At 43.4% G+C, this 144,179-nt stretch overlaps 1 protein-coding gene, 1 long non-coding RNA gene and 1 pseudogene across 18 annotated transcripts; 1 reads left to right on the plus strand and 2 right to left on the minus strand.

Moving 5' to 3' along the window:
- Nucleotides 1–8,449: 8,449 nt before the first annotated feature.
- CNOT10 (CCR4-NOT transcription complex subunit 10) lies at nt 8,450–107,579 on the minus strand. 17 transcript variants are annotated; one of them, XR_013413530.1, is made up of 21 exons: nt 107,395–107,579; nt 95,096–95,188; nt 94,751–95,007; nt 84,635–84,729; nt 82,990–83,151; nt 78,590–78,740; nt 74,463–74,605; nt 73,019–73,105; nt 72,087–72,170; nt 68,866–68,983; nt 64,237–64,386; nt 61,635–61,837; nt 54,935–55,056; nt 53,511–53,687; nt 50,395–50,475; nt 23,687–23,800; nt 18,835–19,394; nt 17,618–17,653; nt 17,300–17,427; nt 12,119–12,194; nt 8,450–8,707 (listed from the first exon to the last, which is right to left on the minus strand). XR_013413530.1 is itself a non-coding variant. In XM_077991349.1 (21 exons), exons 3-21 carry the CDS (start codon nt 94,965–94,967, stop codon nt 8,553–8,555), a joined length of 2,427 nt encoding a protein of 808 aa, XP_077847475.1. In that variant the 5' UTR covers nt 94,968–95,007; nt 95,096–95,188; nt 107,395–107,579; the 3' UTR covers nt 8,450–8,552. The 17 variants fall into 17 exon arrangements, 15 of the variants coding, with proteins under 15 accessions (XP_077847475.1, XP_077847473.1, XP_077847478.1 ...); XM_077991349.1 differs by having other exon boundaries at nt 19,264–19,394; nt 50,395–50,472; XM_077991347.1 differs by having other exon boundaries at nt 19,264–19,394.
- Nucleotides 29,830–31,357, minus strand: LOC705091 (protein SGT1 homolog; annotated as a pseudogene).
- Nucleotides 107,580–108,062: 483 nt separating the features above from the next.
- LOC144339006 (uncharacterized) lies at nt 108,063–109,261 on the plus strand. Its single transcript, XR_013413532.1, has 3 exons — nt 108,063–108,160; nt 108,278–108,528; nt 108,969–109,261. It is a non-coding gene; the product is annotated as an uncharacterized LOC144339006 (long non-coding RNA).
- Nucleotides 109,262–144,179: the final 34,918 nt, after the last annotated feature.

Genomic DNA, 144,179 nt, shown 5'->3' on the forward strand with positions numbered 1-144,179 from the left:
GGCATGGCTCAGCCAGCGCCGTGCCCTTCCTCGCTGGAACGGAGGTGGTTGTTCCAGATACAACTCAGTGTATCAGTGTCTCAAGTATGGAGTAAAACATGTTCACCTGCCCGGCAACCCCAGGGAAAGGCTATTCATCCAGAAAGTAGCTATTTGTGGCTTTAACCGGGATATAATGACTGCAGAGGACGTTTGCGGGCCAGCCCGAGGACAGAAGTCTGCGGCCAGCCGTGCTGGGGTGGGGGAGGGCCGCGGGTGGGGACGGGGACCCGGGGCCGCTCACATGCAAATGCGGCCGGGACAATCCGGCCGGGCGCCTCTGCGCCTCCGCGCCTCCGGGAGGCCGAAGCAGGAACAAAGCATTAGCATTTTCTACATGTGAAAGGCCTGCATTCCTGGGCGGGGAGGCCGCCGGGGCGCCGCCCCCCTCTTCCCATTCACACCCGGGACCACACAGAGCGCCTCTCGCGCCAAAAGCTCCGAGGTTCGTTTCAGCTTTTCTTTTCATCCGAGCGATGCATACGAAATGTAGATATTTCCCTAAACGCCGGCTTTGACATTTAATACGATCCTAAGTAGTCTGAAATGTGGACGGGATTAGGAGGAGGCTGGGGGCCCACAGGGACACTTGGCCAAATCCCCCTAAATCCTCCAGGACAATTGTTTGTCACCACACGGATTCCTATTGCCCCAAATGAGGGGGCTAATGAACTTCGCTGCCTCCTCCCGTCGCAGCCCCACTCCCACCCCAGAGCCTGCATTTCTGTCCGGTCCTTCCCAGGAAAAAAGGGAAGATGAATTTTTAAATTGCAAGTTTTCTGCATGGGTTTGGTTACTTTAGGCTGGGCCAAGTTGACTTGGAGGATTGACTTTGACCAGTAACTAACCCACCCGTCCCAGGCTACTATTTAACTCTCACTCCATAAAGGCGCAGAGGTCAAGGATGCTGAGGCCCTGTGAACCTTGGGCTTATGTTAATAGGCCTTCCCCACCTTGAAAGAAGTAGGCCCTGGGTGTCGTTGCCAGGCCTAGAAAGGACGTGTCACCAAAAATTCTGTTTAGCAGACTTTATTGTTCACCTAGAACAATCCACACCCTATATAATGCACGGCCTGTCTTCAAAGGTACTTACAATCCAGTAGGGGAAAGAAAACGGTCAACAAAGAACACGTCATGAAAGACATGCGCTTGCAGATTTGCCTAGTTACTATGGGGCTCAAACAAGAAAGCTTCTGGGACCAGAGTATGCCCTCAGTAAGCATGTGTGAAATGAAGACTGGGGACACAAGAGGAAATCCCTGGGAGGAGGTTAGGGCTATGGAGAGGCAGTGTGGGATGCCCAGGATGTTGACACATTAAAACTGGAAGGGAGAAAATTCTAGGCAGCAGAAGAGACTGAAGCAAAGCTCTGAGGGTAGGAAATGGTGATCCTTTTAGGGGATGGCAGAGAATCCAGTGGTGGAACAAATGGGGCATAAGGGAGGGATTAATAGTAGCTAAACTGGCTGTGGTGGCTCATGCCTGTAATTGCAGCACTTTGGGAGTCCCAGGTGGGAGGATCACTTGAGGCCAGGAGTTTGAGACCAGCCTGGGCAACACAGTGAGACTGTCTCTATTAAAAAAAAAAAAAAAAAAAAAAAAGGCTAAGTAGGAAGGGCAGAAAGAGACCTTCAGGTATCCCTGAAGCGACCCCCAGGCAGGAGCCCGAGCTGTGCTATAGGAAGTTACAGGCTGTGGTGAGGAAGAAACAGTGGGACAGGGAATCTGAGGCAAGGAGATCTGGCACCTCCTGTCATCACAAGATGAGGTCCTGGGCAAAGCAGGAAAGAACAGGATGAGAACACAGGATGCCACTAGGTGTTGAGCAACTACTATGAACCGGACACCAGGCATATCAAAAGTGAAGGACTGGGTGCAGTGGCTTGCACTTGTAGTCCCAGCTACTAGGGAGACTGAGGTGGAAGGATCATTTGAACCCAAGAGTTTGAGGCCAGCCTGGACAACAGAGTGAGACCCCGTCTCAGGAAAAAAAGTGAAGGAGGTGGTAATTTACCTCAAGGAGTTCCCCTCCATTCTCCACTGTCCAGCCCCAGCGCTACTGTCACATAATGTCAGTGGTTCAGGAAAGTCTTTGCTTTGATATCACTTTTACACGATGCAGTGAAAATTATGGTGTTCCCTTTCAAACATTTGGGAGTTCAAGGCACATTCAGCAATAGTACAATGGCCGCACCCTTAAACATCATTCTAATCCTATGAATTAGTATCCCCATTTTACAAATGAAGAAACTCAGGCACAAAGCAGCAAAGCAACTTGTTTCATATCAAATTTGTTCCAGTGAGAGAACCAAGATTTGAAGCTAAACAGTCTGGCTAGAAGGTCCATGATGTCATCAGTCACTTTTCTCCAGGTGGCTTCCAAGAACAGGAAGGAATGAGAGCGCCTCAGAGGTAGCACTGAGATGAAGGAAGTACAGAGGGAGACTGGGCTGAGCGGAGCCTTTCGGTGACAAGAGGGGTAAGTGAACTCACCTGTAGTGAGTGTCCGCTAGGCACATTTTGCATTCATCACCTCATTTTAATCCTCACACTAGGCCCTGGAGAAAAGCGTTTTAGAAACTGGTCAAAACACCTCAAGAGAGATGAAGTCATTTGCTCAGAGTCACTCAGATTGAGTAAGGGCAGAGCTGTCAGAAAACTAGTCAGAAAAGGGACTATGAGAGGTGGCACTCTGATACGAAAGAGGAGGCGGAGGGTGGATAGTATCCACATGCAGGCAGATGGCAGTGCATCGGATAAGGCCACACAAGGTTGCCGGCCTATGTTCCAGTCAAGGGCATGGCTTTAACAGAGCTCTGAAGGAGGCCAAATTATGGGTTAAGGGCCAGAGGGCGCAAGAGAAGACGAAAGCTGTTCTGAGGGTTCATGCCACGTGGTTTTGGAGACACTTGCAACAACATCCTCCTGGGTCCATGAAGAAATTCATGAGGTAGATTTTGTCCCATATTGTAGATGATACAGCTGAATGAGTGGTAGAGCTTGAATTGAGCTAATGGCTCTCAGAATTCAAAACCCCAGCAAAGGCCAGGCACGGTGGCTCATGTCTGTAATCCCGGCACTTTGGGAGGCTGAGGCAGGTGGATCGCTTGAGCTCAGGAGTCTGAGATCAGCCTGGGCAACTTGGTGAAAACCTGCTTCTACAAAAAATATAAAACTTAGTTGGGCATGGTGGCTCTTGCCTGTAGTCCCAGCTACTCAGGAAGCTGAGGTGGGAGGATCACTTGAGCCCAGGAAGTCCAGGCTGCAGTGAGCCTTGATGGAGCCACTGCACCATTTGCCTGGGTAACAAAGCAAGACCATATAACAACAACAACAACAACAACAAAACCCAAAATCTAAAACGCAAACACCAGCAAGTTAGTTGCCATATTTTGAGACTGATGCCTATGGTTCTCATACTTGTTAAATTCCTGAAAACCATACACCATAGAAGAAATTGTATGTACTAGGGAAGATACAAAGGCGGAAGAAACTGGAAATAGCCAGGAAAAACTCTAAAAAGTTACATTTAAAGCTTTTTTTTTTTCTTTTCCAGATGGAGTCTCGCTCTGTCACCCAGGCTGGAGTGCAGTGGTGCAATCTCAGCTCACTGCTAGCTCCGCCTCCCGGGTTCACGCTATTCTCCTGCCTCAGCCTCCCGAGTAGCTGGGACTACAGGCACCCGCCACCACGCCCGGCTAATTTTTTGTAGTTTTAGTAGAGACAGGGTTTCACTGCATTAGCCAGCATGGTCTTGATCTCTTGACCTCGTGATCCGCCCGCCTCAGCCTCCGAGAGTGCTGGGATCCACCGCGCCTGGCCTTTTTTTTTTTTTTTTTTTGAGACAAGTCTTGCCCTGTTGCCCAGGCCAGAGTGTAGTGGCATGATCCTGGCTCACTGGAACCTACACCTACCAGGTTCAAGTGATTCTCCTGTCTTAGCCTCCCAAGTAGCTGGGATTACAGGCACCCGCCACCACGCCCATTTACTTTTTATATTTTAGTAGAGACGGGGATTTTGCCATGTTAGCCAGGATGGTCTTGAACTCCTGACCTCAAATGATCCACCCGCCTCGGCCTCCCAAAGTGCTGGGATTATAGGCGTAAACCACCGAACCTGGCCAAAAGCCTTTTTGTACAGATAACGTTGTTACTGGAAAGGATCTAGATTCCAAGAGAATTGAGAAAGACTTCAGCGTAAGTCTGTAAAGTGAAAGCAAGTTTATTAAGAAAGTAAAGGAATAAAGAATGGCTACTACACAGCAACCCTCGGGGCTGCTGGTTGCCCATTTTTATGGTTATTTCTTGATGATGTGCTAAACCAAGGGTGGATTATTCATGCTTCCCCTTTTTAGACCATATAACTTCGCAATGTTGCCATGGCATTTGTAAGCTGTCATGGTGCTGGTGGGAGTGTAGCAGTAAGGACGTCACTCTCATCGCCATCTTGGTTTTGGTGGGTCTTAGCTGGCTTCTTTACTGCAACCTGTGTTATCAGCAAGGTCTTTATGACCTGTATCTTGTGCCGACCTCCTACCTCATCCTGTGACTTAGAATGCCTTAACCACCTGGGAATGCAGCCCAGTAGCTTTCAGCCTTATTTTACCCAGCTCCCATTTAAGATGGAGTTGCTGTGGTGGTTCACACCCCTCTGACAGGGCTACCTCAGTTAGCAGAGGTGGCTTTAACAAATTGTGGCACAAAAAATAGGTGAGAAGCCTTCCTGGCTATGGGAACCAGTATGAGTCCAGACACAGAGGTGACGAGCTTATATTTAATTTGCTGGGCTCTGCTGACAGTAGGCAGTAGAAGGAAAAGCTGAGCTGCTGGAACATTAATCTGAAAACACTGAATTGGCCTCCCTTAGGATGTGCAGGGCTGTGCCAGCAACTGCAGCAGACACGGTAATCACATCTTTGCCAGGCTTCCCTGCAGCTTAGGATGGCTCCATGACATGATGTGACAAGAGATGTTAAGCTGAAGGCTGCTGGGGGTTTCTAAGAAAGTTTTGTTCCAGATAGTCTCCCATCAAGATTAGCTAGTTTTTGCCCTATTTTTCTTGCCTTCAATGCTGATGTGATACTGGAACATCTTGTGACTATGGAAACAAATGCCCAAATGCTGAGGACAGTGGCATGGAAAAACAGAGCTGAGTCCTGGATGGCATCGCGGGACACTAGAACCCAGGCCAGCAGCTGCCTTCGTATCCCCTTTTCCAGTGAGAGAAAAAGAATCTTTGTTTAAATTTATAGGGCTTTTCCCGCTTCATACTACCAAGACTATGTGAGTTCCTAGCAATTTATGAAGTCTGTGGACTCACTCTCCAGAAAATCCCCAGGCTAAGCAATTCTGCTCATTTGAGTGGGTCTCACAGTGCTGCTGTCGGTCTGGAGTATGGGGAATCAGAGACGGCAGACTTAAACCAACAACAGTGCAGGTTATAGGTCCTATGGGCCTACTTGGAAGGGGCTTCGAGAGGCCCAAGGAAGCTAGGCTATCTCTGCTTTCTATGTCCACCTGTAAAGATCTACTCTGTGTAAAACACAACTGCAATGTGGCACTTGATCAATGGAGCCCCTAAATACATCCATCCCTGTTTAAGAAAAGAAGGATATTCTCCCCTTCTTTGAGTCTGTTGGTAATGCCTATCTCAATCACAAATACTCGGTTCTAGTATATATCATTACCTGAGTTCTGTTTCTTATCAGCAACAGAATAATTCAGATACACTAGGCTCAGTGGCTCACGCCTGTAATCCCAGCACTTTGGGAGGCTGAGGTGGGCAGACCACCTGAGGTTGGGAGTTCGAGAACAGCCTGACCAACATGGAGAAACCCCCGTCTCTACTAAAAATACAAAATTAGCCAGGCATGGTGGCGCATGCCTGTAATCCCAGCTACTCTGGAGGCTGAGGCAGGAGAATCGCTTGAATCTGGGAGGCAGAGGTTGCGGTGAGCCGAGATTGCACCATTGCGCTCCAGCTTGGACAACAAGAGCAAAACTCCATCTCAAAAAAAAAAAAAAAAAAAAAAAAAAAGCCAGGTGCAGTGGCTCACGCCTGTAATCCCAGCACTTTGGGAGGCTGAAGTGGGTGGATCACAAGGTCAGGAGTTCCAGACCAGCCTGACCAACATGGTGAAACCCAAACCCAGTCTCCACTAAAAATACAAAAATTAGCCAGGCATGGTGGCAGACACCTGAAATCCCAGCCACTCAGGAGGCTGAGGCAGGAGAATCACTTGAACCCAGGAGGCAGAGGCTGCAGTGAGCCGAGATCAGCCACTGCATTCCACCGTGGGAGACAGAGTGAGACTCCGTCTTAAAAAAAAAAAAAAAAGAAAAGAAAAGAATAATTCAGATAAAGTTTCAGATAAATCAGTGCTTCTCCACACACTTGTCTCTCTAGTTCTGAAACTGAGGTAACATGTAGATTCAGCTAGTGTGTCTCTGAACTAGGGAAGTGAAGGGTTGTGATGTTAAGGGATACTCCTAAATGGCAAGCTTTGATGAATCTACCAAACACCATCTTAACTAGGGGGACACCCAATTTATTAAAGGAAATCTACATTGTCTTTTTTTGTTTGTTTGTTTGAGATAGGGTCTCACTCTATCAATCAGGCTGGAGTGCAGTGGTGCCAACATAGCTCACTACAGCCTTGAATTCCTAGGCTCAAACAATCCTCCCACCTCAGCCTCCAGAATAGCTAGGACTATTGGCATGGGCCACAATGTCTGGCTTTTAAAAATGTTTTAGAGGGCTGGGCGCGGTGGCTTACGCCTGTAATCCCAACACTTTGGGAGGCCGAGGCGTACGTATCACAAGGTAAGGAGATGGAGACCACAGTGAAATCCCGTCTCTACTAAAAATACAAAAAATTAGCCAGGCATGGTGGTGGGCCCTTATAGTCCCAGCTACTCAGAAGGCTGAAGCAGGAGAATGGCATGAACCCAGGAGGCAGAGCTTGTAGTGAGCCGAGATTGAGCCACTGCACTCCAGCCTGGGCGACAGAGCAAGACTCCGTCTCAAAAAAAAAAAAAAAAAAAAATTAAAGTTTTAGAGACAGAGTCTTGCTATGTTGCCCAGGCTGGTCTTGAACTCCTCAAGTGATCCTCCCGCCTTGGTCTCCCAAAACACTGGGATTATAGATGTGAGCCCCTGTACCCACTTGTACTGTTCTTTTCTCCCTACTCAATGTTAGTATATATCCATCCTATTGACAAGTTTTTCACTGTCAATCCCATAACACACAACTGTCTATTGGGAAAAAGCTATTAAATTCTTGTTTGCATTTGCAAAAGGGTTAGTAATGAACCTTGAACTGCCTGCTAACAGACTCCAGAACCTAGGAGAGTGAACAAGGCCAGTACACTGAACCCTGTTGTATTTGCACTTTTTAAGCAAATGATTCCTAACAGATCAGTTGTGTCTTTTTTTGACACTGTCTTGTTCTGTTGCCCAGGCTGGAGTGCAATGGTGTAATCTCAGCTCACTGCAACCTCCACCTCCCAGGTTCAAGTGATTTTCCTGCCTCAGCCTCCTGAGTAGCTGGGACTACAGGCATGTGCCACCACACCTGGCTAATTTTTGTATTTTTAGTAGAGATGGGGTTTCACCATGTTGGCCAGGCTGGTCTCGAACTCCTGAGCTCAAGGAATCTGCTTGCCTCAGCCTCCCAAAGTGCTGGGATTATAGGGATGAGCCACTGTGCCTGGCCCAGTTGTGTCTTCTTAACCAAATTTCTCAACACATTTTCTCGTCTTTTCAGTCATCACACTAGACATAAAACACATCAACTCTCTTTCCCTCCCCTTTACTCCCAGGTCAGCTTCTGAATTGGCTATTTATCTACTGTTGATATTCTTCTTTGTCAATTTTTAAACATTAACACAAAACCTCAGATGCTAAAATAATCTAAGAGTCAAGAAAAGACTTCTGATAAAATTATGTTTTAATTGCCTATGGCATATATTACATAATGTCTCAAAATTAATAGTCTGGCTGAAATTAAGAAAAACAGCAGGCCGGGCGCGGTGGCTCAAGCCTGTAATCCCAGCACTTTGGGAGGCCGAGACGGGTGGATCACAAGGTCAGGAGATCGAGACCATCCTGGCGAACACGGTGAAACCCCGTCTCTACTAAAAAGTACAAAAAAACTAGCTGGGCGAGGTGGCGGGCGCCTGTAGTCCCAGCTACGCGGGAGGCTGAGGCAGGAGAATGGCGTAAACCCGGGAGGCGGAGCTTGCAGTGAGCTGAGATCCAGCCACTGCACACCAGCCTGGGCAACAGAGTGAGACTCCGTCTCAAAACAAAACAAAAAAAAAACAAAAGAAAACCAGCTGATGATGACCTAGTAAATCCTTAATTTTAAGTAAGCTTTTGGCAAAAAGTCAGGGGTAGAACCGTCTCAAAATTAACAGCCTTCACCATCTTTTATTCATTCTGCTGTGATACAAGTAAAATGGCCAGTAAATACTCCCCTGGGTCTCAGGTAACAGTTTTCCAAAAGCGAAGTATCACTTTCTCTGCACAGTGGTGAAAGCCGGCATTTGGATGGGCTGGATCGGGTGGACAGGCTGAAACACTGGCTTCTTTCTCACTTCAGAGTGTGTTTTCACTGCAGGGAGCAGCTGATTCCTTTTGATGATCTGTAAGGCCAGCTGAGTATTACCTATAAAAACACTTCCCGTTAAAAAAGCAAGCAACAATACTACCACACACAAAGCAAGCCATGAGAATCCTGCTAGGGAGGTAAAAGATGATCTAGAAGAGCCGTCATCTGCAGCCTTGGCTGTACACTGGAATCCCATAAAGCCTCCATCCTATCCCCAGAAATTCCAATTTAAGTGATGTAGGGCATGGCCCGGGCAATGGAACTTTTTTTTTTTTTTTTTTTGAGACGGAGTCTCCCTCTGTCCCCAGGCTGGAGTGTAGGGGCACCATCTAGGTTCACTGCAGCCTCCGCCTCCCGGGTTCACGCCATTCTCCTGCCTCAGCCTCCCGAGTAGCTGGGACTACAGGCGCCCGCCACCACGCCCAGCTAATTTTTTGTATTTTTAGTAGAAACGGGGTTTCACCATGTTAGCCAGGATGGTCTCGATCTCCTGATCTCGTGATCTGCCCGCCTTGAACTCCCAAAGTGCTGGGATTACAGGCGTGAGCCACCGCGCCCGGCCAGGCAATGGAATTTTTAAAAGTTTCCCAGTGATTCTAAGGTACAGCCCAGATAGAGAACTTGTTATAGGTGGGCTGTATAAAAGAAACAATCAGCTCGGAGGGTTGGTTCACGTCTGTAACCCTAGCACTTTGGGAGGCCGAGGTGGGCAGATCGTCTGGGCTCAGGAGTTTGAGACCAGGTTGGGTAACATGGTGAAACCCTGTCTCTAGAAAAAATACAAAAATTAGCTGGGCGTGGTGGTGTATGTCTGTAGTCCCAGCTATGTGGGGGGCTGAGGCAGGAGGGCTGCTTGAACCTGGGAGGTCAAGGCTGCAGTGAGCTGAGATCACGCCACTACATTCCAGCCTGGGTGACAAACTGAGACCCTATCTCAAAACAAAAAACAATGAAACAGTCTAGGGCAATGCACTAACCCTAATCACATCTTTAAGGAGGCTAAGTCTGGCTGGGTGCCAGGCACTTAAGACCCCTTCTTCAGCTATTAAAAAAAAAGGGGAGCCTTGTAAGAGTTCCCATGGTCAACAAGGAGTTATGCCTTTGAACACTGGGTTTTCTTTGAGACAGAGTCTTGTTCTGCGGCCCAGGCTGGAGTGCAGTGGGGTGATTATGGCTCACTGCAACCTCCATCTCCGAGGTTCAAGCGATTCTCCTGCCTCAGCTTCCAGAGTAGCTGGGATTACAGGCATGAGCTACTGTGCCCAGCCTTTTTTTATTTTTTATTTTTTAAAAAAGAGACAGGGTCTCACTATGTTGCCCAGGCTGGAGTGCAGTGACTGTTCACAGGAGCAATACTGCACACTATAGCCTTGAACTCTTGGCCTTAAGCAATCCTCCTGCCTCAGCCTCCAGAGTAGCTAGGACTCCACGCCTGGCTGTGACTTCATTTCTGTCCCTTTTTTGTTTTTTGAGACAGAGTCTCGCTCTGTCGTCCAGGCTGGAGTGTGGTGGCACGATCTCCCTCCGCCTCCAGGATTCAAGCAATTCTCCTGCCTTAGCCTCCTGAGTAGCTGGAACTACAACTGCGTGCCAACACGCCCAGCTAATTTTGTGTATTTTTAGTAGAGACAGAGAAAATAACATTTATTTTCACCATGTTAGCCAGGATGGTCTCGATCTCCTGACCTCGTGATCCGCCCGCCTCGGCCTCCCAAGTGTTGGGATTACAGGCGTGAGTGAGCCACTGCACCCGGCCTAGTTCTGTCCCTTCTAATCTCTCTCATTCATGTCTCTTTTCTACTTCATGCTATCTCATATCTAGAGCCGACAGCCTTTCTTCTAGTGAGATACATCTTGCAGATCGTATATGCCCTAGAGGCATGACCTGAATTTATGTTTGAATAAATAATTCTCAGCAAGAACTGGCTTACTGTAAAACTTGTTAATATATGTGTTCAAAATACTATGGTGTACAACTCAAAGCAACTACAGTCTAACTCATGTTCTCAATTAGTCATTTAGCTGCCTATGAGAAAGGTTAATAGGGATTAATTATAATTAAGTGTCAGAAGTTATGATTCTGTATTTTCTCAGATAAAAGGTGATAAGCTTAACTTGTAAGGAGTATTTGTAGGATACCAAAAACTCCCCAACTATATCTATCAGTCAATCTATCTATCTAGATATAGATATTTTTTATTATTACTATTTGAGACAGGGTCTCACTCTGTCGCCCAGACTGGAGTGCAGTGGCGTGTCTCGGTTCACCGCAACCTCCCATCTCCCAGGCTCAAGCGATTCTTTTGCTTTAGCCTCCTGAATACCTGGGATTACAGGCGTGCACTAGCACGCCTGGCTAATTTTTGTATTTTTAGTAGAGATGGGGTTTCACCATGTTGGCTAGGCCAGTTTCAAACTCCTGACCTCAAATGATCCACCTGCGTCGGCCTCCCAATGCTGGGATTACAGGTGTGAACCACTGCGCCCGGCCCATTATTATTTGTTTAGACAAGGTCTCATTTTGGCATGATCTCAGCTCACTGCAGCCTCAACCTCCAGGGCTCAAGTGATCCTCCTATCTCAGCCTTCCGAGTAGCTGGAACTACAGGTGCACATCACCACACCCAGCTAATTTTTGTATTTTTTGTAGAGATGGGGTTTTGCCATGTTGCCCAAGTTGGTCTTAAACTCCTGGACTCTGGTGATCAGCCCACCTCAGCCTCCCAAAGTGCTGGTATTATAGGCATGCACCACTGCGCCCAGCTCCTAACTATATTTTTATGTAGAAGAATTTGATGGGTCATCCGCTCTGGCTCACTCCTGTAATCCCAGGATTAATTTACTAAAAATACAAAAATTAACCAGGCATGGTGGCGGGCACCTGTAATCCCAGCTACTTGAGAGGCTGAGTCAGGAGAATCTCTTGAACCTTGAACCCGGGAGGCGGAGGTTGCAGTGAGCTGAGATAGTGCCACTGCACTCTAGCCTGGGTGACACAGCATGACTCAATCTCAAAAAAAAAAAAAAAAAAAAAAACAAAAACAGAATTTGATGGGTCATATCTTCAAGGAAGGCAGTTTTGAATCTGAAGAGAAAAAACAGACATTAAAAATCCCAGCCTTGGCTGGGCATGGTGGCTTATGCTTGTCATCCCAGCTACTAGGGAGGGTAAGATGGGAGGATTGCTTGAGCCCATGAGTTTGAGAGCAGCCTGGGCAACAAAGCGAGACCACATCTCTACAAAAAATTTAAAAAAATTAGTTGGGCTCTGTGGTGTGCACCTGTAGTCCCAGTTACCTGGGAGGCTGAGGTGGGAAGGCTGCTTGAGCCCAGGAGTTTGGAGGCTGCAGTAAGCTCTGATGGTACCACTGCACTCCAGCCTGGGCAACACAGTGAGACCCTGTCCCCCAACCAAAAAATGTCGGGCTCGTTGAAGGGATACAGTCCTAAACAGAGAGAATTACTCACCATTCTGCAGCTCAAGGTAGACTGCCAGCAAGATGGCCTCAGGGGGCACCTCTTTAGGATGGATCATTGAAGCCGCCTTTGCTCAAAACAGAAAGATGCCCATGAAAAACCAACAGCTTAAGATACACACTCCAAGTACATCTGCCAACCAACAAGGTAACAAATTTATTCAAGCTCATTCCCTCGTGACTTCCTAGAGACTACCTGTTGTTTTGCTGTGATGAGCCTCAGCTCCTTTTGTCTTAAAACCTACCAATTAAGCTAGACATGTAATACTCTGGGTTTTGAGATGTGTGACTGGATACCCTGATACTACAATCAACCATGCAAGTCTGCTGGTGGCTTTCACAACAGACACACACAGTTGCATTTACATAAAAATCTGCAGGCCCATTTGTTTTCCTAAGTAACACCTCAGTATTATAAACTGTAAGTTGTCAATGTCAGGAATAACAATTCAAACGTAAATAGTAATACAGAAAAAATGTACCACATAGCATGTTTGGTGTCCCCATTCTTAAGGACTGAAACACAGTACAATTTAGTCCAATAAAATAATTTACTAGTTTAGGCACCATGCTGCCCTTAGATCTGAGAAAGAGCCGCAGCATCGGCCAGCAGTTTCTCTCTGATCCAGTCCTGAGAAAAGAAGCCTGAACTGCTCTGGACAAAAGTGCTGAAATTACAGGTTTATTTCTTCAGTCTGGGCCTCTTTGGGTTATAGCCAAAATATTCCTCACCTTATTATCAACTTGTATTTCCCCATCTAGTTTTAGTTGCTCATTGCTTCCAGACAGCTCTGCCTCTTCTCTTAATCTAATCAGATAATGGACTTCTACAAATACTTACTGACCAGAGGTGGGTATGGAGATAAGTCAGGGACTTCCCCTGATAATAAACAACCATGCAAATAACTAACAGTAATCCAAACAAAGTTACATAAATACCAGGGAGAAAGGCAGTGAATGTGCTGTGAATATGGAAAGAAAAGAAGTTTCTTTCAAATAGAGCTTTGGGGTAATGGAGGCCTGCTTTAGTCCTTGCAGGGTAGATATCTCATAGGCAGAAAATGGGGAGAAATGGTACTGAAGGTCTAAGTAGAAGCTTGAATGTGGGAGATGTTGGGGAGAACCAGAAACGTGTACTAGGTTGGTTTCTGGCAGCATCAGGAGAAATCCCAGACTAGTGGGGCATCTTGCCCAGAGCACGTGCTTCTAAGAAGTTCCTCATGAATGAGGTGGGGGAGCTTTTATTCCTCTCGCCACATCACTGAGGTATAACAACTCTTTTCAGAAAATGAAATTTTATACATCTAAGCCTAGCTTTCTAGGTAAGCTGTATAGGCAAGATTGTCTTTACACCATTTTGTGGATTTTTTTTTGAGACGGAGTTTTGCTCTTGTTGCCCAGGCTGGACTGCAACTGCACGGTCTCGGCTCATTGCAACCTCTGCCTCCTGGGTTCAAGCTATTCTCCTGCCTCAGTCTCCTAAGTAGCTGGGATTACAGGCTCCTGCCACCATGCCCGGCTAATTTTTTGTATTTTTAGTAGAGATGGGGTTTCACCATGTTGTCCAGGCTGGTCTTGAACTCCTCACCTCAGATGATCCACCCGCCTTGGCCTCCCAAAGTGCTGGGATTACAGACATGAGCCACTGTGCCAGGCCCATTCTGTGGATACTAAAATCTCTATTTTCCATCCAAGTGGCTAGTAACACATTTTCTTTACTATTTTTTGCAATGACTAGTCTGAAGCTTTTTTTAAAATACAAGAATTCAAGACAACATCTTTATGATACTTAATGGCATTTTGCTTACTGGCTGTTCAGAATGGTTAGCAGTGGGCAGGCAACCTTGGAAACATCTACTCGGAGCCCCTTCCAACTCTTCACATTACTGTTCTTCCCTCCCAGGCAGGGTGGGCCTCCCAATTAACAAAGTTCCAGCCATTGGATTAACCTAAAAACCAAGGGACCAAAACAAGACCCCCTTCAGACCCCGAACCAGGCCTGACCCCATCTGTCTCTCCCAGCGTGGCAGCAGCCATGGCCACCTGCTGTATGAGAACCTGAGCTGGACTGTACACACTGTAACTTTAGATCAAAAGCTCTGTTTGCTGCAGTGATTGGGGTCTGGGGGCACTTTGAGAGGGGCTGTTAAACATCCTAGCCTTGCTACTGGGAAGACTGAAACATTGTAACTCTTATTGGTTTAACTCATACACTCAATGCCTAGATAGTATCAAACATGTTACCCTGGACAGTCTGTGACTTAACTTGTCTGATTTGGGATCAGACATGCTGACCAGATGCCATTAAGTTGACTAAATAGAATTTGTAGTTATTTTCCACATGGTAAAGCATCATCACTTCTAGGCACAACAAGGTTGCTTACATAAGCAGGAACCTATGTGAAAGTCACATAGGCTTTTTTTTTTTTTTTTTTTTTTGAGACGGAGTTTCGCTCTTGTTGCCCAGGATGGAGTGCAACGGCACGATCTCGGCTCACTGCAACCTCCGCCTCCTGGGTTCAAGCAATTCCCCTGCCTCAGCCTCCCGAGTAGCTGAGCTTACAAGCATGAGCCACCACGCCCAGCTAATTTTTGCATTTTTAGTAGAGACAGGGTTTCTCCATGTTGGTCAGGCTGGTCTCAAACTCCCGACCTCAGGTGATCTGCCCGCCTCAGCCTCCTAAAGTGCTGGGATTCCAGGCGTGAGTCACCGCGTCTGGCTGAAAGCCACCCTATCTCCTGAGAAGAGGTTTAATTTCAACTTGAGTTGCTGTGGCAAGCATGTGGGGATGTGGGCCTTCTCAAGTGCTGCTGGAGAATGGACCATTTGATACAAACTTTCTAGATCAGAAGTCTTAAAATCCTGCATACCCTCTGAATTGCGTGGCAATTCCCTTTTTAGGAAGGTGTCTCCTAACTGCAAAGGTCTACAAACAAGGGCAAGGTTGTAGCATGTCTGCTTATTTGCAGTCTTATTCCCATGGGTTAGCTCAGAAGTAAGTACTCAACAGATATTTGCTGGATGAATGTCCTTTTGAGGAATTATTTCTAATTTTGTGAGATTCCTCTGGGGCTGCCAATGGTGATACCTAGTCCCCTACGACAGGTATGGCTCCATGCCCATGACTGGTCCAGGGATTGGCAGGTGACCTAAAGAGATCCAATCAAAATCTTCCTTGAAGCTTCATGATGCACCATTTCAGCGGTAGAATTCAGAGGTTTATTTTAGTTATGTATTGCTGGCAGCTTTCTTTTTTTTCTTTCTTTTTTTTTTGAGATGGAGTCTCGCTCTGTCGCCCAGGCTGGAGTGCAGTGGCACAATCTTGGCTCACTGCAAGCTCTGCCTCCCGGGTTCACGCCATTCTCCTGCCTCAGTCTCCCAGGTTGCTGGGACTACAGGTGTCTGCCACCACGCCCAGCTAATTTTTTGTATTTTTAGTAGAGACGGGGTTTCACCATGTTAACCAGGATGGTCTCGATCTCCTGACTTCAGGATCTGCCTGCGCTGGCCTCCCAAAGTGCTGGGATTACAGGCGTGAGCCACCGCGCCCGGCCTTGCCAGCAGCTTTCTTTAGTATGTATGGAGTTTCTCTAGTATTGGCTTTCTGAAAGGTGGATTTATAATTCACTTTTTTTTTTTTTTTTTTTTGAGACAGAGTCACACTCTGTTGCCCAGGCTGGAGTACAGTGGCACGATCTTGGCTCACTGCAAGCTCCGCCTCCTGGGTTCACGCCATTCTTCTGCCTCAGCCTCCCGAGTAGCTGGGACTACAGGTACATGCCACCACGCCTGGCTAATTTTTTTGTATTGTTAGTAGAGATGGGGTTTCACCGTATTAGCCAGGATGGTCTTGATCTCCTGACCTCAGGATCTGCCCGCCTTGGCCTCCCGAAGTGTTGGGATTACAGGTGTGAGCCACTGCGCCCAGTCTATAATTCACTTTTTGAAAAAAAGATTTACACAATTTAAAATTTAAAAGCATAAGAGTATACACTGAAAAGTCTCCCGTTCTACTGCTCCAGCCATGTAGTATTCATCCTGCCACCCCTACAACTAATATTCACAGTTTCTTGGTGTGTCCTTTCAGAGATCTTTTATGCATGTATACAGGGTTGTACAGAAACTGTTTCACACCTTGCTGTTTTCATTTAGTATGTCTTGGACATCTTTCAATTTAGTACCCAGAGTTTATAGCTGCATTGTCTTCAACTGTACAGATGCACTATTATTTATATAAGTGATCTGTTAGACAGTTTTCCATCTTTTGGAATTTTAATAATTAAAACTGTCAAGTTACTCCTTCGTTTTTTTTTTTTTTTTTTTTTTTGGGACAGGGTCTCGCTCCAGTTGCCCCGGCTGGAATGCAGTGGCATGATCTTTGCTCACTGCAGCCTTGACCTCCCAGGCACAGGTGATCCTCCTACCTCTGTCTCCTAAGTATCTGGGACTACAGGAATGCACTACCATGCCTGGCTAATTTTTGGTATTTTTAGTAGAGCTATGGTCTCATTATGTTGCCCAGGCTGGTCTCAAACTGCTGGACTCAAGTGATCTGCCTGTCTCAGCCTCCCAGAGTGTGGGTGAGCCACTGTGCCTGGCCCCAAGTTGCTTTTTATTCTGTTGATTTGAAATTTAAACATTCTTTTTTTTTTTGAGACAGAGTCTCCCTCTGTTGCCCAGGTTGGAGTGCAGTGGCGCGATCTTGGCTCACTGCAACCTCCGCCTCCCGGATTCAAATGATTCTCCTGCCTCAGCTTCCTTAGTAATTGGGACTACAGGCACGTGTCACCAACCTGGCTAATTTTTGTATTTTTTAGTAGAGATGGGGTTTCACCATATTGGCCAGGCTGGTCTCAAACTTCTGACCTCATGATTTGCCCACCTCAGCCTCCCAAAATGCTGGGAGGCATGAGCCACCGTGCCCGGCAAAAAAAAAAAAAAAAAAAAAATTAAGTAAAATCATCAAGAAAAACTCTTCATTAAGTGTCTAGGTTAATTTACAATGCTGATCAGTTGTTTATGTTGCAAGAATATTTTTAAATCTGGGAAAGTGATATTCCAATGTTTAACAAACTGACCAGATGCCTCAAACAAAATAACAAAAAAAATATATAAACCTCAAACTTGTGTTGGCTGCTTTACAAGGTTCAGTTCCTCCCAGTCTGGACTCACCTGGTGGAGACACTTTCGGGCTTTGTCATATTCGCTCCTCAGGCAGTAAGCACTGCCAAGGTTGAACAGCATCACAGTCCTGGCAGAGTTGACGGAACTGGGGTAGCACTGAGGGGCCCGCTTCCCAGCTGAGGAAAAAGAGTGTAGACACTGGTGAAGAGGCTGTGCAAACAACAAAGGAGCAACCCCACCTATTGCCTTGAGGAGCCACTCAGCACAGCAGTATTCCTCAGGCAGAAAAACGAACATAGAAGATTTAGAGTCTAATTTTTGGAATGCAGGCCAGGCTACTTAAGTATCACAAAACTTCTTACTTACAGGATTCCATTGCTTCATTTTCACCTTTGTCTGATCCTACAAAAACATGAAAATAAATCTGAGGGGCAGAACAACAGAGCATATTTTCTTTTTTTTTTCCTCAGGCTCAGAAGGCAAAGGGCATATTTTCTTTCCTTTTCTTTTTTTTTTTTTTTTTTTTTGAGACGCAGCCTCGCTCTGTTGCCCTGGCTGGAGTGCGGTGGCACGATATCGGCTCACTGCAACCTCCACCTCCTGGGTTCAAGCGATTCTCCTGCCTCAGCCTCCTGAATAGCTAGGATTACAGGCATGCGCCACCACGCCTGGCTAATTTTTGTATTTTTAGTGGAGACGGGGTTTCACCATGTTTGTCAGGCTGGTTTGTTTGTTTTTTTTTTTGGAGATGGAGTTTTGCTGTTGTTGCCGCCCCAGGCCGGAGTGCAATGGTGCGACTCACTGCAACCTCCGCCTCTTGAGTTCAAGTGATTCTCTGGCCTCAGCCTCCTGAGTAGCTGGGATTACAGGGGCATACCACCATGCCTGGCTAATTTTGTATTTTTAATAGAGACAGGGTTTCACCATGTTGGTCAGGCTGGTCTTAAACTCCTGACCTCAGGTGATCCACCCACCACGGCCTCCAAAAGTGCTGGGATTACAGGCGTGAGCCACTGTGCCCAGCCGAGAGCATATTTTCTAAAAACCTAACTTTCTTTATGAAATGGAAATTTAATATAAAGCAATTTATTTACTTTTCACGTAGTGGAGATTCCATTAAAAGATGTCAGAATGCTACCACCCCACTACCATCTCAAACCTGAGCACTAATCTTGAGTAAAGTGAATGTCATACAGCTTAAATTATTTAATTTTTTTTTTTCTTTTCCCAGACAGACTGTCACTCTGTCACCCAGGCTGGAGTGCAGTGGCGTGATCTTGGCTCACTGCAACCTCCACCTCCTGAGTTCAAGCGATTCTCCTGTCTCAGCCTCCTGAGTAGCTGGGATTACACACACGTGCCACCATGTCCCAGTAATTTTGTATTTTTGGTAAAGACGGGGTTTCACTATGTTGGCCAGGCTGGTCCTGAACTCCTGACCTCAGGTGATCTGCTCACCTCGGCCTCCCAAAGTGTTGGGATTAGAGGCATGAGCCACCACGCCTGGCAATTATTTAAAAATTTAGCAATGATTTAAAACAAACTTTTCTCTCCTTATTTTTAAAATAGAGACAGGGTCTCACTAGGTTGCCCAGGCTGGTCTCGAACTCCTGGGCTCAAGTGATCCTCCTGCTACCGCCTCCCGAAGTGCTGGGATTACAGGTGTGAGCCACTGCGCCCGGCCTGAAACTGACTCTTGAATGCAGTATTTTTACGCCCCTGTGGATTTTAGAATCACTCCAAAGGAAAACAAATAAACAGTATCAGAACCACATTAACCATTCTAACAGTACCAGCCTTTCAAAAGTGAAAATTTAGACAATGTGACCATTAACTCTCAGGTCTACTTAGCAAACAACTGCTACAAAGTAAATACAAACAAAAATGTGGAAAGCCGACCTAAAACTTTTCTCCTCATTACCACCATGCCCTGAAATTTCCACACATCCTGAATTATGACAGGAAGGAAATGGAAACAGTGACCAGTTCGGATCAAAGGTGTCCTCATTAACCTTGGTCCTGCTCATTTGAAGAGATCCCTAAGGAGACATCAGTGACGTTCTCCGGGTTCAAGTGAGTAATGGCATCAGATATCCTGTCGAGAGAGATGAGGGCTTCTGCAGCATATAAATGTCCCAAAAACCTAAAATGAAAAAACAGATTCCAAACTGAAAAGTACAACACTACAAAAATACCCAATGTAAAATAATGCTGGGTATATTATGTTATTATACACTGGATATATGTCTCATATTTCATGTCCTTAAATTGAAATCTAAATTTATTTAGGTAAAACGAATCAACTGGCTGGGTATAGTGGCTCATGCCTTTAATCTCAACACTTCAAGAGGCCTAGGTGGGTGGACTGCTTGAGCCCAGTGGGCAACATGGCAAAACCCTGTCTCTACAAAAAAAATACAAAAACTAGCTGGGCGTGGTGCTATATGCCTGTAGTCTCAGCTACTCAGGAGGCTGAAATGGGAGAATCACTTAAGCCTGGGAGACTGAGGCTGCAGTGAGCGGTGATCATGCTGTACCTCAGCCTGAATGACACAGTGAGACGCCGTCTCAAAAATAAATAAATAAATAAATAAAAATAAAGAGTTACTTGACGGGTGTGGTGGCTCATGCCAGTAATCCCAGCACTTTGGGAAGCCAAGACGGGCGGATCACGAGATCAGGAGATTGAGACCACCCTGGTTAATATGGTGACACCCCGTCTCTACTAAAAATACAAAAAATTAGCTGGGCGTGGTGGCGGGTGCCTGTAGTCCTAGCTACTAGGGAGGCTGAGGCAGGAGAATGGCGTGAACTCAGGAGGCGGAGCTTGCAGTGAGCCGAGGTCACGCCACTGTACTCCAGCCTGGGCGACAGAGCGAGACTCTGTATCAGAAAAAAAAAAAAAAGAGTTACTTAAATTTTATCTCTTTAAAAACATCTTAAGGCTGGGTGTGGTGGCTCATGTGTGTAATCCCAGCACTTGGGAGGCAGAGTGTGAGGACTACTTGAGCCCAGGAGTTCAAGGCTACAGTAAGCTATGATTGTGCCACTGCACTCCAGCCTGGACCATGGAATGAGACCCTGTCTCTAAAAAAATATATAAGTACTATAACAATTTTCATATTAGCTAAGTAGAACAAAGTATACATATCAATTCAGAAAGTAGTTCGCAATTGGCAAATTTATGCTGTTCTATAGAGAGAGATCCAAGAATAGATGCCCGTGTGTAGAGCATGAGAATCAGATTCCTCCAGTCTCCGCTGCTGGAAGAGTCTAAAAGCACCAGAGCGCCAGATCAGATTCTATTTGAAAGGTTTCCTGCTTTCGCATCATCTATTTTATCCCCATGAATGCCAGGTCAGATGCACACCCTCCTGGCTTACAACAGCCTACTTCTTCCAGTCTCTTACTTTGAGCCATTTTCCTGATGATCACCTGATGGAATTTTTCCAAATTAAAATAGCCTTAGACATACTTCATCCCTGCTAAAAATGTGTCTCTCTCTCTCTCTTTTTATTTTTCTTTTTGAGATGGAGTCTCTTGCTGTGTTGCCAGGCTGGAGTGCAATGGCACGATCTTGGCTCACTGCAACCTCTGACTCCCTGGTTCAAGGGATTCTCCCATCTGAGCCTCCCGAGTATCTGGGATAACAGGCACACGCCACCATGCCCGGGTAATTTTTTGTATTTTTAGTAGAGACGGGGTTTCACCATGTTGGCCAGGATGGTATCAATCTCCTGACCTCATGATCCATCCACCACGGCCTCCCAAAGTGCTGGGACTACAGGCGTGAGCCACCACGCCTGATTTTTTTTTTTTAACTGGGGACCTTCTGATCTGCTCAAAATCTTAATGACTTTCTACATAAGAACAACACAAACTAAACTTTTACAGTTTTAAAGCTCTCCAGGTTTGGCGTGGTGGCTCACACCTGTAATTCCAGCACTTTGGGAGGCCGAGACGGGCAGATCACCTGAGGTCAGGAGTTTGAGACCAGCCTGACCAACATGGAGAAACCCCGTCTCTACTAAAAATACAAAATTAGCTGGGAGTGGTGGTACATGCCTGTAATCCCAGCTACTTGGGAGGATGAGGCAGGAGAATCGCTTGAACCCAGGAGGTGGAAGTTGTGATGAGCCAAGATCACACCACTGCACTTCAGCCTGGGCAATAAGAGCAAATACAAAAACTAGCCAGGCACGGTGGCTCATGCCTGTGAAACTCCATCTCAAAAAAAGAAAAAAAAAAAAAAATTAGCAGGGCATAGTGGCGTGCGCCTGCAATCCCAGCTACACAGGAGGCTGAGGCAGGAGAATCGCTTGAACCGGGGAGGCAGAGGTTGCAGTGAGCTGAGATCATGCCACTGCACTCTAGCCTAGGTGACAGAGTGAAACTCTGTCTCGAAAAAAGAAAAAAAAATTAGCCGGATGTGGTGGTGGGCTCCTGTAGTTCCAGCTACTCGGGAGGCTGAGGCAGGAGAATCACCTGAACCCAGATAGCAGAGGTTGCAGTGAGTTGAGATTGCGCCACTGCACTCTAGCGTGGGTCACAGAGAGAGACTCAGTCACACACACACACAAAGTCCAGTTCTCTCATAATGGCCGTATACACCACAATCTGAACACCAGCAGGAGCTGCAATTCCCAACATTGGTATTTTGAGTTGGGCAATGGTAAGAATGGAAGGTACTTTAGAGGCAACCCAAATGCCTTGAACTGAAAATTAGGATCTTCCCCATCTCCAAGCCTGAATATTGGACAAGATTTTCTTGCAGAAGAGCAGGAGTTCCCTTATATTTGAATTGTGACAAAGTCTCTTATATTGTTGAATGATTTCTTACTACTTTTTTTTTGAGATGGAGTCTCACTCTGTCACCCAGTTTGGAGTACAGTGGTACAGTCTCGGCTCACTGCAGCTTCTGCCTCCCAGGCTCAAGCAATTCTCGTGCCTCAGCCTCCTGAGTAACTGGGATTACAGGAGTGCGCCCCCATGCCTGGCTAATTTTTGTATTTGCAGTAGAGATGGGGTTTCACCATATTGGCAAGGCTGGTCTCCAACTCCTGACCTCAAATGATTTGCTGCGTAGGCCTCCCAAAGTGCTGGGATTACAGGTGTGAGCCACCGCGCCTGGCCTTAATTACCTTTTTTTTTTTTTTTTTTAAAAAAAAAAGCACTAGGTATGTCTGGGGATCACTAAAAAGCAAAAGAGTAAGTAGTTATATTTCGGCATTTATAAGTATATACCTATACGATGAATGAAAGAACAACTGTTCTAATGTTATGCAGAATACTCGTGGCTTTTGATAAAATTTCCAGGATCAGCACCACACAAAAATTTCAAGCTGTATGCAGTTTATTTTTATTTTTTTGAGAGGGAGTCTTGCTGTGTCACTCCGCCTGGAGTGCAATGGTGCAACCTTGGCTCACTGCAACGTCCGCCCCCCAGGCTGAAGTGATTCTCCTGTTTCAACTTCCCGAGTAGCTGGAATTATGGACGCCTGCAACCACACCTGGCTAATTTTAATATTTTTAGTAGAGATGGGGTTTTACCATGTTGGCTGGGCTGGTCTGGACCACAAATGATCTGCCTACCTCGGCCTCCCAAAGTGCTGGGATTACAGACATGAGCCACCACATCTGGCCTGTATTTTACTCAATTTTGATAAAAGAAAAAGATAATGTGCTTTGGAAAATTTTAGAATGACAATGATATTAACGAAGAAGTATTTGGAGTCTCACTAAAACTAGCTCATTTTGGAATGATACAGTAGCTTGGAAAGATATTTTAAAATTCTTGTCTATTTATTTTATTATTAATATTATTTTTGAGACAGAATCATGCTTTGTAGCCTAGGCTAGAGTGCAGTGGTGTGATCTTGGCTCACTGCAATTTCTGCCTCCTGGGTTCAAGCAATTCTCCTGCCTTAGCCTCCTGAGTAGCTGGGACTACAGGCACCTGCCACTATGCCCAGCTAATTTTTTGTATTTTTAGTAGAGGCGGGTTTCACCATGTTGGCCAGGCTGGTCTTGAACTCCTGACCTTGTGATTTGCCTGCCTTGGCCTCCCAAAGTGCTGGGATTACAGGCGTAAGCCACTGTACCTGGTCCCTCAAAGTAGATTTACCACATTGACCAAACTCCTTTTTTGTAGGTCTTCTCCCTGAGGACTTGACTTATTTGGGGAATTAAAGTGCTGCAGTGAAGCCTAGAAGTGGACACTAGAGTCCGAAGTTTTTGTCTCCTAATGCTCAGTACAGCACAAGTGAAAACATTTTCACTGCTGAGGCATGGCTTAAAAAAAGTTCATTTAAACAGCTGCTTTCCTTACAAATATATATTCCACTGGAAGAATAAAAAGAAGCAACATAAACCACAAACCAAGGAGAAACCTCAAAACAAAAGAAACCAGGGACACACAGGGCAAGTCACACTTACTTAAGAGATCCTGACAGCTTGGGCTGCTGAAGAAGTTTATCTGCATGATTCAAAGCCATAAGGTTATCACCCAAAGCCAGAGCCACATAGGCACTGCAAGCAAGTATGGAGCACCTACAACACAAAAGGGAAGGGGCCGAAAATCTCATTTTAAAAATTGATAATGGTTATATTTGCTAAATAGGAAAAAAATGCCCTTTAACTGTGACAATCTGGACACCAGGAAAGAGGAGAGGAAGCCACGGTACTAATGGTAAGAATTAGATTGATGTATAAAACAATTCTGAAGCATGGTTTGGCTATTTACATAAGTCATCTTCGGCTTTCATCCAATTGACCCACATCGCCAACAAAATAACCAAATGGATTACAATACATAGCCTATATGTATGTATGCATGTATGTATGTATGTATGTGTGTGTATACATATATATAGAGAGCCTAATGAGAACTTACTTCCATAGAAGTTTGCTTTTAATAACCTAGGAATAAAGCTATAGAATCAGATCTTATTCTTTCTACATGTATTTGTGATATGCTAAGAAATAATTAACTTACTAAAGCATTCATTTACTCTAAATGTTCTTTTCTCAACCAATTAAGTCTACAGTTCTTGCTAAACAATAGTATCAAGAGTAACTAAAAAATTTTATTCACACAGTTACTATTTTTCTAAATGAATACTGAAGGAAAAAAACAGGTTAAACAAACATATGTGAAGACAACATTTAAGTTACATTGATTTTTGCAAAGTTGGATTGGAAATCTAAGTTTCTATAATATTTGGTTTTCTACTTAACAGACAGCTCATTTAAAACAAGTCTGGTTAAAGACTTAACACTAATAGATCACTTGAATGTTAAACAACTGCTCCGCAAAGCAATCTTAAAATAAACGCTTGTCAAATAGAAATGAAGTCTGAATGGCGAACCACAAAAGACCTGACTCAGATACAGGGTTTTGAGTTATGTTTACAAATTACAATACACATATGTATCATTAAGTACATTCAGGTTGTAATTTTAGTCTAAGGAAGAATGTAACCAGCATATCACCACAGAGTTTTAAAATGCTCTGAAATCCTCTGACTAGAAATGGCTCTTCCTATAAAAAGCACAGCTGGGCAAATTCAAAAGTATTCTGTTTCCTCTTCACTTGCTAACTTTTGGTTCCTAGAATCTTAGAAAACTACCCTAGAATTTGGTTCCCAGAATCTTAGAAAGGCAGCCCCTCAACTCTTAACGACACAGAAAAGTAGACTGGTCCTGGAGAAGCGTAAGGAAATTGAGGTTTATGCCTTATACTACCATGGGAGGGCTGAAAGACTGTCTAGTGTGGTTCCTTAACTGATGTGGAAACTGAGACTCAAAGTGATTAAACACAGTCTTTAATTTACTGTGTGATTAGTTAGGACTAACATTTGACATTGTAGACTCCCAATCCGCTATTCTTCCCATCCAATCACATTGCTTCTTTATTAACTCACAAGACCACTTACAAAAAACACAGCAGAAAAGATTCTCGTACATTGTAATTTTTCTAAGTTCTAGGCATACACAACACAGGTATTCTAACTTCTCTTTTTAAACAGGAAGAAAAGTTTAATCCAAACCCAAGTTTATATTTTGTCCCTGAGTATATAATTTTCAATCTGAACCTTGTTACAGAGGATAGTAATTTGAGAGCAAGCAAGCAGTGCCACTTCCAAAGGAATTTTCCTGGCAAGCCTACTATCAATATCTCTGGCTCTTCAACAGCTGGCTTTACCACCAAGGTTGTCCCATGGCCAGTCCCTACAATGAACCCTCTCCATGAAGGAAGACTCAGGGACCCGCGGCAGGAGGCTAGTTATCTCCCATCTTCAGAAGCATGTTAGTAGTTAAGTCCGTGTGGCAAGACTGGCGACTTCATTTCTCCTTTTGGCTTACTTGTATTTTTATTTTAAAATGGCAGTGACATTCATTCAAGAAGTATACTGAGTAACTACAACATATCAGATATGTACTGCTTACGAACAAAACTACAGACTATTAAAGGTCTGGTCTCCAGAGGCTCAAGAAGACCATTAGTGGCTGGGCACGGTGGCTCACGCCTGTAATCCCAGCACTTGGGAGGCTGAGGCAGGCGGATCACCTGAGGTCGGGAGTTCGAGACCAGCCTGACCAACATGGAGAAACCCCGTCTCTACTAAAAATACAAAATTGGCCGGGTGTGGTGGCACATGCCTGTAATCTAGCTACCCGGGAGGCTGAGGCAGGAGAATCGCTTGAACCTGGGAGGCGGAGGTTGCGGTGAGTTGAGATCGCACCATTGCGCTCCAGCCTGGGCAACAAGAGTGAAACTCTGTTGCCAAAAAAAAAAAAATTAGTTCAGGGCCCATGTGAATGACAGTCACAAAATTTAATATCCTTTTTTTTTTCTTTTTCTTTTGAGACGGAGTCTTGCTCTGTTGCCTGTGCTGGAGTGTAGTAGCGCAATCTTGGCTCACTGCAACCTCTGCCTCCTGGGTTCAAACTATTCTCCCGCCTCAGCTTCCCAAATAGCTGGGATTACAGGCGCCCGCCACCACGTCCAGCTAATTTTTTGTATTTTTTAGTAGAGACAGGGTTTCACTATGTTGGCCAGGCTGGTCTCAAACTCCTGACTTTGTGATCTGCCCGCCTTGGCCTCCCAAAGTGTTGGGATTATAGGCGTGAGCCACCGCGCCCAGCCCAATATCCATTTTCATATGTGACTCTGCCAAAGGTCAGTGTAAAACATAAGCTCCTTAAAAGCAGAATCACACTTCTGTGGTTTCCTACACAGACTAGAGCAGTATCTCACATAGGCAGTAGGTGCTTAATAGGTATTTGTTAAAGAAACACAGCTTTCAACATTTTAAATCTGCTTCTCCAGACCCCCACCTTTCCTGTTGGTAGGTCACTTTGCTGATGAAGCCAACTCTTTTCCAGCTCCCACAAACAGGGGACTTTTCCTGCATGATCTAGGTCCTAGAGTCTAGGACAAGACCCACTTCAGGCAGGCTTGCTGGGAAATGCCTGCCCTGGCCTCTCCCGACAGTAGGTGGGCTATTACTGCTCCAGCCCACTGTCAAACCCACTTTGGGTCCAGAAATCAGTCATGTAAGATTTGCAGCAGGATTCTGTTTCCCAGGAAGCCCAAACTATAATTACGTACAATATAAAAATCTGCTTTCTTTAACTTCTAAATCAAAACAGGGTAAAAGACTCTATAAAAAATAATCATTCAATTAAAAGTTCTCAACTGTGAATATGAAACTTTAGGGCTGACATTGTGATTAAGAGCCATCAGGATTAAGCAAGTTTCGTTGCCCAAAACTCAAACCAACATTTATGCTCCCTTCTCTTGGTGCGTTACAATCCATCCCAACTCACCTCTCATCACTCTCACACTCATCCTCCTTTTCCTCTTAGAAACCACCACCACACTCTGCACAATTCCTGCAGACTGCTAACGCTAGAAGCATACATGGCTCTACTGAGCCCCCAGAGAATCACTTTACTTTTGATAGTTACTACTTAAAATATTGTCCCCACCCCCACTTCCTCGAGTCACTGTCCAATCTGCTTTACCAATCACTCAGTGGATCTGACAGTTCATCAGACTGGAAGAACTATACCTCAAGGGAAGAGACACTAGCTTTTCCCCCCTGTGGAGGATCTGACAAAACCCTACTCTCCCCTTCACATGCTGCAGGAACTAGCTCTAGGTCCCCAGAATGCCAACCCTTGGAAAAGAAGATAAAAAAAGAAGGAAAAAAAAAAAAAAAAGGAAATGAAAAGAGTAAACATTTTCTTCAAGCACCAAGTTACAACAAGCTATGCAAGACTGGGCATTAAAATTTGTCAAGCCATAGATCCTGTGAGTTAAAGAAATCTAAACCAAATATCTGAAATAGTTTAACCCTTATTAAAAAAGGCTAAAATGAGGGTAAATCCAGTCAGTCACCATTTGTCAAAGGAAAATAAATTTACAAAGTAGCTTCACAGCAAACATTTGAAAAATTTGCTTACAAAATCCAATAATGATACAAAAAGTTACTCAGGCGTGGTGGCACATGCCTGTAATCCCAGCTACTTGGGAGGCTGAGGCAGAAGAATCACTTGAACCTCAGAGGCGGAGGTTGCAGTGAGCCGAGATCATGCCATTGCATTCCAGCCTGGGAAACAAGAGCGAAACTCTGTCTCCAAAAAAACAAATAAATAAAAATGAAAATAAAAATAAAAAATCTAATAATGTAATTTTTTTTTTTTTTTTTTTGATATGGAGTTTTGTGCTTGTCACCCAGGCTGGAGTGCAATGGCATTATCTCTGCTCACTGCAACCTCCACTTCCCGGGTGCAAGCGATTCTCCTGCCTCAGCCTACCGAGTAGCTAGGACTACAGGGATGCACCACCACACCCGCCTAATTTTGTTGTTTTAGTAGAGATGGGGTTTCACCATATTGGCCAAGCTGGTCTCGAACTCCTGACCTCAGGTGATCTGCCTGCCTTGGACTCCCAAAGTGCTGGGATTACGGTCGTGAGCCACCGTATCCGGCTAATAATGTAATTTCTTTCAACAAACTGAATATGGGAAATTATATACTAAATATCTATATATTTTTTTGTAATGGTCCTTGGAGAGCAGGGCTACCCCACAGGCAGTATGCCCAGAGTAGCCGAGATTTTTAAATTTCAAAAGAGGCCAGGCACGGTGGCTCAGGCCTGTAATCCCAGAACTAAGGGAGGCTGAGGCAGGCGGATCACCTGAGATTAGGAGTTCGAGACCAGCCTGGCTAGCATGGTGAAATCCCGTCACTACTAAAAATACAAAAATTAGCTGGGCGTGGTGGTGTATGCCTGTAGTCCCAGTTACTCAGGAGGCCAAGTCAGGAAAATCGCTTGAACCCAGGAGGCAGAGGTTGCAGTGAGAGATCACGCCACTGCACTCCAGCCTGGAAAACACTGCAAGACTCTGTCTTGAAAAAAAAAAGTAAAATAAAATTTCTAAAGAAAAAAATTCATGGCTGGGCACGGTGGCTCAAGCCTGTAATCCCAGCACTTTGGGAGGCCGAGACGGGTGGATCACGAGGTCAGGAGATTGAGACTATCCTGGCTAACACAGTGAAACCCCTTCTGTACTAAAAAATACAAAAAACTACCTGGGCGAGGTGGCGGGCGCCTGTAGTTCCAGCTACTTGGGAGGCTGAGGCAGGAGAATGGCATAAACCCAGGACGCGGAGCTTGCAGTGAGCTGAGATCTGGCCACTGCACCCCAGCCTGGGCGACAGAGCCAGACTGTCTCAAAAAAAAGAAAAGAAAAAAAATCATGCCAATTTGTCTACAATAATCCAAAAATGTTAAACTTGCCAACCTTCAACTTTTTTTTTTTTTTTTTTTTTTTGAGACAGAGTCTGGCTCTGTGCCCCAGGCTGGAGTGCAGTGGCGCGATCTCAGCTCACTGCAAGCTCCGGCCCCCCGGGTTCACGCCATTCTCCTGCCTCAGCCTCCCGAGCAGCTGGGACTACAGGCGCCCGCCACCTCGCCCGGCTAATTTTCTTGTATTTTTAGTAGAGACGGGGTTTCACTGTGTTAGCCAGGATGGTCTCGATCTGACCTCGCGATCCGCCCGTCTCGGCCTCCCAAAGTGCTGGGATTACAGGCTTGAGCCACCGCACCCGGCCCAACTTTTTTATTTATTTTTTATTTTTATTTTTAAAATTTTTTTTTGAGACGGAATCTCGCTCTGTTGCCCAGGCTGGAGTGCAGTGGCCGGATCTCAGCTCACTGCAAGCTCCACTTCCCGGGTCTAGGCCATTCTCCTGCCTCAGCCTCCCGAGTAACTGGGACTACAGGCGCCCGCCACCTCGCCCGGCTAGTTTTTTGTATTTTTTTAGTAGAGACGGGGTTTCACCGTGTTAGCCTGGCTGGTCTCGATCTCCTGACCTCGTGATCCGCCCGTCTCGGCCTCCCAAAGTGGTGGGATTACAGGCTTGAGCCACCGCACCCGGCCCCCCCCCCTTTTTTTTTTGAGATAGAGTTTTTTGCTCTTGTTGCTCAGGCTAGAGTGCAATAGCATGATCTTGGCTCACTGCAACCTCTGCCTCTCAGGTTCAAGCAATTCTCCTGCCTTGGCCTTCCAAGTAGCTGAGATTACAGGCCCACGTCCGGCTAATTTTTGTGTGTTTTTTTTTTTTTTTTTTTTTTTTTTGTGAGAGCAAATTAATTTATTTAGTACTTTTTCCATTCCATATCATCAGGAGAATTGATTTCAACTTTCTTTTTACCTACATCAGACCAGCTGGGACTCAAAACTATACCACCAGACTCCATAAAGGATTTGTTCATGGCACATTTCATTTCATCAGAACCATCTGAATAGATCTGCTGAAATAACGTTTAAAGCTGCATTTCCCTCCAACTTTTCATTCTTTTCTTCTTCTTTCATTTCACCCACTAATTTATCCCAGTTTCTTGTATAAGGACATGATGATGGCTATAGATAGGTTCTTTACACCTGCTATGAATCGTTTTGGCATAGGTACATCTCCTTGCCCCTCTAGCTTTTCCCATCTCACAGCCTCTGGCTTTTTCAGTTTAATTTCAATCTTTGTTGAAACTACTTTAAATGTGCTCTGTTCTGGTATTATAGGATGAAGTTCCAGTTTCAAATTGTAATCTTCCCCAGAAGGAAGTTTAACCAAAGCAGATAACTCTTTTTCTGAAAAGTCCACATTTATATCATTCTTCTGAACATTCTTGATCGTAAGTGTAATGACTACTTGAGATTGATACCAGTCACACTTGATTTTTTTTTTTTTGAGACGGAGTCTCACTCTGTCGCCCAGGCTGGAGCGCAGTGGCCAGATCTTGGCTCACTGCAAGCTCCGCCTCCCGGGTTTACGCCATTCTCCTGCCTCAGCTTCCTGAGTAGCTGGGACTACAGGCGCCCGCCACCTCGCCCGGCTAGTTTTTTGTATTTTTAGTAGAGACGGGGTTTCACTGCATTAGCCGGGATGGTCTTGATCTCCTGACCTCGTGATCCACCCGTCTCGGCCTCCCTAAGTGCTGGGATTACAGGCTTGAGCCACCACACCCGGCCCACACTTGATTTTTGACTGATGAGTCCACACCTCAAGATTCTGAACCATTCTGAGCTTCTTGACATCTTTTAATCCAGACACTGAAATTAGCATCTGCACTATCTAATTTTTGTCCTTCTGTAAAAACTTCTAGGGCAGCAACATAGTTTTTTTCATAATATTCACATATTCCTTTTCTCAACATATCAGTGGAATTATTTGGATTGAGTTCGACAGACTTCTTTGCATCAGCAACAGCAACACAGTAATTCCCAAGAAGAATGTGACAATAAGCTCTTTGACATGAATATTGTGCATTATCTAGTTTGTTTCAAAGCCTTAGTCAGCTCCTCTAACGCTGCTTGGGGGTCCTCGTCTATTACAGCATCCAAGAAGCTTTGGAAAAACCTCTGGGATGTTGCAGGTCCTGCTGCAGCTGGTGCCATCTCTCATAGTCACTGTTGCTGCCGCCGGAGCTGCTACTATCGCGGTTACCATCTACGCCACTGCCCAAGGGGGAAACTTCTCAATTTTTGTATTTTTAGTAGAGAAGGGGTTTCTCCATGTTGGTCAGGCTGGTCTTGAACCCCCGACCTCAGGTGATCTGCCCACCTCGGCCTCCCAAAGTGCTGGGATTACAGGCGTGAGCCACCGCGCCCGGCCAACTTTCAACTCTTAACAGAAGTTTAGATGTTCAATTATTATTATTATTTTTTTTTGAGACGGAGTCTTGCTCTGTCACCCAAGCTGGAGTGCAGTGGCTGGATCTCAGCTCACTGCAAGCTCCACCTCCCGGGTTCACGCCATTCTCCTGCCTCAGCCTCCCGAGTAGCTGGGACTACAGGCGTCCACCACCTCGCCCGGCTAGTTTTTTGTATTTTTTTAGTAGAGACGGGGTTTCACCATGTTAGCCAGGATGGTCTCGATCTCCTGACCTTGTGATCCGCCCGTCTTGGCCTCCCAAAGTGCTGGGATTACAGGCTTGAGCCACCGCGCCTGGCCCCTCAATTAGTTTTTAATTTTGTCTTCTGTAAACATTTTGCTAATAACACTTCTGTGCAAAAAGAATCTTATTGACAAACATAGTTGACATAGTCCAAATCTAACACAAATAGAAGTCTAACACAAAAAAGCTAAAAAAGTTTTATCTTTATCAAATCTAGCATCCCAAAGAACCCAGTCTTATCCTGGGCAGCAAATAAAATATAAAGTCACAGAGACTTAGCATTTTACACATGGACAGGACCTTAAGATCACCTAATTCAATTGCTTTATTTGACAGAAAAGGAAAAGGCGGCCCACAGGAGTTGAATGATTTATCCACATCAGTGTCCCTGTGTGGTTTCCACAGAATGGCTGACCACTACATTTTTTTTTTTTTTTTGAGACATAGTTTCACTCTTGTTGTCCAGGCTAGAGTACAATAGTGTGATCTTGGCTCACCACAATCTCCGCCTCCTGGGTTCAAGCGATTCTCCTGTCTCGGCCTTTTCTACTAGTTGGGATTACAGGCATGCGCACAACTCCCGGCTAATTTTGTATTTCTAGTATAGATGGGGTTTCTCCATGTTGATCAGGCTGGTCTCAAACTCCCAATCTCAGGTGATCCACCTGCCTCGGCCTCCCAAAGTGCTGGGATTACAGTGAGCCATCCCGCCTGGCCTGAAGAATTATTTTAACCCTGGTTTGTGATCAATCTGATCACCAGTTCATCTAAATGAGATCCTTGGAGGCAGATGTGAATCATGCCAACGTGAACACAAATTGCTGATGGCATGAAGGAAACGTCACACAGGCAGGCTCCTTCTATGGTAGAGTTTGTTAGATGCACAAGTTTCAGAAGGACCACACTCAGTCGTAAGACTGAAATGGGGCTGGATCTCTAGCAAAAACAATATAAGATTCAAAAGATTATTAGCCATAATCCTCTTTTAGTTATGTCTTATGGGCTACAATATCACCAACGGGCTAACAACAGAAGAAATATGGTTTCCTAAGCACACTAAAACTGTCTATAATATTTATGTTATCAACCATTTGTTTGATTCATCTTCTTTTATAAACACTGGACCACAGGAGGTACCTTTTAATTGAATGGAAAATAATTCACTAAGTGTCACATTAGAGTCTGAAAGAACTAATTAAGCTTTATAATTTACACTTGTGGAATAACTTAATGGGCTTAATTAAATTTGCTCCAAATATTTCCTTTTATCCCTTTTGTGGCCTACCATTTTAGAAATGACCAATTAAATTAAAATTTCATTTTCAGGCCAGGTGCTGTTGCTCACGTTTATAATCTCAGCACATTGGGAGGCTGATATGGGAGAACTGCTCAAGCTCAGCAGTTTGACACCAGCCTGGGTGATAGAGTGAGACTCTGTCTCTACAAAAAAAAATTTAAAAATTAGTGTAGCATGGTGGTGCACAACTGTAGTCCCAGCTACTTGGGAGGCTGAGGTGGCAGGACTGCTTGAACGTGGGAGGTAGAAGCTGCAGTAAGCCAAGACTGCACTCCAGCCTGGGCAACAGAGCAAGACGCTGTCTCCAAAAAAAAAAAAAAAAAAAAAAAACTTATTTAAATTTTGTATACTTTGATTTTAATTTCTTGTACAGACATTTCCCATGTTGGCTCCAACATTATTTCCTACCTTTTTCAGTTCTGTTACACTCTTTTCCAGACTCTTGAACAGCCTCCATTAAGTTCAGCTAATATCACAATCTCAGAACGAATAACAAAGACGTTCTATAATATGCAACATGTAAGAGTCAGTTCATACCCATGACAGTTATTAAGCCACTATGCAACAATGAAATATTGTTACATGACTAAATCTATGAAATTACTTCTTTATTCTTTTTTGTTTGTTTTTGAGATGGAGTCTTGCTCTGTCGCTCAGGGTGGAGTGCAGTGGTGGGATCTCGGCTCACTGCAACTTCTGGCTCCAGGGTTCAAGCAGTTCTTCTGTCTTTCCCTCCTGAGTAGCTGAGACTATTAGCTGGGTGCACATCACCGCACCCAGCTAATTTTTGTTTTGTTTTGTTTTGTTTTTTGAGACGGAGTTTTGCTCTTGTTGCCCAGGCTGAGCCACCATGCCCGGCTAATTTTTGTATTTTTAGTAGAGACGGGGTTTCACCATATTGGTCAGCTTGGTCTCAAACTCCTGACCTCAGGTGATCCACTCGCCTTGGCCTCCCACAGTGCTGGGATTACAGGCGTGAGTCACTGTGCCCAGCCCTTTACTTTTTTGACACAGTATCTAGCTCTGTCGTCCAGGCTGGTGTGATCTTGGCTCACTGCAGTCTCTACCTTCTGGGCCCAAGTGATCCTCCCACCTCAGTCTCCCAACTAGCTATGACTACAGGCGTGAGCCATCATGCCTGGACTAAATTTTTTGTAGAGACAAGGTCTCACTATGTTGGCCAGGCTGGTTTTCAACTCCTGGACTCAAGGGATCCTTCCACTTCAGCCTCTCAAAGTGCTGGAATCACAAGCATGAGCCACCACACCCAGCTATTTCCTTTCTTCCTCCCTCCCTTCCTTCCTTCCTTCATTTTATTTTCATAGGTATTTGGGGGAACAGGTATTTGGTTACACAAGTTGGTGCACCCATCACTCGATATTTCTCTACTATTAATAAGATCCTAGTATGCCAAAAAAATGAAGTTGAACCTTATCTCCTCATCTATAAAAATTAACTCAAAATGAGGCAGGCCGCAGTGGGTCATGCCTGTAATCCCAGCACTTCGGGAGGCCAAGGCAGACAGATCACCTGAAGTCGGGAGTTTGAGACCAGCGTGACCAACATGGGGAAATCCTGTCTCTACTAAAAATACAAAATTAGCCAGGTGTGGTGGCACATTCCTGTAATCCCAGCTACTTGGGAGGCTGAGGCAGGAGAATCGCTTGAACCCGAGGTGGAGGTTGAGGTGAGGCGAGATCACACCATTGCACTCCAGCCTGGGCAACAAGAGCGAAACTCCATCTCAAAAAAAAAAAAAAAAAATTAACTCAACATGGATCAAAGACCTAAATGTAAGTGCTAAAACTTAGAATTCTTAGAGGAAGACATGGTAAATCCTCATGATCTTGGATTTAGTAAAGAAGTCTTAGATATAGTATGAAAAGCACAAGAAACGATGTAAGAATTAAATTTCCTCAAAATGAAAAACGTTTATGCTTCAAAGGACACCTTCAAAAAGTGAAAAGACAACACTCAGAATGTGAGAAGATAACTACAAGTCATATATCTGATAGTTGCATCTAGGACATATAAATAACTCTTGGCCGGACGCGTTTGCTCATGCCTGTAATCCCAGCACTTTGGGAGGCCAAGGCAGGTGGATCACCTGAGGTCGGGAGTTCGAGACCAGCCTGGCCAAGATGGTGAAACCCCGTCTCTACTAAAAATGCAAAAATTAGCTGGGCATGGTAATGCATGTCTATAATCCCAGCTACTCGAGAGGCTGAGACAGGAGAATTGCTTGAACCTGGAGGTGGGTGAGCCAAGATTGTACCACTGCACTCCAGCCTGGGCAACAGAGTGAAACTCTATCCCCCCTGCCCCCTCCCCTGCAAAAAAAAAAAAAAAAAAAAAAAAAAAAAAAGGGCTGGGCGAGGTGGCTCATGTCTGTAATCCCGGTACTTTGGGAGGCCAAGGTGGGTGGATCACCTGATGTCAGGAGTTCGAGACCAGCATGGCCAATATGGCAAAACCCCATCTCTACTAAGGTACAAAAATTAGTTGGGTGTGGTGGCAGGCACCTGTAATCCCAGCTACTCGGGGCTGAGGCAGGAGAATCACTTGAACCCAGGAGGCAGATTTTGCAGTGAGTTGAGATGGCGCCACTGCACTCCAGCCTGGGCGACAAGAGTGAGACTCCATCTCAAAAAACAAACAAACAAAAACTCTTATAACTCAATAATAAAGACAAATAACCCAATTAAAAAATGGGCAAAGGATCTGCATAAACATGTTTCCAAAGATAACATACAAATTGAGTAACAAGCATAGGAAAAGTTGTTCAACTTCATTGTTCTTCAGTGAAATGGATATCAAAGCCACAATGAGATACCACTTGCTACTCATTACAATGTATAAAAAGATGTGGTACAATAATAAGTGTTGGTGAGAATGTGAAGAAACTGGAATCCTTTACGCTGCTGGTGGGATTATGGACTGGTGCAACCAGTTTAGAAAACAGTTGGGTGCTGAGTGCGGTGGCTCATGCCTGTAATTCCAGCACTTTGGGAGGCTGAGGTGGGTGGATCACCTGAGGTCAGGAGTTTTGAGACCAGCCTGATCAACATGGAGAAACCCTCTCTCTACAAAAATACAAAATTAGCTGGGCATGGTGGCAGTGCATGCCTGTAATCCCAGCTACTCAAGAAGGCTAAGGCAGGAGAAATCGCTTGAACCCAGGAGGCGGAGGTTGCAGTGAGAGGAGATCGCGACATTGCCCTCCAGCCTGGGCAACAAAAGTGAAACTCCATCTCAAAAAAATAAAAATAAAAAAAGTAAACAGTCTGGCAATTCCTCAAACAATTAAACAGAGCTATCTGTGACCAGGCAATTCCACACCCAGGTATATACCAAAGAGAAATAAAAACAAATGGCTGGGCACGGTGGCTCACGCCTGTAATCTCAGCACTTTGGGAGGTCAAGGAGGGTGGATCACGAGGTCAGGAGATTGAGACCATCCTGGCTAACACGGTGAAACCCTGTCTCTACCAAAAATATAAAAAAAATTAGCTGGGCTTGGTGGCAGGCGCCTGTAGTCCTAGCTACTTGGGAGGCTGAGGCAGGAGGATAGCGTGAACCCGGGAGGTGGAGCTTGCAGTGAGCTGAGACTGTGCCACTGCACTCCAGCCTGGGTGACAGAGTGAGACTCCATCTCAAAAAAAGAAAAAAAAGTTCACACAAAAACTTGTAGATGAATGTTTATAGGAGCATTATTCACAATAGCAAAAAGATAAATAATCCACATGTTCCATCAATGGATGAATGGATAAATAAAATGTATGTCTAGATAATGGAATCAAAAGGAATAAAGTACTGATACAAGCTACAACTTGGATGAACCCTGAAAACATTATGTGAAGTGAAAGAAGCCAGTTACAAAAGCTCACATATAGATCATTCCATTTATATGAAAGTTCAAAATAGGTAAATCTATGAAGACAGAAGGTAGATTAGTTAGGAATGAGGAAGGGGGGTGGTAATAGCTGAGTGTATAGGGTTTGTTTTTGGGGTAATAAAAATGTTCTAAAATTGACTGCTGATGGTTGTACATACTATGAAAATAATAAAAACCATGGATTGTATACTTCTAATGGATTAACTGTATGCCATTTGAATTGTTTCAATAAAGCTTTTTTTTTTTTTTTTTGAGACAGAGTCTCACTCCATCGCCCAGGCTGGAGTGCAGTGGCGTAATCTTGGCTCACTGCAACCTCTGCCTCCCGGGTTCAAGTGACTCTCCTGCCTCAGCCTCCTGAGTAGCTGGGACTATAGTTGTACACCACCACACCTGGCAATTTTTTTTTTTTTTTTTAAGACAGAGTTTGGCTCTTGTCCCCCAGACTGGAGTGCAATGGCACGATCTTGGCTCACTGCAACCTCTGCCTCCTGGGTTCAATCGATTCTCCTGCCTCAGCCTCCCAAGTAGCTGGGATTACAGCTGGCTGCCACCACGCCCAGCTAATTTTTATATTTTTACTAGAGATGGGGTTTCCCCATGTTGGCCAGGCTGGTCTCAAATCCTGACCTTAGGTGATCCATCCACCTGGGCCTCCCACAGTGCTGGGAATACAGGCATGGGCCACTACACTCGCTCCCTGCCCCCGGCTAATTTTTGTATTTTTAGTAGAGATGGGATTTCGCCACGCTGGCCCGGCTGGTTTCAAACTCCTGAACTCAAGTGATCCACCTGCCTTGGCCTTCAAAAGTGCTATGATTACAGGTGTGAGCCACTGCGCCTGGCCACAATAAAGCTATTTTTTCTTTTTTCTTTTTTTTTTTGAGATGGAATTTCACTCTTGTTGCCCAGGCTAGAATGCAATGGCATGACCTCAGCTCACTGCAACCTCTGCCTCCCGGTTCAAGCAATTCTCCTGCCTCAGCCTCCCGAGTAGCTGGCATTACAGGCATTTGCCACCACCCCTGGCTAATTTTTTTGTATTTTTAGTAGAGATGGGGTTTCTCCATGTTGGTCAGGCTGGTCTCAAACTCCTGAACTCGGGTGATCCACCCGCCTCGGCCTCCCAAAGTGCTGGGATTACAGACGTAAGCCACCACGCTTGGCCAATAAAACTATTTTTTATTTTTGAGACAGGGTCTCACTCTGTTACCTAGGCTGGAGTGGAGTGGCGTGATCTCAGCTCACTGCAGCCTCGACCTCCAGGGCTCAAGTGATCCTCTTGCCTTAGCCGCCCAAATAGCTGGGACTACTGGTGTGCACAATCACATTAGGCTAGTTTTTTTGTATTTTTTATAGAGACAAGGTTTCACCATGTTTCCCAGACTGGTCTCAAACTCCTCAACTCAAATGATCCACCTGTCTTGGCCTCCCAAAAGGCGAGAATTACAGGGGCGAGCCACCGCAGCCAGCCTCGATAAAGCTATTAAAAAAAAAAAAAGGTGGCCGGGTGTAGTGGCTCACGCCTGTAATCCCACCACTTTGGGAGGTCGAGGTGGGTGGATCATGAGGTCAGGAGATCAAGACCATCCTGGCTAACACGGTGAAACCCCGTCTCTACTAAAAATAGAAAAAAGTTAGCTGGGAGTGCACTTGTAGTCCCAGCTACTCGGGAGGCTAAGGCAGGAGAATCACTTGAACCCAGGAGGCAGAGGTTGCGGTGAGCCGAGACTGCGCCACAGCATTCCAGCCTGGGCGACAGAGCGAGACTCCCATCTCAAACAAAAAAACAAAAACAGACTGGGTGTGGTGGCTCACACCTGTAATCCCAGCACTTTGGGAGGCAGAGGTGGGCAGATCACTTGAGGTCAGGTGTTTGAGACCAGCCTGGCCAAAATGGTGAAACCCTGTCTCTACAAAAACTATAAACATTAGCTGGGTGTGGTGGGCAGCTGTAATCCCAGCTACTTGGGAGGCTGAGGCAGAAGAATAATTTGAACCCAGAAGGCAGGGGTTGCAGCGAGCCAAGATTGTGCTACTGCACTCCAGTATGGGCCAGAGTGAGACTCCATCTCTAAATAAATAAATAAATAAATACCAAAAAACATATCAGAAGAAAAATACATTATTCTATTATAATCAATCATTGTATTTAAAAAACCTATTATCTCCCAAATGGATGCAGCAAACATTCACATGTAAATCAAAGCATATAGCCAAAATATCAATCCTGCCCAAGAAACTATGTTCTAAGATGATTCCTTTGGGAATTAGGCCTTTTAATGAAAAAAAATTTTCTAAAGAGATAAATAATTCAGTTAAAACTTGTGGTACAAAAAAACTGTGGCATAGTAACAACATTCACACACGTAAAAATCATGTTATACAAACATCCAAACACACTTGTCTTAAAACCTTAGAGCAGTTCTATTCAAGAGAAATATAATTAGAGCCACAGCCAACTGCAGTGGCTAACACTTGTAATTTTAATGCTTTGGGGGGGCCAAGGTGGTAAGACTGCTTGAGCCCAGGAGTTTTGCTTCAGCTCAGGAGTGTAAGACTACACTGGGCAACACAGCGAGACTCTGGCTCTACAAAAAATAAAAAAGTAGCTAGGCACGGCGGTACATGCCTGTAGTCTTTTTTTTGGGGGGGCTAGGGAGGACGGAGTCTCACTCTGTCGCTGGGCTGGAGTGCAGTGGCACAATCTCAGCTCACTGCAACCTCTGCCTCCTGCATTCAAGCAATTCTCCTGCCTCACCCTCCCGAGGAGCTGGGACTACATGCGTGCACCACCACGCCCAGCTAATTTTTGTATTTTTAGTAGAGATGGTGTTTCACCATGTTGACCAGTATGGTCTCGATCTCTTGACCTCATGATCTGCCCGCCTCGGCCTCCCCAAGTGCTGGGATGACAGGCATGAGCCACGGAGCCCAGCCCATGTCTGTAGTCTTAGTTATCCGGGAGGCTGAAGTGGGAGAATTGCTTGAGGCCAGAAGTTTGTGTATGGTGTAGTGAAAGTTTGTGGTATCGTTTTTTTTTTTTGGTAAAAGATAAAAAAAAGGAAGAAATACAATTGAAGCCATAAATGTAATTTAAAATTTTCTAACAGACACGTTTAAAAAATAACATTAAAAGAAACACGTAAAATTATTTTTATTTTATTTTATTTATTTATTGAGATGGAATTTCGCTCTTGTTGCCAAGGCTGGAGTGCAATAGCGCCACCTGGGCTCACAGCAACCTCCACCTCCACCTCCTGGGTTCAAGCGATTCTCCTGCTTCAGCCTCCTAATAGCTGGGATTACAGGCACGCGCCACTACACCCGCTTAATTTTTTGTATTTTTAGTACAGACAGGGTTTCACCATGTTGGCCAGGCTTATCTCAAACTCTTGACCTCAGGTGATCCACCTGCTTTGGCCTCCCAAAGTCCTGGGATTACAGGTGTGAGCCACCTCGCCTGGCTTACTATATTTATTTTTTTTGAGATGGAGTCTTGTTCTGTCACCTAGGCTGGAGTGCAGTGGTGCAATCTCGGCACACAGCAACCTCTGCCTCCCGGGTTCAAGTGATTCTCCTGCCTCAGCCCCCCGTGTAGCTGGGATTACAGGTGCCCACCACCACACCTAGCTAATTTTTGTACTTTTGGTAGGGAGAGGGGGTTTCATCATGTTGGCCAGGCTGGTCTCAAACTCTTGAACTCAGGTGATCCACCAACCTTGGCCTCCCAAAGTGCTGTGATTATAGGCGTAAGTCACTGCGCCCGGCCTATTTTTAATATATTTAATTTAAGCTACTATGTTTAAAATATCAATTCAACATATAATTGATTTAAAAGTTATTAATGACATAGTTTCCATTTTTTTCATAGTATGTTTTGAAACCTGGTGTGTGTCTTACACTTGAACAGTGCACCTGAATTCACACTGGACACAATTCAAGTGCTTGTAGCCATATGTGGTGAATGGCTTGGATACTGCAGCCTTAGAATCTAAGGAATACATATTAAATACAAGTAGATAAGTATTTTCTTCTTTTTTAGTTAAGAAACCAAATTTGGCTGGGCACAGTGGCTCACGCCTGTTATCCCAACACTTCAGGATCACTTGAGGTCAGGGGTTTGAGACCAGCCTGGACAACATGGTAAAACCCTGCCTCTACTAAAAATATATATATTACAGGTGCATACCACCACACCCTAATGTTTGTATTTCTGTATTTTTAGTAGAGACAGGGTTTCACCATGTTGGCCCGGCTGGTCTCAAACTCCTGACCTCAGGTGATCCACCCGCCTCAGCCTCCCAAAGTGCTGGGATTACAGGCATGAGCCACCACGCCTGGCCCGCTTCATCTATATTTACAGCTGCTCCCATGGCTTGCATTACTGCCTGAGATCTGCCTCCTGTCAGATCAGCAGCAGCATTAGATTCTCATAGGAGTGTATATCTTATCGTAAACTGTGCCTGTAAGGAGCTCCATATGAGAATCTAATGCCTGATGATCTGTCACTGTCTCCCATCACTCCCACATGGGACCATCTAGTTGTAGGAAAACAAGCTCAGGGCTCCCACTGATTCTACATTATAGTGAGTTGTATAATTATTTCATTATGTATTACAATGTAATAATAACAGAAATACAGTGCACAATAAATGTAATGTTTTTGAATCATCCTGAATCTACCTCCCCTGCAACCCTTTCCACAGAAAAATTGTCTACCACGATCCCGGTCCCTGGTGCCAAAAAGGTTGGGGTCTGCTGCTTAAATTGATGCGTTTACATTTCTTTCCAGTCAATTCCCGCAACCACTGTTCTGATTTCTAGCAACATAAATTAGTTTTGTCTATTCAGAAAGTTTTGTTTGTCATGGTATAAATGGAATCATACAGTATATACCTCATGTGAAGGAAAAGAGGAAACAAAAATGTTTTGAGATTCATCCATGTTAACTTGTGTATTAGTAATTGGTTTTGGTTTGAGACAGGGTCTCACTCTGTCACCCAGGTTGGAGTGCATCGGTGCAACGTCAGTTCACTGTAGCCTCAACCCTACAGGGCTCAGGTGATCCTCCCACCTCAGCCTCCGGAGCAGCTGGAACTACAGATGTGCAGCACCATGCCTAGCCAATTTTTTGTACAGATGGTGTTTCACCATGTTGCCCATGCTCGTCTCAAACTGCTGGACTCAAGCAATCTGCCTGCCTGGACCTCCCAAAGCGTCGGGATTACAGACATGAGCCACTGTGCCCGATCTCATTGGTTCTTCCTTATAGCTGACTAGTATTCCAAAATACAAGTGTAATACAACTTAGTTATCCATTCTTCTACTGACGAATACCTCGGCTATGTCTAGGTTTTGTCTACCAGGAGTAAAGCTACTATAAAATTCTTTTGTGGACAAGTTTCTGTTTCTCTTTGATAAACATCTAGGAACAGAATCACCTTAAAATTTCAAAGTCATAGCATTTAATTCCAGAGCATAGAATGTTTGTGTGAGTGTGTTATCTCCTTAATTGAATAATACTTACAGCTTCATACAGCACTGAGTAGTTCAGAAACTGAAGCAAATTTCTAAAAGTGTCATTATATATACAGTTGGTGCTTGGAATCCACAGGTTCCAAATCTGTAGATTCAACCAACTATAAATAGAAAATATTCTAAAATATAAAAATAAAAAATAACACTACAACAATTTTTTAAAAATTAAAAACCAACATAGTATGATAACTGTTTATATAGCATATACAGTGCACTAGGTATTATAAGTACTCTAAAGATGACTTAAAGTATATGAAAGAAGGCTGGGCGCAGTGGCTCACACCTGTAATCCCAGCACTTTGGGAGGCCAAGATGGGTGGATCACTTGAGGCCAGGAGTTCAATACCAGCCTGGTCAACATGGTGAAAGCCTGTCTCTACTAACAATACAAAAATTAGCCAGGCATGGTGGCACACACCCGTAATCCCAGCTACTTGGAAGGCTGAAGCAGGAGAATCGCTGAAACCCAGGAGGCGGAGGTTGCAGTGAGCCAAGATTGAGCCACTGCACTCCATCCTGCATGACAAGAGCGAAACTATGTCTCAAAAAAATAAATAAAATAAAAATAAGTAAAGTATATGAGAGGCTATGCATAGGTTATGTGCAATTACTACACCATTTTATATAAGAAATTTTATATCTGAGGACTGTGGTATCTGTCGGGGGCCCTGGAACCAATCCCTCAAGGATACCAAAGGATGACTATGTAACTTTATTCATCCATTATATCTCTAAGTTCATCCAAGTCTTACCATTAAACTAGTTAGTTGATTTCTGAAACATTTTCCTAATTTGGGGCCACATTTTTATTTCAATTGTGAGAATATTTTTCTGAAAACTACCTTGATTTAATATAGAATCTCACAACTTCTTTAATTATTATCTGCCTTCTAAAACCATACTTGGTAACTTGGTTAGAATGAAAGTTTTTGTATATAAACAAAAATACTCAAGGGGCTATGAACCCATATCATAAAAAGTGGCCATTGGAAAAGTCATGCTAATTTACTGCATATCAGTTATGCTGGAAACAGAAAATGGGGCTTTGCATTGGTGTCTTGGGTATTATTGAGCCCAAGGGGTCAAAATAGTCCATAAAAGCTAAACTATACCCTAGTCACATTTTCAATAACCTAAGAGTTCAGGTCAGAAACAGATGAAATCTCGAAGAATTCCACAATCTTAAAACACAGTGCTCAGGCTCCTTATATAGAAGACAGCTGGCTCCTGCCACAGAACTGCCCTTTAACACACCCAACTGCATTGTGAGCTTTATGGCTTTGAAAATTATGACACAATTCTTTTACAACTCCTCCCCTTCACCATTTGTGTCCACATTACCATTGCTACTGTCTGGCATAGCAGTCCTTTTTATAAATCTACCCTAAGGCTCCTTCCATCTTGTACTGTTTCCTTTCTCCCTCCCATCTGCTCCATAAGAAAAATATATATATACACACTACAGAATCCACCCTTGCCTCACTTTATCATGACGGCATTCTCTATGGAAGCCCTTTGCTTCTTTTCACACACACACACAAAAACGGAAGTGATATTATTTTCTCTGAAAATCATCAATCCTCCTATGACATATGCAAAGCAAACAGCTGTACCCATGAAAGGTACAAAACTCTTTGAGAGTAATCCCACCCTGTATACACACTTCTCTTTAATGACATTCTCAGAAGGTAAAGTTAAATTACACAACTCTGCAGATGTTTAACCATTATAAGACAATATACTACTCTTTTTTTTTTTTTGAGACGGAGTCTCGCTCTGTCGCAGGGGCTGGAGTGCAGTGGCACCATCTCGGCTCACTGCAAGCTCCGCCTCCCGGGTTCACGCCATTCTCCTGCCTCAGCCTCCCGAGTAGCTGGGACTACAGGCACTCGCCACCACCTCGCCCGGCTAGTTTTTTGTATTTTTTAGTAGAGATGGGGTTTCACCATGTTAGTCAGGATGGTCTTGATCTCCTGACCTTGTGATCCGCCCATCTCGGCCTCCCAAAGTGCTGGGATTACAGGCTTGAGCCACTGCGCCTGGCCCTACTTTTTTTTAATTTTTTTATCTTTTTTATTTTTTTGAGACGGAGTCTCGCTGTGTCGCCCAGGCAGGAGTTCAGTGGCGCGATCTCGGCTCACTGCAAGCTCCGCCTCCCAGGTTCACGCCATTCTCCTGCCTCAGCCTCCCGAGTAGCTGGGACTATAGGCGCCCGCCACCGCGCCCGGCTTTTTTGTATTTTTAGTAGAGACGGGGTTTCACCCTGTTAGCCAGGATGGTCTCGATCGCCTGACCTCGTGATCCGCCCACCTCGGCCTCCCAAAGTGCTGCGATTACAGGCGTGAGTCACCGCGCCCAGCCTATACTACTTTTTGTGTGTGTGTGAGAGACAGAGTTTCATTCTGTCCCCCAGGGCTGGCGTATAGTGGCATGATTTCGGCTCACTGCAACCTCTGCCTTCTGGGTTCAAGCAGTTCTCCTGCCTCAGCCTCCTGAGTAGCTGAGACTGCAGGTGTGCGCCACTATGCCCAGCTAACTTTTTTTGTATTTTTAGTAGAGACAGGGTTTTGCCACGTTGGCCAGGCTGGTCTTGAACTCTTGACCTCAGGCGATTTGCCCGCCTTGGCCTCCCAAAGTGCTGGGATTACAGGCGTGAGCCACCGTACCTGGCAGAAACAATATACTTCTTATATTGCACACATAAATAAAGCAATCCTAAAATTAGTACTCATTAAGCCGGGTGGGTGGCTCATACTCGTAATGCCAGCACTTTGGGAAGCTGAAGCAGATGGATCTCCTGAGGTCAGGAGTTTGAGACTAGCCTGATTGACATCGTGAAACCCCATCTCTATTAAAAATATAAAAAAATTAGCCCGGTGTGGTGGTGTATGCCTGTAATTCCAGCTAGTTGGGAGGCTGAGGCAAGAGAACTGCTTGCACTTGGGAGGCGGAGGTTGCAGTGAGCCAAGATACGCCATTGCACTCCAGCCTGGGGTACAAGGGCAAAAATCCATCTCAAAAAAAAAAAAAAAAAAAAGATTAGTATTCATTCAAGTAAACCTGTAAAAATTAAATCAAGTTTAAAAAACTGTTTCAAATGTCTTCTTCATTAAGGATTCCCTTTAAATGTGTATAACCATACTTAACTGCAGCATTATTTGTAACAGCAAAAACTGAAAACATTATAAACAGCTCAATAAAAAGCAATGTTAGACAAATTAGATCATATCCACAAAATGCAACTCTAGGCACCCATGAGAAAGAGTGAAACAAAGGTTTATGCTGATATGGGAATAAAGTAAGGTACAGAGCAGTGTACAGACTACAAAATTACTGGTAAAGGCCAGATGTGGTGGCTCACGCCTATAATCCCAGCACTATGGGAGGCTGAGGCGGGCAGATCACTTGAGCTCAGGAGTTTGAGACCAGCAGACCAACATGGTTACACCCCGTCTCTACCAAAAATACAAAAATTAGCCGGGTGTGGCGGCACATGCCTGTAATCTCAGCTACTCAGGAGGCTGAGGCATGAGAGTTGCTTGCACCTGGGAGGCGGAGGTTGCAGTAAGCTGAGATCCTGCCATTGCAGTCCAGCCTGGGCAATACAGCGAGACTCGGTCTCAGAACAACAGCAACAACAATGACAACACACAAAAACAAAACGAAAAGCTATACCACATAAAAAGAAGTTCATGGCTGGGCGCAGTGGCTCACGCCTGTAATCCCAGCACTTTGGGAGGCCGAGACGGGCGGATCACAAGGTCAGGAGATCAAGACCACGGTGAAACCCTGTCTCTACTAAAAATACAAAAAATTAGCCGGGCGTGGTGGCGGGAGCCTGTAGTCCCAGCTACTCAGGAGGCTGAGGCAGGAGAATGGCGTGAACCTGGGAGGCGGAGCTTGCAGTGAGCTGAGATCGCGCCACTGCACTCCAACCTGGGGGACAGAGCGAGAGTCCGTCTCACAAAAAAAAAAAAAAGTTCATTAGAGAAATGCAAATAAAAATCACAATGAGATAGCACTACACATCTTATTTCCTTATTAGAATGAGTAAAGTAAAAAGTGCCTACAAGAGGCCGGGTGCGGTGGCTCATGCCTGTAATCCCAGCACTTTGGGAGGCCAGGGCGGGTGGATTGAGAGGTCAAGAGACCATCCTGGCCAACATGATGAAACCCCGTCTCTACTAAAAATACAAAAATTAGTTGGGCGTGGTGGTGCATATCTGTAGTCCTAGCTACTCGGGAAGCTGAGGCAGGAGAACTGCTTGAACCCAGGAGGTGGAGGCCGCAGTGAGCCGAGATCACGCTATTGTACTCCAGCCTGGCGAAAAAAAAAAAAGTACCTACAACACACACAAATATCAAAACAAGTATGTGATGAAAAAATAATTTTTTTAAAAAAGAAAATATGAAATATTGTGGTAGAGAACCTGGATCACTTATACATCCCTGGTGGAAATGTAAAATGGTACAGTCACTCTGTTAAAAGAGTTTGGCAGTTTCGTTTCTTTTTCTTTCTTTTCTTTTTTCTTTTTTTTTTTTGAGACGGAGTCTTGCTCTGTTGCCCAGGCTGGAGTGCAGTGGCGCGATTTCAGCTCACCACAACCTCTGCCTCCAGGGTTCAAAAGGTTCTCCTGCCTCAGCCTCCGGAGTTAGCTGGGACTACAGGTGCACGCCACCATGCCCGGCTAATTTTTGTATTTTTAGTAGAGATGGGATTTCACTATGTTGGCCAGGCTGGTCTTGATCTCCTGACCTCGTGATCCGCTCACCTCGGCCTCCCAAAGTGCTGGGATTACAGGCGTGAGCCATCACGCCTGGCCACAAAGTTTTTAAGAAATTGAATGTAATGAAAATATTGTAAAACAAACAAAAAAAGTTCTGTATCTTGACTGTATCAATGTTAATATCCTGACTGTGATATTGTACTAAAGTTCTTGTTTTGTTTTGAGACGGAGTCTGTCGCCCAGGCTGGAGTGCAGTGGCACAATCTTGGCTCACTGAAACCTCCCTCCGCCTCCCCAGTTGAAGCAATTCTCCTGCTTCAGCCTCCCGAGTAGCTGGGACTACAGGCGTGCACCACCACACCTGGCTAATTTTTGTATTTTTAGTAGAGATTGGGTTTCACCATATTGGTCAGGCTGGTCTTGAACTCCTGACCTCATGATCCACCCACCATGGCCTCCCAAAGTGCTGGGATTATAGGCATGAGCCACCACGCCCATCAAGTACTAAAGTTCTGTAAGAAGTTACCTTTGGGGAAACTGGGTAAAGGGTAGATTAGGTCTCTATATTATTTTTATTTTTAGAGACAGAGCCTCTATCTGTCATCCATGCTGGAGTTTGGTGGTATAATCACAGCTTACTGCAGTCATGACCTCCAGGGCTTAAAGTGATCCTCCTACCTCAGCCTCCCAGCTACCTGGAACCACAGGCATGCAACATCATGCCCAGATACTTTTTTTTCTTTTTTCCTTTCTTTTTTGAGATGGAGTTTCACTCTTGTTGCCCAGGCTGGAGTGCAATGGTGTGGTCTTGGCTCACTGCAACCTCTGCCTACCGGGCTCAAGCGATTCTCCTCCCTCAGCCTCCCAGGTAGCTAGAATTACAGGCACCTGCCACCACGCCCGGTCAACTTTTGTATTTTCAGTAGAGATGGGGTTTCACTGTGTTGGCCAGGCTGGTCTCGAACTCCTGACCTCAGCTGATCCACCTGCCTCGGCATCCCACCAATGTGCTGGGATAACAGGCGTGAACCACCGCACCCAGCCTAGTTTTTTGATTTTTTTAGAGACAGAGTCTTACTATGTTGCCCAGGCTTCTGTATTGCTTTTTAGACTATATGTGAATCTACAATAGACTATGTGTGAATCTACAATCGTCTCTAAATGAAGTTTAATTTTTAAAAAAAGACACCATGGAGTCAAATAAACAAATAAAACATAACTAATTATTTGTGGAATGAAGTCACAGCAGGCTTAAAGGGAACTGTGTAGAAAAGGACCATCTAAAAATCAGTGACCAGCATAAGAAGCTAAAAAAAGAGCAAAATAAACTCACAGTTAGTAGAAAAATAAAATAAAGAGCAGAAATGAAAGAGAAAACAGAAAATGAAGTACAAGTCTATTCTCTGAAAACATCAATCCAATATGTAAATCGCTAGCGGAATTGCTTAGGAAAGAAGAGAAAGCGAGAGATCCCACAAATATCACATATGAAAATTGGCTGGGCGCAGTGGCTCATGCCTATAATCCCAGAACTCTGGGAGGCTGAGGCGGGTGGATCACCTGAGGTCAGGAGTTTGAGATCAGCCTGGCCAACAACATGGTAAAACTCCGCCTCTACTAAAAATACAAAAATTTACGCAGGCGTGCTGGCAGGCACCTGTAATTCCAGCTACTTGGGAAGCTGAGGCAGGAGAATCGCTTGAACCCAGCAGGCAGACGTTGCAGTGAGCCGAGATCACACCACTGCACTCCAGCCTGGGACAAAGAGTGAAACTCCATCTCGAAAAAAAAAAAAAGAAAAAAAGAAAGAAAATAGAGGTATAACTGTAGATTCTACAGACATTAAAAAGGTAAAACAATATTATGAACAATGTTAGTCCAATAAATTTGACAACTTGGAAAATTCCTTGAAAAATAAAACTTAACCAAACTGAGATAAGATGAAATACAGGCCAGGCGCGTGGCCTGTAATCCCCAAACCTTGGCAGGCCAAGGTGGGCAGATCACGAGGTCAGGAGATCAAGACCATCCTGGCTAACATGGTGAAACCCCATCTCTACTAAAAATACAAAAAATTAGCCAGGCGTGGTGGCGGGTGCCTGTAGTCCCAGCTACTTGGGAGGCTGAGGCAGGAGAATGGTGTGAACCCAGGAGGCGGAGCTTGCAGTGAGCCGAGATTGTACCACTGCACTCCAGTCTGGGCGACAGAGCGAGACTCCATCTCAAAAAAAAAGATGAAATACAAAATCTGAAAAAAGTGTTCTGTTGAACAAGTTGAATTCATTATCAAAAATTTTCCAGCAAGGAATATCCTAGGCTGGATGGTTTCACTGGTGAATTCTATCAAATACTTAGGGAAGAAGTAATACCTGTCCTTTTTATTAGTTCAGGGGTACATGTGCAGGTTTGTTATACAGTAAACTTATGTCATGGGGGTTTGTTGTACAGATTATTTCGTGACCCAGGTACTAAGCCTAGTACCCAACAGTTATTTTTTCTGATCCTCTCTCATCCTCCACCCTCCAGGAGGCCCCAGTGCCCGTTGTTCCCCTCTTCGTGTCCATGAGTAATACCTATCTTACACAGACTCTTGCAGAAAACAGAGGAAGATGAAGTACTTCTCAACTCATTTATATGGTCAGCATAATCCTGAAACCAAATCTGACAAAATAATTTCAAGGAAAGAAAAGTATGGACCAATCTTCCTCATGAATATAGAAGCACTTATTCCCAATGAAGTATTAACAAATCAAATCTAAAAATTTATACAAAAGGAAATACATTCTGACCAAGTAGGGTTTATCACAAGATTGAAAGATTAGTTTAATATTTGATCAGTGTAATTCATCATATTAACAGTATAAACAAGATAAAAAAGAATGTGTTCATTTCTTTTGTTTTGAGATAGAGTTGCTCGGGCTAGAGTGCAGTGACACACTCACTGCAACCTCTGCCTCCCGGGTTCAAGCAATTCTATTGCCTCAGCCTCCCAAGTAACTGGGATTACAGGCGCCCGCCACCATGCCCAGCTAATTTTTGTATTTTTAGTACAGACAGGGTTTCACTATCTTGGCCAGGCTGGTTTTGAACTCCTGACCTAGTGATCCACCAGCCTGGGCCTCCCAAAGTGCTGGGATTACAGGTGTGAGCCACTATGCCCAGCCATGAATGTGTTCATTTCAATAGATGCAATGCTAATTTTGTTTAGATACTCACTTTAAGTTTTCTAATTCCTGTTTTCTCAGTGGAGAAGAAGGTGGAGCTGGAATGAATTTATCTCCATCATGGCTTTTACTGCTAAAATAGAGGTAAGAGTCTTAATTATGAAGAGCAACAAATAAAAAATTAAATGTAAAATTTTGTTTCCCTATCCTTACTCCCAACTTTTCTTTTTCTTTTTTCGAGACAGTTTTGCTCTTGTTGCTCAGGTTGGAGTGCAATTGCACGATCTCGGCTCACTGCAACTTCTGCCTCCCAGGTTCGAGTGATTCTCTTGCCTCAGCCTCCCGAGTAGCTGGGATTACAGGCATGCACCACCACACCCAGCTAATTTTTTGTATTTTAAGTAGAAACGGTGTTTCACCATGTTAGCCAGGCTGGTCTTGAACTCCTGAACTCAGGTGACCCACCTACCTTGGCGTCCCAAAGTGCTGGGATTTACAGGGATGATCCACCTCACCCTGCCTCCCATGTAACTTTTTACAACAAAAGTGTAAAAGAGTTAAACAATGGAAATGCTTAGTAATTTGGTAACACTAACATGTTAAAGCTATATTGGGCCGGGCACAGTGGCTCAAGCCTGTAATCCCAGCACTTTGGGAGGCCGAGACGGGCGGATCACGAGGTCAGGAGATCGAGACCATCCTGGCTAACATGGTGAAACCCCATCTCTACTAAAAAAATACAAAAAAACTAGCCAGGCGAGGTGGCGGGTGCCTGTAGCCCTAGCTACTCGGGAGGCTGAGGCAGGAGAATGGCGTGAACCCAGGAGGCGGAGCTTGCAGTGAGCTGAGATCCAGCCACTGCACTCCAGCCTGGGCGACAGAGCGAGACTCTGTCTCAAAAAAAAAAAAAAAAGCTATATTGCATATTTAGTTTCTTTGCCCCCCAACACTGCTTTAAAAAATCTCTAACTGAAGCCGGGCGCGGTGGCTCAAGCCTGTAATCCCAGCACTTTGGGAGGCCGAGACGGTCGGATCATGAGGTCGGGAGATCGAGACCATCCTGGCTAACATGGTGAAACCCCGTCTCTACTAAAAAATACAAAAAACTAGCCGGGCGACGTGGCGGGCGCCTGTAGTCCCAGCTACTCGGGAGGCTGAGGCAGGAGAATGGCGTAAATCCGGGAGGCGGAGCTTGCAGTGAGCTGAGATCTGGCCCCTGCACTCCAGCCTGGGCAGCAGAGCGAGACTCCATCTCAAAAAAAAAAAAAAAAAAAAAAATCTCTAACTGAAAACAGTATCTTTACTACATAAAGGAAATAACTCAAAACTTTCACACATTTCTCATTATTCTAATTCCCCTTACCCCTCCCAACCCCACCTTTTCTTGAGACTGGGTTTTTGAGACTCTGTTGCCCAGGCTGGAGTGCAGTGTGGCATCATCATAGCTCACTGCAGCTTCAAACTCCTGGGCTCAGGCAATCCTCCTACGTCAGCTTCCCAAGTAGCTGGGACTAATGGTGCCCGGCACCACACTCAGCTAATTTTTTTATTTCTTGTAGAGATGGGGTCTCGTTATGTTGGACAGGCTGGCTTCGAACTCCTAGCCTCTAGCAATCCTTTAGCCTTGGTCTCCCTTAGCACTGGGATTACAGGTGTAAGCCATCATGCCCAGCCTAAATTTTTTATAGTAAACATGTATCGACTGCTATTATAATCAAGAAAAAACGCTGGGATGTGAGACGTAAGTTTAAAGATGCCATGTATAAAAAACAGAATTTCCGGCTGGGTGTAGTGGCTCATGCCTGCAATCTCAGCACTTTGGGAGGCTGAGGAGGGTGGATCACTTGAGGTTACGAGTTCAAGACTGTCCTGGACAATGTGGCAAAACCCTATCTCTACTAAAAATACAAAAATTAGCCGGGCATAGTGGCACTGTGCCTATAATCCCAGCTACTTAGGGGGTTGAGGCAGGAGAATCGCTTGAGCCTGTGAGGCGGAGGTTGCAGTGAGTTGAGATCGTGCCACTGCATTCCAGCCTAGGTGACAGAGGGAGACTCTGTCTCAAACAAACAAACAAACAAAAAAAAGAAAGAAAAAAAGCAGAATTTCCTATATATAAAATGTTGTTTTGTCCTTACAAAGTTCTCCCAATTTCTATAGAGTCACATAATTTTTATTTATTTTACATTTTTTTTGAAGAGATGGGGTCTTGCTATGCTGCCCAGGTTAGACTTAACTCTTGGCCTCCTCCAGTACCCTGCCCAGATTTGCATAATTTTGAATTTATACTAGAAAACCAGAAACATACAAAAATATTCTGGAGGTTAGTGATTATATTATATTAAGAGGACAGGCAGAATATAATAAGAACTATGAGCAGCTTTAGGAGTTAAGTGTGTATTTTAACAAATTTTTTGTTTTTTTGAGACGGAGTCTCATTCTGTCACCCAGGCTGGAGTGCGGTGACATGATCTTGGCTCACTGCAACCTCTGCCTCCCGGGTTCAAGTGATTCTCTTGCCTCAGCTTCCCTGGTAGCTGGGATTATAGGTACCCGCCACCAGGCCCAATTTTTGTAGTTTTAGTAGAGACGGGGTTTCCCCATGTTGGCCAGGCTAGTCTTCAACTCCTAACCTCAAGTGATCCACCCACCTTGGCCTCCCAAAGTGCTGGGATTACAGGCATGAGCCACCACACCTGGTCAATTTTTTTTTTTTTAAAGCTGTCTGACAACAGGACTTCTTACAAATATCCCCGTTGTCAATGAAAAGCTGATACTTCCTTTTTTTTTTTTTTTTTTTTGAGATGAAGTCTCACTCTGTCGCCAAAGCTGGAGAGCAGTGGCACAATCTCGGCTCACTACAACTGCTGCCTCCTGGGTTCAAGCAATTCTCTTGCCTCAGCCTTTTATAGGCATGAGCCACTGCATCCGGCCAAAACTGCTACTTTCTACTTTTCTTTTTCAAGGATCTCTCCTAACTTAGCCTTCACCTTACTTCTCTCTTCCAGAAAGACTTAGAAACATAAATGCTTTCCTTTCTTGTTATGCAAAACAGAGAATTTCAGAAATTTAGGTTGAAGAATTTAGGAATTTACTTAAAGAACAAAAGGGTTTACTAAAGAAGTCCTGAAAGGATTTTGCCAAGGGAGGTCACAAGGATTAGAATACCTGCAAGTTTCACTGCTTTCGCTGCTCTCTGTGTTCCCACCTAATTGATTACTATTTTTAGCCCCATTTTCCTGCTTTGGATCTTGCTGTTCTTCAGGTAGCAGCAACAAGGCATTTCTGAGACATATGGCTGCAAACTCCATACTGGCTACAGGAATGGCCGAAGACTGCCCATCACTTAAAAGAACAAAACCAAATTAGCTAAGTGGATAAAATATTTTAAAATAAGGCTTTTTTATTATGAGGAATAAAACCAATCGATAATAAATGAAAGCTATGCCTTTTAATAGGTAGAAATTTTAATATAAGCAGTTGTAAAAGCATGCTAAATAACCCAAATCCTAAGTATAGGTTGCAAATAGTATAAATAATGGGTTGCAAGTATATAAATTACATACACTGTGTCTCTAGGAATGAGACCAAGGAGAAACAATTTGATGTACACAATGTTAATGTTAACATACTAGAGAAACTGCAGACAAGGGCAACTGTAATGAGGGCAAGGAGCGGTATATTAAGAATGGGATGAAAGGGAAGAAAATAGATTTTCACACTTGAGCCTTACTTTGGTTGATCCTTGCTTTCAAAAATGCCTCTATACACTTTGAAACAGCAACATTACTTTTTGTCTTATAATTTCATTGACACTTTATACAACTTTCTGTTGGTTTGATATGCCCAAATAGAATCTTTATTAGGGAAAAACAAAATTTTGAAAAGTAGTAACAACTTTGAAATGGCTTTAAAACTTTGAAATGCTTTATCATAATAGTTTTAAAAAATATTCCTGCATCATAGTTTAACTAAATTAAGACTAAATTATCGTGTATCAGATATTTTCTATACTTTGGAAACACTTTTAAATGGCAGAGAACAATTTTGTTCTTTGACAAAAACAAATTAAGGCAGTTAATTATTTGCAAAGTTTGCCACTTTACAAATAATGGCAATTCCAAATTGTCAAACGAACGTTATACATGTTGCAGCTTCTATACTGCTTTGGTTGCTTTATGTTTTCATACACCTTTTTTCTTCCAATAGTAAGAATTCACTTTCATGTATTTTCAGTCCTAGGGAACTATAAGAAAATACCTAAATGAAAAGTATCAATGATAACCAAAACTACATAAAAAGGAGATACCAAGATGCCCTCTTCTGGACATTCTTAATAATGGCACTGAACAGACTAGGGTTTCCTAGGCCATCAATAATTACAGTACCCATGGATGTAATAAACCAAAATCACGTTAGATAACATTCACTATGGACCTATACGTGAGGGTCTGTTTGTTGAAATAGCAATAAACCTAGTTACAAAGTGGGTACTCCTATGCAATGATAAATCCTAAGCATACTTTTATATATAAGTAACATTATGTAAACTAGTATTAAATATATATACTTTTTCTTTGCAAAATACTTACTTATAAACAGTATTCTGTATAGACTGTGATGCCAAAACTATTTTACGATGATAGCCTTGACCAACAATAGACTGTACAATTCCTTTTTTGCTGGGAAGGCCTTTAGTTTCTTGTTCAGAGGTCTACAAAATACAAATAATTTCCAGTAAATTCTAGGGAATTGTAAGATGTGGTATAAAAAATGGGGGAATACCTCTCACAATTACTCTAAATTTAAGAAAGTTCTTAAAATCAACGAGGACTTTTTTTGGTGATAATGGAAACATGTTTGGTATTAGTGGAAAAAGTACGTAAGGCTGAAAATCTGGGATATATGCTACATTTTGTTTACATGAGATTGGAGAAAATTCTAAGAACAAAATCCAATTCAATTATGTCCCCAAAATTTATTCAGAATTATTTACTTAGAATATTCTATACCTCCAGTGCCATGCTACATATTACAGGTACTTTGACATCAGAGTAAGGAAAATGAGAGCCTAAAATACAGTGTAAAAGAAAAGTGAAGCAGCTCCACTTCCTAAAACACAGATCATTTCCTTCTTAATTCAAAGTATTAATTACATTGTCAACAATATATAAACTTTAATAAGCTGTATATGGTAAAAATTTACATGGACACAATACTTGCCTTTTAGGACATTAAAATCCCCAAACCAAATGAATAAATATTAAACTGAAAATAATAAAAGCTACTTACACATACATAGTTACTTTAGGATATCCGATTAAGATATATTATCTCACGACAGAGCTCACAGTGATAATTTCATTTATCACCCCCCTTCATTCTAAGCCTCTAATTTGGTTGGGTGCAGTGGCTCATGCCTGTAATCCCAGCCCTTTGGGAAGCTGAGGCAGGAGGATCACTTGAAACCAGGAGTTCCAGACCAGCCTGGGCAACATAGTAACTACCTTTTTTAGTATCATAGTATCTACCTTTTTTTTTTCTCCTTTCTTTTTTTTTTAAAGACAAGGTCTAGCTCTGTTGCCCAGGATGGAGTACAATGGCATGATCTCGGCTCACTGCAACTTCTACCTCCTGGGCTCAAGCGATCCTCCTGCTTCACCTTCTCAAGTAGCTGGGACTACAGGTACAGGTGCGTGCCACCATGACCAGCTAATTTTTCTATTTATTTTTTTAGAGGCAGGGTTTTGCCAAGTTGCCGAGGCTGGAAATTTTTTTTTTTCTTTTTTTTTAAGACAGAGTCTCACTCTGTCGCCCAGGGTTGGGTGCAGTGGTGTAGTCTCAGTTCACTGCAACCTCCACCTCCTGGGTTCAAGTGATTCTCTTGCCTCAGCCTCCCGAGTAGCTAGGATTACGGGCGCCTGTCACCACACCCGGCTAATTTTTGTATTTTAGTAGAGACAGGGTTTCACCATGTTGGCCAGGCTGGTCTCAAACTCCTGACCTCAAGTGATCTACCCGCCTCGGCCTCCCAAAGTACTGAGATTACAGGTGTGAGCTACCATGTCCAGCCAGGAAAAATCTTTTTATTATTATTATTATTATTATTATTATTATTGAGATGGAGTATCACTCTGTTGCCCAGGCAGGAGTGCAGTGGCGCAATCTCGGCTCACTGCAACCTCCATTTCCCAGGTTCAAGCAATTCTGCTGCCTCAGCCTCCCGAGCAGCTGGGACTACAGGCGTGCACCACTGTGCCCAGCTAATTTTTGTATTTTTTTTAGAGTTGTTGGCCATGTTGGCCACGCTGGTCTTGAACTCCTGACCTTGTGATCCACCCGCCTCGGCCTCCCAAAGTGTTGGGATTACAGACGTGAGCCACTGTGCCTGGCCCGAAATTTTTTTTTTTTTTTTTTTAGAGAGTCCAGCTCTGTCGCCCAGGCTGGAGTGCAGTGGCACAATCTTGGCTCACTGCAAGCTCCGCCTCCTGGATTCACGCCATCCTCCTGCGTCAGCCTCCCGAGTAGCTGGGACTACAGGCGCTCGCCACCACACCCGACTATTTTTTTGTATATTTAGTAGAGATGGGGTTTCACCGTGTTAGCCAGGATGGTCTGGATCTCCTGATCTCATGATCTGCCCACCTTGGCCTCCCAAAGTGGTGGGATTACAGGCATGAGCCACTGTGCCCGGCCCCGAAAAACCTTTTTAATTTTTTTTTTTTTTTTTTTTTGAGAAGGAGTCTCATTCTATCACCCAGGCTGGAGTGCAGTAGTGTTATCTTGGCTTACTGCAACCTCTGCCTCCCGGGTTCAAGCAATTCTCCTGCCTCAGCCTCCCAAGTAGCTAGGACTACAGGTGGGTGCCACCACATCCAACTAATTTTTTGTATTTTTAGTAGAGACGGGGTTTCACCATGTTAGCCAGGATGGTCTTGATCTCCTGACCTCCTGATCCACCCACCTCAGCCTCCCAAAGTGCTGGGATTACAGGCATGAACCACCACTCCAGGCCGAATCTTTTTTAATTTAAAAAATAAAACTAAGCTGGGCAAGGTGGCTCACACCTGTAATCCTAGCACTTTGGGAGGCTGAGGCAGGTGGATCGCTAGAGCCCAGGAACTTGAGACCAGTGTGGGTAATGTGGTGAAACTCCATCTCTACAAAGAAATACAAAAATTAGCCAGGTGTGGTCATGCATGCCCCAGCTACTAGGGAAGCTGAGGTGGGAAGATCACTTGACACCAAGGAGGTCGAGGCTGCAGTGAGCCATGATCACGCCACTGCACTCTAGCCTGAGTGACAGAGTGAGACCCTGTTTGAAAAATAAAACAAGTCTCTAATTTACCTGCAGGTGGAATCCCAAGTAGTTATCTTTTTTTTTTTTTTGAGACGGAGTCTTGCTCTGTCACCCAGGCTGGAGTGCAGTGGCCGGATCTCAACTCACTGCAAGCTCCGCCTCCCGGGTTCACGCCATTCTCCTGCCTCAGCCTCCCAAGTAGCTGGGACTACAGGTGCCCGCCACCATGCCTGGCTAGCTTTTTGTATTTTTTAGTAGAGACGGGGTTTCACCGAGTTAGCCAGGATGGTCTCGATCTCCTGACCTCGTGATCCGCCCGTCTCGGCCTCCCAAAGTGCTGGGATTACAGGCTTGAGCCACCGCGCCCGGCCTCCAAGTAGTTATCTTATAATGACATCCAAATTATCACATACCAGAACAAACTGGAGTCAGTCAATATGAATTTGCAAAACTAATCTCTGCCCTGCAAAGTCTTTTCTCTAAACACAAATGTTTTTGTACTGTTACTTATTGCTTCTGAATGTAACTTATTATAGTCGCACTTCCATACATGACTTTTAATAAAGAACATACTACACAGTGCTAAAAAATACAATAAAACTGCTCTGATCAAAACTAGTTGTGTATAGAGAATGCCATGCAATGTTAATGAAAAAGTGGATATTTTAAACTATTATTGTGAGGACTTCCATTCTGACTTATTTTCCTAGTCGTGGTGATAAATTTACATTGATTCATCTATATTCTCTTGTCTTATTGCTAAGGCCACTTATTGCTAACTGATCCAAATGGCCAGATCTGAAGATGTAACAGATGAAAACAAACTGGCCCATGGTAGAATGTTCGGAACTAAAAAACGTACAATAATCCATACCTTCAATCACCGATAGCCAGAAAGTGTGCCAGATCAGTTTTAAGGTAAAAGGATCATACAAAATTAAAATACTGAGACTATTTTTGTTTAGCAGATCTTTTCCCATATATTATACACTGCCCAGGTAAACACAAGCCTTGCCTCTGCCAAGTCTAAAATAATACGTACCAGATATTCAGGACAAAATGTCCTCCTTAGCATAAACAAGTTAATTTTTTAAAATCCAAAATGAATTTATTTCTGAAGGTACAAACTGCTTTGTTCAGCATACCTCCTGTCCTGACTTAACAAATTTTATGAAATTTTATTTGGAGTTTACAGTTACTCCTGTTGAGATTTGTCCTCTGATTTTATTAGTGTTTTGGGCTTGTTTTTACTGTTTTTTAGGTTACCCTAAAGTTTTTTTTTAGGAGGAAAAGCACAGTCAAAGATATTACTGGTGGCAAGTTTCCTATTAGCAGCACAAATTTTGTGTGTTCATGAAGTTATGGCAATCAAAAGTCATCTTTACCATTTTTAAAAAATTACAAATTTACAACTTTTCTAGAAAAAAAAAAAACAGGACTAGCAGCATATTAATATGGAAAATACTTATCCTCCCCTCCCGCTCCTTCTCCTCTAGGGGAAAGGGGGGGAGACCTCATAAGCTCAATGGCTTCTGTAGAACAAACACAATCCCAAAAGTACTATTTCTAAAACCAGTTAATTTAAAAAGAAAATATTGAACTTTACAAAATCAGGGAGTTACTTTTTTCTTTTCCCAGAAAAAAGTAACTCCCTGGTTTCCAGTAAATACCAAAGAAAGGCCCCCAACACTTAAATTTATAAACAGATTAAAGAGAATAGGCAATTTCTATTTGCTTCTTTTATCTTTAAGAAGTATAAATTCTACCTAGAACTGTTTATCAGTTAAGAATTAACCAATAAGAAAGTTGTCTTGCCGGGCGCGGTGGCTCACGCTTGTAATCCCAGCACTTTGGGAGGCCGAGGCAGGTGGATCACCTGAGGTCGGGAGTTCAAGACCAGCCTGACCAACATGGAGAAACCCCGTCTCTACTAAAAATACAAAATTAGCCGGGGTGGTGGCACATGCCTGTAATCCCAGCTGCTTGGGAGGCTGAGGCAGGAGAATCGCTTGAACCCGGGAGGCGGAGGTTGCGGTGAGCCGAGATCGCGCCATTGCACTCTAGCCTGGGCAAAAAGAGCAAAACTCTGTCTCAAAAAAAAAAAAAAAGTAAGTTGTCTTTTAAAAAGCAAACTATAATTAAATAATTAAAGTCTTTGAAAGACAAATCACTCATCTCTTCCTCTATTGGTATACTCAAATCATAAACTACCTAAGTACCATGTATGAAAACTAGCAAACACACTTCTTTAATCCCCTTAGTTCTTGTACTTCTCAGAAACTGCTGTGCAGCAGGAGAGCCTCAACATCACCTATGGCAGGCATGCAAGGTAAAACCTCCAGGTATCATATCTTCCCAATGTTTCACAGCAAGGGCAGGGGGTGGGGTAGCAAATGGAAGATACACACATCTGGTAATTCTGATACAACTCATCTTTCCCCTATCTCCTATTGATCCCTCCCAAATTGAAATTCAAAAAGCTTCCACCAACTGCCATTTGGAGATAATCTAAGCATGGACATCAATGTAAACTGGCCTATTCACATAGCTACCACGGGCAATCATGTGTCAGAGAGAAACAGCCTCGTGTAATCCATAAACTCTGTATCATTTACTGAAACCAAAGTAAAACCCTCAGGCATTGAAGAAAATGCAGTTCTTTCCACATTGAATTATCAGACCTTTTCTAATTATCAGGCTACACAACACTATTCTTTTTTTTTTTTTTTTTTGAGATGGAGTCTGGCTCTGTCGCCCAGCCTGGAGTGCAGTGGCCAGATCTCAGCTCACTGCAAGCTCCGCCTCCCGGGTTCACACCATTCTCCTGCCTCAGCCTCCCGAGTAGCTGGGACTACAGGCGCCGCCACCTCGCCCGGCTAATTTTTTGTATTTTTTTAGTAGAGACGGGGTTTCACCGGGTTAGCCAGGATGGTCTCGATCTCCTGACCTCGTGATCCGCCCGTCTCGGCCTCCCAAAGTGCTGGGATTACAGGCTTGAGCCACCGCGCCCGGCCACAACACTATGCTTACGCCAGCAGATGGCATGGCTCCTGAGCCGTGGAGCAGCTAGCAGACCACTGTTCCAACATACATGACTTTATCACTGGCTTCAACTCTTTAATGTTGCCACACTTACTTACCAAGAATGAGAATGTTAACAAATGACTTTATACATTTTTATTTTTTTTGAGACAGAGTCTCGCTCGGTTGCCTAAGGTGAAGTACAGAGGCTCTATCTGGTCTCACTCCAACCTCCACCTCCCAGGCTCAAATGATCTTCCCACCTCGGCCTCTTGAATAGCTGGGACTACAGGCACTCGGTGCCACACCTAATAATTTTTTGTAGAGATGTGGGTGTCTCACTGTGTTGTCTAGTCTGGTCTTGAACTCCTGAGCTCAAGAGATCCACCCACCTCGGCCTCTCAAAGTGCTTGGATTACAGGCATGAGCCATTGCGCCCGGCCATCAAATGACTTTTTGAAACTAAATTTTTTTTCACCAGTGGTTAAGGAAGACTACATATACATTTCACTGAAATCAAAAGAAAAGAATGACCATCATCATTCTCTTTTTAACCTTCATGCCTGTAATCCCAGCACTTTGTAATCCCAGCACTTTGGGAGGCTGAGGTGGGTGGATTGCCTAAGGTCAGGAGTTCAAAACCAGCCTGGGCAACATGTTGAAACCCTGTCTCTACTAAAAATACAAAATTAGCTGGGCATGGTGGCATGTGTATGTAGTCCCAGCTATTCGGGAGGCTGAGGCAGGAGACTCGCTTGAATCCTGGAGGTGGAGGTTGCAGTGAGCTGAGATTGTGCCATTGCACTCCAGCCTGGGCACAAGAGAGAAACTCCGTCTCAAAAAAAAAAATTAAAGAAAAAAAAAAGAGAATGATGTCTTATGTATGTTTCCAAGGTTTTTTTTTTCTTTAACATTCCATGTAGTAAGTTGGGGGAAGATAGGGTTCAAAAAGATACCCAAGTAGCACTCACCCCCTTATTGGCAGCAATGCAGCATTCAGCCAGCCGTAGCCAGAGGCGAGGATTTGCATGATAAACCTGAACAGCTTCAATCAGACATTCGAAGGCAGCAAGAGGCCTTCCAATGTGAAGAAGCTGAATTCCACAGTTATACAGCAACTCATATCTCTTATTGGTTAGTAACGTACACATGGGTCTTCCTGAAAATTTTTTGCCTAGTGATAAAAATTAGATAAGAATACATCATTAGATTTAAAGTAATAGTAACCTTGAAAACATTTACTCCATTAAGTACTTAGACACTACCACGTTTAACACCAATAATCCTGATCTGAGTTATAATGGCTCTCAACAATGGTGGTCTCTTGCCGGGCGCGGTGGCTCAAGCCTGTAATCCCAGCACTTTGGGAGGCCGAGGCGGGCGGATCACAAGGTCAGGAGATCGAGACCATCCTGGCTAACACGGTGAAACCCCGTCTCTACTAAAAATACAAAAAATTAGCCGGGCGAGGTGGCGGGCGCCTGTAGTCCCAGCTGCTCGGGAGGCTGAGGCAGGAGAATGGCGTGAACCCGGGAGGCGGAGCTTGCAGTGAGCCGAGATCGCGCCACTGCACTCCAGCCTGGGCGACAGAGCGAGACTCCGTCTCAAAAAAAAAAAAAAAAAAAAAAAAACAATGGTGGTCTCCGTCCTCAACCCCACAAATATTCTCCAGAGTCATCTCAGTTGTCTACACTGGCAGAGCCAGAGATGTCTCTTCTCATTTGCCAGCTCCTCAGGCAACAAAGCTCCAGGAAGGCAAAGATAAGAGATGGGACCCACTCTCACTCCTTTGAACCTTATCCTACTTTTCTACATTTTTACTTTATTCTCTTTTATTTTTTACTTTTATTTTTGTAGAGATGGGGGTCTCACTATGTTGCCCAGGCTGGTCTTGAACTCCTGGACTGAAGTGATCCACCTTGGCCTCCCCTAAATGTTGGGATTACAGGCATGAGCCATCTTGCCTAGCCAATATTTTTAGAGTCTGTATGAAGTTTCCACTTTTTAAAATTTTTCGCTGGGCTCAGTGGCTCACGCCTGAGCTCAACTCCTCAGGCTCAACTCCTGACCTTGTAATCCACCCGCCTTGGCCTCCCAAAGTGCAGCACTTTGGGAGGCCAAGGCGGGTGGATTACAAGGTCAGGAGTTCAAAACCAGCCTGGCCAACACAGTGAAACCCCGTCTCTACTAAAAATACAAAAATTAGCCAGGCATGGTGGCGCGTGCCTGTAGTCCCATCTACTTGGGAGGCTGAGGCAGGAAAACTGCTTGAACCTGGGAGGTGGAGGATGCAGTGAGCCAAGATCATGCCACTCCAGCTTGGGAAACAGAGTGAGACTTCATCTCAAAAAAATAAAATAAAATAAAATAAAATAAAAATTTCATCTTGGTTAACCATTTTATTGCCATGTGTTATCATCTATTCAATGTTTCAGTCAACCTTGATTTATAATACATTTGGCATCAATTAAATAGGTTATTATTATTATTATTTTTGAGACAGAGTCTCGCTCTGTCGCCCAGGCTGGAGTGCAATGGTGCCATCTCGGCTGACTGCAAGCTCCGCCTCCCAGGTTCACGCCATTCTCCTGCCTCAGCCTCCCGAGTAGCTGGGACTACAGGCGCCTGCCACCATGCCTGGCTAAATTTTTTGTATTTTTTAGTAGAGACGGGGTTTCACAGTGTTAGCCAGGATGGTTTCGAACTCCTGACCTCGTGATCCGCCTGCCTTGGCCTCCCAAAGTGCTAGGATTACAGGCGTGAGCCACCACACCCAACCTAAATAGGTTATTATTTTTAAAAGCTAAATAATTGTTTGATTTTAGGCATTTCAGATCAAGGATCCATATGATAATGCATATTAAAGGATCAATGTGAGGAAATTGCTTAAAGACTGTCAGATGCTGCCAGTAGTATCACATGTAAAACTCTGCAAAGAATCTATAATAAGCCAGGCACAGTGGCTCATGCTTGTAATTCCAGCACTTTGGAAGACTGAGGCGGGAGGATCACTTAAGCCCAGGAGTTCCAAACCAGCCTGGGCAACACAGCGAAACCTTATCTTTACAAAAAACACAAAAATTAGCCACGTACAGTGGCATGTGTCTATAGTCCCAGCTACTCAGGAGGCTGAAGTGGAAGGGTCACTTGAGCCCAGGAGGCACAAGTTGAAATGAGCTGAAATCGCACCATTGCACTCCAGCTGGGTGACAGAGCTAGACTCTGTCTCAAAAAAAAAAAAAAACAAAACTATAATAAACCTAGTTTGGCACAGTCATGTTGTGACTAATCAAACATTCTGTTACATAATACTACCATAGGGAATTTTTTCAAATCGATGAAAAATGGAATGCAACTTAAATTTCTGGAAAATTCAAAATTACTCTTAACATCTTGTTATTGCTATTCAAAGTAGCATTATCTATTAAAAATCCCCAGAGCCAAACTTGTTGGGTAAGATCAGAGTTAACTATATGTAAGCCTATATGGTGGGTATTTTAACCACATTCATGCTTTTTAAATCATGCTTTTCTGATGTAGTAAATACAAACTGGACCCCAGTACTGGGCTTACCTGGATCAGTGCTACCTGCACTGAGCTGTGCACAGACATTATCATTCTCCTGCAGAGCCTTTTTAAAGTAGAATATTCCCAAATTGTGCTTGCTCATGGCAAAATGGATGCAACCAAGGTTATTCCAGAACATGCATCTCAAGCATTCACCTGAAAAAAATGCAAATAAATTTGTCCACAGAAAAATTTTAATGTTGGTGTCCCTCAGACAAGAATTGGGCTCGTCTTGCATGAGTTAACACTGTTACCATTCCACTTACTTCCTAAAGAACAGTTCACAAGGTATTTGAAATTTAGGAAATATCTGAAAAATTTTAAAATTCCTTTTAAAATCTATTTTGTTAAAGTTCATAAAAATTATTTTTAAAAACCAGTCTTATTTTGTTAGTCTAATTTTGTACTGATTTTTTTTTCCTTTTTAAAAACAATTTTTAAAATAGACGGGGTCTCACTATATTGCCTACCCTGGTTTCAAACTCCTGGGCTCAAGCAACACCTTCCACCTTGGCTTCCCAAAGTTCTGGGATTACAGGCATGAGCCACCATGCCCAGCTAATTTTTAGTAACTCTAGACAAATGATACAAAAATGCAAAAGACAAAATATGTTCATCAGTAATATAATGTATACACATTGCCTCCACCAATGAAATATTATATAGAAATTAGAAACAAGGAAGCAAGTATATATGGAAACAACCAAAGTATATTAAGTGAATAGCAAGAATATATAGAAAAGAACAGAGTGAGGCTGGGTACGGTGGCTCACGCCTGTAATCCCAGCATTTTGGGAGGCTGAGGAAGGTGGATCACTCAGGAGTTCGAGATCAGCCCAGCCAACAAGGTGAAACGCCACCTCCACTAAAAACACAAAAATTAGCCGGGCATAGTGGAGGGCGCCTATAATCCCAGTTGCTCAGGAGGCTGAGGCAGGAGAATTGCTTGGGCCTGGGGGGCAGAGGCTGCAGTGAGCCGAGATCGCACCACTGCACTCCAGCCCGGGTGACAGAGTAAGACTGTCTCAAAAAAAAAAAAAAAAAAGAACAGAACAGAGTATGCTTGTTAAACCATAAGTCTCCACTGATTTTAATTTACACTTCTTTAAATACCATTGCAGCTAAGCATCTTCTCATGTTTGGGAATTTGTATTTTTCAGCCTGTGTTGCCTCTTCTTGTCTTTCACCCTTATTATTTTTTTTCTTTCTCTGAGACAGGGTCTCCTTCTGTCGCCCAGGCTAGAGTGCGGTGGCATAATTAGGGCTCACTGCAGCCTCGACCTCCTGGGCTCAAGCAATCCTCATGCCTTGGCCTCCTAAGTACCTGGGACTACAGGCGTGGGCCACCATGCCCAGATAATTTTTAAATTTTTTTGCAGAGATAGGGTCTCACTTTGTTGCCCAGGCTGGTCACAAACTCCTGGAATCAAGTGATCCTACTGTCTCGACCTCCCAAAGTGCTGAAATTACAAGAGTGAGCACCATTCCTGGCCGATCTATTTCTTTATTTGGTTACAGATGTTTTTTCTGTTGGTTATTAGTTGTTTTGTATGTTATAGAAACCTTCTGTCACATCTGTTTCAAATATTCCTGCCCACCTCTGTTTGTTATCTGTTTTGTGACTTGGTTCAGTATGTGTATGTGTGTTTACATTTTTAATCATAAAATGTTTAACATTTCAATGTGGTCAAATTTAGCAATGTTTTCTAAACTCTATGGTACTTAGATTTAGATTTTGGAAAATGTTTACTCAAGCCTTCCCCATCACAAAATTAAAATATTCATCCAAGTTTTGTCTTACTGCTTTTATTTATTTTTAAATGTTAATCCTTCATCTCTCTGAATTTTATTTTGGTGTAATGAAAGTAATCTAAGTGTTAATTTTTTTTCCTTTTTTTTTTTTTTTCCTGAGACGGTGTCTCACTCTGTTGTGCAGTAGCGCAATTTCAGCTCACTGCAACTTCCACCTCCTGGGTTCATGCCATTCTCCTGCCTCAGCCTCCCCAGTAGCTGGGACTACAGGCACCCGCCACCCCACCTGGCTAATATTTTGTATTTTTAGTAGAGACGAGGTTTCACGATGTTAGCCAAGATGGTCTCGATCTCCTGGCCTCGTGATCTGCCCGCCTCAGCCTCCCAAAGTGCTGCAATTACAGGTATGAGCCACCGCGCCCGGCCTTTAATATTTTTCTTCTAAACAGCTACCCAAACATTCTAAAACAACAGCCCTTAATGGTATAAAATGCCTGACTAGAATGACAAAATTAATAATCAGGATATTTAAGGTTTAGCACTAAAAACTAAAGGTAATCTTCTGACATGTTTTTAAATTAAGCAACGACAATATTTAAAAAAGAAACACAAGGCTGAGCTCGGTGGCTCACGCCTGCAATCCCAGCATTTTGGAATCCTAAGTAGCTGGGATTTCAGGTGCACACCATCATGCCCAGCTAATTTTTGTATTTTGTGTAGAGACGGGGTTTCTCCATGTTGGCCAGGCTGGTCTTGAACTCCTGACCTCAAGTGATATGTTGGCCTCGGTCTCCCAACGTGCTGGGATTATAGGTGTGAGCCACCCTGCCTGGCCATCTTTATTTATTAATTTATTTTCAGAGACAAGGCCTTGTTCTGTTGCCCAGGCTGGAGTGCAGTGGCATGATCATGATTCACTGTAGCCTCGAACTCCTGGTCCTCCTGCCTTGGTCTCCCAAAGCATTAGAATTACAGGCATGAGCCACCGCTTCCAGCTCCTGCCTCCAATTTAAAGATTGACAATGTCAATACTGAGATCTACATCAAGAAAATCCTAAGCAAAAATTTCTCAAAGTATATTATCTTTTTAGTTTGAGGGATCATTGCATGTTGTGTTAGTGGACCTCTGAGGAGAAACTTTGACAATGAAAACAAAACACTAAAATCGAGCAGAATTAGAAATGGGAATTTAGAAGAGAAATAATACCCACAAGAGAATTATAAGGAACAAAGGGCCTTTCTCCATCTTCCATCACTCCTGTGAACTGAAAGGGTAAATAGGGGAAGATCTGAGTATGTTTGCATGTGTATTCTGTGTGTGTATCTGAATAGAATCCAAAACAAAACAAGACAAAACAAACCAAAAAACATATTAATTGTCTGCATTTTAAACTTGAGGCAAAACATACATTTTCAACAGTTTATCCTCATTTCTTGAATAAGTGATTTTCCTTCTCCTGCCCCATCAAATACTGATGATATAAACCTAAATGACAGTCACAATTTTTACTTTCATGTTACCATTAATATCAAGGGATTTATAAGACTTTTTAAATAGAAGCAAGAATATGTAATAATACTTATTTTCCTAGCTTTATAGAAAGATTTTTGATATAGTTAATGATCTAAATAAGTCATATTAATTGAGTAAGTTACAGAAAAAAATTATATTATTAACTGCCTTTATGGCAGAAAGAAATAAAAACATTATGTTATTCACTTAAAAGATCTCACTTTTCTGGTACAGAGAGTAATTCACTAAAAAAAAAAAAAAAAAAAAGAAAGAAAGAAAGAAAAAAAGTCTACTTTATAAAGCAAAAGTCCAAGGATCTTATAAAAACAAATTAAAGGGCCAGGTGCGGTGGCTCATGCCTGTAATCCCAGCACTTTGAGATGCTGAGGCGGGTGGGTCACTTGAGGTCAGGAGTTTGATACAGCCTGGGCAACATGGTAAAACCCTGTCTCTACCAAAAAATGCAAAAATTAGCTGAGCATGTGGTGCGTGCCTGTAATCTCAGCTACTCAGGAGGCTGAGGTGGGAGAATCGCTTGAACCCAGGAGGGAGGTGGAGGTTGCAGTGAGCCAAGATGTTGTCACCACTGCATTCCAGCTTGGGCGACCAAGCAAGACTCTGTCAAAAAAAAAAAAAGAAAGGAAGGAAGAAAGGGAAAAGAGGGAAGGAAGGAAGTGAAGGAGGTAGGGACAAGAAAAGAAGGGAAAGAAGGAAGGAAGGGAGGGAGGGAAAAGAAAAGAAAAGAAGGGAAAGAAGGAAGGAAGGAAGGAAGGAAGGGCAGGACGGCGGGCAAGTCAGGTTAAAGAAAAAAAAGCTATCTGGGCCAGGCACAGTGGTGCACGCCTGTAATCCCAGTACTTTGGGAGACCGAGGTCAGCGGATCACTTGAGCCCAGGAGTTTGAGATCAGCTTGAGCAACATAATGAGACCTTGTTTCTACAATAAGTAAGCCAGGCATGATGGTGCATGCCTACAGTCCCAGCTACCTGGGAGGCTGAGGTGGGAGGATCACTTGAGCTCAGGAGGTTGAGGCTGTAGTGAGCTGTGATTGTGGCACTGCACTCAGCCTGGGCGACAAAGCAAGACTATTTAAAAAAAAAAAAAAAGAAGGTGCGGGGATGCGGGGAGGGAAGGAAAGCGATCCAACCCGGAAAAGTAAAAAAAGGAAAGAAAGCAAAGTAAAAGAAAGAAGTAATGAGGTTTCTTCTAAAGTAGAAACAGGATGGAAATTTTTGCAGTAGAAATATTAAAACATTTTCATTAAAAAATGAGCATAAATCACTTGAAAGACTGGGTGTTGGGAGCTGGACAAGCAAGAAGGGGTAGAAGAGTCAGGCAAAAAAAGTTAAAATTTCACAATTTTCTTTTACCTGTTTTCATGAATCCTGGATGCTCAGCAATGTTTGAACTATTTAATAGCTTCACAGCTTTTCGATAATTACCTCGTAAGTACTCAAAATTGCTTTTAAGAAAGAGAGAGGGTGCAGACTGTAGAGAAAATATAAAAGTTACTGATAATTTGTTTTCAGATGCCTAATGTAAGATCTTAATTATACTGTTGTACTGACATGTGTTCAAAACCATAAATGAATTAAGTCATAGTCACAAAAAACTATATAGTCTCTAAATGTTTCATTGCTCTCACAATCTAAAAAACTGAACCTGTCAGAGAGCACTTTGTAAAAAGAATTACTAAGGGTCCACCTGAAAAAATAAATATAGGTATATGTATATGTATAAGAATACAGTCTGGGCCAGGCACGGTGGCTCACGCCTGTAATCCCAGCACTTTGGGAGGCCGAGGAGGGCAGATCACGAGGTCAGGAGATCGAGACTATCCTGGCTAACACGGTGAAACCCAGTCTCTACTAAAAATACAAAAAATTAGCTGGGCATGATGGTGGGCGCCTGTAGTCCCAGTTACTCGGGAGGCTGAGGCAGGAGAATGGCGTGAACCTGGGAGGCGGAGCTTGCAGTGAGCCGAGATCACGCCACTGCACTCCAGCCTGGGCGACAGAGCGAGACTCCGTTTCAAAAAAAAAAAAAAAATACAGTCTGTAGATTATCAACTGATTGTGTTCATCTACTATACGACTAACTGAAAACCAATTTGACAGCACAATCTATGTCCTTCATTTTTTTTTTTTTTTTTTTTTTTTTTGAGACGGAGTCTTGCTCTGTCGCCGGGGCTGGAGTACAGTGGCCGGATCTCAGCTCACTGCAAGCTCCGCCTCCCGGGTTTACGCCATTCTCCTGCCTCAGCCTCCCAAGTAGCTGGGACTACAGGCGCCCGTCACCTCGCCCGGCTAGTTTTTTGTATTTTTTTAGTAGAGAAGGGGTTTCACCGTGTTAGCCAGGATGGTCTCGATCTCCTGACCTCGTGATCCGCCCGTCTCGGCCTCCCAAAGTGCTGGGATTACAGGCTTGAGCCACCGCGCCCGGCCTATGTCCTTCATTTTAATAGTTATTAGAGAGACTGGTGATCTTTCTTACTTTCTAGGATACAAATGCACCTTTCATTAGCACCTACAGAGATATAAATAATCAAATACTTTTCCAAATAGGAAAAAAAAAGTGTCATTCTACAAATGGAAGAATTTTTCAACAGAATGCCTTATTGGCAAGCACTAATCTTGCTGTTCCAAGATTATTATTTTGAATAGTAGATCACTTTTCACTTCTCCTAAGAATCCTCATGGTGGAGGACCCTCTAGATAGTACTACCTGTTTAGAGTACAAAAGCATGCAGAGAGCTCTGGAGACTAAACATCCATCCAGGAGGACATCTGGAATCCTGATTGATTGATTGATTGACTGAGACGGAGTCTTGCTCTGTCGCCCAGGCTGGAGTACAGTGACACGATCTCAGCTCACTGCAACCTCCACCTCCTGGGTTCAAATAACTCTCCTGCCTTAGCCTCCTGAGTAGCTGGGATTACAGGCATGTGCCACCACGCCGGGCTAATTCTCCTGCCTCAGCCTCCTGAGTAGCTGGGACTACAGGCGCATGCCACCACACCCGGCTAATTTTCGTATTTTTAGTAGAGGTGGGGTTTCACCATGTTGGTCAGGCTGGTCTCAAACTCCTGACTTTGGGATCTGCCTGCCTCAGCCTCCCAAAGGGCTGGGATTACAGGCGTGAGCCACCGTGCTCGGCCTAATTTTTTTATTTTAGTAGAGATGGGGCTTCCCCATGTTGGCCAGGCTGGTCTCGAACCCCTGACCTCAGGTGATTTGCCTGCTTCAGCCTTCTGAAGAGCTGGGATTACAGGCATCAGCCATCACACCTGGCCTATGTATTCACTTAATTTAGCAACAGGCTTTCCTTCTAAATCCTAGTTTATCCTTTGCTCTGCCTCCCGCCCATCCCAAAGTTCTGGTCACTAAGGAAACAAGGGTTTTCAGCACTTATCCTTAGTGGTAGCTATTCCTTCTGAAGTTTTCGCTGATTTAGGATGACTATTACACTGAATTATAATAATTTTCATTTGTCTTTCCTCTATGACTATGGTCTCCTTTAAAGCAGGAATTATGTCTTTTATCATTTAAAAAAAAGGTCTGATAATGGCTGGCTGGCTGGCTCACTGGGCTTCTCCCTCTTAGGCTCAGGTCTAGGCCACAACTGTTATAAAAAATCACTAGCATATTAACTAACTCAGTGACTAATCTGGATCCTGCCTGAGATTTTTAACCATATTTTCTCATGGCTTTATACTTCTAAATTTATATTTTTCCTAGAAGCATCAAGATTGTTCACAATTTTGTTTCTTTCCTACACCATCTTAAAAATTATCAATGAAAGATTAGGGTGGAGGGAGTGGAAGGAAGAAGTAATTCTATCTCAAATACTTTAGTACTAGTTAAATTGAAGGTACTGTCAAGCCAAAAGTCATTTGGAAGGGGCAGGTTTTGGCTACAACTTGACTGTTAGATTTTTAATAAAAAAAATTTTTTTTTTTGGACATGGTCTCACCCTGTCACCCAGGCTAGCCTGCAATGGCACAATCTCAGCTCACTGCAACTTCTGCTTCCTGGGTTCAAGCGATCCTCCCACTTCAGCCTCCCCAGTGGCTCAGTGGCTGGGACTACAGGCACACACCACCACACCGGCTAATTTTTGTATTTTTAGTAGAGACAGGGTCTCATCATGTTGGTCAGGCTGGTCTGAACTCCTGACCTCAGGTGATCCTCCCACCTCAGCCTCCCAAAGTGCTGGGATTACAGGTGAGTCACTATGCCTGGCCATAAATGTTTTGAGTATAATACTAAAAAATTCTAAAATAACCTAAACGTCTAATATTAGCAAAATGTTTAAGTGAATTGTGATAAACCAGTCACAGAACAATAGGCAGTTATTTAAAATGGTGGTTTTGAAGGTTACATAAAATAGAAAAGTGCTTGTTGTAATTTTAAGTAAAAAAAAATTAAACTACAGACACAGTATTATTACTACTTCCCAACTTTAAAACAGCAAGGTTCATATCTGGCAGTATATATAATAGACTAAGATAAATTATTTAAAACTGACAAATACCCATAGTCTAAATAAGAAAGACACAAATTGAAAAACAAAAGTACAGAAGAAACTTACATTTCCAGCTGTATTCATGACTGACTTGATTTCCCTTTTACATGCTTTCAGAGACTTCATTTGGATATAAGCTCGTACTTTGTACTGTCAAAGTGAAAATGTTACTACGTTAAGACTATGGTAGATTTACATAAAGTTTTACTTTCTAGTTAGGAAAATTAAACCCAATGTATTTACAACATAGTTATACTAATTACTTGCTAAAACAAGTTTGCAATTTTAGAAAATATGCTATTTTCACTGTACTCTTTGAATATACTTCAAAATACTAAAATCATGGTAGAATAAAAACTTGGCCAGGTGTGGTGGCTCACGCCTGTAATCCCAGCACTTCGGGAGGCTGAGGCAGGTGGATCACCTGAGGTCAGGAGTTTGAGACCAGCCTGGCCAACATGGTGAAACCCTGTCTCTACTAAAAATACAAAAAATTATCTAGGTATGGTGACGCACGACTGTAATCCCAGCTACTCAGGAAGGCTGAGGCAGGAGAATCACTTGAACCTGGGAGGCGGAGGTTGCAGTGACCTGAGATTGCGCCACTGCACTGCAGCTTGGGTGACACAGCGAGACTCCGTCTCAAAAAACAAACAAAAAACTTAAATACTCAAGTTCCAGGCAAAAATCCTATCAGTCCTCTTCTGCACATGGCTAATGACGACTTTTTAAAATTCCAGTTGATTTTATCATGCAGTACATTCCCATGCCATTTCTCTCAAACTTTATTTATAGAGCAATTTAAATAAATTATATTATCCTCTTAAGCAAAATATATTTACGATAAATGTGCTTCTAAACTACAGTACTTCAAAAGACAAACAAATATATGCACCTTGAATTACTGACTGCTTCTAATGATCTATCTCATTGCTTCATTTGTCCTAACTACAATTAAATGTATGTGATGTATTGCCCCCCTTTAAAATTTACACTACCTGATGTATCTTTGATTTTGCAGCTTCTATTAGAGCTCCACTTTCAGCTTTATGATTAGATCCATCTTTGTTGTTGTTATTACCAGTCTGCAGGGTGATGAGACAAAGTTTATAAAAATTAAATATTTTTGACCACAATTTAAATCAGTGATTTCCAAGTGAGGTAACCTAAATTACCTAGAGAGCATTTTCAAAATGTAGAATTTGTGGGGCATGGTGGTTCACGCCTGTAATCCCAGCACTTTGGAAGGCTGAGGTGGGCGGATCACTTGAGCCCAGGAGATCGAGACCAGCTTGAGTAACATGGCAAAATCCCATCTCTACAAATACAAAAATTAGCTGGGCATGGTGGCATGTACCTGCAGTCCCAGCTACTCAGGAAGCTGAGGTGGGAAGATTGCCTGAGCCCAGGAGATTAAGGCTGCAGTGAGCCGTGACTGTGCTACTATACTCCAGCCTGAGGTGGCAGAGTAAGACCCTGTCTTTAAAAAATGCAGAATCCCAGGTCCCACTCCTAGAGACTGAGGTTCAGTAGTCTAGAGTGGGTGACAGGAAGCTCTACTCATGAGAAGCTCACAGTAGAACGTAATGAACATAACGTAACGATGAGCTGGTTTTATTTATTTGCTAAGTTTAATTTTTCATAGAGACAGGGGTCTCCCTGTGTTGCCCATGCTCATGTCAAACTCCTGGGCTCAACTGATTCAAAGTGCAATCACTTTGTAACAGTCTTGTATAGGGTTAAATATAGAGTTCAGATACCATATAACCCAGTGATTCTACTCCTAAATATTATATCCAAGATAATTGAAAACATATATCCCTACAAAATTTTTACATGAATGTTCATAGAAGCACTATATATAATAACCAAAAAGTAGAAAAGAACCCAAATGTCCACCAACTTATAAAGAAATTTTTAAAATGTGGCATATTCATATAATGAATGGAATATTATTCAGCCACAAAAGGCATGAAGTACATGAAAAAAAAAAAGTATATGCTACAATATGGATGAAGCTTGAAAGCATAGTAAAAAAAACCAGTCACAAATGGCTGCATATTATGATTCCATTCGTATATAATGTCCAGACGGTAAATCCAGAGACAGTAAGTAGATTAATGGCTGCTTAGGGCTCAGGAAAGGGGGAAATGGGGAGTGACTGCAAATGGTACAGGGTTTCTTTTTGGGGTGATAAAAATATTTTGAAATTAGATAGTAGTGATGGTTGTACAAATGCGAGTACGCTCAAAACTACTAAACTCTACACTTTAAAATGGTAAAGCTTATAATATGCAAATTGTATCTTAAAGCTGTTAATAGTTCATAATCACAAATATTAATCATATTTTAATTGTTTTCTCCTTTTTAATCCAGTAAACCAACAAGCAGAGAGAATTAATCATATTTTAGATTTTAGTCTGATTACCTTTAAACACTCACCTCATTCTTTCCATTTTTGTTATTGTTACCCTGTGAAATCATTTTTTCTAGGACAGCAAGAAGATGCAAAGCTTTCTCAGCTTGGTAGGTCAATATATACAGGTCTACAAGCAAAAAACACACTGCTTGGGCAAATTTTTCTTCTGGGAGAAAAAAACACAGGAAAAGAATAGTCACAATCTAAAGTAAAGCACACATCTCAGACCACCCTCCAAACAAGGATACAAAGCTTTAAATAGCAAAGCATAAATCTTTACTCAAATGAATGCATATCACCTAGAGCTATGAATGAGAGCAACTTGCAATGTCAACAATGTCATTTTATTAGGCATTGCAAGGTCTCTCATTTCAGAAATTCCAGTGATTAAATCTTCCTTGGGAAAATATCTACTAAACACTAGCACATGTAATGAGGAAATTACTTTAGGCGGAAAGAAACCTGAATTCCAGGCCGGGCGCGGTGGCTCAAGCCTGTAATCCCAGCACTTTGGGAGGCCGAGGCGGGCGGATCACGAGGTCAGGAGATCGAGACCATCCTGGCTGACACGGTGAAACCCCGTCTCTACTAAAAAATACAAAAACTTAGCCGGGCGAGGTGGCGGGCGCCTGTAGTCCCAGCTACTCGGGAGGCTGAGGCGGGAGAATGGCGTAAACCCGGGAGGCGGAGCTTGCAGTGAGCTGAGATCTGGCCACTACACTCCAGCCTGGGCGACAGAGCGAGACTCCGTCTCAAAAAAAAAAAAAAAAAAAAAAAAAAAAAGAAACCTGAATTCCAATAGAGGTTAAGCATTCTTAACCTGAAATGTTGAAATCTGAAATTTGTAATCCTCCAAAATCCAAAACTTTTTTTTTGTTTTTGAGATGGTGTCTCACTCTGTCACCCAGGCTGGAGTGCAGTGTTGCAATCTTGGCTTACTGCAATCTCTGCCTACAAGGCTCAAGAGATCCTTTCACCTTAGCTTCCTGAGCAGCTGGGACCACAAACATGTGCCAGCATGCCTGGCTAATTTTTTCATAGAGACAGGGTTTCACTATGTTGCCCAGGCTGGTCTCAAGCTCCTGAGCTCAAGTGATCCACCCACCTTAGCCTCACAAAGTACTGGGATTACAGGTATGAGCCACTGTGTCCAGCCTCAATATCCAAAACTTTTTGAGCCTGTGGCTACTTCTGATTTTATTTCCTATTATCCTCCCCACCTAGCTCCAGTCACGATGACCTTGCTGCTATTGCTCTCACCAAATACAGCCTCTGACTTCAGGTCTTCTCCATATCCCATTACCTCCAGTGGGAATGCTTTCTCTCTAAACAGCAGCAAGGCTAACGTCCTTTCTTTATTCAGGTCTCATTTCAAATATCATCTCATCCCAGGCCTTGCTTGATTACCTTACTTAAAAGATCCCCACTCAATCTCTATATTCTCATTCAATTTTAGCTTTACTTCACAACATTCAATATACAGCCAGCCCCCTGTGTCTGTGGGTTCTGCACCCACAGATTCAACCAATCTCAGATTGAAAATATTAAAAGAAAAAAAAAGAGTTGTTGCATCTGCAATGAACATGTACAGACATTTTTCCCGTCATTGTTCCCTAAACAATACGGTATGAAAACATTTTCATAGCATATACAGTGTATTGGGTATTATAAGTAATCTAGAGATTATTTTAAATGTACAGGAGGATGTACACAGACTATATGTAAATACTACACCATTTTATATAAGGGATTTAAGTATCAGCAGATTTTGGTATCTGAGGAAGGGTGTCCTAGAACCAATCTCCATTGAATACCAAGGGATGGCTGTTTTTTTATTATGTTGCTTTCTCTCCCATTAGAATAGAAGCTTAACGGGGGTAAAGAGTTTCTGTATTTCATTCACTGCATTATCTCTAGACCCAGAACAGTGTCTGGCCCTCAGTATTGGCTCATGTCCTCAATTAGTATATGTTGTATGAAGAATCTGAGTACTGGCCAGGCACGGTGGTTCACACCTGTAATCCCAGCACATTGGGAGGCCAAGGTGGGTGGATTGCTTGAGCCCAGGAGTTCTAGACCAGCCTTGGCTACATGGCGAAACCCAGTCTCTGCAAAAAAACACAAAAATTAGCTGGGTGTGGTGGCGCGTTCACTGTAATCCCAGCTACTCAAGAGGCTGGGGTGGGAGGATCACTTGGACCTGAGAGGTAGAAGTTGCAGTGAGTGGAGATCACACCATTGTACTCTAGCCTGGGCAACAGAAAGAGACCCCATCTCAAAAAACAAAAAAAAAAAAGGAAGAAGCTGAGTAGTTATGATTCTAAGTTTGACACTGTAGAAAAGGCAAAACTATAGAGAGAGCAAAAAGATCAGTGGTTATAGGTAGAAAGGGAATTAACAGGCACAACACAGAATTCTTAGGGCAGTGAAAAATACTCTGTATGATACTATAATGAATACATTTGTCCAGACACATAGAACATACAACACCAAGAGTGAACCCTAACGTAAATTATGAACTTTGCATGACTATGAGGTATCAATGTAGGTTTATCAATTATAACAAATGCACCACACTGTTGAGGGATAATGGTAATGAGAGAGGCTATGGATGTGTTGGGGCAGAGGACACACGAGAAATCTCTGTACTTTCCTCTTGGTTTTGCTGTAAATCTAAAACTTCTCTAAAAAATAGTCTTTAAAAAATCCAAGCAGTAAAAGTTAAAAAAAAAAAAAAAAAAGCCATAATATTTTCAAAGAAAAATGGATGTGAATACTGACGAGTTGATTACTATTAATATATTCTGTTCAGCCACAGTGCAGATTAACAGGATTTCATGAATTCTGGAAATTCTTTTTTTTTTTTTTTTTTTTTTTTTGGAGAACAAGCTTCATTCTTGTTGCCCAGGCTGGAGTACAGTGGTGCGATCTCAGCTCACTGCAACCTCCGCCTCCCGGGTTCAAGTGATCCTCCTGCCTCAGCCTTCCCGAGTAGCTGGGATTACAGGCATGCACCACCACGCCCGGCTAATTTTTAGTAGAGATGGGGTTTCCCCATGTTGGTCAGGCTGGTCTCGAACTCAGATGATCCACCCACCTTGGCCTCCTGAAGTGCTGGGATTACCGCACCTGGCTGAATTCCGGAAATTCTAAGAAGCATCAATAACAGTAACTTTATAGAAAAATGTGTACAGTCCTAAAAGTGTAACTCTGATTTCTAGCTATACAGAAGGACCTGGTCACTAATTACATAATCCCTTACCACTGCTGGCTCTCCTGCCCAGCCTGTCCAGCTACCAAGCTCTCAGGATTGAGGGAAAGAAGAGAAGCACCTCAAAATGGCTCTTTGGAGCCATAGTAATCAGCTGTTAAACCACTGTCAGCAAAAGGGGACTCTCTACCTCCTCCCAAAGCACCACAGAGTGCTATCACACCCCACCACTTGTCCTGTGGTAACCACATCAGCAATCAGGCGTTCCTGATAAATTAGGAATTCTCATTTGTGTTTTGGATGTAAAAGAAAGCAATCATGAAAAAAAAAAAAGACAAAAATGTAACTCACAAATGGAATTTGACTGCTTGTGGGCTAGGAACCAACAGCCCTCTCTAACAACCATTTCCTGGGTCCAGCTTTCTCCTTTGCTCTTCTTTTTTCCTTTGCCCTTACTTTTCTTGCTACTCCTCCTTGAGGTTAGTAAGCGAATTAAGATAGCAAAAAAACTAATGTTCTATACTTCCTACTCCATAACTACCGCCAAAAATTTCAGTTAGGCAATAGGCAAAAATGAAATACCTCACTGTCCCCTAACATTCCAAAATGCTACTTCCTTAACGTACTAAAGAAAGAAAGGATCAGGTATAATAAAATAGCGTTTAAACAGCAAAACCCCCACAAACATCACTAAGTGTTTTCAATACTTTCCAACAGCATTTTTAACAGTTATCTTCAAAATTTGGGAAAGGACACTCAAAGAAAACCTGGATTATATTTTTATCTTTTCTAACCATTAAGCAAAGCTGATACGGTTTTTCTTTTTTTCTTTGAATATTGACATGGACTTCTCAGATTTAGGTTATCTAGGTAAAAGTACCAGAGAACTTTGCAAGTATAGGGAAGATAGGGAAATTTTTGACTTGACAGATAACATACCAAAAGGCTCTATGAACTGATAAAGTTTTTCACCAACTGATATGGCTTCTGTATACTGCCGCAGATGATAAAGAATGACTGCTTGATTATAGTACAACATGCTGTTTTCAACATCATCTAATCCATCCATTTCTTCAACAGCTGAGTGGACCTATAAAGCAATCAACAGAGATTATATTTTAACAACATTAAGGAAATAAAAAGCAAAAGTGAAATAATTCACATGAATAAAAAGGAACACAGGCCAACATTCTTATTCTGAATTTTTCCATACTTTCAACACTATCTTTAGATTTTAATTACTCTCACATACTAAAAATTATTTTCATTCTTCTATGCCACACATAATAAAATTTTAAAATGTTTTGATGAGACTTTATTAAGTACCCAGCACATGGCTAGACAATTATCTTCCTTGTCACTGTGAAGCTATCTTCCCTGTTTCAATTGGTAACAGGGCTTCTGTGCAGGATTCCCACCTCCTAGTCTCACGACCTACAAGAGGCTACACCAGGCACGCAACAAACTCAAAATGACCTTTCCCATAAAAATGTCACGTAATATTCATAGTTTGATTTCATTTTGTAAAAACTTAGGTAAAATTTAAATGTTAATAACAGCTGGCCAGGCATGGCAGCTCATGTCTGTAATCCCAGCACTTTGGGAGGCCAAGGCAGGCAGAACACTTGAGGTCAGAAGTTCGAGACCAGCTTAGTCAACATGGTGAACCCCGTCTCAACTAAAAATACAAAAAAAAAAAAAAAAATGCTGGGTGTGGTGGCACGCGCCTGTAGTCCCAGCTACTCAGGAGGCTGAGGGAGGAGACTTGCTTGAATCCAAAAGGCAGAAGCTGCAGTGAGCCAAGATTACATCACTGCACTCCAGCCTGGGCAATATAGTGAAACTCTGTATCAAACAAAACAAAATGAAAATAGTTAACTATTTACCATGTGCCAGACGTGCTATGTTAAAATTTTTACAGGTTAATCCTGACCATACCACAAGGTCATAGATAATTTTTTTTTTTTTTGAGATGGAGTCACCCAGGCTGGAGTGCAGTAGCACAAACTCAGCTCAGTGCAACCTCCACCTCCGGGGTTCAAGCGATTCTCCTGCCTTAGCCTCCTGAGTAGCTGGGACTACAGGCACGCGCCACAACACCTGGCTAATTTTGTATTTTTAGTAGAGATGGAGTTTCACCATATTGGCCAGGCTGGTCTTGAACTCCTGACCTCAGGCGATCTGCCCACCTCGGTCTCCCAAAGTGCTTGGATTATAGGCATGAGCCACCGCACCTGGCCAAGGACATAAATAATTTCATTTCCACTTTATACATAAGGAAATCAGCACAGAAAACTTAATTATCTTACCCAAGACCATAGGGCTAGAAAGTATATTTTCAGGTTTTGTTCCCATAAAAAAGGACAGATTTTTTAAAGTACTCAATAACAAAAATATATTGTTGCACACATGATGGTTAGAAAAGGCTTTTATGCCATCCTGGCTAACACGGTGAAACCTCGTCTCTACTAAAAAAAAAAATACAAAAAACTAGCCGGGCGAGGTGGCGGGCGCCTGTAGTCCCAGCTATTCGGGAGGCTGAGGCAGGAGAATGGCGTAAACCCGGGAGGCGGAGCTTGCAGTGAGCTGAGATCCGGCCACTGCACTCCAGCCTGGGTGACAGAGTGAGACTCCTCTCAAAAAAAAAAAAAAAAAAAAAAAAAAGAAAAGGCTTTTATGGGCTTCACTAAAGGCTAACATCCGTAACTGACACCAAAAGAAAAAACAAAAAGCATGACACTTTGCATTCTGAAACTGTATACCCCCTTCTGTAAGCTGTAGCAACAGGTTTTTAAATTTTAATCAAGCTTTACAACCATTGCACAATTCCATATAACACATGAAATTGGAAGTCTACCTGTATTAAAACTAAACTTGCCATTATGAAGATTGCAATAAATTATTGTTCAATATTAAGTAATTAATTCTAAGACCAACACTTCCTTAGAACTCTGATATACAGTACATGGATTTAACAGCCTTGGTTTGACTAATGGCAAGGAACCTGAAGGTTCACAACACACAGTGATTTGTAAATTTTGTAACTGGACTTCAACAGACATCAATCACCCATGTGGTTAAGCTTGACACGATTCAAACGTTAGCAAGTGGTCTTAGCTGACCAACAACATGTGCATCTCAATGAGTTTGGGAACTCTTTAAAATCTTCACTTATCAAGTCACTATCTTAAAGAGATTAAAAACAGTATCTTCAAACAGTGAAAACTCAATTTCCAAAGGCAACTCTTTCTGTAGTTAGGTAACGGAGAGAGAATGAGTTAAGAGTTTAGCCACAAAAGCTTTTAGATAAACTATGACGTTTTGGATTCAGCAATGGTTGAATAATTATCACATGAATAACTTTGCCACATATTCTATGACTCACCTAAATAGTCTAGTAATTGCTCCAGCCAAAAGAAAAACTACTCATTAAGTGAAATTAGACGTTTGTTAATTAAAATGGAATAGGTTGAAAAAGTATGTCACTGTGCCCAAGACATGTGACTGCGAACAGAAGTATGATTTAAAGAAGCCAGTAACCACAAGTACAAACACTTCTAGGAAACTCAAGAGTTGGAAGGCCCTAACAAACCTTATAAACAATAAAAGCTAGTGAAAGAACTTCACAAAGTTTTTTTGGCCTAACTGGAAGTTGGCAGGAATTGCTTATTCAAAAAAAGTTTAAAAGCTGAACTTGTTCTCAAAAACCAAACAAATCTGTCCTGGAAGAAACTGTCTATGGGTCATAGGGTGCATGTACTAGATTACCAGTAAGCACCATTTTTCCTTTGATTCCAGAACACCAGATAAAGTCATCAGTAATAATACTGGAGTAATGAGGAAACGTGAGGACATATGAATTTATGAAGACTGAGACAGGTAGGAGAACAGGCGCAAGAGTCAGAAGGCCTGGTTTAAATCTGGTCTTCCCCTTCCTAGTTGTATAAATTTAAATTAGACTTCCTAAACCCTGGTTTTAAAACTGAGATAATAAGCACCTACTGCCTCAAGAGTTGAATGTGAGGATTATATGAGATAAGGCATAAAAAGCACTTAATACAGAATTTGGCACCAAGTATGCATTCAATAAATGGTAGCTGTTATTCTCATTTTTGAATTTTTTTTTTTTTTTTTGAGACGGAGTCTCACTCTGTCACCCAGGCTGGAGTGCAGTGGCATGCTCTTGGCTCACTGCAAGCTGCGCCTCCCGGGTTCACGCCATTCTCCTGCCTCAGCCTCCCGTGTAGCTGGGACTACAGGCACCCACCATCACGCCCGGCTAATTTTTTGTATTTTTAGTAGAGACGGAGTTTCACTATGTTAGCCAGGATGGTCTCGATCTCCTGACCTCGTGATCCGCCCGCCTCGGCCTCCCACAGTGCTGGGATTACAGGTGTGAGCCACCGCGCCTGGCCTCATTTTTGAATTTTAATGGGGTTTAAAAATTACTTTATGCCTATAAAGGTTTATAGAGAGCCTGAAGGAACCACTTGCTTCTACCTGTGTCACACTTCAGGGTGATACGATACAGTATCGTGGTACTCATGATTACAGGCAAGATCTCATGACTCCCTAACAGCATGAAACAGTAACTAAAATTACAGGCTCTAAAGTTAAACCCAACTGAGTTCATGTAGCTCTTACTACTCAAAAACTTTGTGTCTTTGGACAATTTATACAGCTACCTGTGCCTTGGCCTTTTTTAAAATAAGAAAAATTATATAGTTATTTCACAGGGCTACTGAGAAGAACAAATGAGAAGTTGCATCCAAGGTTCTTGGCAGTGCCCTGTCACACAGTGAACACTTAACATATGCTAGCTGATCCTATCAGCATCATCACTGTTATCAGCCCTCTTGAATACCAAAAGTCTAGCCCCAGGATTCAATAAACATTGGGTTATAACCAGACCAATCCGCAATTCAAGCCCCAAACCAGATATAAAGCAGAATATCTTCTATTTAATCAATCATCTCCTGATCCAAATGCGAAAACAACTTGACATTAGGATTAATCATATTTTTGTAATCATAAACAAGATATATCTCCATAGCTAAACTTCTTCATATAGTTCTTTCTTTCTCAAAATTTCAAAGCTCATTCGAATTTGGTATATTAGTCTATTCTGTTCAAGTTAATTAAAACCCCAATTTAAAAAAAATCACACAACATACCTTTTATCTCCTGGAATAATAATTTTATGGAAATAAAATTAATGCTAACAAATGTTTCAGACAAGAAATACCACACAAATCACATTTATTTTCCTTAACTATTTGTATTTGATAAATTAAAGAACAGAACAATATTTTTTATAGTTAAATTCATTTGTGTATCACCTGATTCTTCAGCTGGTTAAGTGTTTGTCTCAAATTATCTGTTGTTGTTTGGTTACTTTTAAAAAACTCAGCTACTGCTGTATTCAAAATTATTTTATAATCATCTTTGTTTATATCTTGTAGACAGGCAAGGTGTTGTAGACAGGCATCATAATTTCCAGACTAAAAAAAAAAAAAACCACACACACACACACAAAATTACATACCAGCTTTAAGAACAGTATATCATTCCAAATACATTTCATTCATCTTTATCTTAAAAGTTCTTAAAAAGAAAGATGTAGTTTCCCTACATATACTAATCAAAGTCACTAGATAAAGCAATATTCATGTCAGTTAAGAAACTGTGGATATTTACTTCCTAAGACTCAAAACCCTGACATTGACACATATAAGACACATATATTGGTATGATAAATATGTTGGTATATACACATAGTGCTAGCAGGGTATTAATGGCTGAGGCTAGTCAAGAAAGGTAATATAATCACTCCAAATTTTATTTTCTTTCTTTATTTTTTTTTTTTTGAGACGGAGTCTCGCTCTGTCACCCAGGCTGGAGTGCAGTGGCCGGATCTCAGCTCACTGCAAGCTCCGCCTCCCGGGTTTACGCCATTCTCCGGCCTCAGCCTCCCGAGTAGCTGGGACTACAGGCGCTGCCACCACGCCCGGCTATTTTTTTGTATTTCTTTTTTTTTTTTTTTTTTGAGACGGAGTCTCACTCTGTCGCCCAGGCTGGAGTGCAGTGGCGCGATCTCGGCTCACTGCAAGCTCCGCCTCCCGGGTTCACGCCATTCTCCTGCCTCAGCCTCCTGAGTAGCTGGGACTACAGGCGCCCGCCACCGCGCCCGGCTAATTTTTTGTATTTTTAGTAGAGACGGGGTTTCACCGTGGTCTCGATCTCCTGACCTTGTGATCCGCCCGCCTCAGCCTCCCAAAGTGCTGGGATTACAGGCGTGAGCCACCGCGCCCGGCGTTTTTTGTATTTCTTAATAGAGACGGGGTTTCACCGTGTTAGCCAGGATGGTCTCGATCTCCTGACCTCGTGATCCGCCCGTCTCGGCCTCCCAAAGTGCTGGGATTACAGGCTTGAGCCACCGCGCCCGGCCCAAATTTTATTTTCTAGTAAATATATTTCGAATACCCAAGCATTAAGTTCTTCTGCTTACATGCACGTAACCTGATAACCAAATAAGGTTTTCTTTCATATTGTTTAATGTCAGAAAAGTTAAAATTCTGCCAATAAAGTTTTGGGGTTCCATTTTAAAGTACCTTCAAGAAAATAATTTTTGAATCTGATATTTTCATAAATAAATAAATAAAGAATTGAACGGCATAGTGAAATGAAAAGACTGATCCACATACTTACAAATCTAAATTTAAAAGACTTAAAAACAACAGTATATGAGTTAAAACATGTTTACAAAAACACAAAAACTTGAGAATGGCTCCAATTACTCTCATTTCTTTTACCATATTTAAACTCTAAAACATTTATTTTTAAAATTAAATAAACCTACTTATCTCTAAATTAACTCTTGAATTATTACAGAGTAAAAATTGTAAATTTAAAAATTCACTATGAAAAGATTCTTATTTGACAGAACCCTACAACTTGAGCAGATTAAGAGAAGCCATTTCTTACTGTGAAAGCTTGGAAAGCATTGGTGGATAACTCCTTTTCTTGATCAGTGATCCCCGAGGACTGACCTGTTCCTTCATGTTTCTCTGCTCCCTGATCTGCAAACATATAAGTTTTACAGTTCTTTAGAAATAAAAGTTGTACAGTGGTCCCTTCTTATCCAGTTTCACTTTCTGCAGTTTCAGTTACCCAACGTCAAGTATGGTACGAAAATATCAAATGGAAAATTCCAGAAATAAGCAGTTCTTAAGTTTTAAACTGCAATGTTCTGAGTAACATGATGAAATCTCTTGCCATCCTGCAGTGTCCCACTCTGTCCCATCCAGGAAGTCAATCATTCCTTTGTCCAGCATTCCATGTTGTATAAGATACCTCCCCTTGGACACATAGTAGCCATCTTGGTTATCAGATCAATAGGTCATAGGAAGAGAGGTGAGTAGGGTATAGTAAGATATTTTGAGAAAGAGAAACTACACTCAGATAACTGTTATTTTATTACTGTTGTTGTTTATCTCTTACTATGCTTCATTTATAAACTTTATCATAGTTATGTATGTATAAAAAAAGCAGTATAGATTCAGTACTATTTGTGGTTTCAAGTATCCACCGGAGGTCCCTGACTGTATCTCCTGAGGAAAAGGTGGGGGACTACTGTATAGTGAATTTGTCCCTAGTTTTCATCTTGTGTTCTTCCTAATAAAGTTGCCAAAGTTAGGGCTCTCTCAACAATGACTGACCAATGTTACAAGCTAGTAAGAAGCTACTCCTCTGAAAACTTGAAAAGCTTCCTTTGGCCAAGTTGAAACACAATGAAAACCTGCCCACTTAAATAAAGACCACAAGCTCTGTTGATAAGGACATTCAAGCTGAGAATATCGTGATCTTTAAAAAATATTAGATCTGCCACTCAGCAACATACAGTACCACACAGTCAAGCAACTATGCCAGGTGCTGGAGATAGAAAAAGATAAACACACCTACGATGCCTTTAAGAGATTTATAATTTAGTTGGAAAGTAGTAATACTTAGTCAGAAAACTACATTGATAAGGGCTTACAGCTAATTTCCAGGCAAGGAATATTTTCATTGGCTCAGAAATCTAAAAGATTAACACATTTAAAAAGTTTCTTTAATATGTTACGTGTCCATATAAATTCGCAGTAAAGGTTAATAATCTGTTTAGCTGGGAAAACTACCTCCTACCTCTATAATCTGCTATTTTAAATATTAGATTTTTTGCTTTTTGTTTTAATTTGAAAATAGAATTCCAAATTAAAGGTAAAAATCTCAGCTGAACCAAACCTAAAACTACTAACTCACTTAACAAAAGTGTGTTAAGTACTCTAACAAATGCTTCAATACTTTTTATAGTTCTCTCAAGAGTCTTTGTTGGCTGGGCATGGTGGCTCATGCCTGTAATTTCAGCTACTTCGGAGGCTGAGGCACAAGAATCGCTTGAACCTGGGAGGCAGAGGTTGCAGTGAGCTGAGATCACGCCACTTCACTCCAGCCTGGGCAACAGAGTGAGACTCTGTCTTGAGGGAAAAAAAAAAAGGCCAGGTACAGTGGCTCACGCCTGTAATCCCAGCACTTTGGGAGGCTGAGGTAGGCAGATCACGAGGTCAGGAGATCAAGACCATCCTGGCTAACACGGTGAAACCCAGTCTCTACTAAAAATACAAAAAATTAGCCGGGAGTGGTGGTGGGTGCCTGTAGTCCCAGCTACTCGGGAGACTGAGGTAGGAGAATGGCGTGAACCTGGGAGGCAGAGCTTGCAGTGAACTGAGATTGCGCCACTGTACTCTAGCCTGGGCAACAGAGCGAGACTCTGTCTCAAAACAAAAACAAAAACAAACAAACCAACAAAACTACCAGAGACTGGACAATTTATAAAGAAAAGAGACTCAATTGGCTCATGGTTCTGCAGGCTGTACAGAAAGCACACATGGGGAGTTCTCAGGAAACTTACAATCATGGCAGAAGGCAAAGAGGAAGCAAGCACATCTTCACATGGTCGGCAGAAGAGAGAGCAAAGGGGGAGGTGCTACACACTTTTAAATAATGACATCTAGTGAGAACTCACTCACTATCACCAGTACAGCAAGGGAGAAATCCACTCCCATGATCCAGTCACCTCCCACCAGGTCCCTCCCCTAACATTGGGGATTTACAATTCAACATGAGATTTGGGTGGGGACACAGAGCTACACTATATCATTAGGTCATTGTTTTTTGGTTTTTTATTTTTTTCAAAAGAGTCTAAGCCAATTAGAATTAATTAAATAGAATCAGAATGCCCTACATTCTGAATTTTTCTGGTTATTTCCTCAATATTACATGCAGTTTAACATTTCTGGCAAGAATACTACATAGGTAATGTAAAATTAGCCATTTTTATTTATTTTTTATTTATTTATTTAGATGGAGTCTTGCTCTGTCGCCCAGGTTGGACTGCAGTGGCACAATCTTGGTTCACTGCAACCTCCACCTCCTGGGTTCAAATGATTCTTTTGCCTCAGTCTCCCAAGTAGCTAGGACTATAGGTGCCTGCCACCACATCTGGCTAATTTTTGTATTTTTAGTAGAGACGGGGTTTTGCCATGCCAGGCTGTTCTCAAACTCCTGACCTCCCAGGTGACTGCTGGCCTCAGCCTCCCAAAGTGCTAGGATTACAGGTGTGAGCCACTGCACTTGGCCTAGTCATTTTTAATGTTAAGTTTTCTCTTCTGCAAAACATTTATCATTTGTTTTTAAAAGGTGCCTTTTATATTTTATTACCTCCCAAAGAATATTCTGTTTCTTGGTTCTACTCACTAGCAAAAGGTCCATGCATCACTAATGGAAATATCATTAAAAGGAAATGTGACCATTGCATAAATGTGATGTCATGGGCCGCAAACATAGGTAGGTGATGGCAATGTCACTGTGTATGACTTTAAAGAATTTCAAAGTCTCACAATATTTGAATTTCTTATTTATACACGAATTTTTTTTTCATACTGAATTGTTGCTTCGGACTGAAACTCAAAGACCTCCAAAGCTTGAACTTATCTGCAAAAGGGGGATAAGAAAACCCTTTTTCAAGTTATCGTAAGGCTTTAGTAAGAATATATGTAAAGTAATTGGCATGTACTTGGCAGAGTAAACCCCTAATACGTAGCACAATAGTGCAGATTCTATCCTTTTCAACATACAGCGGGAGGCAGGTTGCACAGCGACGTACAGACAATTTTTAGAATTGAACTAAGACTAAAACTTTAATGTCACTTCTGAAATTAAACAGATGCTACAGAAGTGGAACTGGGGCAAATTTCAGATTCCCTATTTACTAAAATGCGAGTCTGTATTATATAGTTTTTTAGCATCCCTTCCAACTCAGATTGAGTAACTCCAAATACGCTTCTATAAAGAAACTGAGGCCGGGTGCAGTGGCTCATGCCTGTAATCCCAGCACTTTGGGAGGCCAAGGCGGGTGGATCACCTGAGGTAGGAGTTCAAGACCAGCCTGGACAACATGGTAAAACCCCATCTCTACTAAAAACACAAAAATTAGCTGGGTGTGGTGGTGCATGCCTGCAGTCTCAGCTACTGTGGAGGCTGGAGCAGGAGAATCACTTGAACCTGGGAGGTGGAGGTTGCAGTGAGCCAAGATCATGCCACTGCACTCTAGCCTGGGTGACAGGGCAAGACTTTATCTCAAAAAAAAAAAAAAAAAAAGAAACTGATATGTTTGTTCCTAAAGCAGCACTCATATCCAATTAAGGTATCAATGGAAGACAAATCCCCACATGAGAAATAGTAGACCATCTTGTCCCCAAGTTTACCCCTCAAGAGTGCCTACAACCAACTTTCCAGAAAGTTGTCAAGAATCACACCAGTCATGGGGTTCTTTTGCTTACCGTCTCCTTTCCATTCTTCCCTCTCCTTCAACAGATCTGCCAACATGGACTCAAGTTGGGGCTAGAGCTGGCAGAATGCTCCCCCAGTATAGTGCCCCAGAGTTCCATCTTTCACAGTAGCCTCTACTTTGGCACCTCATCCATCACAAGCCCCCTTCCAGGATACTGGGAAGTGTGACTCCCTCTATAATGGCTCCCAGGAGTTGCCTAGATAAACAAGCTCCCTCATCCTCAAGAACCCTGCCACAGTCCTTCATAGTGTTCCTGAAACACCAGAAACTTGCTGAAAGAAGAATAAATATGAATGGCTTAATAACAGGAAATGAAATTCAGCCTCATTATTTATTAAATAATTGTAAATTATACCATGGCACATTAACAGTTATTAAGTCTACATAACTTGATGTGGAAAAATATCTACAACATGTTGTTAAATAAAAGAAACAGATTGCAAACTGCTTTGTACAACTGAATCCCATGTTTTATAAAAACATATACACAAATATGTACCTCTGAATAAGTATAGAATAAAGTCTACAAGGATACACAGCAAACTATTCATCAAACTGTATGTGCACTTATGATCTGGGCACTTTGTGATTACTGCCTAGACACCAGGAGCATCTCAAAGCACCAGTTGTTGGCCAGGTTTGGTGGCTCACACCTGTAGTTCCAGCACTTTGGGAGGCCAAGGTGGGTGGATCACTTGAGCCCAGGAGTTCAAGACCAGTCTGGTCAGCATGGTGAAACCCCGTCTCTACAAAAAACACAAAAATTAGCTGGGCATGGTGGCATGCGTCTGTAGTCCCAGCTACTAGGGAGGCAAAGGTGAGAGGATTGCTTGAACTCAGGAGGTGGAGGGTGCAGTGAATTGAGATTGTGCCATAGCACTCCAGCCTGGGCAGCAGAGTAAGACCTCATCTTAATAAACTAAAAATAAAAGAACCAGTTGTCAACAGAACTAACTTTGGGAAGTCCTAGCCTGGCACATGTCAGCAGTCAGTGAAGAATGCCAACTTCCTTTTTCCAAGAAGGCAATATGACATAATTAAAAGAATCAGTCACATCTTCAGTCCAGTCTTTCTTTGGCCTGTCTTTAATTGGAGATGCTAAATAAATACAGCTCCCTTCCCCCCTTTCCTTTTACCAGAACTAAAAATTCTTGTATTTTTACAAATGTATTTACATTTGTACTTTAAACATAAAAATTAACAATAAAATTCAATTTCATGTGACTTGACTATGAAACAGCTCTTTAGATCACTATGAAACCCCCAGAAGACTGCACACCCTTTTGAGAGTCACCACTTACAACAACGTAATACTGTTAACTTGTACTTAAAAAAACTCATCTAAGATCTAAGAACTTATCTGCTCTATAAAAAAAGGCATTCTAGTATTTGGGCTTATTAAAAGTGTTACTTCTGATAATTAAAGTTAGCAGGTCAATTAGTATTTTATTTCCACTTTAGCATACAATAGGGAGGAGGAAAAGCTAAGAGTTAAGTGAATTAAGTTTGCCAGTTTCAAAAGACAATGTTAAAGTTTTTTCTTTGGAAAGTCAATAACAAGGAGTTTCACTGCAAGAACATACTGTTTACCCAACGCATGTGTTTTGCAAAACTGTCAGGTGCACAAAAAAGGTAAGGACCAATTATTTTAAAATGTGTAAAAATGGGACACAGGACTTTAGAACCTCAGACAGCAAGTTAGAAATTTAGATTGAAACAGAATCCTCAATCCACCATATTGTCACCATAAAATTTTAACAAAGAATATAAATACCTTTCATGTTTCATTTATTATTAAATATTTTAGAAAACCTAACATTTTTAAAAATGTGTCTTCTCTCATAAAGAAGCATAATAGATTTAAACCAAATGCCAAAAATTCTTAGTTTGCCATCAAGTTATCTCTAAAGCTTCTTCTAAAATATGCCCCTTGGCTGGGCACAGTGGCTCACACCAATAATCCCAGCACTTTGGCAGGCCAAGGCAAGAGGATTGCTTGAGCCTAGGAGTTCGAGACCAGCCTGGGAAACAAAACGAGACCCTGTCTCTACTTTAAAAAATTGTTTTAAGGGCTGGGCGCGGTGGCTCAAGCCTGTAATCCCAGCACTTTGGGAGGCCGAGGCGGGCGGATCACAAGGTCAGGAGATCGAGACCACAGTGAAACCCCGTCTCTACTAAAAATACAAAAAATTAGCCGGGCGCGGTGGTGGGCGCCTGTAGTCCCAGCTACTCAGGAGGCTGAGGCAGGAGAATGGCGGGAACCCGGGAGGCGGAGCTTGCAGTGAGCCGAGATCGCGCCACTGCACTCCAGCCTGGGCAACAGCGTGAGACTCCGTCTCAAAAAAAAAAAAAAAAAAAAAATTGTTTTAATTAGCCAGGCATAGTGGCATGTGCCTGCAGTTCCAGCTACTTGGGGGGCTGAGGTGGGATAATTGCTGAAGCCTCAGAGGTTAAGGCTGCAGTGAGCCATGACCATGCCACTGCACTCCAGCCTGGGTGATAGAGTGAAACCCTATCTCAAGAATAGTAATAATAATAATAATAAATATGAATAAAATAAATGAGTAAAATATGCCCTAGATTAGATGACATTCTTTAATGGGACTTCTGGCCCCAACTGTAAGAGTACCTTAGAAATACAGGAGAAAGGGGAAAAAAAAACCCCCAACAATTCACCCAGGTGTTGAAAATTTTGAGCTTCTATTCTCCACTAAAAGCAGAGTAGTTCATGTGGCCACTGCTGTCAGCAACCCCAGAAAATGGAAATCTCAGGCTGGACATGATGGCTCATGCCTATAAATCTCAGCACTTTGGGAGGCCAAGGCGGGCAGATCACCTGAGGTCAGGAGTTCCAGATCAGCCTGGCCAACATGGTGAAACCCCGTTTCTACTAAAAATACAAAAATTAGCTGGGCATGGTGGCATACGCCTATAATCTCAGCTACCTGGGAGGCTGTGGCAGGAGAATCACTGGAACCTGGAAGGCAGAGGCTATAGTGAGCCGAGATCACGCCATTGCACTCCAGTCTGGGCGACAGAGTGAGACTCCATCTCAAATAAAATAAAATAATAAAAAATAAAAGAAATATAAAAGAAAAATAAAATGTAAGTCTTCTAAAATTCTCCAGAAAAGGAGAGCAGCCAATTTACAAAAAAAGTAAATATATAAGCTGGGCTGGACACAGTGGCTCACGCTTGTAATCCCAGCACTTCAGGAGGCCGAGGCAGGTGGATCTTGAGCTCAGGGCAACATGGCAAAACCCCATCTCTACCAAAAACACAAAACTTAGCCAGGTGTGGTGGCACATGCCCATAGTCCAGGTGGGAGGATCACTTGAGCCCAGGAGGTGGAGGTTGCAGTGAGCTGAGATTGTGCCACTGCACTCCTTGGGTGACAGTGAGACTCCATCTCAAAATAAATAAATAATAAATAAATAAATAGATAAGCTGGACTCTAAGGCTGACAAGAGTCTCTGAAATTCCCATTTCTACACACGTTTGAGAACTGAGCTCAATAAATAACCTTTTACGTGTTGACAAACCATTATTTTACCTACATTCTTTAGCTTCAGGATAAAAATTTTCTGTTTTTAAAAAAACACACTTCACTACTCAGGAGGCTTAGGAGGGAGGATTGCTTGAGCCTAGTATGTGACTACCAGCCTAAGCAATCAGCGAGACCCCATTTCTTCTTTTTTTTTTTCTGAGACGGAGTCTCGCTCTATTGCCCAGGCTGGAGTGCAGTGGCACAATCCCAGCTCACCGCAACCTCTGCTTTCTGGGTTCAAGTGATTCTCCTGCCTCAGCCTTGTGAGTAGCTGGGATTACAGGCGCCCATCACTACGCTTGGCTAATTTTTGTATTTTTAGTAGAGGCGGGGTTTCACCATGTTGGCCAGGTTGGTCTTGAACTCCTGATCTCAAGTGATCTGTCCGCCTCAGCCTCCCAAAGTGCTGGGATTACCAGCATGAGCCACCGTGCCTGGCCAAGACCCCATTTCAAAAAAAAAAAAAAAAAAATATATATATATATATATATATATTTCAACAGGATTATTTTTATTTTTCCTGTTATATATTTTTACATTTCTCAAGTTTTCTGCCAGAGATGGGTATTCATTTTTGTAATCAGTTTTTGAAATGTTTTAAAAACATCTATTATTTATAACTGCTGACTTCTTACCAGACAGAGTCTGCACATAATCCCACAGCATTTCTTTATTTGTCCAAAAGTAGTCTCCATTGCCAATTGAAAGAGTATACGACCGTTCACCCATAAGCTTGCCTTTCCTTCTACTCTGGCCTAATGAACATGGCTGACCTTCTATGCGTACAGAGGTCTTTGACCCACAAACCTTGACAGTCTTTACACCAATAGACTTCATTTCTAATCAAACAAATGCCTTTAGGTTTGAACTAAGCAGAAAAGAAATGCACCACATTTTCAAAACTGAAAATCATCAGTTAACTGAAGGCACAGACACATTCCAATACAGAATGTTAATCATTCAAATCTGATTGGAGGAGACTACAAGCTACACTCATCAAAATACAGCTCCACTGATATATCAAGAAAAGAAAACTTTTCTAAAGAAAAAAGGGATGTTAAATGACCTAAGGAGATCAACGATCACAGTCACAAAATACCAATGATGTCCTTGTGAAGGAAAGTTTTAAATCTTAAGGAGGAGGCCACTTTGAAGAAAAACAATTCAGGCCCACTAATGTCACTATACAGCTCAGCTAGGTTAACATACCTCACGTATGGTTTCTATCATCTGAACAAGTATACTTGACTTACCAAAATCTCAAACGGTTTATTCACTAAACCATATTCCCCCCACTTTAAGCTGGACAAGAGGAGCTGGAGAAATAGGAAAGCACACACTTTGCAGTCAAAGAATAAGCCATTCATAACAAGCAATGCTACAGAATTGAGCATCCTGCTCATAAATGAAGAAATAAACGAACAGAAATTCAAATCAACAATATTAGCATGGCTGGCACAGTGGCTCAGGCCTGTAATCCTAGCACTTTGGGAGGCCAGGGCAGGAGGATCACCTGAGGTCAAGGAGTTTGAGAGCAGCCTGGCCACCATGGTGAAATCCCATCTCTACTAAAAATACAAAAATTAGGCTGGGCACGGTGGCTCACACCTGTAATCTCAGCACTTTGGGAGGCCAAGGCCGGTGGATCACAAAGTCGGGAGTTTGAGAGCAGCCTGACCAACATGGTGAAATCCACATCTCTACTAAAAATACAAAAATTAGCCGGGTGTGGTGGTGCGCGCCTATAATCCCAGCTACTCAGGAGGCTGAGGCGGGACAATCACTTGAACCCAGGAGGTGGAGATTGCAGTGAGCCGAGATCATGCCACTGCACTCTAACCTGGGCAACACAGCAAGACTCTGTCTCAAAAAAACCAAAACCAAACAAACAAACAAACAAACAAAACCAAAAACCAAAAAACAAAACTGAAAAAACAGTATCAGCATGCTTTAAGGAAGCTAGGCAAAGCAGAATATTGCCACTGCTGATGAGTATTCTGTTTTCACATCTAAGAGGAGGAGTTTTTAATGCATAGAAAAGACTGATATTTACTCGTTTTAAAATATGAATACTTAATTTACTAAAGTTACAAATCCAAAATGCCTAGATTTTACTCAAACTTTTACACTGAACTTAGACAACTTATTCTACTTGGAGGTCTAATTTTAAAGGCCTCTGATGAATGTTTAAACTCATTTCAAAGTTCACCTACAACATAACGTTTTCAAACATAAAATTTAACTACTTAAACAATTTTATCAAGACTACACTTTCAGGTATCATTTCTACAGTTCATTACTAGAGAAGTTTCTCCAAAACTGTAGAGTACCACACCTTTTTTTTAATTAAAAAAAAAATGTTATCGAGTGAGAACTATTGCAAACCCCTCCCACAAAACCCAAACAATATATTCAATTTTAAGTATAATTGTTAGACTTAAGAAGACAACATTTTTGTATTTTAACATGTCAAGAAAAAAAAATTTCCTGAGAATAACTTATAAATCTAATGACTCTTAGGTACTCTCTAATGTCCACAAAATAAAATAACCACAGTAAGGTTTCAATTTAAATTCACAAGCATAAATCAATATTCAGTCAATTATACATTTTAAATTGAAATCATAAGACTAATATAAGTGCTGGGCATGGTGGCTCATACCTGTAATCCCAGCACTTTGGGAGGTCAAGGTGGGAGGATGGCTTGAGCTCAAGAGTTCAAGACTAGCGTGGGCAACATGATGAAACCCCATCTCTACAAAAAATACAAAAATTAGCCAGGTGTGGTGGTGCGTGCCTGTAGTCCCAGCTACTTGGGAGGCTGAGGTGGGAGGATTGCTTGAGCCTGGGAAGTCAAGGCTGCAGTGAGTAGTGTTCATGCCACTACACTCCAGCCTGGGTGACAGAGTGAGACTCGGTCTAGAAAAAAAAAAAAAAAAAAGACCAATATATTACTGTAAATTCTAACATTAAAAACACTTAAGAAGTTGAGCACAGTGGCTCACACCTGTAATCCCAGCACTTTGGGTGGTTGAGGCAGGAGGCTTGCTTGAGTCCAGAAGTTTGAGACCAGCCCGGGACACATGGCAAAACTCTGTCTCTACAAAAAAATAGAAAAACTGGCTGGGTGTGTTGGCATGCACTTGTAGTCCCAGCTACTTGGGAGGTTGGGGTGGGAGGATCACTTGAGCCCGGGAGGTCAAGACTGCAGTGAGCCAAGATCATGCCCCTGTACTCCAGCATGGGCAACAGAGTGAGACCCTGCCTCAAAAAATTAATTAAATTTAAAAAAGAAAAAAAAAAAGCACTTTAAATATCAAACATTGGTCACTACCACATCAACTCCTTGTTCTGAAAACTGGTAATTGAAAAGAATGAATTAAGCTTTTAGCATTTAACATGTCTTTCTGGGAAGAATAATAGTCAATATGGGAAAGCTATTCCTTTTTGTTGTTGTTTTTGAGACAGGGTCTTGCTTTGTAGCCCAGGCTAGAGTACAGTGGTGTGATCACAGCTTACTGCAGTCCTGACTTCCTTGGCTCCAGTGACCTTCCTACCTCAGCCTCCCAAGTAGCTGGGATTACAGGCATGCAGCAGCACACCGACTAAGTTTTTTCAATCTTTTTGTAGAGACGGGCTCTCCTTATGTTGCCCAGGCTGCTCTTGAACTCCTGGGCTCAAGCAACCTGCCCACCTTGGCCTCCCAAAGTACCGGGATTACAGGAATAAGTCACTGTACCCAGCCCAGGAGAGCTACTCTTTAAAGAACATTCACTAACAAATGTAGAAACTACAATAGAACTAGGTAAAAATCATTTTTAACCCTCAATAATACAACTGATTGAGGAAAGAAACAACAACAGTGGATATTTACGAAATGCCAGTTACTCCATAAATTAACTCTAACTGAAAATGGAAAAAGATGTTCCTGTCAGCACCTCAAATTGATCAAATTTAGCAACACTAATACTGGATAACCTGACATCATGTACTTTGTACAGAAAATAAAGTATATACCATCAACCACAAAGTATCTCAAAAATATGTTGAACCTAAATCTAATCAAGCCTGTAGAAATAAATCAGAGTTTAAGAAAATACAAGAGATAAAGCTGGGGCAGTGGCTCACACCTGTAATTCCAGCACTTTGGGAGACCAAGCTGGCAGGATTCCTTCAGGCCAAGAGTTTGAGACCAGCCTGGGCAATATATTGGGACTCTGTGCCTACAAATAAATTTTAAACATATAGTCATAGCTGGGACTATAGGCACATGTCACCACACCCAGCTAACTTTCTGTATTTTTTGTAGAGACAGGGTTCACCATGATGCCCAGGCTGGTCTTGAACTCCTAGGTTCAAGCAATCCACCCACCTCGGCCTCCCAAAGTGCTAGGATTTATAGGTATGAACCACCATACCTGGCAGGAAATTGGCTTTTTTTTTTTTTTTTGGTGACAAGGTCTCAGTCACTCAGATTGGAGTGCAGTGGTGTAATCTTGGCTCACTGCAACCTCTGTCTCCCAGGCTCCAGTGATCCTCACACTTCATCCTCCCTTATAGATAGGATGACAGGCATGCGCCACCACTAATTTTTTGCATTTTTGGTAGAGATGAGGTTTCACCATGTTGCCTACACTGGTCTCTAACTCCTCAACTCAACTGATCCTCCCGCCTCAGACTCCCAAAGTGCTGGGATTACAGGTGTGAGGCACCGTGCCCGGCTGGCAGGAAATTTTTAACATATTAAAACATGAATTGCCTAAAACATGACAACGGTATTGTGATTATGTAGGTGAATGTCCCTATTTTAAAGAAATGCACGTTGAAATATTCAGAAAAGAAGTGCTATGATGTTTATAACCTATTTTGAAATGATTCAACATGAAAAGTCATAGCTAGAGTCGGGTGTGTTGGCTCACATTGGCACTTTGGGAGGCCGAGGCTGGCAGATCACTTAAGGTCAGGAGTTCAAGACCAGCCTGGCCAACATGGTCAAACCACATCTCTACTAAGAATACAAAAAGTAGCTGGGCGCAGCCAGGCACGGTGGCTCACGCCTGTAATTCCAGGACTTTGGGAGGCCAAGGCGGGTGGATCACAAGGTCAGGAAATCGAGACCATCCTAGCTAACATGGTGACACCCCATCTCTACTAAAAATACAAAAAATTAGCCAGGCGTGGTAGCACACGCCTGTAGTCCCAGCTACACAGGAGGCTGAAGCAGGAAAATCACTTGAACCCGGCAGGCGGCGGCTGCAGTGAGCCGAGATCGCACCACTGCACTCCAGCCTGGGCAACAGAGCGAGACTCTATCTCAAAACAAAACAAACAAAACAGCTCGGTGTGGTAGCGTGTGCCTGTAATCCCAGCAACTTGGGAGGCTGAGGCAGGAGAATCACTTGAACTCGGGAGGTGGAGGTTGCAGTGAGGCAAGATTGCACCACTGCCCTCCAGTCTGGGCAACAGAGTGAGATTCCATCTCAAAAAAAAAAAAAAAAAATACAGAGTCATAGCTAGTGATATAGGAAGCAAATATGGTAAAATATAACAATTGCTGAACTAGGGGGTAGATATATAGACATTCACTTTATTTTTTAAATTTTTTAGGTGTCTGCAATCATTCACAATAAAAAGTTGAAAAAATGCCAAATAATGCCGGGTGCGATGGCTCATGCCTATAATCCTAGCACTTTGGAAGGCCAAGGCAGGAGGATCATGAGGTCAGGAGTTCGAGACCAGCCTGGCCAACATGGTGAAACCCCATCTCTACTAAAAATACAAAAAAAACTAGCCGAGCATGGTGGCATGCGCCTGTAGTCCCAGATACTTGGGAGGCTGGGGCAGAAGAATCACTTGAATCCAGGAAGCAGAGGTTGCAGTGAGCTGAGATCCCTCCACTGTACTCCAGTCTGGGCAATAGAGGGAGACTCCATCTTTTTTTTTTTTTTTTTTTGAGACGGAGTCTTGCTCTGTTGCCCAGGCTGGAGTGCAGTGGCCAGATCTCAGCTCATTGCAAGCTCCGCCTCCCGGGTTGACGCCATTCTCCTGCCTCAGCCTCCCAAGTAGCTGGGACTATAGGCGCCCGCCACCTCGCCCGACAATTTTTTTTTATTTTTTAGTAGAGACGGGGTTTCACCGTGTTAGCCAGGATGGTCGCCTCGATCTCCTGACCTCGTGATCCGCCCGTCTCGGCCTCCCAAAGTGCTGGGATTACAGGCTTGAGCCACCGCGCCCGGCCGAGACTCCATCTTAAAAACAAACAAAACACAGGCTGGGCACGGTAGCTCACACCTATAATCCTAGCACTTTGGAGGCCGAGGTGGGCTGATCACGAGGTCAAGAGTTCGAGACCAGCCTGACCAACATAGTGAAACCCCATCTCTACTAAAAATACAAAAATTAGCTGGGCGTAGCGCACGCCTGTAATCCCAGTTACCTGGGAGGCTGGGGCAGGAGAATTGCTTGAACCGAGAGGCGGAGGTTGCAGTGAGCCGAGATTGCACCACTGCATCCCAGCCTAGGTGACAGGGTGAGACTCTGTCTCAAAAACAAACAAACAAACAAACAAACCAAATAATGCAGATTCCTCACTGGACCTTGAAGAAAGCAAATGGCAGGACAGTGTTGCTGTAGTATACTCAACTCATCTCTGTAAATTATATATAGATGACTTAAAATATATATTTTAAGTCAATATGAACTTTTGTAGGAACAGAAAAAGTGTGGAAGAATGGCAAACTTGGTACCAGTTAGTGGAAAGAGAGACTAGGTAGGTAGGTATAGAAAACTTATACATTTGGTTTTTTTTTTTCGTTTTTTTTTTTTTGAGATGGAGTCTCACTCTGTCCCCCAGGCTGGAGTGCAATCTCGGCTCACTGCAAGCTCCACCTCCCAGGTTCACGCCATTCTCCTGCCTCAACCTCCCAAGTAGCTGGGACTACAGGCGCCCACCACCACACCTGGCTAATTTTTTTTTTGTATTTTTAATACAGACAGGGTTTCACCGTGTTAGCCAGAATGGTCTCAATCTCCTGACCTTGTGATCCACCCACCTCAGCCTCCCAAAGTGCTGGGATTACATTTGGTTTTATAGTCTTTTTGAGCTGGAGTCTTGCTCTGTCACCCAGGCTAGAGTGCGGTGGCACCATCTCGGCTCACGGCAAACTCTGCCTTCCGGGTTAAAGTGATGCTCCTGACTCAGCTTCCAGAGTAGCTGGGACTACAGGTGCCCATCACCACACCGAGCTAATTTTTGTATTTTTAGTAGAGACAGGGTTTAACCACGTTGGCCAGGCTAGTCTTGAACTCCTGACCTCAGGTGATCCACCTGCCTCGGCCTCCCAAAGTGTTGGGATTACAGGCATGAGCCACAGTGCCCGGCCTAAATAAAAATAGTCTTGACTTAAAATAGTCTCATTTGTTCGTTCTTCCTACAGTTTTTCTGGTTGTCCTGGCTTAAAACTTTTCTTTTTTTTTCTTTTTTCTTTTTTTTTTTTTTTTTTGAGATAGAGTCTCACTCTGTTGCCCAGGCTGGAGTACGGTGGCACGATCTCGGCTCACTGAAAATTCCACCTCCCGGGTTCATGCAATTCTCCTGCCTCAGCCTCCTGAGTAGCTGGGACTACTGGTGCATGCCACCACATCTGGCTATTTTTTTTTTTTTTTTTTTTTTGAGGCGGAGTCTCGCTTTGTCGCCCAGGCTGGAGTGCAATGGCACGATCTCGGATCACCGCAAGCTCCGCCTCCTGGGTTCACGCCATTCTCCTGCCTCAGCCTCCCGAGTAGCTGGGACTACAGATGCCCGCCACCATGCCTGGCTTTTTTGTATTTTTAGTAGAGACGGGGTTTCACTATGTTAGCCAGGATGGTCTCGATCTCCTGACCTCGTGATCTGCCTGCCTCGGCCTCCCAAAGTGGTGGGCCTAAGTGAGCCACTATGCCTGGCCTAAGTTTTTATATTTTTGGTAGAGACGGGGTTTCGCCATGTTGGCCAGGCTGGTCTAACTCCTGATCTCAGGTGACCCACCCCCACTTCAGCCTCCCAAAGTGCTGAGATTACAGGTGTGAGCCACCATGCCCGGCCAACATCATAAAGTACTCTTGTCTTGATTTCTTATTACTCATCTGGTTCTGTTTTTCCCTTCTTCATAATGCTATCAATCTTTTCTTACTGAGACTACCATCACCATCTTCCTAGTGCAAATTCTCAGAAAACTTCAAATTTGGGATTTTGTGTCCTAACTCCAGCTACCTTCTCCTTTCAAATAACCCTAAAAAGTACCAAAAAAAAAAAAAAAATCCTAAAACACTGTTGGTATTTATTTCCTTGGTCAAGAATGACACTGGCTTCATATTACTTTTCCATGCTATATAGACACACAAACCTTGTGAACCTTCCACTGCCCCTTTGTTTTTGCTTGTTGCACCTACCTACAACCTAAGACACCCCTCACTGTAGGATTTGGTTGAAATACAATTCAGTGGCTCAAGCCTGTAATCCCAGCACTTTGGGAGGCCGAGACGGGCGGATCACGAGGTCAGGAGATCGAGACCATCCTGGCTAACACAGTGAAACCCCGTCTCTACTAAAAATACAAAAAACTAGCCGGGCATGGTGGCAGGTGCCTGTAGTCCCAGCTACTCGGGAGGCTGAGGCCGGAGAATGGCGTAAACCCGGGAGGCGGAGCTTGCAGTGAGCTGAGATCCGGCCACTGCACTCCAGCCTGGGCGGCAGAGCGAGACTCCGTCTCAAAAAAAAAAAAAAAAAAAAGAAATACAATTCAGGATGTGGGATCAGCTGGGTGATCCATCACTGAGAAAGCATGCAACCCAGAAGCACAGGTAAATTAGTTCCCCATGGGGTGAGTCCTAACCAGCTGGCAACCGAAAATAGGAGGAACAGACAGATAAATCATCCCTCCTTTCTCTCTTAAGTTTCTCCTCAAAATCCCTCCAGAAGACTCTCACATGCAAGTGACCTGCTATCTCTTCACAGCTCAAAGTGAAGCAGTAGCCAAGGATGTAACCTACTGTGTCTTCCTTTGCCTTACTTCCTTCTCTCCCTTACTTTCACTACCCCAGGTTTGTATCTTTCAAATAAAAAGGTAGCACCTTAATTGAGTTTTGCTTCCCAGAGGATGTGGGCTAAAACATACAACTTACCTCAGGTGAACCTTACAAGCTAAAAACCCTGTGAAGCAAATACAACAGAAAGCTATTAGGATCCCCATTTTATGAATGTGGAAACTGAGGCTCAACTAATACGTTTTCCCAAGGCGCACGGCTTTCTAATTAGTCACCAAAATCTGCCAATTTTAATCTTTAAACATTTCTCCTGGCCGGGCGCGGTGGCTCATGCCTGTAATCCCAGCACTTTGGGAGGCCAAAGTGAGCGCGCATCACCTGAGGTCGGGAGTTCGAGACCAGCCTGACCAACATGGAGAAACCCTGTCTCTACTAAAAGTACAAAATTAGCCAGGCATGGTGGCACATGCCTGTAATCCCAGCTACTAGGCAGGCTGAGGCAGGATAATCGCTTGAACCTAGGAGGCAGAGGTTGCGGTGAGCCAAGATCGCGCCATTGCACTCCAGCCTGGGTGACAGAGAGACTCTGTTTCAAAAAAAAAAAAAAAAAATTTCTCCCATTTGCCTCCCCTCCCCATCCTACCACTACCCTAAACTAATAATAGTCAGCATTTAGAAAACACCAGGATCTGCTGGGAGGATCGCTTGAGGCCAGGAGTTCAAGACCAGTCTAGGCAAAATAGCAATACCCCGTATCTACAAAACATTTAAAAATTATCTGGGTACAGGCCGGGCACAGTGGCTCACGCCTGTAATCCCAGCACTGTGGGAAGCCAAGGTGGGCAGATCATGAGGTCAGGAGATCGAGACCATCCTGGCTAACGTGGTGGAACTCCATCTCTACAAAAAATACAAAAAAATTAGCTGGGCGTAGTGGTGGGCGCCTGTAGTCTCAGCTACTTGGGAGGCTGAGGCAGGAGAATGGCATGAACCTGGGAGACAGAGCTTGCAGTGAGCCGAGATCTCGCCACTGCACTCCAGCCTGGGCGACAGAGCGAGACTCCGTCTCAAAAAAAAAAAAAAAAAAAATTATCTGGGTATGGTAGTACACACCTGTAGTCCTAACTACTCAAGAGTCTAAGGCAAGAGGATCACTTGAGCCCAGGAGTTCGTGGCTGCAGTGAGCTATGATGGTGCCACTGCACTCCAACGTGGGTGACAGAGTGAGACCCTGTCTCAAAACAAAACAAAAAAACAAAAAAACAAAAAAACTAAGGGTCTGAGATTGTATCGTTTAACCTGTTACTACACCTGTGAGGTAGACACTTTCATCATTCTCATTCTACATGCAGGAAAGCTAAAGTTTAAAAAAAAAGGCTTCTTGAAATTTGCCCAATGTCACACAAATACCAAGTAGTACAGCTAGGATGAATCTAAACTATCTGATTTCAAACCCCTTACTCTTAATTCTATCATTCCTCACCTGGCTCAGTTAAATATAAATCAGATCACACCATCATGCCCTTGTTGAAAACTTCCACTGGCAATTCAAACTCCCTCCATAGCCTATAATGCCCAACATACACCAACTCCTGACACAACTGTGACTTCATCTCTTGCCATGCTGCCTTTGCTCACTATGCTATAAATTATGTGTATTGGCTTTTTTGTTTTGTTCTCTGTTTGAGATAGGGTCTCACTGTCACCAAGGCTAGAGTACAGAGGCCCAATTATAGCTCACTGCAACCTTGAACTCCTGGGCTCAAGCCACCCTCCCACCTCAGACTCTGGAGTAGCAAGGACTTCAGGGTCACGCCACCATGCCTAGCTATTTTTTATTTAATTTTTATTTTTTATGGAGACGAGTCTGGTTATGTAGCCCAGGCTGGTCTTGAACTCCTGGCCTCAAGCGATTCTCCCACCTCAGCCTCCCACAGGTGTGAGCACCTCTGCCCAGCCTGAAACTATGTGTTGTCTCTTATTTGTCAGATATTGTTCTAGGGACTAGAGCTAGAACACAACTAACACAGACAAAAGTCTGTATCCTCGGGGAGCTTGTATTCAAGAGGTCAGCCTGATGTTCTTTAAACATTTTCCAAGCGAGGGTTCTGTACATTTGTACATGCATTGTTCCTCTTACCTGGATCATTCTTCCCAACACAGATGGCTCTTTATCCTTAGCGTCTCTGTTTAAACGTCAACTCTAAGAAAGCCCTTCTCTAACTAACCTATCTGAAAAATAGGGCTTCTGCTTTCAGTCATCCTCTATTCTCTCTCTCTCTCGTTTTTTTTAGATGGTGTTTTGCTCTTGTTGCCCAGGCTGGAGTGCAATGGCACGATCTTGGCTCACTGCAACCTCTGCCTCCTGGGTTCAAGTGATTCTCCTGCCTCAGCCTCCCGAGTAGCTGGGAATACAGCTACTTTTGTATTTTAAGTTAAGACAGGGTTTCACCATGTTGGCCAGCCTGCTTGAACTCCTGACCTCAGGTGATCTGCCCACCTCAGCCTCCCAAAGTCCTAGGATTACAGGCGGAGCCACTGCGCCCAACTCTCTTACTGATTTTTATTGTATTTATTTATTTATTTTTGAGATGGAGTCTGACTGTCGCCCAGGCTGGACTGCAGTGGTGCAATCTTGGCTCACTGCAAGCTTCGCGTCCCGGGTTCACAGGCTCCTGCCTTAGCCTCCTGAGTAGCTGGCACTACAGGTGCCTGCCACCACGCCCAGCTAATTTTTTTGTATTTTTAGTAGAGAAGGGGTTTCACTGTGTTAGCCAGGATGGTCTCGATCTCCTGACCTTGTGATCCGCCTACCTCGGCCTCCTAAAGTGCTGGGATTACAGGCGTGAGCCACCATGCCCGGCCTTTTATTTTATTTTTTGAGAGAGGGTCTCACTCTGTTGCCCACAGTGGCCTGATCATAGCTCACTGCAGCCTTTAACTCCTAGGTACAAGCAATCCTCCCACCTCAGCCTCCCTAGGAGCTGAGACTATGGGCACATACCACAATGTTTGGCTTTTTATTTTTTAGAGTCAGGGTTTCACTTATGCTGCCCAGGATTGTCTCAAACTCCTGGCCTCAGGCAACCCTCCCACTTCAGCCTCCCAAAGTGCTAGGATTACAGGCGTAAGCAACTGCAGACAGCCTCTCTTCCTCATTTTTTTCTTCTGAGTATTTTTTTTTTTTTTTTTTTTTTTGAGATAGAGACTCACTCTGTCACCCAGCCTGGAGTGCAGTGGCGCGATCTCGGCTCACTGCAACCTATGCCTCCCGGGTTCAAGCAATTCTCCTGCCTCAGCCTCCTGACTAGCTGAGATTACAGATGTGGGCCAGCATGCCCAGCTAATTTTTGTATTTTTAGTAGAGATGGGGTTTCACCATGTTGGTCAGGCTGGTTTGGAACTCCTGACCTCAGGTGATCCACCCTCCTCAGCTTCCCAAAGTGCTGGGATTACAGGCGTGAACCACCACACTCAGCCTTCCTCAGAGTATCTATCACAACTTGAAATCATCTTATTTTTCATTTTGTTTACATGCTTATCTGTCCTTCATACTACATAAGCTCCAGAACAGAGACTTTGTTTTGTTCCTGCCCAGTTCCTAAAGTAGTACCTGGCAAAACAGGCCATTGGTGAATATTTACTGAATAAATTAATATCACAACATTAGCTCGTCTTAGGTGGTCTCTGGGCTTCCCATCTTGCTTCATTTAAATCCACCATCTACAACTCTCAGCGTGATCAGATCACTCATCTTAGGTCCTTTCATGACCCTTTTTTCTTACCTGATGAAGAACACACACACAAGACCCTCCATGACAAAGATACTGACCTCATGAGCTGAGAGAGGAAGCAGCGTGTAAGACAGACTTTGAATGAATGGTGTTCAACAGACTGAGAAGAGAAAGGACATTACGGCTGAGAAGCTCAAAAAGCACAATGCTTTGCAACAGTAATTTATGATGTGAAGAGCTGGGTAGGTTGATATAGAAAAACCAGCTGGAAATAGATTTTGAAGATGCTCACAAACCACATTAAAGAGTGAGGACGGTCCGACGTGGTGGCTCACGCCTGTAATCCCAGTACTTTGGGAGGGCGAGGCGGGAGGATCACAAGGTCAGGAAATCGAGACCATCCTGGCTACCACGTGAAATCCCATCTCCACTAAAAAATACAAAAAAATTAGCCAGGCGTGGTGGTGGGTGCCTGTAGTCCCACTACTGGGGTGGCTGAGGCAGGAGACCATGTGAACCTGGGAACCCAGGAGGCAGAGCTCGCAGGGAGCCAAGATCCTGCCACTGCACTCCAGCCTGAGCAACAGAGGGAGACTCTCAAAAAAAAAAAAAAAAGGACTTAAAAGGAGAAAGAAAATATAATAAAAATTAAATAAAAAGAATGACTTGATGCCCAAAGCATGTACAGTCTTAAAAACTTCATAGGAAGGGGAATGATAGGATTCAATGAATGCCTTAGGGGATAAAAAAAAAAAAGGGGGGGGCAGGGTGACAGTGAGGAAAATGGATGGGATAGGAAGAGACAAGAGACAAACACCAGTGAGACTACTTAGTGCGACATAGATCATACTAAAAGACAAAGGCCAGAAACACAGCAGTTGAGATGGACATGAGCAGAAATTCAAAGGAGCCACACTAAACATTCATCTATTTTATACAAATTTAACCTTATATCTAAGCAGGAAGTTTCCTTCAACATGGCCTCTGAACTTAAACCAACGAATAAAACAGTCTCCTAATCCCTGTGGACCTTATTCTTCAACTACACACATTACACAGCTCTTACTAAACAGGAGTGCAGCTAGGATATGTCCGTCTCCTCCAACAGACTGAACAGCAGGTCTTCAAAGGCAGGGAGTGTGTCACATCTATTATTCAACACTCAATCGTTGCGAATGAATAAATGAACGAGTAGAAGACTTTATGACTGAGGATTTGAAAACTGGATAGGCTTTAGGTCTAACAAGGTGATTTCGGGCAAGCGCAATGGTATGAGCAAGTAGGAATGGTAAATGTGGGGAACACAGACACCATTCTAAAATCAGGAGGATGTTGGTCCCCTTGTCCAGACTTGGACAGGCCATGCCTCTTTCCTGTCTAATAGTCTCTCCCTCATCCACCTTTCCCCATTCCGTATCCGCTCATTCCCTCACTTCTTTGAGGTATCTGCTCAAATATCTCACCAGAGGCCTTCCCTGATCAACCTATCCAAAATTTCACAGCACATTCCTTATACCCTCTCTAGGTCTTTGTTCTGTTGTTTTTCTTCTTAGAAGATTATTGAAGAGATCCTCTAACGATTTTTATTCCTCTGTACCTAAAATATAATTGGCTTAAATTTCCAAGTGAAGTTCACTTGTCAGTTACTGCGATCAGAACCTACTAAAATCCACAGGATACTGAGATTTTATACTAAATTCACTGTAAAAATTTTAAGTTCCATCACTTTTAAATTCTGTCACTTAAGTTCTTTCCAATAAAACCTGGATGCCACAAAGAATATTAATTTATTGCGGGAAACATTCCGGACACGGTCAGGAAATAATTTTATATTCCTTAATGGGGAAGATTCTAGGAATGGGAGCAATAATCCATAAAGAAAACCATCGAGATTAAGTAATTTCGAGGAACTACGGCAATTAGGTACCAAACCCAAGATTTTACAAGCATAGACTGTAGAGAGGCAATATGCCTATTTAAATAAGTGGTTTACTTTGGGAAGCCGAGGCGGAAGGATCGCTTGGGCCCAGAAGTTCGAGATCAGCTTGGGCAACAGAGCGAGACCCCCACCCGTCTCTATTAAGGAAAAAAAAAAAAGTGGTTTTTACAAAGTTAATTCCATAGAAGTCAATGACCAGACGAAGCCACGTGTGGCCAGAACAGCCCAGGTGAATCCCAGCCTGAACCACGGGATATAGGCAAATGTGTGCTCCAGGGTGACTTTCTCTTGTCTGCTTTTCCCACGAAGAAGCGGAAAATTCTGCGAAGCGGCAAAATACACTTAAGCTTTTTGGGCCGGAGTTATTCTGGAGAGCAGGGCAAAGGCGGCCAGCAGCGACTTCACACTGCACTTGAGTAAAACAACTACTGGACCCGGGGCCCGAAGACTCATGTTAGCGACAGCCGAGATAGAGGATGGGGTAAAGAAATGCACGCCCAAATTCAAGTCGCCCTGGAGTCCCCATCCGGGGCCCCGCGCCTCCGAGTTCAGGGTCCGCCCGGCCCCGCACGTCCCGCCGTCTCGTCGCTCGGGACATTGGCGTCCTACCTGCAGGCTTGTCTGCAGCCATCTTCCCGCTTCGGCTTGGGTTCTTCCCTGCAGGTGGCGTGGCCCTGACTCCCGCCGCCGGGCTGGCCGCTGTCCTGGACCTATGAGGACAACTCTGTGCCTACCCCGGCTCTGGGCCCTCAGGTTCCGGCTTGGGGAGTGGGCAGACGGCTGGCTGAGGAAGTGACGAGCGCTAGTTCGCGTCGTCTAGCAACAGCAACAGCTTCCCCACCCAGAGAGCGCCACAGCCTCCCGCCATCCACAGCTTCCGCCCCACGGCGTCCCGGTACCCACTACTTCCGGGGGCGGCAGCCTGCCGCGCCTGGAGCGCCGGCGTGGGAACTGCTGCTGGCCCCGCCCCACGCCGACGTCCCCTCCGCGCCCCGCCCCCGGCCGGACGTACTCTGGCTGGAACCTCTGCATGTTCGCAGGGCGGATGCGATGGGACGTAAGCATCTCTGTCCTTTGGTTATTCTGATTAAAATACCAAAGTGTCAGAGCTTTTGTCCCTCAATGTCACATAAGATTACAGTAATCATATCTGACATTTATGTGCTAAGCACTGAGCCCTGCACTTGGTTTGTACTATCTCATGATTTCTTGCAACCCCGTGAGAGAGGCGCTGTTGAGGATCCCCGTTTAAAAACAAACGCTTTTTATTTTAGAATAGTTGTAGTTGTGCAGAAAAGTTGCAAAGATGACACCTAGAGTTCCTGTCTCCTCACCTAGTTTCTCCTAGTATGAACATCTTAATTATTTTACTATGGTACGTTGATCACATCCAATAAACCAGTTTGATTGGTGCATTATTACTCACTAAACTACACATTTTATTCACATTTACCAGCTTTCTTTCAATGTCCTTTCTTTGTTATTGTTCCAGGATCCTGTCCAGGACACCACATTGCATTTATTCATGATGTCTTCTTATGCTCTTTTTGGCTGTGGCAGTTTCTCAGATTCTCCTTGTTTTTGATGACCTTGACAGTTTTGAAGAGTTACTTCTCGGATATTTGGTGGAATGTGCCTCAATTTGGGTTTGGCCAATGTTTTTCACATGGTTAGACTGGGGTTTTGGGTGTTTAGGAGGAAGACCACAAGGTTACTGGCTATTCTCATCACATAGAATCAAAGGTACCTGCTCTCAAAATGACATCACTGATCATGTTAACCTTGATTACCTTTCTAAGGTAGTGCTTGCCAGTTTTCTCCGCTATGAAGTTACTCCTCCTACCCTTCCACACTACTTTGGAACCAAGTCAATAAATGCAACCCACATTCAAGGTGGGAAGGTGGGGTATTTAAGCTCAACCTCCTGCAGTGGGGAGTATGTACATAAATTATCTTCCCCCAGGGAAATTTGCCTCTTCTCCCTCATTTAGCTATTTGTATCAGTATGGACTCATGGATGTTTATCTTATACTGGTTACATTCCAATACTACATTATTTTGTTGCTAAAACTGTCCCAGCTTTGTTAATTGGGAGATTTTTCAGGTTTATACCTGTTTTTTTCTTTTTTTAAAAAAACTTTTGTTTTAAACTTTCTTCTAAAAAAGTATTTGTTTTTGGCCAGGCGCGGCGGCTCATGCCTGCAATCCCAGCACTCTGGGAGACCAAGACCAGTGGATCACTTGAGGTCAGGAGTTCGTGACCAGCCTGCCCAACATGGTGAAACCCGGTCTCTACTAAAAATACAAAAATTAGCCGGGCGTGGTGGTGTGCATCTGTAATCCCAGCTACTTGGAAGGCTGAAGCAGGAGAATCGCTTGAACCCAGGAGGCGGCGATTGCAGTGGGCCAAGATCGCCCCACTGCACTCCAGCCTGGGCAATAGAGTGAGACTCTGTCTCAAAAAAAAAAAAAAAAGGTATTTGTTTTTTCTTAAACTTTTAAATTCAGGCTAACATACACAAAGAAAAGTGCATGAATCATAAGTACAGCTTATTGACTTTTCATCAACTTAACGAATACATGTAACTAGCACCCAGAGAAAGGACAGAGCTTTACCTGTACCTGGGAGTTCCCCTCATGCCTCTTCCCATCTCTCCACAAAGATAATCATTATGCTGACATTTAACACTATGGATTAGTTTCACCTGCTTTTACACTTAATGAATACACATTATACAATATATGTTTTAGGATCTAGCTTCTTTTGCTTGATAGTATGAGATTCATTCACATTGTTGAGTGAGGTTGTATTTGTTTCTCATTGTTACATATATTATTATGTTACATTATGTGACTGTTCCTTAATTTATGTATTCATTTTGTTGTTGGGCATTTGGATATTATATCTATTTCAAATATGGCCAATATGAATACTCTAGTATGACTTTTGATGAATATGTGCCCACCATAAAAAGGCATACCTGGCCGGGTGCGGTGGCTCACTCCTGTAATCCCAGCACTATGGGAGGCCGAGGCAGGCAGATTACCTGAGGTTAGGAGTTTGAGACTAACCTGGTCAACATGGTGAAACCCCACCTCTACTCAAAAAAATACAAAAATTAACTGGACAGTGTGACGGGTGCCTGTAATTCCAGCTACTTGGGAGGCTGAGGCAGAAGAATTGCTTGAACCCGGCAGGTGGAGGTTGCAGTGAGCTGAGGTCGTGCCATTGCACTGCAGCCTGGCCAGCAAAAGCAAAACTCCATCTCAAAAATAAATATATACATAATAATAAATAAATAATTAAAAATAATAAAAATGCACACCTGAAGTGTAGTAGGGAGCCTCTTAATGAGAAGGAATTAGGAGGAACTTCCTATAGAATTTGGGCTTATGCTAACGGGATTGGGAAAGTAGGAGGCCAAATTTGAATTGGATGCTGTTAGGAAACAGGCAATTCAGTCTTGGTTTTATCTAAACAGAAGGAGGAACAAAGCAAGCTACAGCTGTCACTGGTAAAAAACAAACAAACAAACAAACAAAAAAAACAGGCCGGGCTTGGTGGCTCACGCCTGTAATCCCAGCACTTTGGGAGGCCGAGGCGGGCGGATCACAAGGTCAGGAGATCAAGACCACAGTGAAACCCCATCTCTACTAAAAAATACAAAAAATTAGCCGGGCGCTGTGGCGGGCGCCTGTAGTCCCAGCTACTCAGGAGGCTGAGGCAGGAGAATGGCGCGAACCCGGGAGGCGGAGCTTGCAGTGAGCCAAGATTGCGCCACTGCACTCCAGCCTGCGGGACAGAGCGAGACTCTTTCTCAACAACAACAAAAAAACCCAGAATTACTCATATTAGAAGAAGGGGATGTTTTCTCATTTTTATGGTTGTTGAGGGCCTTGTTTCTGTCTTGTCCAAAACATGATCATGGTGAAACTGTCTATGGACATTGTTCATATTCTGTGAGTGCTGTTTGTGTCCAGTTGGGAACATTCTACTAACAGAACTATTTTTTTTTTTTTTATTTTCTTAGTCCCCCTTTCACTTTCTCACATGTGGTCACATGTATGTTGGTTTTTGTCCCCCATTTCATAGATAGGGAAACTGATGCACAGATGTTAATGCACTTTCCCAAGCCACCAGACTGGTAAATGGCTATTACCTTAACCACTACATTCTAGACTCTAGGATTTGCTATTATATTGAAGATATTTGGGCTCTCTTCCCTCCACTTTCAATATCAGCAGCTTTCCCTTTTATCACAGTCAGGCTGACATCAATGACAGAGAATTAATTCAGGAGTGGGAGTTGGAAAAACTCAGTAGGACTTTGCTCTGTCATAAACTATGGTGAGTCACTTTGCCTCTAGCTAATAATGATACCACTATCCATTCACAGTACTTTAGACTGTATGTGGTTGGTAGGTTTGTTTGTGTGTTTTGAGACAGGTTTCACTCCGTTACCCAGGCCGTAGTGCAGTGGTGTAATCATGGCTCACTCCAGCCTCTAACTCTCAGTTTCAGGTGATTCTCCCACCTTAGCCTCCCAAGTAGCTGGGACTACAGGTGCACACCACCATGCCTGACTAATTTTTTGTATTTTTGTTATTTTTAATTTTTTTTATTTTTAAAATATTTATTTATTTATTTATTTATTTTGAGATGGAATTTCTCTCTTGTCATCCAGGCTGGAGTGCAATGGCATGATCTTGGCTCACTGCAACTGTCTCCTGGGTTCAAGCAATTTTCCTGCCTTAGCCTCCCGAGTAGCTGGGATTACAGGTGCAAGCCACAATGCCTGGCTAATTTTTGTTGTTTTGGTTCACCACATTGGCCAGGCTGGTGTCGAACTCCTGACATGAGGTGAACCACCCACCTCAGCCTCTCAAAGAGCTAGGATTACAGACATGAGCCACCTCGCCTGGCCTAATTTTTTGTATTTTTGGTAGAGACCGGGTTTTGCCATGTTGCCCAGGCTGTTCTCAAACTCCTGGGCTCAAGGGATACACCCACCTCGGCCTCCCAAAGTGCTGGGATTATAGGTGTTAGCCACCGTGCCTGGCCTATATGTGATTCTTACTGCTTGTGGAAGACTGCCTCCAGAGAATCATATAATATGTGACCTTTTACGTCTAGCTTCTTGGTTGACAACTCTTACCATCCCAATATGCACATGCTGCTCCTCCCACCCATCAGGAGATTGAGTCAAACCCAATGTATAGCATGGTGACTATAGTTAATAATAATATATTGTAAGGTTGGGTGTGGTGATTTACACCTATAATCCCAGCACTTTGGGAAACTGAGGCAGGTGGATCACTTGAGCCCAGGAGTTTGAGACCAGTCTGGGAAACATAGTGAAACCCAGTCTCTACAAAAAATACAAAAATTAGCCAGATGTGGTGGCACGCACCTGTAGTCCCAGCCACTTGGGAGGCTCAGGTGGGAGGATTGCTTGAGCCTAGGAGGCAGAGGTTGCACTCCAGCCTGGGCAACAAAGCAAGATCCTGTCTCAATAATAATAATAATAATAATGTATATGTGGAGTCTTCAAAAAGCTCATGGAAAATATGTATTATGAAAAAACTATGTATGGATTTCAAACTCTTTTTGCACCAAAATAAACTCATACTAACTTATTATAACATGTCAAAATAGGATCCAGTTTGAGGCACTAAGAAAGATAAGACATCAGTTTGAAAAGAGCCCCTTTCAGAGCAATATGAATTCTGCTAAAATTGAAGCAAGAACAAACACCAAATTTATGATAAAGCTTGGATGGAAGAATGGTGAAATAATTTATCCTTTATAAAAGGTTTAGGCCGGGCGCGGTGGCTCAAGCCTGTAATCCCAGCACTTTGGGAGGCCGAGACGGGCGGATCACGAGGTCAGGAGATCGAGACCATCCTGGCTAACACGGTGAAACCCCGTCTCTACTAAAAAATACAAAAAACTAGCCGGGCGCGGTGGCGGGCGCCTGTAGTCCCAACTACTCGGGAGGCTGAGGCAGGAGAATGGCGTGAACCCGGGAGGCAGAGCTTGCAGTGAGCTGAGATCCGGCTACTGCACTCCAGCCTGGGCGGCTGAGCGAGACTCCGTCTCAAAAAAAAAAAAAAAAAAAAAAAAAGGTTTATAAAGAGAATGCCCCCCCCAAATCAGTAGTTTACAAATGCATAACTCGTTTTAAGAAGGGATGAGATGGCCAGGTGCAGTGGCTCATGCCTATAATCCCAACACTTTGGGAGGCCAAGGTGGATGGATCACTTGAGGTCAGGAGTTCAAGACCAGCCTGGCTAAAATGATGAAACCTTGACTCTACTGAGAAAATACGAAAATTAACCAGGCATGGTGGGGCGTGCCTATAGTCCCAGCTACTCAGGAGGCTGAGGCAGGGGGATTGCTTGAACCTACCCAGGAGGTGGAGCTGCAGTGAGCCAAGATCGTGCCACTGAACTCCAGCATGGGTGACAGAGTGAGATTCCATCTCAAAAAAAAAAAAAAGAAGAAGAAGAATAGATGAGACAATGTTGAAGACAAAGTGCCAAGTGGCAGATCATCCACATCAATTTTCAAGGAAAAAATATATCTTGGTTTGTGCCATAATAGAGTAAGATGGACAATTAACAACAGAAACAATAGCCAATATCACAAACATCTCAATTGGTTCAGCTTACACAAGTCTGACTAAAAAATTAAAGTTGAGCAAAATTTCCCTTAAATAGTTTCCCAAACAGTTGCACGCTGATCAACTGTAGACAAGCAAAGGTTTCAATGGAAATTTTAAACAAATGGGATCGAAATTCTTAAGCATTTCTTCTAGGAATTGTAACAGAAAATGAAACATGGCTTTACCAGTATAGTTTTGAAGACAAAGCATAATCAAAGCAATGACTACCAAGAGGTGGGAGGGGTCTAGTCAAAGCAAAAGCACACCAATCAAGATCAAAGATCATGGCAACAGTTATTGGGGATGTTCAACTCATTTTGCTTCTTGACTTTCTGGGAGGTCCAAAGAATAATAACATCTGCTTATTATGAGAGTGTTTTAAGAAAGTTAGCTGAAGATTTAGAAAAAAAAAAAAATCCCGGGTGCGGTGGCTCACGCCTGTAATCCCAGCACTTTGGAAGGCCGAGGTGGGTAGATCACGAGGTCAGGAGATCAAGACCATCCTGGCCAGTATGGTGAAACCCTGTCTCTACTAAAAAAATACAAAAGTTAACTGGGTGTGGTGGCGTGTGCCTGTAATCCCAGCTACTTGGGAGGTTGAGGCAGGAGAATCGCTTGAACTAGGGAGGCGGAGGTTGCAGTGAGCCGAGATCACGCCACTGCACTCCAGCCTGGCGACAGAGTGAGACTCCATCTCAAAACAAAACAAAACAAACAAACAAACAAACAAACAAAAGAAAAGAAACAACCACACAGGAAAGCTTTATTAGAGAGTCTTTCTCTACCACAACAACGCTCCTGCTCATTCCTCTCATCAAACAGGGCAATTTTTGAGAGTTTCGATGGGAAATCATTAGGCATCCACCTTACAGTCATGATTTGCCTTCTTCTGACTTATTTATTTTTTTCTAACCTTAAGGCTGAGGCAGGCAGATCACTTGAGGTCAGAAATTTGAGACTAGCTTGGCCAACTTGGTGAAACCCTCTTCCTACTAAAAATAAGCCGGGTGTGGTGGTGCACACCTGTAATCCCAACTACTCCGGAGGCTGAGGCATGAAAATGACTTGAACCTGGAAGGTGAAGGTTGCAGTGAGCTGAGATCATGCCCCTGCGCTCCAGCCTGGGCAACAGAGGGAGACTCCATTAAAAAAAAATCTTAAAGGGCACCCATGTTTCTTCAGCTAACAATGTAAAAAAGACATGTATTGACATAGGTTAAATTCCCAGGCCCCTCAGTTCTTTAGGGATGAACTAAATGGCTGGTATCATCATTTACAAGTGTCTTGAACTCAATGAAGCTTATGTTAAGAAATGAAGTTTATCTTTTTAATTTGATTTTTCTTTTTTTTTTTTTTTTGATATGAAGTTTTGCTATTGTTGCCCAGGCTGGAGTGGAATGTCTTGATCTCGGCTCACTGCAACCTACGCCTCCTGGGTTCAAGTGATTCTCTTTTTTTTTTTTTTTTTTTTTTTTTTGAGACGGAGTCTGGCTCTGTCGCCCGGGCTGGAGTGCAGTGGCCGGATCTCAGCTCACTGCAAGCTCCGCCCCCCGGGTTTACGCCATTCTCCTGCCTCAGCCTCCCGAGTAGCTGGGACTACAGGCGCCCGCCGCCTCGCCCGGCTAGTTTTTTGTATTTTTTAGTAGAGACGGGGTTTCACCGTGTTCGCCAGGATGGTCTTGATCTCCTGACCTCGTGATCCACCCGTCTCGGCCTCCCAAAGTGCTGGGATTACAGGCTTGAGCCACCGCGCCTGGCCTCAAGTGATTCTCTTGCCTCAGCCTCCCAAGTAGCTGGGATTACAGGCACCCACCACCATGTCCAGCTAATTTTTTGTATTTTTAGTAGAGATGGGGTTTCACTATGCTGGCCAGGCTGGTCTCAAACTCCTGACCACAGGCGATCCACCTGCCTCGGCCTCCCAAAATGCCAGGATTACAGGTGTGAGCCATCGCGCTGGGTCTGCATGAACTTTTAAAAGTCCTTCTGTACTTGAAATTTGCTAAGAGAGTAGGTCTCAAGTGTTCTCACAACACACACACACACACGCACACACACACACACACGCACACACGGGCCAGGCGCAGTGGCTCATGCCTATAGTCCTAGCACTTTGGGAGGCAGAGGTGGGAGGATCAGTTGAACCCAGGAGTTTGAGACCAGCCTGGGCACCACAGTGAGACCCTGTCTCTACAAAAATTTTAAAAATTAGCTGGGTGTTGTGGTGCACGCCTGTAGTCCCAGCTACTCAGGAGGCTGATATGAGGGGATGACTTGAGCTTGGGAGGCTGCAGTGAACTGTGATCATGCCACTGCACTTTGCACTCTAGCTTGGGTGACAGAGAAAGACCCTTTTTCTTTTGCTTTTTTTTTTTTTTTTTTTGAGATGGAGCCTCCCTCTGTTGCCCAGGCTGGAGTGCAGTAGTGTGATCTCGGCTCACTGCAACCTCTGCCTCCCAGGTTCAAGCAATTCTCCTGCCTCAGCCTCCCAAGTAGCTGTGATTACAAGCGTGAGCCACCATACCCGGCTAATTTTTGTATTTTTAGTAGAGACAGGGTTTCACCATATTGGCCAGACTTGTGTCGGACTCTTGACCTCAAGTGAGCCACCTGCCTCAGCTTCCTAAAGTGCTGGGATTACAGGCATCAGTCACTCTGACAGACCAGAAAGACCCTTTTTCAAAGCAAACAAACAAACAAACAGAAAATGGTAACTACGTGAGGTGATTGATATGTTAATTAGCTTGGTTGTGGTAATGATTTCACAATGTATATGTATATCAAGACAGCACATTGCATACCCTAAATATATGCACTTTTTATTTGTTCAATCATACCTCAGTAAAGCTGGGGGGTGAAGAAAGGTCGTGTCAAGTTCTCCTTCCCTTGAGTCTGGGTTGGCCTTGTGCTCTGACCAATAGAATGCAGCACAAGGGATGCGGAGGTAGTTCTGGGCCTGGCCCTTAAAAGGCATGACAACTTCCATTTCTCTCTCTTGGAGCTCAGCTGCCATGCTGTAAGGAGGCTCAGATTGTTCTGCTAGAGACAGAGACAGAGAGAGAAAGAGAGAGAGAAGATGTGGAGGAGAACCAAGGTGTTGCAGCTGACAGCCAGCACCAAGGTTCCAGACATATGAATGAGGCCTCCTTGAATCATCCAGTCCAGCCCAGCTACCAGCTAAATACAGTCACATGAGTGATCCTAGCTATATGAAAGCAGAAAGCCTGCCCAGTTAACTCCGAGAATTGTGAAAAGTAATAAACCATTGTCTTTTGTGTTCTTTTAATATCTAATTTTTAAAATTGTATAATTCATATACCATGTAAATAATCCCTTTATAGTGCACAACTCCATGAGTTTTAGTATATTCATAAAGTCATGCAACTGTCACCACTATCTATTGCAAAACATTTTCATCACCCCCCAAAGAATCTCTGTACCCGTTAGCAGTCATTGTCCGTTTCTCCCAGCCCCCAGCCACTAATCTGCTTTCTGTCTCTAGAGATTTGCTTATTCTGGACATCACATATAAAGAGAATCATACAATATGTGACCTTTTATGTCTAGCTTCTTTAACTTGGCATAATGTTTTCAGGATGCATCCACATTGTAGCAAGTATCAGAAGTTCATTCCTTTCTACGGCTGAATAATATATCATTGTAAGAATATATTGGGCCAGGTGTGGTGGCTCAAACCTATAATCCCAGCACTTTGGGAGGCTAAGGCAGGCGGATCACGAGGTCAGGAGTTTGAGACCAGCCTGGACAAGGTGAAACCCCATCCCTGCGAAAAATACAAAAATAAGCTGGGCATGGTGGCACATGCCTGTAATCCCAGCTTCTTGGGAGGCTGAAACAGGAGAATCGCTTGAACTCGGGAAGCGGAGGTTGCAGTGAGCCGAGATCACGCCATTGCACTATGGCCTGGGCGACAGAGCAAGACACTGTCTCGAAAAAAAAAAATCACATTCTGTTTATCTGTTCATCAGCTGATGGACATTTGATTTGTTACTGTTATTCAGCTACTGTGAAATAATGTTATGTAAACATTCATGTGCAAGTTTTTGTATGATATATGTTTTCTCTTGTATCTGTAGCTATGAGTGAATTGCTGAGTCATAGGGTAACTGTTTAATTTTGGGGGGAACTGCCAAACTGTTTTCCAAAGTGGCTGTAGCATTTTATGTTCCCACTAGTAGTGTATGAGAGTTTTTATTTCCCCACATCCTCACCAACACTTGTTATTGTGTTTTTGATTATAGCTATCCAAGGAGAATGGAAAGGGTTACCTTATTGTGGTTTTGTTTTGCATTTCTCTGATGGCTAGTAATGTTGAGCTTATCTTCATGTGCTTATTGGCCATTGTACATCTTCTTTGGAGAAGTGTCTATTCAAGTCCTTTGCCCATTTTTATATTGAATTATTTGTCTTTTTTTTTTTTTTAAGAGTTGGGGCCTCACCCGGGACTGGAGTGCAGTGGCTCAATCATAGCTCACTGCAACCTCAGTCCTCCCACCTCAGCCTCCCAAGCAGCTGGTAGCTGGGACTACAGGCATGCGCCACCACACCTGGCAGATTTTCCCCCAAAGTAGATTATTTGTCATTTTTTTTTTTTTCTTTAAAGACAGAGTCTCACTCTGTCATCCAGGCTGGAGGGCAGTGGTGTGATCATAGCTCACTGCAGCCTTGACATCCTGGGCTTGAGCAGTCCTCTCACTTCAGCCTCCTGAGTAGCTGGGACCACAGGCATGTGCCACCATGCTAGTTAATTTTTTTATTTTTTTGTAGAGATGGGGCTCACTATGTTGCCCAGGCTGGTCTCAAACTCCTGGGCTCAAGTGATCCTCTTGCCTCAGCCTCCCAAAGTGCTGGGTTTACAGGTGTGAGCCTCCATGCTTGGCTATTATTTGTCTTTTTAAAACAATTTTTTGGGCCAGGTGTGGTGGCTCACGCTTGTAATCCCAGCACTTTGTGGGGCCAAGGTGGGTGGATCATCTGAGGTCAGGAGTTCAAGACCAGCCTGGCCAACCTGATGAAAACTCATCCCTACTAAAAATACAAAAATTAGCTAGGCATGGTGGCAGGCGCCTGTCATCCCAGCTACTTGGGAGCCTGAGGCACTCCAGCTTGGACAACAAGAGCGAAATTCCATCTCAAGGAAAAAAAAAATTGTTTTATTGCCAGGCACAGTGGCTCACACCTCTAATCCTAGCACTTTGGGAGGCTGAGGCGGGTGGATCATCTGAGGTCAGGGGTTCGAGACCAGCCTGGCCAACGTAGTGAAACCCCATCTTTACTAAAAATAAAAAAAATTAGCTTGGGGTGGTGACGGGTGTCTGTAATCTCAGCTACTTGGGAGGCTGAGGCAGGAGAATCACTTGAACCTGGGAGGCGGAGGTTGCAGTGAGCCAAGATCACGCCACTGCACTCCAGCCTGGCAAGAGAGCAAGACTCTGTCTCAAAAACAAAACAAACAAACAAAAAAATTATTATTTCTATTTTATTTATTTATTTATTTATTTTGAAACAGCGTCTCACTCTGTCACCCAGGCTGGAGTGCACTGGTGTGATCAGGGCTCACTGTATCCTAGACCTCCTGGGCTCAAGCACTTCTTCCATTTCAGCCCCCAGAGTAGCTGGGACTACAGACACGTGCCACCATGCTCAGCTAATTTTTTGTATATTTAGTAGAGACGGGGCTTCGCTCTGTTGCTCAGGCTGGTCTTATACTCCTGGACTCAAGCAATCCGCCTGCCTCAGCCTCCCAAAGTGCTGGAATTAGAGGGATGAGCCACCGTGCCTGGCCTGTTTGTCTTTTTATTGTTGAGTTGTAAAAGTATATATTCTGGATACAAGTGTTTTATCTGATATAAGATGTACAAAAATTTTTAATCTATTATTTGTTTGTTTTGAGACAGGTCTTGCTGTCTTGCCACAGGCTGAATTGTGGTGATGCAATCATAGTTCACTGCAGCCTTAAACTACTAGGCTCAAGCGATTCTGCCACCTCAGCCTCCCGAGCAGCTGGGACTGCAGGCATGCACCAGCACACCTGGCTAAGCTTTTTATTTCATTGTAGAGACAAAATCCTACCCAGGCGGGTCTCAAACTCCTGGCCTCAAGTCATCCTGCTGCCTCAGCCACCCAAAATGCTGGGATTAATTACAGGTGTAAGCCACCATGCCGGGTCAGTTTTTAATCTTACTGAAGTCCAATTTATCAACTTTTTCTTTTACCACTTTTGCTTTTGGTGTCAAATGTAATAAACCACTGCCTAATGCAAGATCATGATTTACTCCTATGTTTTCTTCTGAAAGTTATACAATTATAAAGTTTTAGCTCTTACATTTAGGTCTCTGATTCACATTGAGTTAATTTTTACATCTAGTGTGAACTATAGGTCCAACTTTATTCTTTTCATGTAGATGTCCATGTTATTCTTTTAAACTGCTAAGTTTGAAGATGCTTTGTTGTGCAGCAACAGGTAACTGAAACATCTACTAATTCATTTCCCCATCTGGTTCAACCAGCCAAGGTCTGTGCATTCTACTTCTTAAATAGGCTGGATCTTCCCATTCTCACTGCCACTCTGTTCCTAAGCCTAAATCCTTTCCCACTGAGACCAGCGCCACTTCAACCTGGTCATCTTTTCTGTTTTCCTCCAGAATGCTTCCATTTTGCCAAAGATTTTTAAAAATACGAATCGGATTATATCCACACCCATTTAAGACAATTCAATGCTCTTAGCACCAAGTCCAAACTCCTTAAAAGGACTTTTTCTTTTTCTTTTTTCTTTTCTTTGAGACAGAGTTTTGCTCTTGCCCAGGGTGGAGTGCAATGGCGCGATCTTAGCTCACTGTAACCTCCACCTCCCAGGTTCAAGTGATTCTCCTGCTTCAACCTCTGGAGTAGCTGGGATTACAGGCGCCTGCTGCCACACCTGGCTAATTTTTTGTGCTTTTAGTAGAGACAGAGTTTCCCCATGGTGGTCAGGCTGGTCTCGAGATCCTAACATCAGGTGATCCACCTGCCTCAGGCTCCCAAAGTGCTAGGATTATAGGTGTGAACCACTGTGCCCAGCCTAAAAGGACTTTTAAGGCCCTTCACAATCTGTCTCTGACCTTTGGCTTCATGTCTCCATACTCCCCACTTTGGCCATATTACTGGGGTTCCTCAGAGGCACTACATTGTTTTTTGCATTTGCCATGGCATTTGTCTATAATCCCCTTTAGCTTCCACCCCACATACTTTTTTTTTTTTAAGATTGAGTCTCTCTGTCACCCAGGCAGGAGTGCAGTGGCATAATTTCAGCTCACTACAACCTCTGCCTCCTGGGTTCAAGCGATCCTCTTGCCTCGGCCTCCTGAGTAGTTGGGACTACAGGTGTGCATCATCATGCCTGGCTAATTTTTGTATTTTTAATGGAGATGGGGTCTCACCATGTGCCCAGGCTGGTCTCGAATTTCTGACCTCAGGTGATCCACCTGCCTTGGCCTCCCAAAGTGCTGGGATTATAGGCATGAGCCACTGCGCCGGTCACACACTCTCTTGTATAGGCAATGCCATCTCCTTACAAGGAAGGACAAGTGTCATTTTCCCAAGAAGACTTTTTGACTGTCAAAGACTGTACTACCAGCACTTTGGGAGGCCAAGGCGGGTGGATCTCAAGGTCAAGAGATTGAGACCATCCTGGCCAACATGGTGAAACCCTGCTTCTGCTAAAAATACAAAAATTAGCTAGGTATGGTGGCATACACCTGTAGTCCCAACTACTAGGGAGGCTGAGGCAGGAGAATCGCTTGAACCTGGGAGGCAGAGGTTGCAGCGAGCCAAGATCACGCCACTGCACTCCAGCCTGGCGACAGGGTGAGACTCCGTCTCAATTAAAAAAAAAAAAAAAAAAAGACTGTACTAATACCTTTCAAATCTTCTATTACACTTTGGGGACAATCTCTTGGCACAAATCCGCTTGTTACCACCCTAACTGTAATCTCCAAATTCTGCCTTTAAATATTATCCATATTGTATTTCCATTAATTTGTATACGTGCCTGATGCTTAGTAAGCACTGTAATATCTGTGAGCACACAACTTTAAAATATAACTCCTCACTGTATCAGGCTGTCAGTCTTTACTTTTGTATGGCCTTTGATGGTTTCATGCAGAGTTTATACAATTATTTCTCTCTTTTTTTTTTTTTTTGAGAGGGAGTCTCGCTCTGTCTCCCAGGCTGGAGTGCAGTGGCCGGATCTCAGCTCACTGCAAGCTCCGCCTCCTGGGTTCACGCCATTCTCCTGCCTCAGCCTCCCAAGTAGCTGGGACTACAGGCGCCTGCCACCTCGCCCGGCTAGTTTTTTGTATTTTTTAGTAGAGATGGGGTTTCACCGTGTTAGCCAGGATGGTCTCAATCTCCTGAGCTCGTGATCTGCCCGTGTTGGCCTCCCAAAGTGCTGGGATTACAGGCTTGAGCCACCGCGCCCGGCCTATTTCTCTTTTTATCCTTAACATTCCTGTGATATGGATATTCATACCCGTTTTATAGATAAGGAAATGGGGGCTTTTTTTGATTTCTGAAAAGTAAATCTCTATGCAGATACAAAATATTGTTGATAGGCTGGGCTTGGTGGCTCATGCCTGTAATCCCAGCACTTTGGGAGGCCGAGGGGGGCGGATCACAACGTCAGAAGTTCGAGACCAGCCTGGCCAACATGGTGAAACCCCATCTCTACTAAAAATACAAAAATTAGCTGGGCATGGTGGCGGGTACCTGTAATCCCAGCTACTCCAGAGGTTGAGGCAGGAGAATTGCTTGAACCTGGGAGGTGGAAGTTGCAGTGAGCTGAGATCATGCCACTGCACTCCAGCCTAGGTGATAAATCAAGACTCCGTCTCAAAAAAAAAAAAAAAAAAAAGCAAGGCGTGGTGGTTCACACCCGTAATCCCAGCACTTTGGGATGCTGAGGTGGGCAGATCGCCTGAGGTCAGGAGTTCGAGACCAGCCTGGCCAGCATGGTGAAATCCCATCTCTAACAAAAATACAAAAATTATCCAGGTATGGTGGCAGGTGCCTGTAATCCCAGCTACTCGGGAAGCTGAGGCAGGAGAATCGCTTGAACCCAGGAGGTGGAGGTTGCAATGAGCTGAGATCGCACCACTGCACTCCATCCTGGGCAACTGAGCAAGACTCTGTCTCAAATATATATATATATATATTTAATAGAAGTATTAATAATACAATGAGATTTTCCCTATTATATCTGTATTTTGTAATTCTGTGTCCAATTACCAATGAAGAGTGTTTTTCAATGATCTATTGGTGCCATCTCCTGTGGACATTTTAAATTTACATGTGAAGAAAAAATATATATTTTAGATATACTTTTATTACTCTTTAAAACATAAATCCAATCAATTATTTCAACTATAAGTATAGGGAATTTGAGGAATAATATTTTTATCATCATCATTATATTTCAAAACACTGCAAAGTACAGAATATAATATAAGTCTATTTGCCACCCAGATTGAAGAAAGCTCAATGTTTGCCACATTTACTTGGGATATTTTATTGAGAAATATGCAGGTTAGTCCAGGTGCGATGGCCCACACCTGTAATTTCACTACTAATCAGTCTGTAACTGTCTTTTTTTTTTTGAGACGGGATCTCTCTCTGCCACTCATCCTAGAGTGCAGTGGCACGGTCATGGCTCACTGCAGCCTTGATCTCCCAGGCCCAAGCATCCTCCCACTTCAGCCTCCTGAGTAGCTGGGATTACATGCATGCGCCACCATGTCAACTTATCTTTAAATTTTTTGTGCAGACAAGGTTTTACGATGCTTCCCAGGCTAGTCTCGAATTTCTAACCTCAAGTGATCTGCCAGCTTCAGCCTCCCAAAGTGCTGGGATTAGGGGCGTGAGCCACTGCTCCCAACCGCTTTACCTTTTTTTTTTTGAGACGGAATCTTGCTCTGTCGTCCAGGCTGGACTGCAGTGACCCAATCTCGGCTCACTGCAACCTCCTTCTCACAGGTTCAAGCGATTCTCCTGCCTTAGCTTCCCAAGTACCTGGGATTACAGGCGTGTGCCATCATGCCCAGCTAATTTTTGTGTGTGTGTGTGTATTTTTAGTGAGACGAGGTTTCATCATGTTGGCCAGGCTGGTCTCAAACTCCTGACCTCAAATGATCCACCCACCTCGACCTCCCAAACTGCTGGCATTACAGGCAAGCGCCACAGGGCCCAGCCTCCTTTACTTCTTCTTCTTCTTTTTTTTTTTTTTTTTTTGAGACAGGGTCTCACACTGTTGGCCAGGCTGGAGTGCAGTGGCGTGATCTTGACTCATCACAACCTTGGCCTCCCAGGCTCAAGCGATTCTCCTGCCTCAGCATCCTGAGTAGCTGGGTTTACAGGCACACGCCACTACCGCCCAACTAATTTTTGTGTTTTTAGTAGAGACGGTGTTTCCCCATGTTGGCCAGGCTTGTCTTGAACTCCTGATCTCAAATGATCCACCCGCCTTGGCCTACCAAAGTGCTGGTATTACAGGCGTGAGCCACCGCACCCAGCCCCTTTACTTCTTTAATCATAGTTTCCTTTAGTTTGTTCCAACATATCTCTAACCACTATTATACCTTGAAGAATTTGTTTGTTAAATCTGAAGTCTGGTTGCTCTCACATGCAGTATTTGTTGCCTGTTTTTTTTGTTTGTTGCTCGTTTTCTAGTGTGAATCACACTTTCTTGTTTCTTTGGATGTCTATAATTGTTTTTGTCAGAAACATTTTAGATCATACATTATAGTAACTCTGCATACTGTCCCCTTCCTCTGTTTATTTATCTAGTGACTGGCTAGGTTTTTTTTTTTTTTTTTTTTTTTGTTGTTGTTGTTGTTGTTGTTGTTGAGACAGAGTCTCCCTGTGTCGCCCAGGCTGGAGTGCAGTGGCCAGATCTCAGCTCACTGCAAGCCCCGCCTCCCGGGTTCACGCCATTCTCCTGCCTCAGCCTCCCGAGTAGCTGGGACTACAGGCGTCCGCCACCTCGCCCGGCTAGTTTTTGTATTTTTTAGTAGAGACGGGGTTTCACCGTGTCAGCCAGGATGGTCTCGATCTCCTGACCTTGTGATCCGCCCGTCTCGGCCTCCCAAAGTGCTGGGATTACAGGCTTGAGCCACCGCGCCCGGCCGTGAATGGCTAGGTTTTTTAGTGTAGTCTGTTCTCCCTGCCTCCCCTCACTGTGTCAAGCTCCTCACGGGAAAAGACTGCTGCTCCTTAAGGGAAAAGGCTGCGTGCCCACTGTCACTCCAGGATGACAGTGGTTTTAACTGCTTTCTTAGTTCCATTCCCTCATTCTGGGAGTTCAGATATGTTTTCTTATTAAAACATAAGACAATACTTTTTAAAAACTGGGCAAAAGAATATGAAATAACTACTGGCTTTAATATTCACATCATTCTATATTCAATATTTTTACACCAAATGCTCTACTGACATTTGTAGACACACACCTTTTTTTTTTTTTCCCCTGAGACAGAGTCTCACTCTGTCGCCCAGGCTGGAGTACAGTGGCGTGATCTTGGTTCACTGCAACCTCTGCCTCCCGGGTTCAAGCAATTCTCCTGCCTCAGCCTCCTGAGTAGCTGGGATTACAGGTGCCTGCCACCATGCCCAACTAATTTTTGTATTTTTTAGTAGAGACGGGGTTTCATTGTGTTGGCCAGGCTGGTCTCAAACTCCTGACCTCGTGATCCGCCCGCCTCAGCCTTCCAAAGTGCTGAGATTACAAGCGTTAGCCACCGCGCCTTTTTTTTTTTTTTTTTTTTTTTTACAAAAAAAAAAAGAAAAAGAAAAAAGAAATTAACCGGGCATGGTGGTGTGTGCCTGTAGTCTCAGCTACACAGGAGGCTGAGGTGGGAGAGTTGCTTGAATCCAGGAGGTGGAGATTACGGTGAGCCGAGATTATGCCACTGTGCTCCAGCGTGGGTGACAGAGTGACCCTGTCTCGAAAAAACAAATAAAAAAAAAAAACCAGAAAACTTTTTATTTTTATCTAATTTCAGACTTAGGAAAAAGTTCAGAGAATTCCCATATACCTTTCAATCAGCTTCATCTAATGCTACCTTCTTATATGTCATAGTGTAGTCATTAAAACCAGGAAATTAATCTTGGTATAACTCAGGCATACATTGTTTTATTGCACTTTGCTTTATTGTGCTTTGCAATTTTTTTTTTAAACAAATTGAAAGTTTGTGGCACCCCTGCATCACACAAGTCTATCAGCACCATTCTTCCAATAGCATGTACTCACTTTACGTCATAGTGTCACATTTTGGTAATTCTCACAATAGTTCAAACCTTAGTATTATTGTTACATTATTGTATCTGTTATGGTGATCTGTATTTAGTGATGTTTGATGTTACTATGTAATTGTTTTGGGGTGCCATGGACTGTGCCCACATAGAACAGCAAGGTTATTCATCAATATGTGTGTTCTGACTACATCGTGGATCGGCCATTCCCATATATCAGGGTTCCCCAACACCTGGGTCACAGACCAGTACCAGTCCATGGCCTGTTGGGAACCGGGCTGCACAGCAGGAGGTGAGAGGCCGGCGAGCCAGCAAAGCTTCATCTGTATTGTATTTACAGCCATTCCCATTGCTCACATTGAAGAATTTGTTTGTTAAATCAATTTGAGCGCCACCTCCTGTCAGAGCAGCAGCGGCATTAGATTCTCATAGGAGTGTGAGCCCTGTTGTGAACTGCACATGTGAGGGATCTAGGTTGTGTGCTCCTTATGAGAATCTAATGCCTGATGATCTGTCACTGTATCTCATCACTCCCAGATGGGACTGTCTAGCTGCAGGAAAGCAAGGTCAGGGCTCCCACTGATTCTATATTATGGTGAGTTGTAAAAATATTTCATTACCTATTACAGTGTAATAATAATAGAAATAATGTGCACATTAATTGTAATGCGCTTGAATCATCCCCAAACTACTTCCCCATCCCCCAGTCCATGGAAAAATTGTCTCCATGAAACTGGTCCCTGGTGCCAAAAAGGTGGGAACTGCTGCTCTCTCTCCCTCTTTTTGGACCTTCATATCCCCTAAGACACAGCAATACTGAAATTAGGCCAATTAATAACCCTGCAGTGGCCTCTGAGTGCTCATGTGAAAGGAAGGGTCCCACATCTCTCACTTTAAACCAAAAGCTAGAACTTTCAGTACAATTTTGAACATAAGCAGTGAGAATGATTAACGTTAGTGAGGAAGGCATGTTGAAGGCCAAGACAGGCTGAAAGCCAGGCCTCTTGCTCCCAACAGTTAGCTAAGTTGTGATTGCAAAGGAAAAGTTCTTGAAAGAAATTAAAAGTAGTACTCTAGGCCAAGCACGGTGGCACACACCTGTAATCTCAGTGCTTTAGGAGGCCAAGGCAGGAGGATCACTTAAGCCCAGGAGTTCAATACTAGCTTGGGCAACATAATGCGACCTTATATCTATAAAAAATAGAAAATAAAAATTAGCCAGATGTGGTGGTATGAGCCTGTAGTCCCAGGTACTCAGGAGTCTGAGGCAGGAGGATCGCTTGAGCCCAGAAGTTCGAGGTTGCAGTTAGCTGTGATCACACCACTGCACTCAGCCTGAGCAACAGAGCGAGATTCTGTCTCAAAAAATAATAACAAACAAATAAATAAAAATGCTACTTCAGTGAACACACGAATGCTAAAAAAGTAAAATAGCCTTATTGCTGATACGTAGAAAGTTTGACTGGTCTGGGTAGATCAAACCAGTCACAATATTCCCTTAAGCCAAAGCCTAATCAAGAGCAAGGCTCTAACTATCTTCAATTCTATGAAGACTAAGAGAGGTTAGGAAGCTTCAGGAAAAAGTTTGAAGCTAGCACAGGTGGATTCATGAGGTAAAGGAAGGAAGCCATCTCCATAACATAAAAGTGCAAAGTGAAGCAGCATGCACTGTTGTAGAAGCTGCAGCAAGTTACCCAGATCTAAGATCATTGGTGAAGATGGCTACACTAAACAACAAATATCCAACGTAGATGAAGCAGCTTTATACTGGAACAAGATGCCATCTAGGACTTTTATAGCTAGAGAGGAGAAGTCAATGCCTGGCTTCAAAGCTTCAAAGGACAGGCTGACTCTCCTGTTAGGGATTGATGCAGCTGGTGACCTTAAGTTGAGGCCAATGGTCATTTACCATTCTGAAAATCCTAAGACCCTTAAGAATTGTGTTAAATCTACTGTGTCTGTACTTTACAAATGGAACAACAAAGCCGAGATGACAGCACATCTGTTTACACATCTGGTTTACTGAATATTTTAAGCCCACTGTTGAGACCTGCTGCTCAGACAAAAGATTCTTTTCAAAATATTACTGCTCATTGACAATATACCTTGTCACCCAAGAGCTCTGTCACCCAAGAGATGTCACCCAAGAGATGTACAAGGAGATGAATGTTGTTTTCATACCTGCTAACACAACATTCAGTCTATAGCCCATGCATCAAGAAGTAATTTCAACTTTCAAGTCTTATTATTTAAAGAATATATTTTGTAAGGCTATAACTGCAATAAATAGTGATTCCTCTGATGGATTCAGGCAAAGTAAATTGAAAACCTTCTGGAAAAGATTCACCATTCCAGATGCCATTAAAGAACACTCATGATTCATGGAAGGAGGTCAGAATATCAGGATTCATAGGAGTTTGGGCGAAGTTGATTCCAATCCTCATGGAAGACATTGAGGAGTACAAGACTTCAGTGAGAAGTCACTGCAGATGTGGTAGAAAATAGCAAGATAACTAGAATTAGAAGTAGAGCCTGAACATGTGACTGAATTGCTGCAACCTCATGATAAAACTTAAATAGATAAGAGATGTTTCTTATGGAAGAGTAAAGAAAGTGGTTTCTTGGCCAGGCATGGTGGTTCATGCCTGTAACCCCAGCACTTTGGGAGGCTGAGGCAGGCAGGTCGCTTGATGCCAGGAGTTTGAGACCAGCCTGGCCAACATGGTGAAACCCCATCTCTACTAAAAGTACAAAAATTAGCCCAGCGTGGTGGTGGGCACCTGTAATCCCAGCTACTCAGGAGGCTGAGGCAGGAGAATCGCCTGAACCCAGGAGGTGGAGGTTGCAGTGAGCCAAGATTGCACCACTGCACTCCAGCCTGGGTGACAGAGCAAGACTTGGTCTTGAGAAAAAAAAAAAAAGAACGTGGTTTCTCGAGACCAAGTCTACTCCTGGTGAAGATGCTGTGAATATTGTTTTGTTTTGTTTTGTTTCGTTTTGTTTTGTTTTGAGACTACAGGCACATGCCACCATGCCTGGTGAATTTTTGTAGTTTTTGTAGAGACAGGGTTTCACAGTGTTGCCCAGGCTGGTCTTGAACTCCTGAGCTCAAGGAATCTGCTTGCCTCAGCCTCCCCAAAGTGCTGGGATTACAGGTGTGAGCCACTGTAACCCGGCCAGTGATCATTGTTGAAATGACAACAAATAATTTAGAATGTTACCTACATTTAGTTAATAAAGATGCAGCAGGGTTTGACTCCAATATTGAAAGAAGTTCTACTGTGGAGTAAAATGCTATCAAACAGCATCGCATGCTGCAGAGAAATCTTTCATAAAAGGAAGAGTCCATTGATGTGACAAACTTCACTGTGGTCTTACCTTAAAAACTGCCACAGCCATTCCAACCCTCAGTAACAACCACCCTGATCGGTAAGCAGCATCTACATGGGGGCAAGACCCTCTAACAGCAAAATAATTAAAAACTTGTTGAAGGCTCAAATGATTATTAGCATTTGTTAGCAATAAAGTATTTTTTTTTTTCTTGAGACACGGTTTTGCTCGTCACCCAGGCTGGAGTGCAGTGGCATGCTCCCTATTGCACTCTTAACAGACTTAAAGTATAGTGTAAACATAATTTTTATATGCACTGGGGAACTAAAACATTTATGTGGTGTGGTTTATTGCAATACTTTATTGCAGTGATCTGGAGCCAATCCTGCAATATCTCCAAGGTGTGCCCGTACTATCATCTAAAGCATAGAACTTATTCAAATTTCAGCAGCGTTTCCAATGATGTCCTTTTCCTATTCCAGGATTTCACATTCACATGGCATTTAGTTATTATTTCTCTCTCTCTTTTTTTTTTTTTTTTTTTTTTTGAGACAGCGCCTCACTCTGTTGCCCAAGCTGGAGTGCACTGCATGACCATGACTCGCTGCCGCCTCTACCCCCAGACTCGAGTGACCCTCTCACCTCAGCCTCCTAAAAAAAAAAAATGAGGTGAGTATGGTGGTGTGTACTTATAGTCCTCCCAAGTAGCTAGTAGATAGGACTATAAGCACACACCACCACACTCACCTCATTGTTTTGTTTTTTTGTAGAGACGAAGTCTCACTTTGTTGCCCAGTCTTCTCCTTAGTCTTTTGCTGCTGTTATTTTAGAGTTAGGGTCTTGCTCTGTCACCCAGACTGGAGTGCAGTCACACAATCATAGCTTACTGCAGCCTTGACTTCCTGGGCTCAAGTGGTTCTCCTGCCTCATCCTCCCCAGTAGCTAGGATTACAGGCATATGCCACCATGCTGAGCTAATTTTTTCAAACCTTTTTTTTTTTTTTTTTTGAGAGACAGAGTCTTGCCATACGGCCCAGACTCTGAGTTTCTCCTAATGTCCTCAGTCTTTCTTTATCTTCCAATGATCTTGACAGTTTTTGGAGACTACTGGTCAATTTGGAGAACTTTGGAGAAGGTCCCTCAATTTGGGTTTGTTTGATGTTTTCTCATGGTTAGAATAAGGTTATACATTTTGGGAAAGGATATTACAGGAATACAGCCATGCATTGCTTAAGGACAGGGATACCTACTGAGAAAAGTGTCATTAGCTGATTTCATCATTGTGTGAACATCATAGAGTGTGTTTACACAAGCCCGGATAGTATATCCTACTACACACCTAGGCTATGGTGTAGCCAATTGCTCCCAGGCTACAAACCTGAACAGCATGTTACTTTACTGAATACTGTAGGCAACTGTGATACAATGGTAAATATTTGTGTACCTAAACATAGAAAGGACACAGTAAAGGATAGTACAAAAGATAAAAAATGGTACACCCTTATAGAGCACTTGCCACAAATGGAGTTTGCAGGACTTGAAGTTGCTCTGAGTGAGTCAGTGAGTGAGTGGTGAGTTAATGTGAAAGCCTACGACATTGCTGTACACTTCTGTAGCCCTTATAAGCACTGTACACTTAAACTACACTGCATTTATAGAAAACAAAATTTTCTCTTTATTATTTATATATTTATTTATATAGAGACGGAGTTTCGCTCTTGTTGCCCAGGCTGGAATGCAGTGGCATGATCTCAGGTCACTGCAACCTCTGCCTCCCGGGTTCAAGTGATTTTCCTGCCTCAGGATCCCGAGTAGCTGGGATTACAGGCACGTGCCACCATGCCCGGCTAATTTTTGTATTTTTAGTAGAGATGGGGTTTCACCATGTTGGCCAGGCTAGTCTCAAACTCCTGACTTCAGGTGATCCACCTGCCTTGGCCTCCCAATGTGAAAGGATTACAGATGTTAGCCACTGCGCCAGGCATTATTTATTAATTTTTTAATTAAAAAAAGAGACAGGGTCTCACTATGCCGCCTAGGCTAGTCTTGAACTCCTGGGCTCAAGCGATCTTCCCACCTTGGCCTCCCAAAGTGCCGGGATTACAGGTGTGAGCCACTGCACCTGGCCAGAACACCATTTCTCTTCAATGATAAATTAACCTTAGTTAACTCTATAATAACAATGCCTGGCTGGGTGCAGTGGCTCACGCCTGTAATCCTAGCACTTTGGGAGGCCAAGGCAGGTGGATCACCTGAGGTCAGGAGTTTGAGACCAGCCTGGCCAACATGGCGAAACCTCGTCTCTACTAAAAATACAAAAATTAGCTAGGCATGGTGGCGAATGCCTGTAGTCCCAGCTACTCGGGAGGTTGAGGCAGGAGAGTTGCTTGAACCTCGGGGGTGGAGGTTTCAGTGAGTTAAGATCGTGCCACTTCACTCCAGCCTGGACGAAAGAGTGAGACTCTGTCTCAAAACAAACAAAAAGAAAAACAATGCCTTCCTCTGGAATACCTGCTGAGGAACCTGCCTCAGGCAGTTTTACAGTTAACTTTTTTTGTAATAAGTAGAAGGAGTACACTCTAAAATAATGATAAAAGTACAGCATAGTAAATACATAAACTAGTAACATAATTTTAAAATATCATTACCAAGTATTATGTGCTGTACATAATTGTATGTGTTATACTTTATTTCTGCACAAGACAGCAATGAACTTTTTTTTTTTTTTTGGAGATGGAGTTTTGCTCTTGTCATCCAAGCTGAGGTGCAATCGTGCGAACTTGGCTCACTGCAACCTCTGCCTCCTGGGTTCAAGCAATTCTCCTGCCTCAGCCTCCCAAGTAGCTGGGATTACAGGCGTGTACCACCACTCCTGGCTAATTCTTGTTTTATTAGCAGTGACGGGGTTTCACCATGTTGGCCAGGCTGGTCTCGAACTCCTGGCCTCAGGTGATCTGCCAGCCTTGGGCTCCCAAAGTGGTGGGATTACAGGCGTGAGCCACCGGCCCCGGCCAGAGCCCTCTATTGACATGTGTCTGCACAGTTATCATGCAAAGGAAGACAAGTTACATGTAAAAAGATGGTGGTTGTAATATTCTTTGAAATAGCAAAAAATTGGAAAATATCTCACATGATCATTGTGGAAGATTGGCTAGATAAATGGAGACTATCATGGAATACTAACTACCATTAAGGAAAAGGTAGAGAAAACAATTTAAAAGGGGAAAAAAATACATATGAAAAACAATGGTTTTCAAAACATTGACTATCAGGTTATAAAGGACAGTGATCCTTGGGGACATGCATTTTACGTAAGTATTGAATACTTTTGTGCCTTTGCTTGTACATGCCTAACTTGAAAACACACATTTGCCATTGACCACTAGGTGGTACCATATCACAAATTATTCTACAGTCAGGGTAGGCATTTTTAGACAGGCTTCTTGTTTTGAGAGTGTCTGATAATGTCTCCCTCAAAACTGGCAGGTTTAAACCTTGTGGGTCCAGTTCCAATATGAATGTAAAGAACTTAGCTGAACTACATACATAAGTAGCCACATAGTGAGACTGATTGGGGTCTGTGTTCCTCCACTCAACTTGTATTTGTTGTGTCTGTGATGGATTAGCCACTATCTTTCTGATACATCTCAGAGAAGAAATATCTCTTCTCTGACTTATTTCTGTCTGGACTACCAGATATCCCTATGCATACCATCTCTTGTTTCTCCTCCTCAGTTCAACTGGTTCAGTCTGAGAACTTTATTGACTGTGGCTACGTCTTCCACCTTTGCCCTTTCATTTATCAATAAAACCAAAGAAAGAACAATAGTCCATTTCCTTAGGGTCGTACAAGGAGGCCAAGGCCTCACTATTTATAGCAAATAATGCAAATGGAAATAAACCTAGGTATCTTGTCCTGCAGGTAACTTTGTTTTGGATCTTTGCTACTGTTTAACTTCCTTTGGTGACCAGCCATATTTCATTAACCTTGCAAGCAGTTGGACCTTGCTCAATTGCGGGAAACGCTGGGAAATCCCACTCAGCTGTCGCTACATCTTGTCCCAAAGCACTTGTAGACTGGCAAGGCTTGTTATCTGATTTCCTGTCATGGTAATTTGCTTTATTTCATGTCCCTTATCTTTTATTTCATTTTATTATTTTTTTGAGACAGGGCCTTGCTCTGTTGCCCAGGTTGGAGTGCAATGACATGCTCACAGCTCACTGCAGCCTTGACCTTCCAGGCTCAAGCGATCCTCCCACTTCAGCCTCCCTAGTAGTTAGGTTTATAACAATGCACCTCCATGTCCAGCTAATTTTTGTTTGTTTGTTTTTGTAGAGACAGGGTTTCACCATGTTGCCATGTTGCCCAGGCTGGTCTTGAACTCCTGGACTCAAGCAATCTGCCTGCTTTGGTCTCCCAAAGTGCTGGGATTATAGTCATGAGCCACCGTGCCTGGCCATATTTCATTTTTAATTGACAGATGATAATTGTATATATTTATGGGGTAAAGTGTGATGTTTTGATACATGAATACATTGTAGAATGATTAAATCAGGCTAATTAACATATCCATCACCTCACATACTTATTTCTTTGTGATAAGAACACTGAAAATCTCACTGAGCAATTTTGGAAGATATAGTCCACTATTATTAACTATACTCACCATGCTGTGGGGTGGCTCACTAGAACTTACTCATCTCGCCAAACTGATTAACAGTTCTTCTTTCTCCCTCCACTCCCTCCCCTCAGCCCCTGGTAGTCACCATTCTACTCTCTACTTCTATGAGTTCCATTACAGGTGAGATCATGGGGTGTTTGTCTTTCTGTTCCTGGCTTAGTGCACTTAGCATAATGTCCTCCAGGTTCATCCAAGTTGCCACAAATGACAGAATTTTCTTTTCTTTTTTGGGGTGCTGAATAGTATTTTATTCTGTATATATCTTACATTTATTTGTATTTATTTATTTATTTACCTATTTATTTATTTATTTTTTGAGACAGAATTTGCTCTTGTTGCCCAGGCTGGAGTGCAATGGCACGATCTCGGCTCACTGCAACCCCCACCTCCCAGGTACAAGCGATTCTCCTGTCTCAGCCTTCCAAGTAGCTCGGATTACAGGCATGCGCCACCATGCCCAGTTAATTTTTTTGTATTTAGTAGAGACGGGGTTTCACCACGTTAGTCAGGCTGGTCACAAACTCCTGACCTCAGGTGATCCACCTGCCTCGGCTTCCCAAAGTGCTGGGATTACAGGCGTGTGCCACTGCGCCTGGTGAGGTACTATACACTTTCAAACAACCAGATCTCATGAGAACTCTACCACGAGAACAGCAAGAGGTAAGTCCACCCACATGATTCAATCATCTCCCATCGGGATATTCTTTTTTTTTGTTTTGTTTTTATTTTTTGAGACGGAGTCTCGCTCTGTCGCCCAGGCCGGAGTGCAGTGGCCAGATCTCAGCTCACTGCAAGCTCTGTCTCCCGGGTTCACGCCATTCTCCTGCCTCAGCCTCCCAAGTAGCTGGGACTACAGGCGCCCGCCACCTCGCCCGGCTAGTTTTTTGTACTTTTCAGTAGAGACGGGGTTTCACCGTATTAACCAGGATGGTCTCGATCTCCTGACCTCGTGATTCGCCCGTCTCGGCCTCCCAAAGTGCTGGGATTACAGGCTTGAGCCACCGCGCCCGGCCGTTTCCCATCGGGATATTCTAAGACAGAGTCTGAGAGATAAGATTCCTGGGTTAAAAAATGAATTCATATGTAACTGTGCTAGATATAGACAGATTCCTCCACATAGGCTTTACTAGTTTGCATTTCCCCAGCAACACTTGAGTGTCTGTTTCTGCACAAACTTGCCAAGAGAGTGTGTTGTCAAACTTTAGATTTTGTCTGTGTAGGAGATGAGAAATTGTCAGAATTAGTTTAGTTTTCTCTTATTATGAACATGGTTGTACATCTTTTCATATGGCTAAAGGACATTGCATTTTGTTTTCTTGTGAAGTGTCTTTTAAAATCTCTAGTCCATTTTTCTATAAGGTTGATGGTCTTTTTCTTCTCTCTACATTTCCTAGATCTGTCCATTGAAAAGGTCTAGAAACAGTGATAAACCAAAGAGAAATGAGCACCCCAAGCACCCAGCGAGTGGTTTTCAAAGACCATTTCATACTGGGAAACTCAAGACTCTTTGGGGAAAATGGCTGCTTCGAAGTCTGGGATAGAAAATGAAACATGCAAGATAAGCCTGGAGCATCTTGTCAAAGCAGCTTTCTAGGAAGCTATCAAAGAGGTTGGTGTCAAAAGTATTCAGAAATCACCTTAAAGAGGTTGCGCTGGTCAAATGTGAGATAATCTGAGTGTTTAAAAATGCAATGGATGGTTCCATCCTGGCTAACACGGTGAAACCCCATCTCTATTAAAAAAAATACAAAAAATTAGCCAGGTGTGGTGGCGGGCTCCTGTAGTCCCAGCTGCTCAGGAGGTTGAAGCAGGAGAATGGCATGAACCCGGGAGGCGGACCTTGCAGTGAGCCAAGTTCGCGCCACTGCACTCCAGCCTGGGTGACAGAGAGAGACTCTGTCTCAAAAAAAAAAAAAAAAGAAAAGAAAAAGAAAAAAATTGCAATGGATTGAAACACATAAAATAAATGTAAATTCATGAGTTTATAGTGCTGCTCAAACAAATTATTTAGTCACTGTTGCAGGATGGTAGAAAATAACTCATTTGGAAAGCTTGAAAATAAAAGTAGAGAATCAGGTATGTTTGCTGCCTTTCCAGTACCGCCATTTGGTACAGTACTTCTATGTCACCAAATAGTAGGTGAGGGGAAGTGGAAGTGTTCTTTATAAAAGTAGTCCAGCTAATACACAAAGAAGAAATGAAAAAATTAGAATATAACTACATGTAAATCCCTAATGGAGTTGTTGATCTATTATTGACCATCAATAGCTGATGATGAGAGATAAAGTTGTTATGTGCCTCCTAACTGAAGAACACAATATGAAGCAGTCTTGGCAAAAAATCAATCAAGCAAGCAAGCAAATAGACAAAACAAAACAAAAAAACAAAGTTGATTAAGCCTCTAGATCCAACTACAGAAAATTTGGAAGGCAGAAGAACATGTTAAATAAACCAGGAAGAATGTATCAACAAAATTGAGTCAGCACTTTCTAATAGAATTTTCTACAATGATAAAAATATACAATATTTGCACTGTCCAGTAGCCATTAGTCAGTGCATTGTACGGACATATCTGTAAGCCAGGTGTGAGCTTTTTGGCAAAGCTGGTCATAGGAGAGTCTACACAAGACCATGGATGTGGATTGATGGAGGGGCAGCAATGCATCAAGAGTAGGTGTCAAAGGAGGAGCAGATATTGAACAAGTCAGAGCCATGTGCCTATATGACTTACTTATGCCTTCTAGGCATGCTTCATTCCATATCATATATACCACCACCATCTGATGATAGATTGCTGCACATGCCTCACTTCATGGCTTGGCAGGTATATTAGTCCATTCTCACACTGCTATAAAGACATACCTGAGGCCAGGTATGGTGGCTCATGCCTGTAATCCCAATACTTTGGGAGGCTGAGGCAGGTGTATCACTTGAGGTCAGGAGTTCAAGACCAGCCTGGCCAACATGGTGAAACCCCATTTAGCCAGGCATGGTGACAGGTGCCTGTAGTCCCAGCTACTTGGGAGGCTGAAGCAGAATTGCTTAAACCTGGGAGGTGGAGGTTGCAGTGAATTGAGATTGCACCACAGCACTCCAGCCTGGGCGACAGAGCAAAACTCTGTCTCAATGAAAAGATGGCTGGGTGCGGTGGCTCATGCCTGTAATCCTGACACTTTGGGAGGCCAAGGCGGTGAATCACCTGAGGCCAGGAGTTCAAGACCAGCCTGGCCAACATGGTGAAACCCTGTCTCAACTAAAAATACAAAAAAATTAGCTGGGCATTGTGGCAGGTGCCTGTAACCTCAGCTACTTCGGTACAGTGATGCAGGAGAATTGCTTGAACCCAGGAGGCGGAGGTTGCAGTGAGCTGAGATTGCGTCATTGCACTCTACCCTGGGCGACAAGAGAGAAACTCTGTCTCAAAAAAAAAAAAAAAAAAAAGGACATACCTGAGTATCTGAGACTGGGTAATTTATAAAGAAAGGAGATTTAATCATTTAATCGACTCACAGTTCTGCAGGCTGTACAGGCTTCTGCTTTTGGAGAGGCCTCAGAAAAACTACAATCACGGCAGAAGGTGAAGGGGAAGCAGGCACATCTTCGCATGGCTAGCGGGAGAGAGAGGGAGAGAGAGAAAAAGGGGAGGCGCTATACACTTTCTTTATTTCTTTTTTTTTTTTTTTTTTTTTTGAGATGGAGTCTCACTTTGTCGCTCAGGCTGCAGTGCAGTGGTGCAATCTCAGCTCACTGCAACCTCCGCCTCCCAGGTTCAAGCAATTCTCCTGTTTCAGCTTTCCCAGCAGCTGGGACTATAGGTGCGGGTCACCATGCCTGGCTAATTTTTGTATTCTTACTAGAGATCGGGTTTCACTGTATTGGTCAGGCTGGTCTCGAATTCCTGACCTCAGGTGATCCATCTGCCTCTGCTCCCCAAAGTGCCGGGATTACAGGCATGAGCCACCGTGCCTAGCCAAAATCAACTCAAAATTACTTAAAGACCTTTTTTTTCTTTTTTTTTTTTTAAGATAAAGTTTTGCCTTGTTGCCCAGACTGGAGTGCAGTGGCACGATTTCAGCTCACTGCAACCTCCCCTTCCTGGGTTCAAGCGATTCTCCTGTCTCAGCCTCCTGAGTAGTTGGGATTACAGACATGCGCCACCACACCTGGCTAATTTTATATTTTTAGTAGAGACGGGGTTTTACCATGTTGGTCAGGCTGGTCTTGACCTCCTGACCTCAGGTGACCCACCTGCCTTGGCCTCCCAAAGTGCTGGGATTACAGGAGTGAGCCATTGCATCTGGTGAGGTACTACATGCTTTCAAACAACCAGATCTCGTGAGAACTCTATCACGAGAACAGCAAGGGGTAAGTCCACCCCCATGATTCAATCATCTCTCATCGGGCTCCTCCTCCAACACTGGCAACTACAGTTAGACAGGAGATTTGGGTGGGGACACAGAGCCAACTCATATCAGCAGGTCAGAGAGTTCCTTGTTCATAGAGTTGCAGTCATGCGTCACCTAACAACAGTGATGTGTTCTGAGATATACATTGTTAGGCAATTTCATCACTGTGTGAACATCATAGAGTGTGCTTACTCAAAACTAGGTGGTATAGCTTACTACATACCTAGGCTATACGGTATAGCCTATTGCTCCTAGACTACAACCTGTACAGCATGTTACTGTGCTGAATGCTGTAGGCAATTGTAACACAGTGGTAAGTATTTGGATATCTAAACACAGAAAAGGTACAGTAAAGATACAGTGTAAAAGATGAAAAATAGTACACCTGTACAGGGCACTTAAGAATGGTGCTTGCAGGACTAGAAGTTGCTCTGGGTGAGTTAGTGAGTGAATGTGAAAGCCTAGGCCATTACTGTGCACTACTGTAGACTTTGTTTTATTTATTTATTTATTTATTTATTTAGAGACGGAGTTTCGCTCTTGTTGCCCAGGCTACAGTGCAGTGGCACAATCTCGGCTCCTGGATTCAAGCAATTCTCTTGCCTCAGCCTCCTGAGTAGCTGGGATTACAGGCATCCACCACCATGCCTGGCTAATTTTTTGTATGTTTAGTAGAGATGGGGTTTTGCCACGTTGGGCAGGCTGGTCTCGAACTCCTGACCTCAGGTGATCCGCCCGCCTTGGCCTCCCAAAGTGCTGGGATTACAGGCATGAGCCACTGTGCCCAGTCACTACTGTAGGTTTTATAAACACTATACACTTAGGCTATGCTAAATGTATAAAAAATATTTTTTCTTCAATAATATTTTTACCTTATAAAGTTTAAGAAACCTTTTTGACTCTTGTAATAACACTTAGCTTAACATACAAACACACAGTGCAGCTGTACAAAAATATTCTTTCTTTATATCCTTATTATACAAGTTTTTTTCTATTTTAAAATTTTTGGGCTGGGCACAGTGGGCAGGGGTGTGTGCCTGTAATCTCAGCACTTTCGGAGGCCAAGCTAGGTGGATCTCTTGAGCTCAGGAGTTTGAGACCAGCCTGGGCACCATGGTGAAACCTCGTCTCTATGAAAAATATAAACATTAGCTGGGCATGATGGTGTGTGCCTGTAGTCCCTGCTACTCAGGAGGCTGAGGTGAAATGATAGCTTGAGCCCAGGAGGTTGAGGCTGCAGTGAGCTGTGATTGCGCCACTGAACTCCAGCCTAGGTGACAGAGTGAGGCTGTATCAAAAAAAGAAAAATTATTTTGTTTTTTACTTTTAAATTTTTTGTTAAAAGCTAAGACACAGGCCGGGCGCGGTGGCTCAAGCCTGTAATCCCAGCACTTTGGGAGGCCAAGACGGGCGGATCACGAGGTCAGGAGATCGAGACCATCCTGGGTAACACAGTGAAACCCCGTCTCTACTAAAAATACAAAAACTTAGCCGGGCGAGGTGGCAGGCGCCTGTAGTCCCAGCTACTCGGGAGGCTGAGGCAGGAGAATGGCGTGAACCCGGGAGGCGGAGCTTGCAGTGAGCTGAGATCCGGCCACTGCACTCCAGCCTGGGTGACAGAGCGAGACTCCGTCTCAAAAAAAAAAAAAAAAAAAAAAAAAAAAAAAGCTAAGACACAAACACAAGGCTGGGCACAGTGACTCATGCCTGTAATCCCAGCATTTTGGGAGGATGAGGAGAGAGGATCACTTGAGCTCAGGAGTTCAAGACCAGCCTGGGCAAAATGGTGAAATCCCATCCCTACTACAAATACAAAAAACTAGCTGGGCATGGTGGTGCATGCCTGTGGTCCTAGCTACTCAGGAGGCTGAGGTGGGAGGATCGCTTGAGCCTGGAAGGTAGAGGTTGCAGTGAGCTGGGATTGTACTACTGCACTCCAGGCTAGGCAACAGAGCCAGACTCTACTTCAAAAAAAAAAAAAGAAAAGAAAAGAAAAAAAGTAAGACACAAACACAAATATTCTCCTAGGTCTAGATAGGGTCAGGGTCATCAATGTCACTATTTTCTACCTCAATATTTTCTCCCACTGGAAGATCTCCAGAGGTAATAACATGCATAGGGCTGTCATCTCTTATGATAACAATGTCTTCTTCTGGAGTTCCTCCTGGAGGACCTGCCTCAGGTTGTTTAACAGTTAACCCCTTTTTCTTTTCTAATGAGTACAAAGAGTAGACACCATGATTAAAAATATAGTATAGTAAATACATAAGCCAGTAACAAGTCATTTATTATCATTATCAAGTATTATCTGCTTACCTAATTGTATGCGCTACACTTTTGCGCAACTGGCAGTACAGATTTGTTTACATCGGTATCACCATAAATGCACAAGTAATGTGTTGTGCTACAATGTTATAACAGCTACAATGTCACTAGGTGACAGGAATTCATTTTTAGAGTTTTTAAATTTTTACTTTGGTAGAGACAGAGTCTTACTGTGTTGTCCAGGCTAGTCTCAAACTCCTGGCCTCCAGTGATCCTCCTGTCTTGGCCTCCCAAAGTGCTGGGATTACAGGTATAAGCCACTATGCCCAACCTTCCAACAGGAATTTTTAAGCTCCATTATAATCTTATGGGACCACTGTTGTATGTGTGGTTCATGATTGATTGAAATGTCATGATAGTGGCTGGGTGCAGTGGCTCACGCCTGTAATCCCAGCACTTTGGGAGGCCGAGACAGGAGGATCACGAGGTCAGGAGATTGAGACCATCCTGGCTAACACGGTGAAACCCCGTCTCTACTAAAAATACAAAAAATTAGCCAGCTGCGGTGGCGGGCACCTGTAGTCCCAGCTACACGGGAGGCCGAGGCAGGAGAATGGCATGATCCTGGGAGGCAGAGCTTGCAGTGAGCAGAGATTGTGCCACTGCACTCCAGCCTGGGCGACAGAGCAAGACTCTATCTCAAAAAAAAAAAAAAAAAAAAGAAATGTCATGATAAAGCACATGGCTGTGCTTGACTTCCCATAGTCAAACATTCAGTCTTTAGCAGGGCTTAGTAGTAAATCAGAAACTGTTTCTTAAAAGGAGAATAATTAACAGCAAAAGAGGGCATGACTTTGCTCCAGAATTATACATATGTGTGCTAAGATTCTCCTCCTGGGGCTCACCAGTGGCTTTGTCTAGTGCCTTTAAAAAAAATTTTTTTTTTGGCCGGGCGCGGTGGCTCAAGCCTGTAATCCCAGCACTTTGGGAGGCCGAGATGGGCGGATCACGAGGTCAGGAGATCGAGACCATCCTGGCTAACACAGTGAAACCCCGTCTCTACTAAAAAATACAAAAAACTAGCCGGGCGAGGTGGCGGGCGCCTGTAGTCCCAGCTACTCGGGAGGCTGAGGCAGGAGAATGGCGTAGACCCGGGAGGCGGAGCTTGCAGTGAGCTGAGATCCGGCCACTGCCCTCCAGCCTGGGCGACAGAGCGAGACTCCGTCTCCAAAAAAAAAAAAAAAAAAAAAAAAAAAAAAAATTTTTTTTTTTTGGCTGGGCATGGTGGCTTACGCCTGTAATCCCAGCACTTAGGGAGGCTGACACAGGCAGATCAAGAGGTCAGGAGATCGAGACCATCCTGGCTAACACAGTGAAACCCCGTCTCTACTAAAAATACAAAAAATTAGCTGGGCGTAGTGGCAGGTGCCTGTAGGCCCAGCTATTGGGGAGACTGAGGCAGGAGAATGGCGTGAAGCTGGGAGGCAGAGCTTGCAGTGAGCCAAGATTGCACCACTGCATTCCAGCCTGGGCAACAGAGTGAGACTCTGTCTCAAAAAAAAATAAAAATAAAAATAAATACATAAATAAATAAAATAAAAATAAAAAAATATATATTTTAACCAAAGAACATTCAAAGTGTTATGTGTCCAAAGGCGCAAGTGGCACAGTGGCTTGCACCACAGCCTGGATTTGCTGCAGAGTCTTTTATTGCTTTGGGACATCACTCAAAATTGGTTCCTTTACGCTAAGTGGGTTGGAGCAGCACACCCAAATATAGTATGTTTGCTTTCAAAATCCCAAGAAGCTAAATCTATAAAATCCTTAGAAGAAAATAGGCATAAAACTTTGTGACCTTGGATCGTGCAGTAATTTCTTAAAGTACAGCAACCAAAGAAAAAATAGATAAAATGACTTTATCAAAATTAAAAACTTTTGAACATCAAAGAACACTCTCAAAAAAATGAAAAGACCACCTACAAAATGGGAGAAAATATTTCGAATATTATATATCTGATAAGGTCTAGTATCTAGAATATATTTAAAAACTCTTACAACCCTGTCATAAAAAGCCCAATTTAAAAATTGACGAAGGATCTAAACAGGCATTTCTGTAAAGACATACAAATTGCCAAAAAGCACATGAAAAGATCTTTAACACCATTAATTGTTAAAGAAATGCAAATCAAAATCACAATGAGATACTGCTTCATACTCACTAGAATGGCTATAATAAAAAAGATGGACAGTAACAAGTATTGGCAAAGATGTGGAGAAACTGGAACCCTTATATATTTCCTGGTCAAAATGTAAAACAGTACAACCACTTTTGCTAGCAACTTGGAAGTTCATAAAAAACGTAAACATGGCCGGGCGCGGTGGCTCAAGCCTGTAATCCCAGCACTTTGGGAGGCCGAGACGGGTGGATCACGAGGTCAGGAGATTGAGACCATCCTGGCTAACTCGGTGAAACCCCGTCTCTACTAAAAAATACACACAAAAAAAACTAGCCGGGCAAGTTGGCGGGCGCCTGTAGTCCCAGCTACTTGGGAGGCTGAGGCAGGAGAATGGCGTAAACCCGGGAGGCAGTGAGCTGAGATCCGGCCACTGCACTCCAGCCTGGGTGACAGAGCGAGACTCCATCTCAAAAAAAAAAACAAAAACGTAAACATAGAGTTACCATGTGACCTAGCAATTCTACTCCTAGGTATATACCCAGGAGCATTGAAAACATATGTTTGAGGCTGGGTGTGGTGACTCACACCTGTAATCCCAGCACTTTGGGATGCTGAGGCAGGTGGATCACTTGAGGCCAGGAGTTCAAGACTAGCCTGGCCAATATGGTGAAATCATCTCTACTAAAAATGCAAAAAATTAGCCAGGCATGGTGGCACATGCCTGTAATCCCAGCTACCTGGGAGGCTGAGGCAGGAGAATCACTTGAACCTGGGAGGTGGAGGTTGCAGTGAGCCAAGATCGCACCACTGCACTCCAACCTGGGTGACAGAGTGAGACTGTCTCAAAAAAAAAAAAGTCCCCCAAGTACTTATACATACTTATATATAAATATTCCTAGCAGCATTATTCATAATATTCAAACAACCCAAATGTTCGTCAACTCATGACAGATAGATACACAAAATGTGGTATATCCATACAATGTAATGGTATTCAGCCATAAAAAGTAATGAAGTACTGATACACATGACAACATGGATTATCCTTAAAACATGTTAAGTGAAAGAAGCCAGCCTCCAAAGGCCACATATTGTGATTCTGTTTATAAGAGATGTCCGGAATAGGCAAATCCATAGTCATAGAAAGATCAGTGATGGCCAGGGGCTGCGGGGAGGACTGTTAATAGGAATGGGCTTTTTCGGGGGGTGATGAAAATGTTCTGGAATTCGATAGTGGTGATGACTGCACAACTCTGTAAACGTGCTGAAACCCATTCAACTGTACTTTGTTCTTCTTTAATCTGAAAGTAGTTCTTCAGTTTTTCTTTGTTATTTGTGACACTGACACCTTCGAAGAACACAGGCTGGTTATTTTGTACAATGTCCCTTGATTTGAATTTATCTGAAATTTCTTCATGATTAGATTCAGGTTATGCATTTTTGAGCAGAAATGATGTGCCATTCTTAGTGTATCATTTCTGGAGACACACAACATCGGTTTTCCTGATGTCACTTTGTCCCAATATTGATGATGTTAACTTGGATCATTTGATGAAGCTTGTCCAGG

Source organism: Macaca mulatta, chromosome 2 (genome assembly GCF_049350105.2).
Source record: "Macaca mulatta isolate MMU2019108-1 chromosome 2, T2T-MMU8v2.0, whole genome shotgun sequence".
In the NCBI taxonomy this organism is placed as follows: domain Eukaryota; kingdom Metazoa; phylum Chordata; class Mammalia; order Primates; family Cercopithecidae; genus Macaca; species Macaca mulatta.

Bases quoted from the DNA above. Each gene is read 5' to 3' on its own strand.
- CNOT10 (XM_077991348.1), bottom strand. From the start codon at position 94,967: ATGAACACTACTCACTGCAGCCTTGACTTCCCAGGCTCAAGCAATCCT. The intron at 73,106-74,462 runs GTGAGTGTTTAA...ATCACCCTGCAG, and splicing joins ACAAAAATGGAAAGAATGAG to ACTGGTAATAACAACAACAA. The intron at 64,387-68,865 runs GTAAAAGAAAAT...CATTTTTTTCAG, and splicing joins TCCAGGATTCATGAAAACAG to GTGAATGCTTGAGATGCATG.